General features: G+C 32.2%; 6 protein-coding genes and 1 long non-coding RNA gene across 10 annotated transcripts; 2 read left to right on the top strand and 5 right to left on the bottom strand.

The window, feature by feature from the left end:
* Positions 1-4,567: 4,567 nt before the first annotated feature.
* On the bottom strand, positions 4,568-7,967 carry LOC143051288 (uncharacterized). Its single transcript, XM_076224240.1, has 6 exons — positions 7,897-7,967; positions 7,415-7,433; positions 6,651-6,746; positions 6,112-6,204; positions 5,389-5,481; positions 4,568-4,673 (listed from the first exon to the last, which is right to left on the bottom strand). Exons 1-6 carry the CDS (start codon positions 7,942-7,944, stop codon positions 4,654-4,656), a joined length of 369 nt encoding a protein of 122 aa, XP_076080355.1. The 5' UTR covers positions 7,945-7,967; the 3' UTR covers positions 4,568-4,653.
* Positions 7,968-13,686: 5,719 nt separating this feature from the next.
* Positions 13,687-20,537, bottom strand: LOC143052532 (S-adenosylmethionine-dependent methyltransferase Rv2258c-like). Its single transcript, XM_076225581.1, has 5 exons — positions 20,424-20,537; positions 17,460-17,643; positions 16,685-16,878; positions 15,621-15,734; positions 13,687-14,348 (listed from the first exon to the last, which is right to left on the bottom strand). The coding sequence occupies exons 1-5, from the start codon at positions 20,455-20,457 to the stop codon at positions 13,795-13,797; spliced, it is 1,080 nt and encodes a 359-aa protein (XP_076081696.1). The 5' UTR covers positions 20,458-20,537; the 3' UTR covers positions 13,687-13,794.
* Positions 20,538-28,769: 8,232 nt separating this feature from the next.
* LOC143051287 (uncharacterized) lies at positions 28,770-34,030 on the top strand. Its single transcript, XM_076224239.1, has 3 exons — positions 28,770-29,385; positions 32,430-32,501; positions 33,604-34,030. The coding sequence occupies exons 1-3, from the start codon at positions 28,797-28,799 to the stop codon at positions 34,005-34,007; spliced, it is 1,065 nt and encodes a 354-aa protein (XP_076080354.1). The 5' UTR covers positions 28,770-28,796; the 3' UTR covers positions 34,008-34,030.
* Positions 34,031-58,560: 24,530 nt separating this feature from the next.
* LOC143052531 (uncharacterized) lies at positions 58,561-65,293 on the bottom strand. Its single transcript, XR_012971145.1, has 3 exons — positions 65,161-65,293; positions 60,775-61,112; positions 58,561-60,145 (listed from the first exon to the last, which is right to left on the bottom strand). It is a non-coding gene; the product is annotated as an uncharacterized LOC143052531 (long non-coding RNA).
* Positions 65,294-70,175: 4,882 nt separating this feature from the next.
* LOC143051286 (migration and invasion enhancer 1-like) lies at positions 70,176-75,087 on the bottom strand. Its single transcript, XM_076224238.1, has 4 exons — positions 74,983-75,087; positions 73,141-73,238; positions 71,389-71,465; positions 70,176-70,555 (listed from the first exon to the last, which is right to left on the bottom strand). The coding sequence occupies exons 2-4, from the start codon at positions 73,160-73,162 to the stop codon at positions 70,472-70,474; spliced, it is 183 nt and encodes a 60-aa protein (XP_076080353.1). The 5' UTR covers positions 73,163-73,238; positions 74,983-75,087; the 3' UTR covers positions 70,176-70,471.
* A 6,200-nt stretch (positions 75,088-81,287) lies between these two features.
* LOC143052529 (cys-loop ligand-gated ion channel-like) lies at positions 81,288-92,503 on the bottom strand. Of its 4 annotated transcripts, XM_076225577.1 has the most exons (9): positions 92,406-92,503; positions 89,529-89,561; positions 88,261-88,383; positions 86,764-86,961; positions 85,360-85,620; positions 84,156-84,311; positions 82,549-82,725; positions 81,779-81,826; positions 81,288-81,398 (listed from the first exon to the last, which is right to left on the bottom strand). In XM_076225577.1, exons 1-9 carry the CDS (start codon positions 92,475-92,477, stop codon positions 81,297-81,299), a joined length of 1,170 nt encoding a protein of 389 aa, XP_076081692.1. In that variant the 5' UTR covers positions 92,478-92,503; the 3' UTR covers positions 81,288-81,296. The 4 variants fall into 4 exon arrangements, with proteins under 4 accessions (XP_076081692.1, XP_076081693.1, XP_076081694.1 ...); XM_076225578.1 differs by lacking the exon at positions 89,529-89,561; XM_076225579.1 differs by lacking the exons at positions 89,529-89,561; positions 92,406-92,503 and adding an exon at positions 90,907-91,048.
* A 25-nt stretch (positions 92,504-92,528) lies between these two features.
* LOC143050849 (gamma-aminobutyric acid receptor subunit beta-4-like) lies at positions 92,529-101,848 on the top strand. Its single transcript, XM_076223955.1, has 8 exons — positions 92,529-92,549; positions 92,905-93,030; positions 94,548-94,739; positions 95,216-95,476; positions 96,257-96,412; positions 100,160-100,336; positions 101,216-101,263; positions 101,795-101,848. Exons 1-8 carry the CDS (start codon positions 92,547-92,549, stop codon positions 101,846-101,848), a joined length of 1,017 nt encoding a protein of 338 aa, XP_076080070.1. The 5' UTR covers positions 92,529-92,546.
* The last annotated feature ends 12,579 nt before the right edge of the window (positions 101,849-114,427 follow it).

Genomic DNA, 114,427 nt, shown 5'->3' with positions numbered 1-114,427 from the left:
AAGAAAAACATTTTTGTATGCAGGAAAATAAATGTAAAAAATAAGAAATATATGTCAATTCTTATTTTAATCATTGCAATTAATGTTTTTTAATTACCTTTAGTTTTGTATTGAGAGGGAACTAGATTTTCCTCTATCCATTTTCCGTTACAGCTCATTCTGTCCTGATTCATAAACTCGAATACTTCACCAAGTTTTGAAAAGTCATACCCTATTAATAAAACATACAAGATTACAAAAAAAAAAAAATATAAAGAAACTAAATGAATCTATTTTGTAAAATTATATCATGTTTTTATACAAATATTGAAATATTCATAATTGATGCTTGGTGCGACATGTGGTACAAGTAAATATGACATGCACACTCATGACGTATAGACAATAACAAACTAGCAATAAAAACAATGTTTTAGTATTTAAGATATTTCAACCGGGATAAAGGACAGGAAGGATGATATGCTGTTTAATAGGGGGAGGTCAATTGGACCTTGGTACAGGCTTAGTACAAAGTCATGAACCTACCATAAGAAAGTGGGAGATATTTCTAAGGAAATGATTGTGCAAATCGTGATATGGGAATGAAATTTAGTATGACTAAATGATAACAAAAAATCCGGCGCCGAGTTCATATCAGTTCCATACTTGCTCTGCAATACTGCACTTAATGTGAGTGTTGTGTTACGAAATATTGAACGGAACGGATATGATATCTGCGCCAGAAATTGATTCCTGTGGCCAGGTGAGCTAAAAGATGATATACAAAATTTACCAGCCACTGATTGGTCTTTTGACCTGAAACATTTCTCCACGTCTTTGGTGAGAGGAGCAGCGGCAGGTATCATTGTCGCAAACAAACTTTTAGATGTTTTCTTCTTACAATCAGCTGGTATGTAGTATATGTTGTGTCTGTTATAAAAACGATTTTGGCGGCAACCATTGAAAACAACCACTCTCTAACATATCTATAAAAAAAATATTACTGAAACAGTAAAGATACCTCCTTTATGTTTCGTATGTTTAAATGAATATGATATGCTATTTTGTATCGTTCTTATGCGAATAAGATCGTTTATGATAATGTTTTTGAGGGATAAATATGAGATTGTCAACCAAAATGTTCTCCTATATCATTATACATGTATTAAAGGCATTTATTTATTGTTCATGTATACTGTATATATCATAACAAAGAAAGAAAGTATTTCATTTGTGGAGTAATAAATAGCAAACTTAACTCGTTGTTTACTAGTGTCAAGGTATCCATCAATTCTCATCCTGCAATTGGAAAACTACTACAGCGCCTTTTTTTTAAACTGATGGTTTTTGATGTTTATATATAAAATTAAAAGGTTTCCGTATCCCATTAACAAATTTCGTAATCATGTCTGTGCAATATAAATTAAATAATTGTTCATGGTCGAAATTAGTCGAATGTGGATTTAATAAAAAAAAATGATATAGTATATTTTACATATTTACATAAGCGAGACAGCACCAAGCAATTCAAGACTTCAAAGTGGTCTCATCTCTGTCTAGAGCAGCAGGTATTTTGTTTACAACAGCATGATGAATATACTTATAAATAGAATGACAGGAGCCTGCGTAAACCGCAAATTCAAATTTATCATGCACATTCAGTGCAAGAACATGGTAATGTGTCATTGCACAATGCATTGCTGTGTACTTTGGGCTATCATAAGAGTTACGACTATCCAAGTAACTAGATACGTTTAGTATTGGAGCGTTAAATTTAAGAGACCACCCAATTCTTGGTGTGTGATAAAACACAGACAACGAGGGAGGGCGGGAGGGGAAAAATAGTAGCGGAGAGTTCTTACTCTAACGAACAAGAAGTTCACCAAACCAACAAACAAATGCTATGTCAGAGAGAGGAAGATTCAATCTCCATCCTTAGACCGACTGCATCTCGAAATATGATTTAAATCGAAAGGTATCGTGACATTTCGTGAGATTTCGCTAGGATAAGATCAATATCATTGCCTGAGTCTGTATATCAACGTGCAAGCTAACTATAATGCAATGACATTTTCAGTTTGATGTTTCTCAGTTAATTCTTTTGTTGCGCTGTTACAATATTGCCCCAGATTATTGGAGGAGATTGGGCGTCCGCAAACATGGTAAACCTACACACACATTATGTATTTACCTATTCGATTCTACAATTCAGTAATTATCTTTTATTATTGTATACTAGCATACACTATTTGATGTTATCGTTTATTGTTTTGTACATAATTCAGGAGGTTTTTTTTGTTTGATTTTGTTTTCTACATTTGTCATTTCTGGGAGTTTTATAACTTGCTAATTTTTTTATATTTTTTGAATAATTACGGAACATAATATATGTTCCAATCAAATATATATATACACAGGTATCTTATGAGAATTGAATGCTACTTTTAGTAACTTTAAAGGGTTTTGAAACTGTATGTACGTAGATCAGCGCTTCTATCATGTCTATATCAAAATAAATTTACAAAATGAAGCATTCAATTCTGAAATCAATATATTAATAAATTTGAGAAAAAACTGTACTTTTTATCTTAAGTACATCTTGTAGAATCATTTGCTATTTTCACATCAATATGTTTTCTAATTTTCGAATTATTTCCCTGTTGGAATTGTCCAAATAGTTTTTGGAAATTGGTTTTCGGAAATACATGAAAAAAAGGTCAGTTTGAAAAACTTATCGAAAAGGGAAGGCAGTGTACAACATTTGTTGTACAAAATGTACGAGTTGTAATTATTAAATATTGAAATAAATATGTACCCGTTTAAATAAGCTCCATATAATTATAAGTTCTCTACTAGTTAGACAAAGCTACCAAAGGTAAATGTATGTATATATGAGACAATATCTGAAAAAGTCTTATTTCCATGTCCCATCTTTCACCAGCAATTATTTTTTTATTCAGGCACCTTATTTGAAAATTTTAAGTTTTAGTATTAACTAGAGTATATAATGCACCAACTGCACCCAATGAAACATTCTTTTTAATATTTCTTCCAATAAAATATTATGATTTTAATGGTCACCCCCCCCCCCCAAAAAAAATAAAATCATGTTGTCCCCTGTATTTTTTCTGAAAATTAAATCATTCAAAGAATATCTAAATTAAGTAAACAGCCTTCCGAGGTTCACAAATCGAGTAGATTATATATCACACTTCTCCATAACTGGTCTGATTTTGTTATAACTAAAGCATGTAAGAAAATTTTGCATTTTTAAAAGTCTTTTAAATTGTCCCAAGGGGTACTTTCCATCCTGTTACCGCTGTTTTTTTTTCCACCTGTGGACACGTTTGAAAGACCAAAAATTTATTTCTTGTAATGCAACGTAAAGAGCATCATTTCCTGAATGTATGACTCCATATATTTAGTTGTGCATAGCAGCCAGTTTGAAAAATCTGAACTCTCCAAAGATCAGAATTTGGAGAAAAAAGAATTGTGTTGTTCTCTCTTGTTACTGCCTTTTTGTGTACCTTCTGAGAATATTTCGTCAGCACTATAGCAGTACATGTATTTTTATAGTATCTTATCGAATTGATATGTAGACGGAAGTATCTCGGCAAATAATATGAATATTGAGGGCTTTCCGTTTTAAATAATTCTGTCTTGTTTTTTTTTGAAATTCATAAAAATTGCTGGGTTTTTGTTTATAACCTAAACATGTCTTCTTAATTCTGAACATGTCTTCTTCTTAAATGTCGGCTACTAACCACTGTTGTCTGAATGTATTGACTGACTGAGAAGTAGATTTCTGGGGGACACTTTCAAGTCCCATTATCACCCATCCTCTTCCAAATGTGAAATTTTATTTGACTTCAATAGAAGTTATAAGATTGGGCATATAAGACAACTCTCGATCCAAGTCACAATGTACAGAAAGAAAATAATTACAGGTCAATGTTGGTATTTTTAACTGTCAATAATCTGCTGTGTTTGTGAAATATTTTGATTTGTTTTGTTACAACTCAGTTTTGCACATTCAATTATAATCACTAAGAAGTTAATTTCTATTACACTAATAACTTGATATCTCTTGACTTACATATAGAAATTGTCAATGAGGGTGGGTTGAAGACAAAACTTTACGAAAAAAGAGATGATTTCTGCTTCCCAATTGTGAAATTTCCATTTCTATATAGCAACATTCCAGCAGCGATTGTATACGGAGTATATATCTCCTAATTGATACAATATTCCCGAACTTGTATTTTCTATCATGATTTCCTCCATGGAGGATTGCTGCTCACAAGAAAGCTAATAAACCAAGAGTTTCAAATTGTGAAGTTGAGATCATCCCTTCGTAAATTTTACGGACGCCATCACGGGTTGGTTGACTATGTTTTCTATACTATACTTTGACTGTTTGGCTTTTTATTCTTAGCCATGGCGCTGTCAGTTTATTTTCAATCTATGATTTTGACTATCACTCTGGTATCTTTCGCCTTTTTTTATTGTGCCAGGATCAAAGACTAGTAATTCATGTTACCCAATGACTTGATTCAGTTAGCAAAAATAAATAAATATAAATAAGAAATAAACTTTAATAGTTTTATTGAATACAATCCGCTCAAAGTCTTTGTTATTAGTTTTTGTATACATGAACTTTATACATCATCTTTTTTATGCGTACCCAGCTCCAGCTGAAATACAGTGACAAAACTATGTATACGTGGCATACTAAAACATATATAAATGTAACACTTTATACAGTTTGTGGGTTGAAAGCAATTTTCTGTATTAACATACATATGGAACGATCGAAACAAAAGTCAAGATGTATTATCACTTGAAAAATGATAAACATCGTCTCTATGATGTTTAGATAGAGCTCGAACCTACACATCTAAAATGTCTTGAAATCTTTCAACAGCAAATTGGAGAAATATCCTAATGTGAACTGCTGAATGATATGGTTATGATACCGTTGGGGATTTTTAACCTGACTACAGTCTAAACATTACATAGTGTAAGAAAATAAAACACAATGTTTTGGAAAACTTATTACATTATCCGAATGATCTTTTTGCAGGAACCTATCAAGAAGCTATCATAAACCATGGAACCAAGAATTTAAAAACCAAAATTGTACTTTTATTGAAGTCATGTTTTTTTTCCGTTATCAATTACAAAATGTATCAATAACATTTATTTACATTCTAATTTAGTCTTTATAATATGTGTTTACCACCTCTAGAAATACAATACAAATATCTTTATAATCATTAACTAACTGTTGAAAAATCACGACAAACAAAACGTACAATGAAGATCGCCATAGCTTTAAAACAAGTTGCTTTAAACGGTAAGCGAGTCCGGTTCAAATCTTTAGAAATAAAGCTAAATGTAAAGGCTTACGTGGTTTGTTGCATTTACAAATCTCACATCCATCAACGCCGACTTTGAAGCCATGGTCACAGAACATTTGACACCTTACAGGCTGACAGTGAGCTGAAGTATCAAATAAGAACATCTTAGTGTTGTTATTTAGGTTATAGCTTATTGTTTGTACGTTCTTTGCTAATCAAAGTACATGAAATTAGATTTTATCAGAATACTTATATTCAATAGAGGACTAATCAACCGACCATGTAGATATGGTATTTCTCTGCATCTCGTAAAAGTTGAGGGTTGAATCGAAAAGTCTTTCGCTATTGTGGGAAATCAATTTTGGTAAAACTTGTGGCATCATCATAAACAGAACTTCAATAACTAAATATACAGGGTTTTTGAGTGTTTACCATAATCACGTGTAACAAATACTAGGTATGACATATTGTGTAGGTTCAACATTAACTTTTTTTTCCTTTGAAATTTCCACTCCATCATTAATTGCATTTTTTTTTTAACTCGTATCATTGAGCGTTTAATCAAAGCATGAAAGTGATAAAAGAACAAAATGATCATCTTTCACCTAATCCCTTAAGGGCATCATAAAATGTTAAAAATCGAAAGATGTTAGAAAATATCTCAAGATTAAGTAACCAGAAATTACATATTAAACAGCACTGATTTCAATGGAGTAAAACCTTTATTGTGGAAATATTTGGAATATAAGATTCAGATATTATATAGACTTACGTGGCTGGTTACATTTACAAATTTCACATCCATCAGCTCCAACTTGAAAGCCATGTTCACAGTACATAGCACACATAACGTTCGAGCAGTGAGCTGAAAATAGAAAAGAAGCAAACTTCATGGGCTTGTCAATGAACAAATGTCTTTGAAACAAGTAAAATGAAAGCAATTTCAGCTGATATATTTGAGACAGCAGTCCATTGGAACACAAGAAATAAGCTATATAGTATTGGATCAGTATTTTTATTGCTGTTATAATATATTGACATTTTGTTGCTATGGTTAGTTAATTCACATCAATAAATATACTCCTTTCTTCTTTCTGTTCACTATTAAATGAACCAATGAAATATCTTTTAAGTATTTTAAGGTGTGCATTTTAATTTACAACAAAACCAGAAGACCACGAAAGCTTTATAAAACAGAAAGTAGAATGAAGTGTTGTCAGATCCTTGTAAGCCAAGCGTGAACTGAAGATCTGTATTTTTATTAGATTGGATCAACAATAATTTACTATTGTGTGTTTAGTGTGTACTTACGAGGTTGTTTACATTTACAAATGTCACATCCATCTTGGTCGACATGGTTACCGTATTTACAATATATATTACATACAGGTTTATTACTGCATTCGTCTGAAAAATAAAACAATAACACTTGATCAATTTAGTTCAAAGACAAGGGAAAGATAACAAAGCGAGATTCAAAAACATCAGTCAAATAAAAAACTGACAATAACATGGCATTAAAATCCTCATAATCGACGATTTGACAAACAATAATATACAAAACATAGGATAACGCGGAAGTTTTGTTTTTAAGATCACACTTTAACTTGCCGCCAGTTTTTGTACTTAAAATCTTACTGTAACACAGGGGCACTCGATTCAGTTTACAAGCTATTGAAGTACCATGTTTCGTGCTATATCTCTCTGACTCAGATGACCGTCTGTATTGGTCGTTCTTTTTCGGTTTTATCTTTATAAAGCATAATCTTTTATATTTTCTTGTCATATCGACGAACTCATAATACAATTTAAATTATTTAAAAAAAAAACCTGAAGAATCTTAACTCTTACATTCATTTGAGACATGATTTTATTATAAAATTATTGTGTCATGTCAGAAAGAAAGAAATATCGGGAAAAATACAGACTATTACCTTCATCTATGATGAGATTCAAGATTAGAAATAAATTGTATGTGTATATTTCAAGCTGAATAGTAGAAAGGCATTACCTTGTATAAAAATATGTGCCATGATCTTAAATAATTGCCTCTTTAAAAGCATAGATTTACTTACAAATTAGTGGTGATCGAGCCTAAAAAAGAAAACACAAATAAGTAAATAAGGTTCCCCCGTGAGTATATTATCTTTCTGAGATATAATTTAATTGTATAGCAAATTTTCTTTTCAAAAAAGGTGTATATATTAGTCCAAATTAATACTATAATGAATATGATTTGCATAAGAGCAGAGGAGACATTGCACAAAATTTCAATTGAGAATCTTTAAATTGTCCAAGAAGTGACGAAACCAAAAAAAAAAAAAAAAAAAAATAATAACAATAATAATAATAATAATAATAATAATAATAATAAGAATAATAATAATAAAAGTAATAAAAATAATAATATTATCAATAAAAAAAATAATAATAATAATCAAAATAATAATAATAATAATAATAATAATAACAATAATAATAATAAAAATAATAATAATAATAATAATAATAATAATAATAATAATAATAGAATAATAATAATATGACAATTTCTTACCTGAATAGCAATAACGGTGACAGCGAGGAGTAGAATATATTGTAACATGGTTCCAGTTCAATGTATTGAGGATTCTCTTACCAGAGTTTATATACTTTTGGAGAAAATGATGCAGATGTTACTTAATTAAAAATATTATAAATTCACGCTATAAGCACGGTTATGATTTCATTAGTTGAAAACCTCATTGTTATTTTAAAATATATTTTGAAGCCGAAGGGATAGAACTCTACATATGTGCAAAAGTTAACAGTACATTGTGACCAATGGACCGATGCTACCATATACAAAATGTAATACTGAAAACAATTACTGTAACCAGTGTTACCAGGGGTCGAATTTAAGCTTTTCTGAGTACTGGCCAGCCGGACCAGTGGACTGAAAAATCTACTGGGCGTTAACATAAATTGAAATTGTATTATTTTAAAGTCACATATGAAACTTCAAATTAACAAAAGAAAGTTGAATATGTTGTTTATGTACTAAATAAATACGTTTTACTTTTAAACAAGTGTACTTGAAGTTTTATGTGAAGACACATCCTTTATACAGTGACACCTGGTTAAACCGAATCTTGCATAAACCGTTAACCCGTATACACCAAACATGTTCTTAAGCACCGTTCTACCTACGGTATGCGTTGTGAACCTGATAAAACGAACATCGACCCAAATCGAACAAAATCTTAAGTCCTGAAGAAGTTTAAACAGGTTTCACTGTACTATTAAACTCAAAAGTATACTGCTATTCATTTATTGCCTTCCTGTGCTTGTACATGAATTTGTTTATTTTAAAGTAAATTCACAAAAAAATTCCGAGGAAATTCAAAATAGAAAGTCCCTAATCAAATGGCAAAAGCAAAAGCTCAAACGCATCAAACGAATGGATAACAACTGTCAAATTACTCACTTGGTACATACATTTTCTTATGTAGAAAATTGTAGATTAACCAGGTTTTATAGTTAAGGTTTAATATGGTTTTTCCTCTATTACATCACTTATTACGAAAAGTGTATAAAATTATTCCAGAGTTCATTGTATAATGTTTTGTTGAAGACATATTGTATAATACCAGTACTTCGGTTTTCTAACTAGTATATTAAATACATATACAGCTTAGATTTTATCAATTTTTAATTGAATGAGAGATGTATATATATGTAGAGTACAGTAGGAAATATACTACCCAATTCACTATGAATAAATATGTATAAACTAGCAAATACATTATATAGCATGCATATTCGGGAATATTCGGGTAAGTGTGAAAAAATAATATCGTCATATCCTTTATACTAATCCCAACCACTGAGTCTATTATAAAATAGAGGTGAAATATACTGGCAGCGCCATATTACAAAAAAAAAAATATATGACCAAAACAGTTTACAAAACACAATTTAGAAACTAAATATTAAGTAACACGAACCCCAATTAAAATTCGTGCTGATCTCTGAGGTTTGAGAAAGGTTCGCAGATCATGTTGCTCATCATGTAGGTACATATTAAAGCATATAAACTGACACAGATCAAAGCTGTAATGGAAATATCGGATGACCTGAACGCAAACCTTTAAACGCGAGACATTACCAAGCAGTTTAAGACTTCAAAGTGGTGTCTTCTCTGTAAAGAGCAGCATGTATTTTGTTTTCAACAGCATGATTAATGTACTTATTAATAGAAAGACAGGTGCCTGTGTAAAGCGCAACTGCAAATTTATCATGCACATTCACGGCGAGTTCATAGCAATGTGTAATTGCACAATACATTGATATGTACTAGACCGATATTCTGTCCAGAGTCTGTATATCAACATTTTTCGATAATAGGGAAGTCGAGTTGCCGTTTGCGAACATGGTAAACCTACACACACATTATGTATGTACCACTTGGATTCTGCAATTCAGTAATTATCGTTTATTTCTGTATACAAGTATACATTATTTGATGTTATCGTTTAAAATGGTTTATTGTTTTGTACATAAATCAGGAGGTTTTTTTTCTTGTGCGATTTTGTTTTTCTACTTTTCGTTAAGTTTTTCAGACTGACTTTCGAAAAGGGAAGATATTGTACAACATTTGTCGTATGAATTGTATTTATCAAATATTGAAATAAATATGTATCTCTTTACATAACCTCTACTAGTTAAAGAAAGTTATTATATGTAAATGTTTTATGGTATATGTACACTAATTCCTGTCATATAAATACGCAAAAAAAAAAAATCCGTCGTCTAATTTGAATAAAAACTTATTTAAATCGTAAACATAATTATGTATAATAAAGGGCAAAACTAGATGACTTTATGTTTCTCATTGTTGTATATAGTTGTTCGTGATTTATTATATTTTTAACCTATCTTGTATCTGTGGCAGTTAACTGTGTATTTCTACGGATTATGTAAAACATGTGCTCTTTACATCTGTTACATGTTATCAGTAGGGAATACTTGTATTTGTAATCATCTTTTAATTACATTTGATATTAAAAACTTCAGAAGCCTCAAGCTAATTTGTATATATAGAACAAAACAACAGCTTCTGTGCTCGCGTGGTCAACAACATATTTGATTCTATAAGAATTAAATGCTGCACACGCTACAATGTGTTTCATTTGCTAATATTTACCATTGGAGTCATAAAATACATTTTCAATTGTTGTTTTATTGTTTGATTGTTATTTATTTGATTTAATTATTGGAAAAACACCCCGTTTAAAATACCTCGTATCTGGCGGAGAAATACACAACTAACTCAATGAAATGTACGGAAGCGTATTAGCGCCACACATTTTTTTTCTTCCAACGCAAACGTTTGTTTTATCTTATTTCTTATTTAAGATTCAAAGGAAACAGTAATAATTAATGGAAGAGGCTGTATATATTAAAATTTATCACCCTTGTAGACATTGCAAAGTAAAATGCTTGATTAATTAAATCATATCATTGACTAATAATGATCAGAATAACATAAGAAGATGTGGTATGGGTGCCAATAAGAAAACTCTCCATTTAAGTCACTTTTCGTAAGAGTAAACTATCATAGGCCAAAGTACGGTCTTCAACACAGAGCATTGGCTCACACTAAACAAAAAAACTATAAATGCCCCCGAAAACAATATCCAGGTTACTACTAGCATATATATTACAAAGAAAATTGAGATAATTTAGGTTATACCGAAGAAGAAAAATCAACCCTGTGTATATAGCTATTACCGAATATAAATATATTTCCAAAGTAAACTCTCGTTTTAGAACTTTGTAAAGTAGCTTAGATTCAAACAAGCTACCCTTTTGGCAATAAATGAAGATGTTTTATTAATACAACAATGTTCTCTCCATTCTAATTGCTACTTAAGCATCATTAAAATCCTTCATTATATTGAAATGAAAATTCAATTACTTTCTATCAAAGAATCTTGATCATATTCTGAGAATTAATGTTTCCTTATTAATAATTCATTTTTAAGCAGAAAGATCATGTTTTCTATTTGACTTGGAGGTTTCCCAATTGTACGACATTATTTGATCATTCAATTTAAACATGACTATATACATACTATATCTATTTTCTTCTTATATCATATACTTTTCTGATTCACAAATCAGGCTTAATTAATGTATAATTGCACTTCAAGTATTCCCTTATTCCTATGCATATTTATTATAATGATTTGGCCTTGTATGTATGGTTCTTTTTTATCTACTAGTAAATCACATCCGAAATGAATGACAGACGGACATAACATACAAAACTTAATGAATAATTGAAATCAAGATATTAGCGTTATTTCGAAAAGGTTTGCGTTATAAGGCAAACATAGGAAGAAAAATAAAAAAATAAAAAATGTGTGGCGCTTATACGCTTCCGTAGAAATGTACATTTATCATCGGTACATGGACATAATTCGTAAATATAGCTCAACATGCTGACTTCTTATAGGTTCAGGTATTTCACATCCAAAATTTTATGGTAATATTCTTTATAAAGCACAAAAATGTCAGTATTAACCTCAGAAGCTAACAAAACCTTTAAATAGACTTATTAAGAAGGGATATAGTCACGATATTGTTGTCAGGTCAGTAAAGACTGCATATTTTATTTTATTATAGGGTCTTTGTATCGGAACTAAACACATTTATCTAAAAACCAGTTGTTGGCATGACACGGGTTATGTTCTTCTCATATATGTTTTGATGGTATTGTACTAAACCCATCATGGAAAGGATTGTGCCTGATATTCATTTGATGAAGACATAATCTTTCAATCAGTTTAACTGAAGTGCCAGTTAACTGCTAGTAGTCTGATGTTATTTGTGTATTATTGTCATTTTGTTTATTTTCTTTGATTACATCTTCTGGCATCAGACTCTGACTCCTCTTGAAATAAATGTTAATGTGTGTATTGTTATGCGTTTACTTTTCTGTATTGGCTAGAGGTATAGGGGGAGGGTTGAGATCTCATAAACATGTTTAACCCCGACGCATTTTTGCCCCTGTCTCAAGTCAGGGGCCTCTTGCCTTTGTTAGTCTTGTATTATTTTAACTTTTAGTTACTTGTGTACAATTTGGAGTTTAGTATGGCGTTCATTATCTATGAACTTGTATATATATTTGTTAAGGGGTCAGCTGAATGACGCCTCCCGAGTGCGGGAATTTCTCGCTGCACTGAAGACCTGTTGGTGACCTTCTGTTGTTGTCTGCTCTATGGTCGGGTTGTTGTCTCTTTGGCACATTCCCCATTTCCAGTCTCAATTTTATTACCTGATGAAACCCGCAATCGATGGTAAACGAATTCGTTTGAGTATGGACTAACATTGCAACAATAACCATGAAACAAATGGTTTTTAGGTTTTAAACATAAAACATTAACAAGTGAAATTTGTTTTTCCAACAATTATAAAAGAAATAAGTTTGGATATTACAAATAAACAGAAGACGTCGCAACAAAAAAAAAATATATTTAAAAAAAAAAAAAAAAAAAAAAAAGACAAAATCAACAACAGATAGGATTTCAAGTCATCAAGATAGATTAAAGATTATATTAACTCATATTCCATCGTTGACATATCATTTGAGTTACACTTTAGACACTGGTCTCAATTCCATATCGTATTGCTTATTAGTAATACCTGTCCTATATATTTTAAATGAAATCAAGTAAGTTTCCTCGCTTCAATAATCGCCTGCAAACAAAATGGTAAATGCAGACAGAAGTAAAGTAGTAAAGTAAAATAAAAAAGGACACGAATGCGTCCGCTCAAGCTTTGTAATTTTTTAATTAAAAAAGGGGCGTAACTCTAGAACTGTTAATGGTTACCAGAACAAATCAGAACTCTGTTTACTTGTTGTAGTTCTCAGCATTGTGTATGAGTTTCGTAACATATGTATGAGGCAACTTCAGTAAGAGTGCGAATCTAAATTATGTTACATTTAGGTATAACACGATCTAAAATGCTAATATAAAAAAATTAGCGGGTTATTTATAACGGATGTTTTTAGAACCCACATAAGTTCCTCAGAACCCACATAAGTTCCTCAATCTAAATCTGAGTTTCGTTTATTGTTTTAAGCATACATCTGGCCATTGGTTTTCCCTTTTGAATTGTTTCATACTTTTGCCCATGCCGGGCCTTTAATTGCTGCCTATACGATATTTAATTTTGGTCATTGTTGAAGTCCATAAAGTGATATGTTTTTAGTTTTTCCATTAACAATCGTACCACCATTATATATTCTTATATATGAATTTGATATGAGGTAAAAGTATTTCTTACTAATATATCAATGTTTCATGGATACACGTTTGATTTTATCAATTTAAGAAGAAAAAACAATAGTCAGTTTGCTGACCCCAAAAAACAAATTTTACCAAAATAATTTAAAAAAATGTCCCAGCTATTTTCCGGCTTTTGAACAATGGATGACAGCAACAGAATCGTCTCCGTGTACAGTCAGTCCATTTTGTTTCAAGTAATTTGCCCTGTTTTCGAATCCCCAACCAATTCCATTTCCCACTGCAGGCGGTTCTGACAAACTACTAGGGAGGCAAACATAACAGCTCATTGTTAGTGACGATGCAAACAGTTTACTTCCAACGTTTAGTTTCGGATCCGAATGACATAGTGGGTCTAGAATAGTCATTACGCCATCGTCTTTCATGACACGTAAAGCTTGTTGAAGACATGGATCTGGATTTGGGAGATCATGCAGAACGGTAAGCATCGTTACCCAATCAAATATTCCTGTCCACTCTTGTTTTAAATCTTCCGCACCCATAAGATAGAATTCAACGTTTGTTAGCTTTTCCTCCTCCTTCATTTTAAGCGCAGTTTCTATTGCATACTGATCTACATCAATTCCGATAAGTTTAGAATCAGGAAAATACTTCGCCATGTTTACAGTTATTCTACCAACCCCACATCCGATGTCCAGTATTGTTCTGATTTTGTCTGAAATAAACGGGAAATTTATCGTTTTTGACTGTAAAAACCAATTCATTAACAATATGTCATTATGAATAAAATCATATATGTTGTGTATGGTAAAATTTAAAGCTTAGTAACCAACTAAAACGACAATATAAAAAAGAAGATGTGGTATGATTGCCAATGAGACAACTATCCACAAAAGATCAAAATGACACAGACAATAACAACTATAGGTCACCGTACGGCCTTCAACAATGAGCAAAGCCCATACCGCATAGTCAGCTATAATAGGCCCGATAAGATAATGTAAAACAATTCAAACGAGAAAACTAACAGCCTCATTTATGTAAACAAATGAACGAAAAACAAATATGTAACACATAAACAAACGACAACCACTGAATTACAGGCTCCTGACATGGGACAGGCACATACATAAATAATGTGGCGGGGTTAAACATGTTAGCGGGTTCCCAACCCTCCCCCTAACCTGGGACAGTGGTATAACAGTAGTGAGTACAACATAAGAACGAACTATAACAATCATTTGAAAAAGGCCTAACTCATCAGATGGATGAACACATTAAAACAAATAATAAAAAGGCATCATGCGAAACTAAAAATGCATTTAGTTCAATATCAAACGTACGAAACTCATCATAGATACCAGGATTGAAACTTTGTACGCCATCGCGCATAATGTCTATGAAAGACTCATCAGTGACGCTCGAATCAAAGACGTTAAAATGGCTAGATAAAGTACGAAGTTGAAGAGCATTGATTCCCGAGAAATTTTGCCAAGTACAGCTATGGTTACCTACCCAGTACATAGCATTATTCACCCTTGAACATAACGCCTTTCATACTTTGCTACATGTACACTTTGTTTAACTTTTAATTTTAGTGAGTAAATACGCACGTTGTTTTAATCAGCAAAAACTAAGATCAATACATGAGCTGCGTCGGATAGAAATCGACCTTATTCAAATTAATATCAATACATCTGTTAAGCTAGCTATTTCGGGGTTAAAAAAATTATATGCAAATTCTGTTTGAAAAATTGAGTTGATATAAAAACCCTATCAAAAAGAGCACAATTCTTATATTTCGTAATTGAATGTTCCAAAATCTATCAACAGTCTTATACATGTACATGTATCCGAAAAGTTTCATAAGGTCGATTTCTATTTGACGCAAAAATTATACATTTGTATACAGGAAAATAAACGTGAAGAACGAGAAATATCTGTCAATGTACATTTTAATCATTGCAATAATTGGATTTTTAATTACCTTTAGTTTTGCATTGAGAGGGAACTAAATTTTCTTCTATCCATTTTCCGTCACAACTCGCCCTGTCCTGATTCATAAACTCGAATACTTCACCCAGTTTTGAAAAGTCATACCCTATTGGTAAAAAAGACAAGGCAATTAGTTAAATAGATCATATTCAGTATAATAATACGTTTGAAAGACAGCAATTATAATAGATATTATATCTTTAAAAAGTCGGTTGATTGACTGCTGCTTGCCTTACGTCCAGTGACAGGTATTTTAAGAATAGTGCATTATAGAGAAGGAAGAACTAGAGGCTACGAGGAGAGGGGATGGCTAACTTAGAATTTTAGAATACCTTTAACAATACATGTATGTAATAGTTATTATAGATTGTTTAAATTCATAATGCTAAGATAATTATAGATTATCATTGGTTATCTCAACGAGATTGCTTTTCTCGCTTGAGCCAGTCACGGCGAAAGCGAGAAAGGCAATCGAGTTGAGATGACTGATGATAATCTGTTTATCGCTGTTTTACCTATGACGACGTTGTCAATTTCATGTCAAATTCGTTAGCAACTCCACGTGGCTCCTTAGTTTCTAGCGATAATTTCCCATCTCAAGCGAGTAGAATGATATGAAAAATATCACAAAAAAAGATCAAAGGAAAAATGCACAAAATAGCGATAATAATTTTTATAATGAATTGACAGACGATTGCAGGCATGTTGATATTAAAGAAGATAGTGAACGTCTGTTCCTTTAGCCAGATGAGCTAAAAAAATATAATAACAAGAATGTGTCCATAGTACACGGACGCCCCACTCGCAATATCCTTTTCTTTGTATTGGACCGTGAAATTAGGGTCAAAACTCTAAATTGGCATTTAAATTAGAAAGATCAAATCATAGGGACATGTATACTAAGTTACAAGTTGATTGGACTCCAACTTCATCAAAAACTACATGTACCTCGACCAAAAACTTTAACCTGAAGCGGTATAGACGAACGGGCGGACGAACAAACGGGCGCACAGACCAGAAAACATAATTCCCATAAAATGGGGCATACAAATTTACCAGCTGCTGATGGATCTGTTGACCTGAAACATTTCTCCACGTCCTTGGTGAGAGGAGCAGCGGCTGGTATCAATGTCGCCATCAAACTTTTAGATGTTTTCGTCTTACAATCAGCTGGTATGTAGTATTTGTTGTCGTCTGTTATAAACACGATTTTGGCGGCAACCATTGAAAACAACCACTCTCTAACATATCTATAAAAAAAATATTACTGAAACAGTAAAGATACCTCCTTTATGTTTCGTATGTTTAAATGAATATGATATACTATTTTGTATCGTTCTTATGCGAATAAGATCGTTTATGATAATGCTTTTGAGGGATAAATATGAGATTGTCAACGAAAATGTTCTCCTATATCATTATACATATATTAAAGGCATTTATTTATTTTTCATGTGCACTGTATATATAATAACAAAGAAGGAAAAGTATTTCATTTTTGAAGTAATATTTAGTAAACTTTACTCGTTGTTTACTAGTGTCCAGGTATCCATCAATTCTCATCCTGCAATTGGAAAACTACTCGAGCGACTTTTGTTCAAACTCATGTTTTTCGTTATAAAATTAAAAGGTTTCCATATCCCATTAACAAATCTCATGATCATGTCGATGCACTACAAATCAAATACATTCCCATGGTTGAAATTAGTCGAATGTGGATTTAATAAAAAAAAAAAACTTGATATATATTGTACATATTTAGGTACATTACATAAGTTGTAAGAGGGTTGTAACTATCATCTTTAACATATGTCTAAATATCATTTTGTACCTCTCCTGTAATCCTGCATTGTCTGCTATTGATTGTGAGGTCTCTGGTTCGGACAATTTAAGAAGCGTTTTAAAAAGACCAACTTTGTGTCCAAGTCCTATACCAAGAGCGACAACTCCATTATAAACTATGGTATTGAATCTTTCCTCGTAAACTTCTGGATTTTTATCATCATCTGATGAAACTAAAAGAAAACAAAAAAAAAACGTTTCCCTTACTTTATGCTTATTTCATAAAACAAAATTAAAAACAAAAATGGTATGATTGCCAATGAGACAAATATTCAACAAAGACCAATTGACGTACTGAAGAAACTATAGGTCTTCGAAAGATCTCCAATACAGAGCACAGCACATACCCAGAAACATATATGTCTCTGACATACCGTAAAGAAAAGATAATAGACATCGACACAATAAAATGTAAAAAATAAGCTCATGGCAACACAATAGTCCTGTACTAGTGAGTATGCTAGTTTAAACATATTTTATTGTTCAAAATGACAAAAGGATCAGACACAAGTACTATGCTGAAACACTATACAATTTTTTTTTTAAGACAGTTGACTAAGGTAGGCCTGCATTATGTATTCAACAACTTATGTAACATGATGTAATAAATACCTGAGAAACCAACTACAACCATTAAACTACATGTACTTACTCGAGCTACTAACGATGTCCTGTACTTTGAATCTAGAACGTACATGTAACTACCGAATACTACGGTAAGAGTCAAGATTTGCAAGCTTCAAGTTTTAATACATAAATACATTATATTATTATTTTTACTAGCTGTAGATGTTTAGCTTGAATGATATTTCTTTCCTCGTAAATTGTAAAACGATATTGATGTCGTCTCAGTATTCGACCTCAATATCTGACAGAAGTCACCCATGCCAAGACATTGCCTACGTTGAAATTCTGCAAACACCCCGTAGAGCAAATTACATGGCTGATTAATATTGACCATTTGGTATATGGCTGTGTTCCTAGCGACACACGTACAAAAAATGTACATGAAGGTCATAAATTAATTTGTTGAATGAAATCAAATCTTTAACTACTAATTATAATGGGTGCCGTAGGAGGTCGACCGCAATTTTTAGCGAGGATTTCTTGGCATGTAACAGATAGAAAACTCAGGGTTAGAATTCATAGAACAAAAAGGGGCAGTGGCAAATATTTCATGTATATTTTGAACACAGAGTGAATTACCCCGGCGCCCTTTGCCAAAAAATCTTCTTTTTCTTATTTGTGCCTTCGGACTTTATGTTTTGAATTGTAGTTTCACTTTCCATATTCGGTATTTATTCTAATGTAAGCTCAACATGGTAAAAATCACGTGATGCAGGAATATAGTACCTTGGAGTTTATTTCTTTCTTTTCGGGCGTATACTCCAAGCAAACAACATGCATGTGTATAACGGCACTGTAGATTTTCGTATTAAATAAAGAAAGTTGCCGGTCCGGTAGATGAACAGATTGGGTAGAAAGCAAGGTTTTAATTTTAACTAGATTGGAAAGCTTAATTCGAGGGCTGAAAATAGAGAGCACAAAAGAAAAAAAGGGGGGGGGGTGTTCCACAGGGAATATTTTTATCTTATGAACTCTACATTTGAAAGGTTAATTATTATTTTTATTTAATTAAAAGAGAAAAACGAATGTAAAACAAATTGTGAATGGTCTTTCTTATCTACCTTTCTCCGAGTAACAGATAGAAAACTCAGGGTTAGAATTCATAGAACAAAAAAATGGCAGTGGCAAATATTTCATGTAAATTTTGAACACAGAGAGAATAATACCCCGGCGCCCTTTGACAAAAAAACCTTCTTTTTCTTATTTGTGCCTTCGGACTTTATGTTTTGAATTGTAGTTTCACTTTCCATATTCGGTATTTATTCTAATGTAAGCTCAACGTGGTAAAAATCACGTGATGCAGGAATATAGTATCTTGGAGTTAGGCTATTTCTTTCTTTTCGGGCGTATACTCCAAGCAAACAATATGCATGTGTATAACGGCACTGTAGATTTTCGTATTAAATAAAGAAAGTTGCCGGTCCGGTACATGAACAGATTCATTGGTTAGAAAGCAAGGTTTTAATTTTAATTAGATTGGAAAGCTTAATTCGAGGGTTGAAAATAGAGAGCACAAAAGGGGGGGGGGAGGTGTTCCACAGGGAATATTTTTATCTTATGAACTCTACATTTGAAAGGTTTATTATTATTTTTATTTAATTAAAAGAGAAAAACGAATGTAAAACAAATTGTGACTGGTCTTTCTTATCTACCTTTCTCCCGACGAATCAATTAATTTCCGCATAAAATAAATACTCAATTATAACGGAGACTCATCGGACAAAAATAACATCAGTGATAATACTAGAATATGAACTTGAGGGCATTATTTTCTATTTCTGTTTATTTCTGTTTTTTTCTGTTTTTTTCTGTAAATTTCTGTTTATTTCTTATATTTTCTCAGTTAGATTGCTATATTTTTTTTATTCATCTTTTTTTTACCATCAATGTATGAGAAAAAAAAAATGAAAATATCAGCATGAAAACATTTAAATAATGAAAATATATAATGCGAAGGCAATTATTATTATATAGGACTATCAAATGTCATATAGTGTTATTTTGTGATATTTTTCCTACCACAGCTTTAAAAGGAGCCCTTCACTAAATAATCTACATAGTCGCAGGTGTGAGGTTTTTTAATGGTTTATTAGATATTTTATATATGAAAAGCCTGCAAATACGCTGAACATTACATTTTGATTTGCTAAAAAAAAACCTTAGCATGCCTCTGAAATATATACAGATATTAGATAATTTATTCGATTCACTGCATAGATTCTCTTGCATATTTCGTAAAAACTCTAAAAAATACTTTTGTTTTAGGTAAAGCCATTACATGTTAATAAATTATAGAGCATTAAAGACAATTTAATGTTTCGCTTACCATCAAGCTTCTGTGGCTCAAGACATCTACGCATATTTAACGGAGAACTTTAATATCTACAAGGTCAACAATTGTGTCGTTGATGATTACTTTAAGAGGCAACCAAAGGATGACTGAGAATATATGTATAGACGGGAATAACGTGTTGTTTAAGGGTCGTTTTCAATATCCTTCAATGCTCTAGATAGATACTTGGAAAATATTTTTTATCAATTAAATTAGCATGAATAATCTAAAGATCTCTGAATTACGTATATGAACAAAATCTAAAATATGCAGTATTAATGAAATTGGGAAGATCATTCTGACAGCAATGTTATGCGACATAAGACATAAGACATAAGACATTTTATTTCACTAAAGCCCCCACATGGGGTATGTTAGTACAACATTTTTTAACAAACAATAAAAGTGTGAACATATATACATTAGAACAACATGATTTAATAACAAAGGTGCAATAATAGTATATATATAATTAATACAGATATTTGACAGGAAGTACAAATTATAGTAACATGATTAAGCACATGCATTAAAAGGTTTTAATAACACTTTTGCAAAATTTAGCAAAATTGAAAATTTTGCTATTCCAGTAAGTGTAAATAAATCTGATTCATCAATTCTTTAAATTTTAAAACATTTGGGTTTTTACATATATTTAAAGGTAAAAATTTAGCTCTTACATTGTTGAAAAAGGTACATTTGAATAAGTAATGCAACTCATCACCAAGTTCATTAGCATTACAAAGATTACAATGTCTTTCAGATCTATCAATATTAAAAAATCTGCCCGTTTCAATGGGCAATTTATCACTAAGGCAACGGAATTTACATAAATACATTCTTAGATCAGATGGTAACACCGATAAATATTTCTCAAAACAAAAATCAGACTTGTATATTCTGTAATTAAGACATTTTGCAGAATTCATAACATTATTACTCCAGTTCAACATAAATTTATCACTTAAACATTTCTTGACATTCTTACTAATATTATCAGATTTAGCAATTATTTGATCATCCCAAATCAAATTAAATCCACATTCATATAAAGTATTTCTAATTTCTAACAACCATTTAGAGTGGTAGATACCCCTTTTACTAAGCTGATACAATATAGAATACAGTGTATATGAAATTTTTTCTCTTTTACCACACATGATACGTTGCCAGAAACCAACCACTCTAGCTTTAATAAAAATATGTAATGGTATTCTACCCAATTCTCCATAAATCATACAATGAGCAGTACTTTTTTTAACCTTCAAAATTATTTTACAAAATTGCATATGCAAGTTTTCTATAATATTACAATTTTCAAAACCCCATACTTCTGCACCATATAACAAAATAGGTACAACCATTGTATCAAATAGCTCTAATTGCATATCAATTGGTAAATTCAACTTCCTAGCCTTTCTTAAGACTATAAACATGGCTTTTCTTGCTTGCTGTACAAGATGTGCTTTGGCGTCATTAAATTAACCCTTACATGAAAATATAATACCAAGGTATTGAAAATTTGTAACAATATTAAGGCTTTCACCACTATATTTAAAGTTCATATTATCTGTGTTAAGTCTAGATCTTGAAAATATTACAGCTTTTGTCTTAGATATGTTTACTTGCATTTTCCAAGTTTGGCAATATAAATACATGGCATTTAATGAGGCTTGTAACTCTGCTGCCGATTCGGCTAAAATTACAGTATCATCTGCATACAATAACAAATATAAACGAAAATATACAGCGACTTCATCAGTATCAAGAAGACGTGCTGCAATACTCATATCAACTAAACCATTATATGATGCGGGAAAGAGGGGAAAGCGCAGACTAAGGCAGTTGCCTCCCCTCTCCCGCTAAAGGGTTTTAGTGTTGTTGTCGCTCTGCTGTTTACATATCTTTTCACTATTCTTAACTACAATAATTTTGGGGACTGTCGTTCGCATTCTTTCGAGGCCTCCTGGTGAATAAAACAAAGATGTCTATATATGCTTATTTCGAGTCCAATCACACGAGTAAATTAATGTTTGATTCCTTAGGGTTTCCTATTTTAAAACCCAAGAACATGTGCTAGTTGGACTTGTTTTATTCACCAATCAAAATGACTTTTAGAATACTTATTTTTATAAGGACAGTTTCAATTGGTTAGATCTCTTTTACCTTATTCACATTTTTGCATAATTTTCAATTACTTAATACTTTGTTTTTACGACCACTAGGGAAATCCGATTATTTGGTTCGATAGAATTCTAAGTGAACAATAGAAGAATTAGATATATTTGCTAAAGGAAATACTTCGAAGAGTTTAAGCTGTCAAACCTTATGTATGTCGCTAAGTGTCAAATAAAATGAATTTCACATCTAATACTTATATATATTAAAAGTTACATAACATTATAGACTTTCTAATTATATCTTTTTATACAAAAAGCTTTATACAAGAATTAGTTATTTTCTACAAGTACATAGAAGATTCACTTAGTTTTATATGAAATATTAAAATTTATTTCTCTAAATATTTTACCTCAATTTACCTTCATTATATATCCCTGTTTTTAGAAGAAATTGCTGCGCAATTTTACATTCGAATTTATTTCTTTTAAAACTTGTTTAAATTTTAAAAACTGAATTTGACTATTTGACTTTGTGGCTTATAATCAGTTTATATTAGATGTTTTGGTTATACAAGTTGTTATGACCAAGATGACTTATTGCGTTTTAGATATTCTTATTCTAATTTTTCTTATTAATAAAACAATTTCATTATTTAATATTTTCAGTTTTCGATCTCTTCATTTTTATTGTAAGAGCGTTGGTGTTTTTTTCTTTTTATTATCATTATTATTATTATCGTTTCTCTATTTCTTATATGTGGTAAGCCTGCTTTTCTTGGTAGTCTGCTCGAACTCCAAATATACCCGAGTCATTTCCTCTCTCTGGGGTATGTGCTCATTTTTCTAGGTAAATGTACTTTGCTCCGACTCCAGAACTACCGCAAGTCATACCCTCATTTTCTATTATCTTTCTTTAGTCGGATTTGTTGTTTGTTTTACAATGGATAGTTTTCTAAAACATTTGATTACAGTTAAGATTTTACATTATGAATAATAATTTGCTTATCATTTTATGCTAGAATACATTATGTTTGCTATAATCAGGGTTTTACATGATGACTAGCTAGGTCAACACATTTAGCACTAAATTAGGTCGGTACCATTCTAATTCTTACAATTAAACTTACATTAAATTCTTACATATATACGGGAACCTTAAAACACATGTTTCACTCAACACTTTATCGGTATCGCTATAGAACCTTTACAAACTTGAACAATCAACCAACATTTGTTTATTTTTACACGTGCGTTTCTCTTTGAATTACTATTTATTTATTCATCTATATTTATTCATTATAGTACACTGTGCCATGCCTCGACATTTTCTGCTTTTTTTTTTTTTTTTTAATTTTAAGTCTTTAAACAACCAACCTCTTCTTAAGATTTTATTTTTTTATGTACTTTTATCTTTTGAAGGTTAAAGTTTCAGGCATTATTTTACGGCTCTCATATAAACAAGGGTAATTCTTTCTACTCTTTAACGTTAAATGAATTTGAATCGCCTGAACGTTAACTTCTTAGATATTACATTTCAAAATAGGTAATCTAAGTTACTTTTTGTATTTTCTATTCAGTTTAACTATAAATATTTTACTTCTCATCTCATATTTCTTTATTTTCTTTTACATCAGTCATCATCATTTTAGTATCTTATTTGTCATTTACAGTCTTCCAAATTAAATATTTTTCTTTATCAACACTTTTTTATAAAGATATTTAGGTACTTAAATATAATAATTCATATTGCATTTATTTGAATTTAGACTTTTCTTTTCAAATAAAGTGAGAGGGTTAGCGCTATAGAACCAGGTTTAATCCACCATTTTCTACATTTGAAAATGCCTGTACCAAGTCAGGAATATGACAGTTCTTGTCCATTCGTTTTTATGCAGTTAAGCTGCATTATGCGAGCACCCTAGATTTGTGTTCTACCCAATAAATGCTGAAATACTTGCCATTGTTATTATCTAGCTTGCTTCTAGGTTATATATAACTAATTGAACACTTTTTTAATACTTTTTATTCTGGATTACAAAAAATATGACCAGAAAAACCTTAAATGATCGTCGATTTATCCAAAAGTTTTGAAGTTACACATAGGAAGTAGTTCTTATTAAGAATCCTTGTGTAGTTCGTTCTGACTTGTGCTTTTGGCCAAGATGTCAAAGAACAATGGTATGAAATATTTAATCGCCGAAAATCTCTTAAGACAAGTAGTTTAGATTTCCCAAATGGCAAAAGTCGTAGGAATATTGTTTGTCATCAATACGTAGTACAACTACGTCAGTAGTCTATTATATAATAAGTTCAACTGTTCATGCTGTTGGCGGCAATTTCAAATTAGAAAAAGAATTTTTCGTATCTTTTCAATTTGGAGGCAGGTGTGCAAATTAGCGGTGGTCCGAGGTCCGCGACCTTCCACTTTTGCAAGCGAAATTTCAATTAAAGTAGTTAGTTTCTAGCTACGCTCGACGTAGTCACCTTCCACTGAAAGAAAATAAGAATTAACTTTGCAAAGCTTTTCACCATGTTCACGAAAGTCTCAAATTGAACGAGATAAAAACTTATTTTTATCAATATTATTCATGACAGCGATGTTCATTTTGTCCAACCGCCAGCTTTATACAGAAAATCGCCGAAAAATATTGTATAAATTCGAGTAAAATCGTATCTGATCGACAAAAACAACATTGTAAACACATAACAATGGCGGCCGTGAAGACAAATTGTACAATATCGGATCCGATTCCGGAAGCGGATAAGGGTAATTCCGGGTTTGGCGATCGATTACAAAATAAATCTAAGCAGGTGAAAAAATACATCTGTGCATGGTAAATGAATATGAACACTAGAATTGTAAACCAAAAGATATATGTAAAAGAAAGAAAAAGCAGAAAAATATTTTATACAGAAACTCAAAATTCTTTTTGACAAATTTTAATTTAAAAATCCAATACAACGTGATAGCTGGGAATAGTATAATCTAACAATAAACATGTTCATGGTCACAGTATAAATTTTCTTTATCAGTGATAAATGATGAAAATGCATGTGAGATGCTTTTAAAGTGTAAACATATTACTGCAATTTCGAAGGGTTGTTTTTTTTTTTTTTATCTCAATCCTTTGGGCCACTCTACCCCCTCCTGTTTAATAACTTGGAAAAGGTCGAGCTCCCCACCCCTAAACCATATGAGGGGCAGATCCAGGATTTTAGGTTAGGAGGGGCACAAACTTAAAGGGCGAGGCTAAAAAAAATTTGAGGTAAAATTATCGGAATATTCTTTATTAAGCTGAGAACAACCCATGCTTTGCAAATTTAAGGGGGTGCACGCCCCCCCCCCCTTTTCCGACTGAATCCGCCCCTGCATATATTCAAGTATAGGACAATATAATGAATAAAATTAAATATAGGGGGAGTCCCTGGAGTTACCCTACCCCTCCTGTTTGAGAACTTGGAAACGGTCGAGATCCGCACCCCTTAACCATATATATTCATGTTTATGACAATACTACAGTAAAAAATCAACGAAATATAGGAAGAGTCGCTGGGGTCACCCCAACCCCCTCCTGTTAGAGAATTTGAAACCCGTTGAGATCCCCACCCTTTAACCATATATATTCATGTACGGGACAATATAACAATTCAAACGAAAGATAGGGGAGTCCCTTGGGTCACTGTACGCCCTCCTGTTTGAGAACTTGGAAATGGTCAAGATCCTCACCCCTAAACCATATATACTCATGTATGGGACAATATAACAAATCAAATGAAATATAGGGGAAGTCCCTGTAGTCACCCCAACCCTCCTGTTTGAGAACTTGGAAACGGTCGAGATCCCCACACCAAAACAATATATATTCATATATGGGCCAATATAACTAATTAAATGAAATATAGGGGGAGTGAGTCCCTGGGGTCACCCTACCCCTCCTGTTTGAGAACTTGGAAACCAATGAGATCACCACCCCTAAACCATATATATTTATGTATGGGACAATATAACAAATAAAATGAAATGTAGTGGAAGTCCCTAGGGTCACCCTACCCCCAGTGGGGGCCCACTGACTGACCTAAGAGGGGACCCGCTCCAGATACGCTTCAGTGATTCCCTATATAAGCAACCAATTTTTTTTCCCAAAAAGGGGGGGGGCGCCTCCCCTAAATCCTCTGCCTACCCCTACCTGTTTGAGAACTCGAAAACCGTTGAGATCCCCACCCCTAAATTATATATATTCATATGTATGGGACAAAATAACAAATCCTTTACAGTCAGACCTCACCTTTGATCCCTGTTGTAGTGAACATTTGTCTGATTCGTGTCTCATAACTTTTGTACTATAGAACACAAATTCAGTTTTCTTTCCAGGGAAACCAGTCCATTCATACTATTACATGTTCATACTAAGTCAACTTGAACTTCTAGCATTCAAATAAAACCAAGGTTAACTACCAAGTAGAACAACTGCAATCATTGGGAACTTGTACCACTGCAGACTCACCATAAAAAATATACATTGCTATATGCATTGCTTTTGAAACCTTGATTAGATATATATTATTTTCCTTAATAAATAAATCATTAGATAAACATAAATGTACTATATATGAATGTTTAATGTTGAGGCAACTTTGCCACAGTTTTCATAATTACGGTTGCCTTGGTTTTTGGTTAACTGCCTTCAGCGCTTACAGCGCTTTGATTTATGCGTTTTGTTATGTGATTATGGACTTTCCCAATTGATCTTCCTCTAAGTTCAGTATTTTTGTGATTTTACTTTTTAGCCTTATCATTGACTCCATCTTTAATTTAACCGTATTTTACATATATTCTTTTTATTTTAACTTACTTTGTATCTTATCTTTTTATTTTATTTACTCGCTATTTTATCTATTTTAAATTCAACTTAAACTTTATACAAACTGCATGTTGTTAGAAGCTTTGAACTAGCTGTCATTTACTGCAAGTACTCTCAGATCAGTACTTATAGACATATTTGAAGCTACATCCAAACTCGTTTACGTTAAATGAATTTGAACCGCCTGAAAGTTAACTTCTAAGACATATTACATTTTAAAATAGTTACTCAGTTTATTTTAACTTACTTTGTATCTTATCTTTTTATTTTATTTACTCGCTATTTTATCTATTTTAAATTCAACTTAAACTTTATACAAACTGCATGTTGTTAGAAGCTTTCTTCTTCTTTTTTTATATGCATATAAAACAACCATAAATACTCCGGGCTGTGCGTCCCGTAATTCAAACGTTGAATCAATGGACTCAATTAAACTCTGCAATAGAAGTTAAATATCTACAGTATAACTCTTTTCATTTCATAGATTTTACAGCTGAACAATTTCATCCGAATTTACATTTCTCCATTATAAATACAGACATCAACTTTCGAAATGCAGATGTCACTTACTGTCCCAAGTTAGGTTTAGGGTTAACATGTTTAACCCTGACACAATATGTATGTATGTGCCCTTCACAATTCAGGAGCCTGTAATTCAGTGGTTGTCGTTTGTTGATGTGTTACATATTTTATGTTTGCGTTCATTATTTGTACATAGATTAGGCCGTTAGTTTTCTCGTTTGAATTGTTTTACATGTCATTTCGGGGTCTTTTAAAGCTCACAATGCGGTATGGGCTTTGATCATTGTTGAAGGCCGTACGGTGACATATTGCTGTTAATTTCTGTGTCATTTGGTCTCTTAGCCAAGGGAGAGTCGTCTCATTGGAAATCAAACCACATCTTTTTTTTTATATGCATATAAAACAACTATAAATACTCCGGGCTGTGCTTCCCTTAATTCAAACGTTGAATCAATGGACTCAATTAAAATCTGCAATAGTAGTTAAATATCTACAGTATAACTCTTTTCATTTCATGGATTTTACAGCTGAACAATTTCATCCGAATTTACATTTCTCCATTATAAATACAGACATCAACTTTCGAAATGCAGATGTCAATATGATTACATGTCTTCTTTCTATTCAACTTTTGGGGTATTTAGACACAGAGTGCATGTATCTGGATAGTAAATCTGTTATGCATTTTAATGTAAACAGTTTTATCTAAATCGTGTTAAGTGTGACATGTTTATAAAGCAGTTTAATAATATAACGGCCAGCTGAGGAATTTTGGCATATATCAAGGAGATTAAAAAATGTAATCTATACAAGTCCTCCTAACGCAGTATTATCTTTTATACTTCGCTATAACATTTGTCAAAATGACTGGAAAGTACATATGTGTTGTTCTCGTTTTGTGTTTTCTATGTAAAACAGAGGGATTTTTACTCGATGGTCAAACTGACTCTTCCGGTGGTTTGACAGAAAATCATTTTATCACTTTAATGAAGCTTCTTGTGGAAGAAAAAGAACAAAGACATACACTAGAACTTGCTGTTACCCAACTACACTCTGATTTTCAGAGTTTACATAAGAATTATTCGGATTTGGAAAACAATTGTTCAACTATTTTTGAGGAGTATTCACGTCTAAAAAACGAGACTGAGCTTCAACAGATTAAATTAGATGAAATTAATCTAAATATAGCAATTGAAAAAATATTCCAAGCTCAAATAATGCGTTACGTTTCGGATTTAACTTCAAATATGTCAAAATTCCAAAAAGAGGTTGACGATTTGGCGCAGTTGAAAAATGTCAACCAGTTAAAAGATGTGACAAGTTTACAATCGGTAATGAAAACACTCCAACAAGGCTTACTGCAAGTGAACATCACTCAACAAGCTAGAGGACAAGACTTCCTAGCCCTTTATAATATGACGTTATATCTAAGATCATTGTCTGAAGCACAAGGTATGTTGAGGGTAGATGCATGTAAAATTTGCATCTTTAAAATCTAATGGACTACATTTGTACATGTTTAACGTCGTCGTACGAACTTTTGGACGTCTTTTGGCGTCCTACATACAAATGCATATCCTAATATATATTATATATAAATTATAATTTGGAATTTTTCATATCAGACCCATTATCAGCCCTAGGTCATGAAATCAGCCAGAAGGCCAACAGGTTCGAGGGATGGTTTTGCCCGGCGGAAGACATTTGAGCGATAGGACATTTTAGCGAGAAAAAAAAAGTGGACATTTGAGCGCCATAGTAGAACCAATTTGAGCGCCAGACTGTTAACCGATTTTAGCAAAATTAAAATTGTCAAAGCCCATTTTAGCGAAATATTTTTAACACTTTTTAATAAATAAATAAATAATATATAATAAATTTAAAAAATGTTAAATAGACTCAAGACAGCACAATATAAAACAATATAAAACATGTCCATTAAAATACAGCACTAATAGACTCAAGACAGCACAACATAAAACAGTATAAAACTTTTCAACTAAAATACAGCACTAAAAGTCTAAAAAATTAAATCAAATGTTAAAAGCCTGTTCTAGCCTGGAATTTATAACCTAGAGAACGTACGAAATGGGCTCTAAGTACAATACTTGGTATTTCAATACTTTATCTTTATTTTTGTTTATCCTATATCGGAATCCATCACAAATTAAACTTTTTATTCCTTGGTTCGTTTCAACAACTTGTATTTCCATGATGAAAATATAAACAACTTAAAAAATTAAACCAATATAAACTAGATATCATTGAGATGGAAGCCATCTCTGTGGGCCCCGCTGTGAATAATGTGCATTAAAAAATTGTATCTTTACCATAGGACATGGGTTTGACAACTGAAATCAAAGTTTTTGACCTTGACCTTTGACCTAGGAAGTTGTAAATAAATTATGACACACCCTTTGGTGTTGGTTTATATACATGTCAAGTATAAACTTTGAAATGATAACGGTTCTCAAGATATAGAGCGGACACGATCTTTACCATAGGACATGGGGTTTTCTACTGAAACCAAAGTTTTTGACCTTGACCTTTGACCTTGGAAGTTGTACATAAATTATGAGATACCCTCTGATATTGGGTTATATACATTTCAGGTATAACCTTTAAAATGATAACGGTTCTCAAGATATAGAGCGGACACAATCTTTACCATAGGACATGGGGTTGTAAACTGAAACCAAAGTTTTTGACCTTGAACTTTGCCCTAGGCAGTCGTTCATAAATTATGACACACCCTCTGGTGTTGGTTCATATACATGTCAAGTATAAACTTTGAAATCATAACGGTTCTCAAGATATAGAGCGGACACGATCTTCACCACAGGACACAGGGTTGTCAACTGAAACCAAAGTTGTTTTACCTTGACCTTTGACCTAGGAAGTTGTACATACATCATGACACGCCCTCTGATGGTGGTTAATAAACATGTAAAGTATAAAGTATGAAATCATAATGGTTCTCTAGATATGGAGCGGACACAAAGTGTTACGGACGGACGGACAGACGAACGGACGGACGGACAGACTGATCACTATAGGGCGACCCGGCTTTGACGGGGCCCTAATTACTGTTTATGGTATATAAAGTAAGGTGAGCATTATTCAACCAGGTAAATTTGGTGAAAAAAATAGGCTATCGAAAATATAGGTGAGCGGATTAATCCGGCGCTTAAATGGGCTCTAATGTTGGCGCTCAAATGTCCCTTATTAGTTTTAATTTTTTCGCTCAATTGTCCTGCGCCCATTTTGCCACTGCTGGTGGAGTTTTAATTCCCCGAGAGTATCACCAGCCCAGTAGTCAGCACTTCTTTGTTGACTTGAGTTATCATTGATACATTTACTTTCATAATTATAGATTAAGACAATAACAATCAAAATCAAGGAGTAAACAAAGACTAAAAAAAAAAAGGACATTTACATCAACAGTTATAAATAATAAATAAGAAACAACACGAACTCCACTAAAACCGGGAGTGAAATCAGGTGCTCCATAAGGGTAAACAATTCCTGCACCGTATACGGCACCCGTCGTGTTATTTCTTTGTTCAGTTCGGTAATGATGGAAGGTTATTATGACTGAGGAAGAATATCAGATATGATTTCTAACACGTTTGTGTCATAATGGCCAATTAGCTCATGATGGCGACCGTAAAATTTCTTGAGTGATGACCTTAATTTGATTGATTCATAGCCCTATCTTAGCAACTGTTGAGAAAGCAGTATTCCTCGTTCAACAAAATCGACGTACTTTGATCTAACTTAGAGTAACGTATCAATTAAGACACATATGCTGGTGCCGCTGGGATGTTGCTACACAGAAATGGAAAGTTGACTATAGGAACATTAAAATCATCGCGTTTGTCATAAATTTATGTATTCAACCTCCCATCAGTAGTCATTTCGAGAAAAAGGTCTAAATATAAAGCAGATTTATCTGTGTCGGTAGTATTTGTAATTTCAAGTTCACTTGGATATATTAAATGTAAGTGATCACTGAATCTGTTAACAAAACTAAAAACAAAAATAAAAAAAGGCTGCAAAGATGTCATAACTTTTTGAACTACACTATCCTATGAACTTTAAAAATATATGCCAAAACACGGTTTTCAGACCGCTCGACATTAAAATACGATAGCGTAAGAGGAGCAAAGAGTCATTTTGACATATTTTCATATTCTAAATATTTTTGGCACTAGTAAGAAAAAGTCATATAACCAAAATGCCGAACTCTAAAGAAAAATCATAAGAGATAGAACCTTTTCAAATCGCCAAATGAAAAGCTTAACACATCATACGAATGGAAAACAAATGTCATAATGCTGACTTGGTACAGGCATTTCATTTTGTAGAAAATGTTGAATTAACTATGGTGTTATACCTTTAGTTTAACCTCTCATTTGACAGTCGAAAACAATTTTATTTGTGAACAAAGATCTAACCTTTCAAAGTATTTTGATAGTTTTCTTTCTAAATTGTAGCACATCGTATAACTGGTTTGTCGTTACAGTTGGATAAGCATCAACAACAGATTGCAAATGTCAGTAATGCAGGTAAGTGTTGTATGTTTTATATAGATTACATGGTGTTGTAAAAAGGGTGCTGAACATATGGACTTAGTGATGTCTTAATTTCATACATACGCAGGAAGACAACATCTTTAAAACAGTGCTTTGTACAAATGTACTTAACTATAAATATAGAAATAAGAAGATGTGTTATGATACCTATGAGACAATTATCCTCAAAATTTCATATGAAGTAGATGTAAGCCATTAAAGGCAACATACGGCCTTCAACAATGACAAAAACCAATGCCGCACAGTCGACTTTTAAAAGATTGGACATTAAAAATGTGATACAACTTAATTGGGAAAATAAACGTAAAATTGTTTTTTAACCAGTTTAAAAAAAATCTGCTATAAGCCGAGATTGCACATGCATGCGAAATATCTGAATCTGGTCTGACTACGAAATCCAGGCAATAATACAGATATCTATTTACTTTGTCTTGACTAGTGTATTGTGAACATACATTTTCAGTATCTTATTTTCCCTTATAACATTCAATTTAATGAAATGTTTTAGATCGAATTTTGGAACTTGTTTTTATGTCCCATCTTGGGGCATTTTTTTTCCTGCTACAAAATATATGTGCGTCCGTCCGTTCGTCCGTCTGTCCCGCTTCAGGTTAAAGATTTTGGTCGAGATAGTTTTTGATAAAGTTGAAGTCCAATTAACTGGAAACTTAGTACACATGTTCCTTTTGATATGATCATTCTAATTCCAATGCCAAATTAGAGATTTTATCACATTTTCACGGTTCGCTAAACATAGAAAACGATAATGCGGACTGGACATCAGTATTCTTGGAACACATTCTTTTTTCACATATTTGGTCTTTGTTTTACCTCAAAACAAGCCTAAATATTTTGCAAAATCTAATAAGGAAAGAGAAAAATTGTAAGTTGCAAAGATCTACAAAAAAACCCTAAAAAACCCAATGTAATGCGAAAATGTCAAGGATTGTGTCAGTTACTTTGTTCAGTGCGTTGTTATGAAGTTTCAAAAATGTGTGATTTTTTTGCATTGAGTTACAAATGATTTCATAAGCTTATGCGTTCTTATTTAGATAACCTTAGTTTCTGCTTTCAGTGAGCATGACCGGCTGTGTTGATGCAGATAAGATACATTCTGCGGAATCAGTAATTTTGTTTTCGGATATTAAAACGATCATTGGTACATTCGATGTAGCATCATTTAAAACCAATGGTACATTTAGATGTCCATCTGCAGGATTGTATCTTATTACTGTTACAGTGACGTCTGGGACCTTTAATGCACATTATTACGTATACATAAACTCTAAGAAAGAATTCAATGGTTTTGTGTCGAAACACTCTCCAACGGATTACACCGACATTGGAAATTTTGAACATCCTGGAACCATCATCTTTACAGCAAGACTTGAAGTAAATGACATAATGTACGTGCAGGCTGGAAAGATTATGAGTATAAGCAGTTGGAACTCGTGTCTGTCAATAACTAAAATCAAATAATTATTAAAACAAAGTACATATTGTTGAGATGTATAAGTACCCGGCCACGTCCACTTTGTGTTTTTTGTATTTTACCTTTGTTTTTATCCATCTAATGATTAAATGAATTTGGCTATGTTTGACATATACATGTAGCTCTTCAACGGTTTCGGTACTTATACATCCTTGGACTTCAATTGTTTGGCTTTGAGCGTTCCTGATGAAGGTTAATCCAGAAAAGCGCTTTGGATGCTTGAAACTATTGTTGTCAATTTTTCACATCACTGGGTCGATACCTCTGCTGCTGGACTATCAGTCCCTGGGCGTATCATCAGCTCAGTAGTCAGTACTTCGGTCCTAGCATGATTTAACAAACCCTTCTTAAATTGTCCATTTATAAATTTTGAAATTATTAAGAAACTAAGGTTTCAACTCCCTCAGGCAAAGTTGATCTTAGATAAATTTGGTTATTCATTTTGGTTATAAACGTTTTGGTTTGAATGTTTCACATCACTGGGTCGATACCTCTAGATCTGCTGGTGGACTATCAGTCCTCAAGGGTATCATCAGCTCAGTAGTCAGTACTTCGATACCGACATGTTTTAACAAACCTTTCTTAAATTGTACGATAATAATCATTATATTAATAATCAAATGTGTTGTTTTCAATTATGTAAGCCTTTTTGAACTGATTTTTATAGTCCGTACTGTTACATCATTGTTCAAGATTAGGAGATGTTTGGGATCTCGCCAACATGTTTAACCCCGTCACTTTCTGTATAGATGCAAGTGTCCTAAGTCAGGAGCCTGATATTTATGTTTAATGTTAAATATTTGTTTTTTTGTTTTTATTTTTGTGCATAAATTATACCGTTAGTTTTCTCGTTTGAATTGTTATTTCGACGACATTTATGGCTGACTATGCGGCGTGGGATTTTCTCATTGTTGCAGGCCGTTCATGACCTGTTATTGGTAATTTCTGTGTCAATTGGTCTCATGTAAAGAGTTTTCTCATTGGCAATCATACCACATCTTCTTTTTTTATATGTGTGTCCTTACTTTCATTTACAATGAAACTTGTTTTGATGTTTTCTTCATCATGGGTACGAACAAAGTGTTATGATAGTGACACCGTGTAATTACCAGATCATCTTATTGGAAGATTTTTTTTGCTCTTAGCCGTGTTATTATTGGCTTGGCAATTAGGGCATAAATGATAAAAAAAAACTATAAATACACTTTTAATTTCTTAAAATGTTAAAATGCTGAAACCTGATTTGCATATTGAAGCAGTTTGGTTCTCAATGGAATTTATTACAAATAATATCATCTCCTTTTAATTAAGGGACTCTTTTGAATCAAGTTTGTTTATGTCGGCATCACACATTGACGTATAGACCGGCGTGCACCAGACTTACAGAAAAAATAGACAAAGTCGGTATACGTCAGTTGGACGCAACAGGAACACTTTAGGCAATCGTTAAACAAGTGCGTTAAAAACGCTACAGATTAGTTTGAGACACGTTTCAAGATCGTTCGACTTTCACTAAAACGTATGCGGGTTTATTTGTAACAAACACCATATATTAAAACATCCCAGACACGATGAAAGCACGGATTATCGTCCCAGATATGACCGGGACGCGTCTCAAATACGTTCAAGAGTTTTTTTCTTCACAGAGTGCATTCCATCGATAAGTTAGACAAACGCCAACATATGATACAGATATAATTGACAGGTTGAATGCGTCGAAAATTACTAGCGTATTGGCAGAATACATGTTTTGTTTACCACGCCCGGCGTACATCGGTGCTATACGCTGATGTTTGACCCCGGTATTAGGTTTAAAGTCAAGTATGTGCCAAAACAGACTGCTGAATGAAACTTGATTTGGTTTGTTAACCTTTCACTATAAATTATTTTCCTCTGAGAATATTCTTGTGGGAAAAAGAGCGATTATTATAAACCAATATGTATGATTTTTTTATACGCCGATTTAAAACTACAATTTGCAAACACTGTAGATGTGATATATAAAAATAAGACAGCAATCAAATGACAACATCCACCAAAGCAACAGAGAGCAACAACAGTGATCACAAATGGACAGGTGTCTAAACAACATGTTACATAAGCCTATTTGGGACAACATATTTTTGAAAATTTTAGTCATCAATGCTCTTCAACTGTGTGCTTGTTTGGCTTTGAAACTACTAGTATTTTGATCTGCGCGTCACTAATGAGTCTTATGAAGACATAACGCTCGTTTTGCGTATCAAATTATAAGCCTGGTACATTTAATAACTATTTACACCACTTGATCGATGCCATTGCTGGTTGACGTTTCGACCCCAAGTGTATTACCAGCCCAGTTGTCAGCACTTTGAGGTTGACATGAATATCATTTTTATGGTCATTTTTTTTATATCAATTAACTGTTTACAAAAGAATGAATTATTCGAAATACTCAGGATTTTCTTATCCCAGGCATAGATTAACTAAGCCGTATTTGACCAACTTTATTTGAATGTTAAGTCCTCAATGCTCATCAATTTTGTATTTGCTTTACTTCGAAACTATTTTGAATAGAGCGTCAGTGATGAATCTTAGGAAGACGAAAGCCGCGTCTGGCGTATCAAATCTTGTACGACTTTGCCCCCCGCAGAGCTATAGAAAAACAGTACATTAACGGGTGTTACACGGACTCTTTTTAGATGATACACGGACCCTTTTTAGTTGTTACACGGACACTTTTTATGAATAGAATCACTCGTGCATGATCAGTGAGTTCATGGGCAACTTTCAATTAGATTTGAACTTTTTGGTTCACCAACTTATTTCCTGTCTTTTCGTATTGAACAAAATATTTACGTTAGCATCAATATCTTTTTTCAAACATTTCTAGTAAAATACTATTCATATCAGTACACTAAGAGATTAGACATATAACTTCAAAAAGGGGGGGGGGGGAGGTGTTCTCCTAAAAAAGATATGTTGATCACAAATTTTATGAGAAAAAAATTATTATGGTCAAGCAGATGACAAATCAATGTTTTGCATGATTCCTGATTTTCCGAATACCGTAAATAGTGCTAATTTAAACAAAAACATTTGGGTGATGGCGTTGAAAAGTATATAGCTAATATACTCAAAAAAGAACATACCGCATCCTTTATGAAGCAAAATATGCGGTCAATAAATGTTTTGTTCAATATATGGACATGAATAGTATTTTGAACAATGCTGAAAGTAAAGAAATGATGATACTGACGTGTATATTTCAATAAAAATAAGACAGGAAATAAGTAAATTAAAATCAAATCTTATCAAAAGATAAAATCCCTATCAACTCACCAATGCACGATTGATCATATAAAAAAAAAGTGTTCATGTAATAAAATTGAGAATGGAAATGGGGAATGTGTCAAAGAGACAACAACCCGACCATAGAAAAAAAACAACAGCAGAAGGTCACCAACAGGTCTTCAATGTAGCGAGAAATTCCCGCACCTGGAGGCGTCCTTCAACTGGCCCATAAACAAATATATACTAGTTCAGTGATAATGAACGCCATACTAATTTCCAAATTGTACACAAGAAACTAAAATTAAAATGATACAAGACTAACAAAGGCCAGAGGCTCCTGACTTGGGACAGGCGCAAAAATGCATCTAAATAACCAGCACATCTAGAAGAAAATCATTCAACTTATGTCATCAATTTTGGGCGGCAAGCTGCGATTGGATCATAATGTAACACGTGTTTATTCCCGATCAACACTTGCAGATCTGGAGACGAGCATGAATTTAAAAAAAATTAAAGTACATGTATATGCCTCGGACCTTGACCTGACTACTCGTACAGAAAAACTATCCGGCAACGGTTGTTACCGGCCTGTTTCTTTGTTACCTTTGTATTTTATCTAATACATAAACCTGTGATCTATAAAGATCTTCACCGTTTATGGCAGTTCAAAAGCTCATTCAAAGCGTAATTGTTATAGATAGCTATGGTATAAGTATTTTTATCTTACATCCCATAGATTTACAGAGATATGATTGGTTAACGGACTACACGTGGTGACAATGTATAATGTGTATAGGGTGCCCTAACAAATACATTGTTAGTTACCTTATAGGGTTAGCAATCATATGGGGTTAGTAAGAAGTTACTTCCCTTTCAAAACAATGAAGATGCCACAACCCTTTATAACATAAAAAACACGTGTTGAGGAAAAATCTGATTCAACAGACGAAAACATTGATGATGTAAGGTTGAAATGAGTTAATAAAGTATATTTAAAGCTAACAAGTTGTTATTGTTTGCCTAACATAGTTACTTCCATTTCATAATGGTATGATGACTCTTGAGGTGGGGGAAGTGTGACGGGATTGCTTCCCTTAGAACATTTGGTAGATACTTAGTCAGCCGTAAGCGGTTGAACTAAGGAAGTACTTCTTTAGCTCAGTCGGTTAGCGCGCTGCCTTGTAACACAGAGGTCCCGGGTTCGAGTCCCGGTGGAGACAAGCAATTTTGTAATGAAATTCGTGCTCTCCGGTTACACAAAAAAAGAAATCTGAAAGGATTTAACAGACGTAGAAATCAATATATGCAATGAACGATTGAAATAAATCCATAAAACAAATTTAAAGCTAAAAAGGTGTTTTTGTTGGCATTTGTTTTCTGTATAGACAAATGGAAATATGATCTTAATAATACTAAGTATTGAAGACTTGGTCACTTTGATAGGCCGCTAGTCAAAATACCAAATGTGAAGATAGTCGGTAAGATAAATTCGTTACTCGGTGTGCTGGTGACATAATACGAGACATATGGGGTCAGTAAATTCCATATGGGGATTTAAGCTTCGCTTTCACCCCAAATGGAATTTACTGACCCATATATCTCATATTAGGTCACTAACACACCATGTAACAAATAATACTCTGTTTTCATTTCTATGTATATTGTTATTTATTTGAACGATCTTGTGATTAAATCTTACAGAAACAAAAATCAAAATCTGCGATTGACATCCAATTCTTCGATTGCTGTAACAATTCAGAAAAAGGCATAAATAAAAAAATGAAAGTTATCCATCTTCAAAAACTTAAATCATACATACATATGTTCAACCTACATTATCTTACTAGGAACATTTTCTAAGAGCCTTGCATATGGCTTTAAGGCCTTCTTTAATAGTTATCCCATAAGGACGCGGTGTGTCAGAGTAAGATCATTCCGATGGCCGGAGGCCAGAGGGTGATCTTACACTGACACACCCAGTCCGAATGGGATAACTATTTTACATCCCAGCTGTTTCAGATTGAACGAAAAACCATTTACAATTCATAAAATCTAGCTTAGAACGCCACACAACCATTATTATATACTTTATATATTACTATATGATGTATACCCTTTATGACCCCCTAACACGATGAGTAGATATCAAACAATGTCAACTCGTCCCACTGGCCAATCGGCCCACACTATATCGCCACTTTATGAAAAAATCGCCCCACTCTTGTAACCGACTCGCCCAACTTTAAAAAGTGTAAAATCAAATTGAACAATCAGTCTGACAACTCATTTATTTAACGAAAAGGGTTTAAACCCCACTGATTAAAGGTCTGCCAACTCGCCCCAGTTATAAAATTATCTTGCTTCTTTTAAGTATGTTAAATTTCTGATCGTTCGTAGCCAGTCGTCCTGGTGAAGTGGTATGTGTCATGGCTTGATATGCTAAAGGTCTTGGGTTCGAATCCCAGCATATACACTGGATTTTTTCTACGTGAATTTTGAAAGTCTTCTCCGTATAATTAATTATAAGTTTTATACTGGATTTGACATTCCCGCCAAAATGTTACAGAACAAAGGAAAGCATGCATAACAAAGAAACTTAAATTGGGGTGATCTGGTAAGGGTGATCCGGCTAAGATCACCCCTGTTAGAACAAAGGAGCTGGGATGTAATGACTATTCAGACAATATTAATCTAACATTGACAAAACATGCTTATATAATAAAGACAATTTCTATTGTTGCAGGTAAATGTAGCCAGTGTCCCCGGGAGAACTGTCGACAGGAAAGCTGTCAATCATTAAGCTTGCCGAACAAGACCCGTGTCGAACACACCTTACCACGTGCCGAGGTTTGCACGTGTTTACAGCCTCATAATGGACAGTTTAGTGATAACTGATCGTTTTGAGTCGTCTCGAATAGATATTCGAATGTAGTGAGTAAACTATGCATAAATGAAAATATGTGACAATCGCATACCGTCTCTCTTTATCTGATTTAAAAATCCCCACTGCAGTAAATAAAAAAAATCCAAAAATAAACTCATCATAGATATCAGGATTGAAAGTGTGTATTCGGCCCAGAAGCGCATGTCGTCTACAAAAGCCTCACCAGTTTCATACAAGTATGCAGGCACATATGGTTAAAAAGATTACTCTAAATCAAATGTCTGAAAGAGAGCGACACGCTCTATACACACAAGAAAAAAACTACTTACAAGAAGTGTATCAATATCCGTAGGTGACCTGTTGAACTGACAAATGTCTAACTCTGCAGTGGCAATTTAAATTTCATCTTTATTTCAGAACATATTTATCATATTTGTTTTTGATTTACTTGTTCTCGTCTCAGACAAGCATGATATATTCGCCACTGGACGTTTTAAGTAACAAAAAGCAATTAAAACTCTTTACAAAATGAATATAATTCATAATTTTAAAGAAGCATTGCATTTTGGTAGTAATCAAATGTGTTAAAACGTTAACCAGTAATTACCTTGTGAAAAATTCCGAACAAAAAAAAATCAAGTGGGGTATGAAATACATGAAATACTCAGACATCTTTCGATTCAGAAACAGTTTACCGTGGGAAAGGACATTTTGTTTCCTTGTTAAAATTAATCTAGTAGATGATTGAAAGAGATATCTTTTTCTTCCCAATGTCTATCTCATCGTGAATGACTGGTTGTAATTAACAGAGAATATAAAATTTTCAGGAACAGAAATGGCGGAATACGAGGATTGTGAAGTCAAATACGATCATAATTATGAAAATGTGTATACAAAGAGTAATATAACCAAAGAGACTTTCTCCTCACGTAAACAATGGATCAAAATTGTTATTCTAGTAATGACAGTATCATTGGTGTGTTCCGTGTTAGGAGTGACAATCACATACCTTTTGATGCGAGGTAAGTCACCTTATTAGAATCTTTAATTTGGTGGTCTTAGGGACAACTATTGAACCTCAAGGGACGGGGTTATGTTTTTATCATCTTAGTCAGAATTGTTTTATTTTGAATGTTTCGAAGCTATTAATCAAATAATATTTTCAAAACTTAACACTATAAGATATGGAGAAAATCCAAATTCAGAATACTTTTTTTCCATCTGCTTGACCACAATATTTCCCCCTCAAATTAGGGATCAGAATATTTGTTTATAGGAAAAACACATATTCCCCCTTTGAAGTTAAATTGTCGTGCCTTTAGGTTTTTATTTTCTATCAAGGTACCATAAAGTGTTGTGATGTTTTTAAAAGAGGGACAAAAGATACCAAAGGGACAGTCAAACTCATAAATCTAAAATAAACTGACAAGGCCATGGCTAAAAATGAAAAAGACAAACAGACAAACAATAGTACACATGAAACAACATAGAAAAACTCAAGAATAAACAACATAGAAAACTTAAGAATAAACAACATAGAAAACTTAAGAATAAACAACACGAACCCCACCAAAAACTAGGGGTGATATTTTGTAAATGTTATAAAACTCTGACTAACCGTAGGCTTGCATTGAGCACAGAAATGTAATTTCAACCGTTTGAAGGAACTGAATTAGATTGAAAATTATATCTTCTAGTTGTCTGCCAATAGACCGCTATTTGTATTCCTGCGCTTCAAGCCATATAGCCATTCAGCACGACAAGGCCGTGTTTCACAGTTAACTTTTTTACCTTGCTTATGTGAATTTATTTGATGTTCTATAATTTTAATGTTTTGAATCCAGTAGTACTTATAAATTACTGACTTTATTTTGTCGACAAGATTATGTATCATAATTTGCAATTAATAGTTATCAAAGGTACCAGGACTAATTTAATACGCCAGCCGCGCGTTTCGTCTACATAAGACCATGAGTGACGCTCAGATCAAAATAGTTATAAAGCCAAACAAGTACAAAGTGGAAGAGCATTGATAACCCAAAATTCCACAACGTTGTGCCTTGAATATGAAAATCCTTAGTTTCGAAAAATTCATAGTTTTGTAAACAGGAAATTTAAAAAAAATGACCATATAATTGATATTCATGTCAACACCGAAGTTCTGACTACTGGGCTGGTGATACCATCAGGGACGAAACGTCCACCAGCAGAGGCATCGACCCAGTGGTGTAAATAGTTAACAAAGGTACCAGGACTAATTAAATACGCCAGACCTCGTTCTCTATGTGCCTCACCCAAGTAAGAAGCCAGTAGTTCAGTGATTGTCATTAGTTCACGTCTGTCATATTTGTTTTTCGATAATTGTTTTGTGACAAATAAGGCAAGTTTTTTTTAAATTGAATTGTATCATATTTTTAATGCTGTGGCCTAAGTATAAAAAAGAAGATGTGGTATGATTGCCAATGAGACAACTGTCCACAAGAGACTAAAATAACACAGAAATTAACAATTATAGGTCTTCGTACGGCCTTCAACAATGAGCAAAGTCCATTCCGCATAGTCAGCTATAAAAGGCCCCGAAATGAAATGTAAAACAATTCAAACGGAAAAAACTTACGGCCTTAGTATACTATGAGGCGCATTTATCCTGAGTTTTTAAAGAAAACTTATAGACAAGTAAATTTTAAAACCAAAAGTTTTATTTCTGCAAATTAGTTGGTTAAGTAAACAATGACACCAACAGCACTATTTTGTGTCAGAGTAGGGCTATTTTTACGTTCTAAATTGATGGAAGTATTGGTGGTCTGACACCTTAACAAATGCAGCCACGTTTAGTATTCATATGCAAGTTATAATGTAATGGAATTGGAAGTCCGCGAGTATATCAGAATATATTCAAAGTAAAGGCTTTCCTCTTATTTAATTCGGCTTTTCAACTGACTTAATATGAGAGCCACTGGCAAGTTTAAAAAATAACTTATAGTCAGCACACTTAATTGAAAGTAAATGAAGCCTTTGTTTGATTTTAAGAGTTAGATAAGTTTGGTGACCTTCAGCCCACACTATGATTGTCTGTAGATAAAACGATGTGTTAATCATAAGTATAATTATGTATAATTGTTCGACATAGGGAAATATATTCACCGCGGAATAATATTTTGTCGATATCTATCAGTTGAGGAATTCCGCATGTGGATGATAACTTAAAATTTTAGGGAGCTTGAGAAACACTTATATTTGCTTGTTTATTTAAGGAGAATTATGCTGCAAAAAAACCCCATCAAACAGTTCTGCAACAGTGGACCAACAGATATCAATCATGTCAAAGAAACTTGATATGATCCAAATAAAGTCAGAGAAATTAACACAACAGGGAAAACTAGGTAAGGACATGGTATATGTTTAAATAAAATTCATGTTTTCCCGTGTTTCACTTAGTTTTTAATTTCTTTAAGACATTTTCAAATCATTTTTGATTTTTTTAGCAAAATTTTCCACTTTTTTGGTATATACTGACATATTTAATGTTGCGCAGACATGTGCAACTATATATAAAAAAGAAGATGTGGTAGGATTTCCAATAATTATGGTAACCATCTACCAGATTTCAAATGATGTCGTTGTGTTAAGATTATCGGGTTTTTCACATTGATATATAACGATGTATATATGTAGAAAACGCGATAATCTGTTGAAATGAATTTCTTTTTGCCTTCCTTGGACATTTTTTTTATCATGTCAAAAGCAAGCTTGATAACGTCTCAATACACGTTGTGACGTCGCTGAAAATGCCCCGTTCCCATCTATAAGTCGTAATATGAGAGGTAAAAAGCGACTTAGCACTTCAGCGTTTCTGTTAACGTTGTTTCGTTGTTTTCCTGTTATAGTTGTAGTGTTTCCCTTGGTTTCAGTTTGTAACCCGGATCTATGTTTGTCTCAATCAATTTATGACATTCGAACAGCGGTCTACTACCATTGCTTTTCATCGTCCTATATGCATTCATGTTATTTGCTAAAATATATTCTGTTGAATACAACAAGATATTCAAATACGGAACTTACACAATCGAAGGTTATAATGGATCCTCAATGCTCTTCAACTTTATACTAGCGTCTTCTATACACTTATCCGGGATAATTTACTCTTCCGAAATACTCTTATCCTGGACATTTTTTTTTGTCTGAGGATTTGTTTACGCGTATGATTTATTTCTCTATCTATTTGATTTCCTAGATATATGCTTTAGCCTAATTAAATTCATATAATTCCTATGTTCTGTTAACTTGGTTTTTAGTCGTGGTAGTCATGAGGGTTAACATTTAATTAGATACATAACAAGAACAAACAAATAAAAATCTTTCGCGCTCCTCAATATACATCGAAGATATCCTGAAAGTTAAAAGCTGAAGGACTCTCTTTTGACATAGAACTCGGAGTTTTCTTAAACTTAGTTTTACTATGCGTATTGTTGTGTGTTTGTTTTTCTACATTGACTAGAGGTATAGGGGGAGGGTTGAGATCTAAAAAAAAACATGTTTAACCCCGCTGCATGCTTGCGCCTGTCCCAAGTCTGGAGCCTCTGACCTTTGTTAGTCTTGTATGCTTTTTAATTTTGGTTTCTTGTGTATATTTCGGAGTTTTGTATGACGTTCATTATCACTGAACTAGTAATATATTTGTTAAGGGGCCAGCTGAAGGACTCCTCCGGGTGCGGGAGGTTCGTGTTGCATTGGAGACCCATTGGTGGCCTTCGGCTGTTGTCTGTTCTAGTTAATGCCATTGCCATTCGTCTTTTATTAATGAAAAATTTAGATGCATATCAAATTTTGTATCAACGCTCTCGTATATTTTTTATATATTGATAGATGGAAAATATTTTTCGATCTGTGTGCATGATTATGTCTTTCCGTATGTGAATGATTCGGGTAGCTTTACGCTTTTGACTCATTGTGTAAAGAAAGTTCATTGCGCGTGAGAAAGAAAATAAAATCACAAAAATACTGAAATCCGAGGAAAATTCAAAACGGAAAGTCCCTAATCAAATGGCAAAATCAAAAGCTAAAACACATCAAACGAATGAATATATAACAACTGTCATATTACTGACTTGGTACAGACATTTTTTTATGTAGAAATGGTGGATTGAACCTGGTTTTAAAGCTATCTAAACCTCTCTTTTGTATGACAGTCGCATACAATTCCATTATATTGACAACGATGTGTGAACAAAACAAATAGACATGATAGGAAGAAATGTCACGTATACAGCAGTCAACATTGTGTTATAATCTTAATCACTAAAACAAATTAACAAGGAAGCAAAAAATGAAATATGAACCAAGCATATTAACAAAAATTAAGGACAAGAATAAGACGAGAAATAAAAGAAAAAAGATACTCTATTTAAGGAGAATTATGCTGTAAATCAACCCAATCAGACAGCTCTACAACCGTGAATCAACAGATATTAATCATATCAAATAAAGTTGATACTATTCAACGGAAGACAGAGACGTTAACAATGAAGACAAAACTAGGTAATGACATTACATGGGATACAACTAATGTCTGTCTTCATGTTGTACTTTTTTAAATGTCTTTCAGATATTTTGCTATTTATAGGGGAACTGTTTTAAATCATTGTTTCACAATACAGAAAGGATCTCAAAAACGTTTTTGTATTTCAATTCTTAAGGTGGAACCAAACCCCTTGACTAAAATTAAATTGGCTCGTTTTAATTTTCATTTCATTTTGACAAAGTATTTACTGTGCCCTTTAACAAAAATATAAAAAAAAATATCAGTGAGAAGCCCTCTGATTATATGTAAAGCAAGTTAATTCAAAAGCCCTCTTAACGCTACTGCTTATATGTCATTCTGGTATATTCAAAGGCCCTCTAAACTCTACTAATAATATGTAATGCAGTTTAATCAAACAACACTCTAAACGTTAGCGATTATATGTCATGTTTGTTAATCCAAAAGCCCTATAAACGCTACTTATCATATGAAAAGCAGGTAAATATAAAAAAACCTCTTAACGCTACTGATTGTATGTCATACTGGTACATCAAAAAGCCCTATAAATGTTACTCATTATATGTAATGCAGGTAAATCCAAAAGACTTCTAAACGCTTTTGATTATATATCACGTTGTTAAATTCAAAAGCCGTCTAGATATTACTTATTATATGTGAAGAAGGTAAATCAAGAAGCCTTATAAAAGCTACTTATTACATGTTACATGTATAATAGCAAAACCAAAAGCCTTCTGATTTTATGAAATGCAGTTAAATTCAAACGCCTCCTTTTAAACGGTATTGATTATATGGAGTGCAAGTGAATGCTTAAGCCCCTAAACGCTACTGATAACATACAATCAAGATAAATCCCAAAGCCCTATAAAGCTGCTGATTATGCTTAATAGTATTTTATTATCAATAATAATTTTATTATAGATTAGAAAATGATTTTTAATAAGTGTTCTAAGTGAAATGATAAATACAAATATTCATATCATGATTGTTTTTTTTTTCCGTTTAAGTGGCATTTACAGCTTGCTTAAGTGCAGATGCAACTGTGCAAAGGGGACATAACATCCAATTTGGAGACATCAAAACATCATATAGAGTTGGAAGTTTGACAGAATTAAAGTCCTCAGGAAGATTTACAACCAGGGATTATGGGCTTTATCAAGTCATAGCTATCGTAAAATCGCATACCGATGCAGCGGCCTTTACAGTCAACAGAAATAAAGCAAATATCATGGCTGGTTATGTTGCCCAGCATACCGATAGAGGTGTGGGTACAAACTTCGATCACATCGGTATAGCTGTTGTTATGGTATTCTTGTATAAAGGTGATACGATTTCGATTACACCTGATATCGAGGTATATCTGCACAAAGAAACCTGTTTGTCAATGGTCAAGATATAAACTATTTATCTTTGGATCGGTCGCCGTACATGTGTAGGATATAATATAAGACAATGTATTCAATATAAGACATATGTGACAACGAAGATGAAAAACAAAATGTAAATGCTGTTATAAGATTTATCTGTTTGTTAGTCTTATTTTGAATATGAGAAAATGATATCAACCGCTCTTTTTCTATCAAAGTTGCTGAAATAAATTTTCATGACAGTCATGCAACTGCTTACTCCATGTTTTTTATTTAACTCATTGACACCTACCAATTTGCCTCCCAAATATAACATATTATCTTTGACATGAAATAAAAGCAGACCAGTGTGTTAAATAAAACGTTTTGTAGATATAGTGTAGGTGTAGGTGTGAAGTTAATTAGATGTCATTTTTAAGACTTAATCTTTATCGAAAACTTTTTAAATGCATGATGGATTTCTGGAACACACCAACTGCCCGTTTGATTTATGGACATACTATAACATTACCTACTGCAAATTCAGAGATTTTTATATATACAAGCATTGTGAAGCACACACAAAACTATAAGTTGAAATTTACAACTAGAAGCTCTAAAGAGCCGTTGTCGCTCACCTTGGTCTATGTGAAGAAAGAAAATCAAACAAAGGACACTCTCCAAAATTGAAGTCGAGAATAGACTTCATGACAAAAATCTCTATTTTGTTGAACTTGTACTACTGATATTTTAATCTGTTTAGTTTCTCTCTATCTTCTTTAGTTTTTGCTCAAACACAAAAGAGGGTAAAAAAAATCCTCGATTAAGGGCAATCACTCCTATAGAGAGTAACAGTCTACTAACAATATCGGCGAAATTTGACTTTTTAATAGATCTGGCCTTGCTGGTCATTTTTGTGATTTAAAATGTTTATCTATCTAATATAATTATATCATATAAGGCATAACAGAAAAAAAATGTTTTTCTCTAAATATCATAGTTTTCATAATAATAGGCAAAAATGAAAAACAATGGTGAAATTTTTCATTTATGGGCAATAACTCCTAAACGAATATGCCCTACAGTTTTGACGTATAAGGAAAATTGGTAGAGCTCATTATGCTGAACATTCTTTCTGCGTTCAGATTATCTCTATTTATAACGTTTCAAACAATAATAAACAAAACTTGCATTTCACCCCCTATGTCTTATTTTTAGCCATGTCCGCCATGTTGGTAGGTAGGTGGGCTCATTAGACACATTTTTAAAACTAAAAAGCCTAATGATGATTGTGGCCAAGTATGGTCAAATTTGTCTCAGTAGTTTCAGAGGAGATTTTTTTGTAAACCATTACAAAAATGTTAAAAATTGTCTATCAAGGGCAACAACTCCTTAAGGGGTCAATTGATTATTTTGGTCATGTTGAATTATTTGTAGATATTACTTTGCTGAACACTCTTGCTGCTTACAGTTTATCTCTATCTATAATAATATTCAAGATAATAACCCAAAACTGCAAAATTTCCTTAAAATTACCAATTCAGGGACAGCAACCCAACTACGGGTTGTCTAATTTGTCTGAAAATTTCCGTGCAGATAGATCTTACCCTGATGAACATGTTATCCCTTTGTCAGATTTGCTCTAAATGCTATTGTTTCAGAGATATAAGCCAAGATATGCATTTTACCTAGGTGTTCTATTTTAACCATGTCCGCCATGTTGGTTGGCGGGCCGGATCATCGGACACAGTTTTTGAACTACATACCCTAATTAAGATTGTGGCCAAGTTTGGTTAAATTTGTCTCAATAGTTTCAGGGGAGAATATTTTTGTAAACGATCACAAAAATTGACACAAAATTGTTAAAAATGGATTATAAAGGGCAATAACTTCTTAAGGGGTCAATTGACCATGTTGGTCATGTTGAATTATTTGTAGATATTACTTTGCTCTACATTATTAATGTTTAAATTACATTAATTTTATCTCTATCTTCAATGATATTGAAGATAATAACCAAAAACTGCAAAATATTCTTAAAACTATTATTCAGGGGCAGCAATCAAACAACGGATTGTCTGATTTGTCTGAACATTTCTTGGCAGATATATATTAACTTGGTGACCAGCTTTATCACCTGTCAAATTTGTTTTAAATGCTTTGGTTTCAGAGATATAAGCCAAAATATGCATTTTATCCTCATGTTCTATTTTTAGCCATGGCGTCCATCTTTGTTTGCGGGCTAGGTCATCGGACACATTTATTTAACTAGATACGCCAATAATAATTGTGGCTAAGTTTGGTTAAATTTGGCCCAGTAGTTTCAGGAATTTTTTTGTGTTAAAGTAAACGGACGACGACAACGACGACGGACGACAGACGCGAAGTGATAAAAAAAGTTCACTTGGCCCATTTGGCCAGATGAGCTAATCAGTTGTATTAATAATTTTTGTGCTGTTTTAAGGTTGTATTCAATTTCCACGGACCATTAATGAAATGCGAAGTACAGTTTTTTTTTGTTTTTTTTTATTTCGTTTGTTTAATTCAACATAGAGCTTTGAACTTAGATAGAATATCAAGGGTACGAATAGATTGATCAAGCTTGTTCCTGTCTCCTGATGAAGGTATACACGAAGAATTTGTTAGTATAAGGAGAGTCTACAAAAGGGGACGATTAAATTATTGCCATTACGCTATGGATAAACAGTTGTACGTTGTATAGGTAGAGGAATTTAATCACATAATATTATTCAAATAACATGTCCGGGTTAGATGACATCTCTCTTCCTGCGGACTGTCACCTTGTGAACTAGCACGTTAAAAATACAGCTGAGCGTGTCGGTCTTGAACAAAACATGGTTAATATTCATAGTACATAAACATGTTCTCGTCCTGAATATATATACATACTAATTCACAATTACCGCTGGACGTTAAGCCGCAATCCATCATCAGCATCATATGCATACTCAAAGATAGGACGAATATAGACCACAGATATAATAAACCAAAGTTTATGACCTGATTTTTTCGGGTGTTATTTGAAGCCTTTTCTGACTGATTATATCTGGCTCAGGTCTTTTTTTTAAAAGTAATTAGTATATTTACTATATAACTCTCCGTATTTTCTTAACATCATATACTATATTTCCTTTTAGGGAACTCAGAACTCACAAAGCATCTGTAAACTTCAGTTTAGTTTCATTCGAAATTTACAAAGCCATTTAAGGTCTTCGTTGATATCTTTAACGGTTCCTCGGAATAGGCGATAATAAGCCAAATTCAAAATTTAGAACATGAACTTGACTTTTGACCTCATTCTTTTTTTCGGAGGACGGACACAGGACTTCAAATATAAAATTCCTATGTCTCTATCACATATGGTTTGTCAGTTAAAAACTATGTTTTTCACTTATATCAAATACAGAAGGGGAAATAACTGTAATACTTGTTTTTCGTTAATGTTTTTGTAATAAATCAGGCCGTTATAGTTTGTTCTTTTAAGCTGTTTCACTTTTTGTCAAGTTGTAGCCTTTTTTATATCTGACTATCCAGTTGTTCATATTTTTACGGTGCTTTTTGATGCTTACACCCACATCATTTTTGTCTCGGTGGTAGATACTTGGTGGATAGTTGTCTCATTGGCAATCATGCCAAGTCTAATTATTTTTATATACATTCACTTTAAAAGTCAGACTGCGGCCGTATTATCTTACATATATTATATCAACCCTTTTATATTAATCACCAGCTCTATGTATAATCTGCGTAATAGCAAAACTAATAAAGTTCCTATACTTCGACGTAATATGTATCAATAATCCTTTCTTTATAATACCTCTTAGACTCTAGATCTGAAACAACTTGTCCATATCTATATCAAATTTATGATCCAGTCATACCCTTAAAAAATCTTGACAACAGAGGAAGACAGGGTCACAACATACATTTTATTTACGTTTTCTTTTTTGTTTGATTTTGTTTTTAGTTGAAAATGTTAACTAGGATGTAAATAACACTTAATATTGATTGAAAGAGAAAAAAAGTTCAATTTTTTAACTTATTTTTTTCATATTTCGGAAGATATTGTCAAAATAGATCTAAAATTGCCCTACATTTCACAAATGTTCTAATTATTTTATGATAAAATTCTTAGTATAGTATCTATTTCTGTTAATTCTCAAATGTTGTGAGCTTCCAAAAACAATCATTTTTGCTATGTTAAAAATCGCATAATTTTCAGGTTTCCTATTTTCATTGAATTTTTGATAAAATCTTAGTTTTTGTCTCAAATTATTGATTTCTAGTCGGGAAAATTTTGTCAGCTTCTTTATACAATCCTGTTTGCGATGTTATAAAAATAGGGTCATATTGTAATAACGGATGCTGTTTCATAATAACACAAATTCAAAAATTTCCCAGTTTTCATTTACTTATTTTTTCATTAAATTAGTTGAAATCAACCCAAACTCATATATTTATTCATTACTATTAAGTTGTGAATGCGCTTGTAGTATCCATCAAAAAACGTAAAGATTGAGAGGTAAACTGGTAAAAATACCCTTCTTGTCAGATTTTATCCACCGACATAAGGGCGTCTTTTTTTCTGATTCCACTACAGTAACAGTCTTCCGCTCTACAAACTGGGCTATCACGGGATCTGTTTGTTAAGGGTTCTTCTTCTTCTTCTTCTTCTTCTTTAGGTCAACAAGGCCTCAATACTGAAGAATACATGTTGTTGTTGGTTACAATTCATGATTTATACGTATATCCGTGTATATATATAAAAAGATTTGAAATATATAAATAGAATAAGAGACTTTTAAGGACAAGTAAGGGGAATTATTCATTTAGAAAATGCAATATATCAGCAAAAAAACAGATAAGAAACAAAAGTAGAATGACGGATGGGTTACGATTAAAACATATTGCTTAACATGAAAGCAAAAATATTACGACATTACGGATGCGTTTAATACTGGATCAAGACAGTGTTTAACATAAAGTAAATTAAACAAAATTGCCTTTACTATAAGCAACTAGCCACCAATTTACTAAACAAATAACATATTCAAACAATATACTGAAATTAGTAAAATTTGTAAATAAATAATCATGGTTATCTGTACTTAACATATAAATGTACTTAGTTTTTATACCAGTCAACATTACATTCATTATGTGGTAAAAGTTTTAAATTGAATAACTCACTTAACCTTACCTTAACCTTAACTTTCTCCGCGCCAGAAGTTGCATATAAGGCCTCCAAGCTGCTATTCCACCTTTTTCTATATTTTTTGCTGTTCTGGCTACGTTGCATCCATAATATATTCTATGCAAACTAAATCCTGGCCCTTGTTTTACTTTTTATATTGAAAACTAGTAGAAATATTGTCCATCGTGTAGTATATCAGTAGTTTTCATGTCCGGGACTTACATAGTCGACTACACGGTACGGCATTTTCTCACATTGTCTAAGGCCACACGGTTGCCTATAATTGCTAACATACACTTCATATGAACTTTGTTGGTTAGTTATTTCATTGCCATCATACTACATCTCTTTTTGTATTTTGATTGGTAAACTTCTACAACATTTATATCTGTGCATAAAACGACAGGTTAATTATAAAATGAATGTTTTATTTACAAATTGTTCGAGATTTAGAAAGATCTCACTTTCACGATAAATAGCTGGTGCTTGGTAATCAATATCAATGTCTATGCCATGCGTCTTTTTTAAATGTTCATGTAAATGCATATACAGTTTTGCACAAAATATCGTGAATATTTTTTATATATTTACAGCGGGAAAATATGTAACCGATATAAATTGTTCCGTATATCGATGATAACGCTATGGATATAGCATTAAAGTAATTTTAGGGAACGTGACAAACACATTTTTTTGTTCTTTTTAAGGAGAACTGTGCTGTAAACCAACCCAATCAAACAGCTCTACAACAGCGGATCAACAAATTATCCATTGGGATCTCATAAACATGTTTAACCACGCCGCATGTTTGCGCCTGTCCCAAGTCAGGAACATCTGGCCTTTGGTAGTCTTGTATTATTTTTAGTTTTGTTTCTTGTGTACAATTCGGAGTTTAGTATGGCGTTCATCATCACTGAACTAGTATATATATTTGTTTAGGGACCAGCTAAAGGAGGCCTCCGGGTGCGGAAATTTCTCGCTGCATTGAGGACCTATTGGAGACCTTCTGCTGTTGTCTATTCTATGGTCAGGTTGTTGTCTCTTTGACACATTCCCCATTTCCATTCTCAATTTTATTATATATTGTTTTTTTTTTATAAAATTTAAATGAAGGCAGAGGAATAAACACCGTAGGCCGAACCAGGTAGTATCATTACATGGTTTAAATTAAATGTATGCCTTCATGTTGTTGCTTTTTTGAAATTGGTATTAGAAATGATGCTTTTTATAAGGATATGTTGAAATTTTGAGCATAATTTACCACATTTTTTTCAAATACCATACAGTTTGACATATTGCATATTGCACAGCCATGGCAATCTATATAAATCATAAGATTTCAGATGACATCAACTTTGACTTCATTGTCTCACAATACGGCGGGGATGTCAGAAACTCGTTATTTATCTTGATACATGTATCATCTCTTCCGTTTATTAAACTTTATATCTGACACAGGACGTTAAGAAAACAACAATACATCAATCAATTAAACTGTATATAACCACAACAGAATTTAACTCTATGCGTTCAGTACTTCAATTTTTTTTTTAATTTGATGAATGATAAAGAATAATGAGAAGTTAATCTGTATTGAAAAAGCTCTTTCAGCTGCTTAACAATTAAGTTTTTTAAAAATTCTTGTTAATTATATTAAAAATATATATCAATTTTCATACTGATTAAGTTGATTGGATAACTTGACATGCTGCTTATGTGTGTAGAAAAAAAATATCCTACCTAAATCATTTATTAATGTTTTAAATCTGCTTAACGGTTCCACACCCTTAACACACTATCTCATCAATCGTATTTAAATATAATAGATCCTCCATTGCTGATAAAAGTCAGCATGTATTTAATATACAAAAGTCGGACATTTCATTTTTTTTTTAATGTATTCCGTGATTAACTTAAATATATAATGTAGTTAAATGCAGGTAAATGCAGATACATCAAAGAGCCCTCTAAATGCTACTGGTTACATTTAATGATGGTTAATCTAAAAGCCACCCTAACACTACAGTAACTAATTACTTGAATAGCAGGTAAATTTAAAAGCCTTCTTTAACGTTACTGATTACAGGTAATGCAGGTAAATGGAAATGCCTTTAATCGCTATTGATAACATGTAATTCATAAGTCCTGTAAATGATACTGATTATGCTTAATAATATTCAATTAACAAATAATGATCTTAATCTTAAGTAATGGAGACTATTTATATGGTGTTTTTGCTTAATATGATAGATATAAATATACATGTATGTTGTTTTCTATTCTTTCGTTTAAGTGGCATTTACAGCTTGCTTAAGTGCAGATGCAACTGTGCAAAGGGGACATACCAACAAATTTGGAGACATCAACACATCATTGGGAGTTGAAAGTCGACCGAATTAAATTCCTCAGGAGGTTTACAACCAGGGATGCTGGACTTTACCAAGTCATAGCAACAGTAAATTCGGATACCAATTCATCAGCCTTCACCATTAAACCAAATAACGCTGCCATCATGTCTGGTTTTGTTGTTGAGCATTCCATAGAGGCTAGAGTCTTGACTTCGATCACTCTAGTATGACTACTGTTATGATATACTTGGGAATAGACGATAGACTTTCTGTAACACCAGAAATGAATGTATATCTTCACACGCAAACTTGTTTGTCGATGGTCAATATATAAAGTATTCATCGAGCTTTATGGTCGAAATCGATTGCCATTAATTTCAGTATAATTTCGAACATGCATACGCCCATTTTAAGAGAAACCATTGATTTTTTTTATATCATTTTGTCTTACAAACTTCATTATTGAGTTTGAGAAACCATGCATTGTCACCAGCAAAAAATATAGCCAGTGAAAATCAATTTTCGCCAAAATCATTCAGTATCATCAAGAATAAAACGGGTCTATGACCAACACATGTTGATACCTCTGAATACAAAATGGACAAAATACTAACATTTTGCGCCTGTCCCAAGTCTGGAGCTTCTAGCCTTTGTTAGTCTTGCATGTTTTTTTATTTGAATTCATTTATATGTTTTGGAGTTTAGTGTGACGCTCATTTTCACTGAACTAGGACACAGTTTTATTTAAGGGCCAGCTAAGGCCCAACTCCCGGAACACGATTTTCTCGCTGCTTTGAAGGTCCATTGGTGGCCGTCGTTGGTTGTCTACTTATTGTTTGGGTTGTTGTTTTTTTGACATATTCACAATTTCCATTCTCAATTTTGATAATGAAGATGCATATCTGATGACTACTTTTCATTTCTTTGAAGAATAAAATGTTTAATTCTTTTAATAAATTTCACCCTATAGAATATTTGGTCTATTTTATGTAAAATAGATTTAAGAAGATGTTGAATAAGTGCCAATGACTCTCCATCCAAGTCAGATTTTATAAAATAAACCATTATAAGTCAAAGTACGGTCTTCAACACGTGCACTAAAAATAAGTATATGATAGTAATATTGTTTGTTTCCTTATTCAGTCGTGTTTGTGATGATTTAAATAGAATTATTAAATTGTACATTTTGTTTTTTTAATTATTTGTATTACGATGCCTTCAACTCAAACTCTGCTACATGTGTATATTCGCCACTATCAAGTTGTTATGACATCTTGGGTACAAAAACACTGAAGCAGATCCTGTTGCTGTATTGATTATGTATAAGTCTTTTGTTCATTTTTTTTAAACTGAAAAAACCCAAACATATACATGTAGTCCTTATTGGAGACGGGCATCAACCCTGGCATGCGAGCGCTCTACCATGTTAACTAGTCACTTTGTTGCTTCTTGAGCAATAGCATAACGCTTTTATGCGTACAAGCGATATTAAATAACTATCAATTCCAACTACAGTGCAATACTTTCCTAAGAAACGGAGTGATAACGGGAAACAAGGTGTTTAAAACAAAAAGTAAAATCACAAAATCTAAACTCAGAGGAAAATCTAATAGGAAAGTCCATATATATCCCATGGCAAAATCAAATGACAAAACACATCAAAAACGAAAGGACACTGTCATATTCCTGACTTGGTACAGGCATTTTCAAATGTAGAAAATGGTGGATTAAACCTGGTTTTAAAGCGCTAAACCTCTTACTTGTATGACATAAATCATCTTTGTATTTAGGGTACAATATCGTTACGTGATATAGGCTTATTAATGGTAAGTAGGGGGAATAATTAATTGACAAAAGCAAAAAGGGAAAACAAATCACCAGAGGGCAAGAAAAGTTGCCTTAACAAATTGCCATATTTAACATTGAAAGCAATAACTAAAAGAACATTGCGGATACGATCAAGATAGGGTTGTACTTTCTAAATACCAGGATAAAAGATGTTCGCTTGTAATGTTTTTGATTTTTTGTCAGATTTTTGGAATCCTCTGGCTTTATCCATTTGAATGCGTTCAACAAATTTTCCCCTAGAGGTCATTTTTCTTTTTATGGCCCCGCAACGAAGTTGTCGGTGCCATATAGTTTTACCCTTGTTCGAAATTCCAAAATTCCGTCTTTCCGTAATTCCGTCATTCCACAACAAACCATTATACGGAGTTTTTTCTAAACGCCTTCAGATATTGGGCTGATTTTTGGTATGTAAGTTAACCATGATGAATTACAAATCAAGTTTAAGTTTCGTTCCGCTTCACTATTTTTTGTCGAAATTACGGGCTTTGGACTTTGAAAAATTGTTGAAAATCACAGTTATACGAACTTTTTTTCTAAACGCCTTCAGATATTGAGCTGAATTTTGGTATGTGAGTTAACTATGATGAGTTACAGATCAAGTTTAAGTTTCGTTCCGCTCCACTAGTTTTTGTCGAAATTACGGGACTTTGAGAAATTGTTGAAAATCACAGTTATACGGATTTTTTTTCTTAACGCATTCAGATCTTGGGCTGATTTTTGGTATGTGAGTTAACCATGATGAGTTATAGGACAAGCTTAAGTTTCTTCCGCTCTGCTTATTCTCGCTGAAATTGAGGGCTTTGGACTATGATAAATTATTGAAAATCGAAGTTATACGGATTTTTTCTCTATTCCCCTCCAGATTTTGAGCTGATTTTTGATATGTGAGACTACCATCATGTTTGTGTCCACATGTGTTTCTATTGAAATTGCAGATTTTTCAACTCTTTTTGGACGGGGCCATTCGTGTCGCTTTGACACATTTAGTTATAAATATTTTACATTTGTAATTGGAAGCCATCGTTAAAATTCTATAAAATCTGCGTTATTCTTAAATACTTTTTGAGAACTTAAACTTGTCAACGATAAAGCTATGACAAACCAGATGAACATGTTACGTCCCTTTGGAAAAACAAAACAGTACTGAGAACAAATCTTAAAGGTTTCAACAGACGGAGAAAGTGATGATAATGTGAAATAAATTCATAAAACACATTCAAATCTAACAAGTTGTCAGTGTTGGCACCTGTTTTTGTAGGATCAAAGGAAGTAATTTCTTAATCATGTTAATGCTAAATGTATTGCAGACTTGCTCATTTTGATAGGTCACTAGTCTAAATTTTACACGTTAAGATAGTCGGTAAGATAAATTCGTTGCATAGTGTTGCTAGTGACGTAAAACGGTATATATGGGACTAGTAAATTCCATTTGGGGATTCGAGCTTCGCTGTTATCTAGTTTGCTATTTGAAAACCGTCGTGTACACACACATTTTTAGATATAGATATATTTATTTCAATAACATTTCTTATGTTTGTTACATTTACAAGAAAATGGAATAAGTTGAGATATAAAAAACCCATATGATGATGCTGCTTAGGCAAAGTCACTATCTAAAGACGGACAATTAACAATAGGAAATGCAAAATAATCTCTTCATTACTGTCAATCCGGATTGAAACTTTCTGTAGAGATACGCATCACATTCGTCATTCAAACAGATATGTTTTAAATCTCCAAAAGTTTTGATTTCCTTATTTTTGCTGTACTACGTAATATGCCTACGCATTTCAGAGCCTCTTCATAACACTGATATGCTCTGTTTTTATCACCAGCTATCTCATAACATATACCAAGTATTGTAATCGAGTCTGATAATTTACCTAACTGCATATTATGTGGATCTTTTAATGTTAAATATAAATCTCGTAATGCACGTTTTTTACTGGAAATATCACCTAGATGATAAAAGCATAGAAATCTAAGGCAGTGAGACATTACAATGACCGGTATATCAATATCCCTGTCTTGAACCTCCAGTACTAGTTCTTCAGGTATTAATCCTGAGTGTTGCACGTAATTAATAGCCATTTTCATTCTTTCAACTAATGTGAATGTGGGATGAGCATTTTTTCTGTAGTAATACACATCACAATCATCATAGTCATGACAGCCAATTGGGATCATTTCTGGTGTACATCGTGGAAGAATATAATCTATTATTTCAAGTGTAGCTTTGTACTGACCTGTCACATAATAATATGACGCGTATAACAACCAACCTGACACGGCATCTGTCTCGGTACCGTATTGTAAATGTCTATGATAACGTTTGTGCATGTAGGAGTCTTTATTTAAGGTGGTTTGTAGTGGCGGTATTTGTGCTGCAAATTGACTGATTTTAGCCTTACAATAATTACACACACCAACAATAAATGCAGATTGTTCATACATGAGTAAAGATTCAATAAATGACAATACTTCATAAAAACGTGAATATATTGGAGCCATATACGATCCACACATCCTGTAAAATAAAAAGTCTAACATGATGAACGAAGTTTCATCCTTTGTTCTCAATAAACTATTATTTCCATTGTCAGACGAAACTAAATCTGTCATCAACCCACAAATCCCACCATATTTAATACTTTCAAGTACACTGAGCAGTCTTCTATTATTACTTTGATCAATCTTTCCTAGAAACATGTTATGTTCAGGTATAAAGAAATTCGGACAATAACAGTTGTTTACCCATAACATTAATTTATCAAGGCAGAGAGAAAAACAAATAAACAGTTTGGGCAATTGAAACATTTCTAAGTTGACCTCTTCTGAGACCCAGAATAAAGCCGTCTTCAAAAAGTAAGAACACAGTAAATCGTTGACATCTTCATTCTTGTTAACAATACTCTTTAATGTTACTTTGAGAAGACTATAACATAAGAGTTGAGTGAAGTTGAACGAATGAACAAGTAGTTTTTCTGCAACGGAGAACGATATTCGCCATAATAAATTGCAACCTGACCCGATCTTAGGTCCTATGGGTACTAACAAACATCCACCCTTTTTAATCTTGTCAATTACGAGATTAGGGGGCCATTGCTGTCGATGACGTATTGTCCATGGAATTACAGAAGTAGGTAAATATTTACTTCGTAAGCAGAATGCTAGATCAAAATTCTGACTGGGGTCTGAAAGACAAGGGCCATGTAGAGAAAGTGGTAACTTCCCAAATGTTGGCTTCATTGTATTAAAAAAATCGTTGATTGAAAAATATGAGCCTTTTCCAGTACTTGTATGAGAATCCAATTCCGTTTGTCCTTTTGCAATGAATTTAAGTCTAGTAAATCCAGGATGATCAATAGATTTCTCCATAACTAGTTCACTACGTTGTGCTTGGTCTTTGATATCCCGTATATTCTCAATATCACTATGTACTTCATAAGTGACATACATCACATCAAAGTCACTACCTGGTAAATCCAGCCCTTCTGCTAAACTTCCACTTGATATTTTTTTTAAATTTGGGGTATGGACTTTATGGATCATATCAAGTATTATAAATAGTCGTTGTCTGTTACGTATGTCTATTTCAGTAACATTTTTTTTATATAAGTTGTTTTACCAAGTCTTTTACTTTTGAGTAATTGTCAGCCCAAGCTAAGTACCCTACAAATATGTACAAATATACATATATCTATATACTTACACATTTTAAAACTGTTAAAATGAAATTTGTACATGCCAAAGTATATTTCAGAGATTTGTTGCATGCATTAAAAAATATCGTACAGCGTCGTAAAATGTAAGCCAAGTATTTATTGTCATAAAATGATGAACGTTTCAGAAAGAGAAGGCTTTCAAAACCAAGTATAGATTGTGTTTTTTTTAATTACTACTATTGTCAATAAAATGGAATTTTATGCGACTGTCATATAAGTGACATGTTTAGCTTGCTATAAAACCAGGTTTAATCCTTCAGTTTTCTATAAAAGCAAATGACAAGAACTTAAGTATAGGCTCATGACTCTATTTTTGATTTCAATCTTGGTTTCCACCCCTTTTTTCGATGATTTACTAATTTGTGCAACATCAAAATCTATAATATATCTACAATAACTATTTGATAAGGGTGATGTGTTTGAAACTTTAATTTTGCCATTTAATAAGGAACTTAATGTTTTGAATTTTTGAATGCCATGTTAGAGTATGGTATTGTTTATAGTTTACTTTTTACATCGAAACCTAGTAGACACATGTCATCATCTAAAATTATACATATATATCAAAGAAAATACCTTCATCGCAGTCTGTACATTTGTCTAAGTATTCCAGATATTCATTTGAAGACTTGTCAGGATATCTAAGGTTCAGTATCCACTGTTCTTTTGTTTTCCGTCTATCTAAGCATTTTTTGAACATTCGCTCAAACTGCCTGATTGTCAAGCCGAAAACATCATTTGAGATTGTTATCCCTCCGTCTGAATATTGGTAAACTAATGGTGTGTATTTACGCCTTCCACGATAAGGAAATCGTTTAACCCCGTATTTTTCCAACAAAGTATTTTTTCTCATTCCATAAACATTTTCATCTTCGTCATTTTTTTGGTTATTGTGAACTCTGTCCATGACGAGTCTAAAAACAGAAACAAGTGAATATGTCTAATACTGCTGATTAATGATAACCCACCGCGCTAAAAGTATAATGTCAGGAAGTTGTTGAATGATGAATTTGGAACGCATCACACTGTATAGCCAACTCATATAAACCATGAAACCAAATTTCAGAAATCATTGTAATGTAGTTCCTGAGAAAGATGCGACAAAAGATATTTATTGGACGGACGGACAGACAGACGGACTAACGGATGGACTTATGAATGATTGAATGGATGGACAGACAAACAGAGGTAAAACAGTATACCCCACTCTTTTAAAGCAGGTTTATAATTATTATATAACTGATCATTACATAAAACTAAAAAGATATAAAGTTATTAAGCATTATATTTGAAGTTTGACATCACGATATTTAATGTCGTGTGTTGTTGTTTACTTTTCAGTCAATTTAAAAACCTGACATAGCTATAATTACATATTTTTGTACAGTCTGGTAAACATATTAGACTGTATGTAAAATTGCAAATATTGTTGAGCGACGCGGAATTTCATGTACTACAAACCAGTCAACGTCTGAAATAGCCAATATTTGTACTCGACTGTACTGATTCTCACTCGACAATTTTAAATAAATCTGAATTTATTGGAAATTACTTCCAATCAATCTTTACTCAATTTGACTTTTCCGATTTTTACTCGGTCATAAAAGTTATGAGCTATCTGAGAGGCGCGTGACCTTCAGACATGCCAAACTGTAAGTAAACAGTATCAACAGAACGTTGGATGATTAATTTTCTCAACTGTACAAATAAAAGTATTTATCATGTTTATGTTTAAATGTTAGTTTCTCAACAACAAAATAAATGTTAATACCAATAAAGACAATAGTTTAAGATTTTAATTACTGAGTTTAATTGATAAGCTTTAAAGATAAGATTTTGAAGGGAACAATAAGTTTCCATGGATCGTACCTAAGTTATCGTGATTCATAAAACAGTGTTGTAAAATGTGAATTTGATATTCGGTTGTTTGTATAAGAACTGAACAGGTATAGTCAAACTTTATAACCAAATAGTTGTATCTATGAAGGAATTTTTAAAGGTTTTATTTAATCTGTGATAACAAAAAAAACCTAAATTATCAGTTATACATAAATTGCGTTTATTTAAATCAAAAATGCTACAACGGACATGATCGCAAAAGCAAGTTGTAAATACAGTACTGGTACAGGATAATGAACGTCTACAAAAGAATTTGACAATTAACTTGTAACCTTTACTTTCTACTTAAAGACAGTAACATCATGTCATTGATTTTTTTTTTATTTTTCACTTTATACATACATATCAGTTTAATTGATTAAGCATTCGTTTAAAGCTAATGAAACAAAGACAGAGAAAAAAACCTCTGGTTAATTATTTTTAAAGTACTTTTCCTCATCTAAATTTATAGTAGTCACATCAAAACCAACGTCATCAAAAGTGTTAAACACTTATATTGAATCACGTTGAAGGAAATTGAAACTTATATCAGTGTTATTTATACTTTTTATACATACATATGTAGTGCAAAACATTTGTTTTATATCAAGTTAAAAAGTACATTAATTAAAATAATTTTTTATGAGCCAATCTTGACCATATATCATTAATAAATAATTGTAATGTTTAACACAAAAGAAATGATTTTAAGGCACAAATTCAGAAAAAAATAAAAAAAATGTTTTTTTACATTTGCCATTTGTTTTTTTTTCCTTATTTCCAAAACAAATCCGATCAATGTACATATTCACTACATTGTGTTCACTGAGAGAAAGAAACATTTCAGAGATATTTGTCGTTTTGAATCATGTACCACTGGCTTGTGTGAAGGTGTGGATAAGGGTTTGTAGAATAGAGAATAACGGCATATAAAAAAGAAAAAAAAAAGACCACATAAAAAAGAGAATAGAGCAAATGAACCAAAAAAGAGGATAGTGACAAAAGAGGGGCTCAAACATAACAAGCAGATAGTATAACGAACAAACAGTTAAAAGAAGGGAGAAAATTAGCCTAAAAAATTAACAAATAGAGAAATGAAGGACCTTCTTCTATCTTATGTAGACGAAACGTGCGTCTGGCGTTCTAAATAATAACCTTGATACCTTTGATGAGTTTTGACAGTTCTATTTCACATTGTTATTGGTTTAGTTTAGTTCACTATTCAAGAATTATTCGAAATAGTAATAAATGGAAACTGAAACAAAGACAGAACAACTTCCGTATACGAGGGGTGTTAAGTACGTATTTTACCAAGAATATATAATTTTGTTAGTATTAAAACTAGCAGTTTGAAGTAACGTATCATTAATGTTAAACACCTGTACTTAAAGGAAATCGTAATACAACGTTTGTGATGTTAGTTAAAAATCTAACATTTGATACATACCTTTCCTTTAAAATTGGCAGTGCCATGGCAAACAAGGAAAAACTAAAGACTGACCACTTCAAATTCCATCAAACATCAATGTGAGGTACATCAAGGAACGTTTTTTTTTTTTTTTTTTTTTTATCTAAAATGTTATCTGCTCAAAAAACTTAATGTCAGACTTGTTTTATAAAAGTGGTTATGTCAATGATGCAATCGAATCCTTCAAGCAGATGAGACATGTTACCGATGAGGACACTTTGCAAACTAACATATAACGACTTGAACAACGTTAAGGCAGTTGTCGATGAGAAAATGTCTTACACCAACAATAGTGAACGATAAAAATAATTATACCAGAACATAAGACAACCACAAGATGGCAGGTTCAATTGGTTTAGACGACTAAAAAAGAAAGTCACAGTGTTTTACAGTTACAAAATTAAAATTTGAAAAGTGTTTTTACCCTATCTATTTGATTGGTTTTGTCTCCAATGTTTATAACATGTTCCACTGATGTTGGAGTATCAGTATAGAAAGTATTCCTACCATTTGCCCATCAACACCATATGTAGTATATTAAACAGAGATTTATTATAGAATACATTTTGATTATGCTCTTTATCTCCTATATAAACCATTTGCTTTTAAATGTATAGATTTTGGTCGTTCATGATGATAGAAAGCTTATAAAAAGATTTGGCAAAAGACATTTCTTTCGATTGTTTTAAGACAAATAAAATAAATTCCAAATATAGAAATGTATTGTAGTTGTGATTATAACAATCGCACCTCGGATACATTGAGCCGTTGTGATTGGTTAAATGCCGTCACGTTCCCTACTGTGTCCGTTTAGATTTTATATGGCATGCATGATTTCGTGTCATCTATTGAATCTAATGGTAGAGGTAGTAGCGGTAGTATTTTAAGAAGAAAAAAACAGTCTATTGTTTGAAAATTACAAAACTACTAAAAACAACATGTACGTTGCAAAGTAAAAAACATGTGGTGTATGATTTCGCAGACAATCTGTGAAAAAAACTGATAAAAACGTATAAACTAGAAGTTCCGAAATTGTACAGTTATCTCATATGCATATATTTACAGTTTTAGTTTTTTATTCGCTTACATTTTTGAAGCTCTAAAAAGGCTGAAGTTCAAAACAGAAACAATTTAAATGAAAAGTAAGAATTATCAATATTTTACATAACTTCAATTAGCTATCGACGTTCTTCCGGCTTCTCTGGAAAGAGTCAAACAGTAAATAGCAAATAGCAAAATGAGAGTTCAATAAAAAAAAACCTACTACATGTACCATGTACAACTGGCTAATGTCGAAACAGTTGAAACACTAGATAGACTCTGGTATACTTATCGTCATAGAAAATGATTGTTTACAGTAGTTAAAAAAATGTCAAAGATAAAACCCACTTGCCACATATCTCCTTTATACAAGACAAAAAATGTTATAAAATCATTATCGAACTACAATGTAAATTCTAAAAATTGGAAGTCAGTAAAACAAACAAAAAATTGTCTATATCAACCAACTTATCGACTCAAAACCAAATGTTATATTCCTGACTTTGCAAAGAAAGTTGTATTTGCGAAATATATTTGATATCTAGTAATTTATACTGCTATGATATAAACTTTACCTTTTCTTCAGGAAGATTCACTAAAAGTTGTACTCTCTGGTCAGCACACCACTTCTTAAAACTTCATTTTAGAAAAAAATTGATGATATTTCAGTCCAGGGAAAAATACCATAGATCATGATCATATTTTAACAAAGTGATGAACACTTATCTTAAGTATTTAAATAAACTTATCATAGATACCAGGAATAAATAACATTTATAAAAGTCTACATTAAGGAAATGAAAACTAAACATCCGTGATAGTTATCATCGAACTAATTTTGAAATTATCTTGTTTGATGCAATCGTTTTTTTTTTTTAAATCCAAATGATTAAAGGTTGCATTTCTGTAAATATTGACAATGTAATTTCCCATAGGAACTCCTTTTACGGCTAAAACTGTACCACTTTTACTTTTTATTAGAAGTTTTGAAAAAAATCTTATCCTATAATTGAAAGATCATATGCACTACCTTTTTTTTTCAAAGGTCAAAATGTAGGGCTGTGCGGCATATTTTCAACGTTTATATGCCCTGAACTAACACTAATTTTCTTAACTACCCCTACCTCGCATGAAGGGCTACCACAAATTTCAATGTAAACAATATGCACAAGTATAGTTACTGGTAACATTTCTAAGTTATGTCTCTATGAGATTGAACACAGAGAGCATTACTAGGAACCAGTATGTAAACAAAATTGATTTTCTATGACTATTCTAAAAGAGGCGTGGTTTGAGAAACAGCTGTATTTACAAAGTGCAACCTATATATTACCATGTTTCGTTTTTTCAAATTTTCCCTCACAAATAATTTTACCGGAAAACAATATAGCTGAAATATTGTATAGCAGATATATATCTTAAAAAAATATAAAAAAACGTCATTAAAAGAATAAAATATTCGAGGAAAAAACAAAGAAAGAAATAATGCGATTTATAGCCGGATCCATTTACATTTTGTACCCTTCCGGAGCATCTGAATGGTTGTTGTTAGTTTAGAGATGCGCGTTCTTTTAGTTACTGTGTAGTGTTAAAATAAACTGTTAATTTATAACAGTAGTTTTTCGTTTTTTCCCATGACATCATGACTTCGTTTTCTTTAACAGCGGTGTACTACAGTTGCCTTTATTTTACAATATTTTTAGTATATTCCGCCTCCACGTTGTATTGTCGTGATGAGCTCTCTATATTTCGTTTTTGGTCAAAAATTCATAATTAAACAGTCCACTTCCGATTTTAAAATATTGGGTCGTAATGACATTGGTTAAAATAGGATAAGATCTATCAGCCCTGTAATTTCAGATAACTCATAGTTGTGTTGCTATCCGTGAATTAGTTATTTTAAGGAAATTTTGCATTATTCGGTTATTACCTTTGATATTATTATAGATAGAGATAAACAGTAAATAGCAATAATATTCAGCATAGTAGGATCTACTAATTAGTCATCATGACCAAAGTGGTCAATTGACCCCTTGAGGAGTAAGTGACTTTTATATTCAATTTTAACATTTTTTGGTAATTTTGTTTAATCTTTTACGAAAAGCTTCTCCTCTGAAACAATAAAATCACAAAAATATGGAACTCAAAGGAAAATTTAAAAAGGACAGTCCTTTATAAAATGGCAAAATCAAAAGCTCAAACACGTCAGACGAATGGATCACAACAGACATATTCTTGACTTGGTACAGGCATTTGCTCTGAAACTACAGAGACAAAATAAACCAAACTTGCCAACGATCATTATTGGGGTATCTAGTTTTAACAAAAAAAAGTGTCTGATGACCCCGCCTATCAATCTAAAATAAAATCACAAAAAATAATAAAATTCAAATAAAATTCCAAAAGAAAAGTCCCTTATAAAATTGAATTATCGAAAGCTCAATCACATCAAACAAATGGATCACAATAGACATATTCCTGACTTAGTACAGTCATTTGCTCTGAAACTATAGAGACAAATTTAACCAAACTTGGCCACGATCATTACGATCTAATGACCTCGACTAGCAATCTAAAAGTAAAATCGCATAAATACTGAACTTCGAGGAAAATTCGAAACGGCAAGTCCTTATCAAATGGCACAATCAAATGATTAAACACATCAATCGAATGGAAAACAACTGTCATATTCCTGACTTTGTACAGGCATTTTCAATTGTAGAAAATGGTGGATTGAACATGACAGACTTGGTTAAATAGAGCACATAGGGGTAAAATGCAAGTTTTGGCCATTATTGTTTTAAACGTTATAAATAGAGAAAGGAGCAACACTACTTTGAATGATACATTATGCATATTGCGTATGTTATTCTCTGTGCAAGGATATTTCATTACCGATTTTACCTTAAATTATGTTTAATTTGTCCCATATATACAGATATCATTGCTGTGTCGTTGCCCTCAATTTCTTTTTCATTAAATACTCATGTTTATGTTCTCAACAGCACCGAATACAAATCTGTATTAGATGTCTCTTGCCATACAGAAATGTGAAGCAGGGACACTTTTATTTTATTTTTCTTTGCACTAAATTGACATTATGATTTACTTTTATAAATTGGGACTTGGGTGGACAGTTATATCAAAGGCGCTCATACCACATCCTCTTATATCTTATTACAGTCCAACTTGGTTGCGTTTTTTCTTAATTCTGACTTTTAACATTTTTTTAAAAGCAAATTAAAGCAAGGAGATAATTGTAAGATTCTTAATCTTTATCACAAAAATGTCAATTGAAAATGAATCCCTCTTATATATTTCCATCTCTACATTATGATGTAAGCATACATGAGTTAGGCAGTCACACAACGATGAAAAAAAATAACCAGAATCATGTACAGGCCAACATTAAGTCGTCAAATGTGTCAATATGATATAATATCATCTTATTTATCGAGAGATTATAAATGCATGAAAAAATACAATCAATGATTTGCCGTATAAACCAAATAAACAATATATGACCTGAAACCACTCATGGGATTTTTAGCACGAAACTGCTATGTCATTGCTTCTGGAGCACCTATATTCATCCCTAGTTTTTGTTATGGTCTGTGCTGCTGGCTGTTATTTTAGTTGTCGATGTTGTATTTTGTGAAATAAAATGTCTGTTGGTTTTTTCTTTTATTAGCAATGGCGTTGTCAGTTTATTTTCGACTTATAAGTTTGAATGGCACGCTGTTATCGTTCACCCCTCTCTTTGGTAAGGGGAGCGGTAGAAATTCTTTACATTTTATAACAAATATCGGTTCTGATTAGTTGCTTATGATGTGGCTAAAGTGCAATATACTAGAATGAGATATATAATTGGGTAATGTACCAAATTGAAGAAAGGATGAAATACGGAAGTCAAGGAATCAATTTAACGAAATTGGTATTTAAGAACAAACCAACACTTATTGTTTCATATTGGCGTAATTAAGCACTTCGTATATTTTTAGAAAAGTTAAACTTGTGGTTCTGTATATATACCTGTTTTATATATATTGGCCACTTATGTGAATTCAATAAAGGTACACCATATAGACTGTGCTGTACAATGCCCTTCTATCATACGGTGGTTTTGTATGAGTGCGAATGAAACAAAGTACTATTCATATTCGAATAAGCCGGATTTAAGCAAGAACAGGTCAATATACGGTCTTCGACAATTAGCAAAAGAATTTTGTTATACTTGTTTTCTTGCTATGCTACAATAAAGAAAATTTAAATGTACATTTCTGAATAAAATCTAGGTCTTTCTATGTATACTTTATGTCCTTAACGTAACACAACTTTTTACCAATAGGACAACTGAAACACAAACGTATGATTGACTAGTTTGCTGTTTGTATATTTTCTTACCTGCCAATGTCATTCAATGAATATACACAAACATGTCATACATGTATCAAGAGACATTTGAACTGCGGCAATCATAAAATTTTCTAATATCTTTTACGTTTATCATGTTTATATAATTGTTTCGTTGACGACCAGGATAACATTTTTAGAAATATGTGTCCTTTTGTCAATGTCTGACAGAAATGAGTCTGAATAAAAGCAAATCCGATAACATTTGCAATTCTAAACAACCTGATCTTCAGATCAAAATGTATAACTTAAATGCCAATTTTAACACACTTCTAACAACACATTGTAACATACATAAGAATGATGTTCAGTCAAAACAGGGCTAGAATTGACCATTTATTCACCTACCACTAAACACAATAATTGTATCAATACATCAATTGATTTATTAAACGTGCTTGTTGATGCCACTTATTTAACTCTTGTCTTTATCATGGCAATCATTTATTGTTAGAGGTAGCCGGAGAAATCTTCTACAGGAAATTTGCAGTTCTATTCAATTATCAGATTGAAGTCTAACGCACATTATAAGCTTGGTAAGAACTCTCAACCTGTGCAGATATGCTACTGGACGGTGAAGACGCGCTGCCAAGATCACTCGGTTACCAAGGCCCCAATCTATCAGAAAATATGCTGTTTTATTTTTCAAAATCACCTTAAAGTTCACCAATAACGAATTTAAATCATACAATTTCTGCATTTAATATGGTACCTAACACTACAGAGAGATACATGCAACTCTGTAAAATCAGTTAAACGTTTTAATGACGTTGTCTTGTTAAGGAAATATTAAGCTTCTCGATGATCAAAATTAGTGTTTGTCAAACTGCAAAATATCCAATGAAAAAGTGTTAGGTTAAAGTTATTTTGAAATTTTCATTTTTTTGTCAAAGGGTCAATTGAAAGTAAATATTTTGTCAAAATTTAATGAAAATTAAACGAGCCAAATTGATTTTAGTCTGACAAGGTGTTAGGTACCACTTTAAATAAATGTCTGGCCAATAAATTACAATCCTACCTAAAGAATTGCATATTGTATAAAAAAAAATCTAAACGAATTTTGTTCTGTCATTATGCATCCAAGATGACGGAAGACCCCCACACCAATTAAAATGGCTTCTTGTTTGTCTTTGGTAACTAGTTATTTGAAAATGGTATCTATAAATGGAAAAAGATAGAACTTTGAAATAATTTTATTATAAACGAGCTATATTTAGAAGACAGATCATTCTTATAATTCATCAATCTAAACTCATCTTATGATTCAGATTTTTATGTTTAGATGTCATTTTTTAAGAACATACATGTCTTCTGATTGTAAACAATTACAGAGTTGATGTCCTTGAACGTTATCGATACATCAGAGAGCTTCTTAAATTTTACTATTGTTTGTGCACTTCTGAGATTTAAATTGAACTATATGCTGAATTAATGATTAATCTGATCTCCTTATCGCAACAGTTCTTTTCCTCTCTATTTTAGAAAGGTAGGCTTTTTAGCTCGCTTTACAACTTCCGGCGTACCACCAGTGTGAACTATCCGTACACATTGCATTATCTGTAATGAATCAACCTTGAAATATGTTGTTATATTTCAAAATACATAATCAGTTACCACTAAAAATATAATACAATAAAAACAATGTGAAGTTTTTTTTTTTATCAAGAATGGAGTACTTTCGATAAACTATTAATTTAATATTATCATGTACGCTATAATTAAGTACACGAAAAGAATAAGAGACATTCTGGCTTTTCATGGCAAAACAATGGAATTTCAGGAAATGTTTAAATTATCGTCAAATAAAAAAAAAAGATTAAAAAAATTGTTTAAACGTTCCTCGACCTATCATTGGTTTATCGTACTACCCCGGTTTTTGCTTGGGTTCGTGTTGCTAGGTCTTAGATTTTCTATAATATGATTTGTATACTGTTGTTTTATTCGTGTTATGCCATGCATGGCTGAAAATAATATTGTGTCAGAATATAGCATACCAAACTCTAAAACAGTTGAAACGTCGTCCTTGCGCTACATTGTATACTTGTTCTACCTAACTGACGTTTCCCAGGAAACTTTCTTATAAACAAGGGTCCGCAATGCTCTTCAACTTTGTACTTGTTTTGCTTTATAAATATTTGATATGAGCGTCACTGATGAGTCTTATGTAGACGAAACGCGCGTCTGGCGTACTAAATTATAATCCTGGTACTTTTGATAACTATCATAATATCTGTTCCTGCTGGAACAAATATTCTATACCATCTATTTCGATAGAAAAATACATGTACTGTAGTATTTATTCCAGTGGATATGCAAGAATACGTTTTCCATTCGGAACTTATATTATGAGGTAACTTACACTTCGTGACAATATCATACAAGGTACTTACGTCATCATTATATGGATAACCCCCGAGTTTGAGTTTTGAGAAAACGAAATGACCGTCTACTGTAATTTCATATGAAGCTACAATAAAAAAGCCCATCTTACATGTGTATGATAAACAATTTTCAGGACAATTAGTAATAATATATTAAAGAAACAAGCAAGCTTGTCCTTCGATCTAAGACCATTTATAGTAACTTGTATTCGTTTTTTGTGAAAATTATATAATGCGTAGTTTATGAAAGTTAAATAACCATTTTACAATTCGTCCAGATTAGGTACAATGTCAAGCTTGCGAGGCGATATAGACCTTTCACAATAACTGATCTATTGATCGCCAATTTTGAATAAGAGGTTTTTCTATGTCTGTGTATCGTAAATGTACATTGAGATCTACATGTATTTAAACATGTAACTGGGTCATTACAAACAAAGTAGATGTGCGTCAACGAGCAAATCTCAACGCGAGACATGACATGACACATCAGTTAACAAGTAAAGGTCACCATACGGCCTTCAAACAATGCGTAAAACTCAAACCGCATAGACTATTAGTCAGCTAGAAAAGGCCTCTAAATGACGAGTGTAAAACAATTCAAACACGAAAAATAACGGTATAATTTCAGAACAAAATAATGACCGAAAAACAAATAACATATACAGCAACAAATAGCAACCGCTGGAATAAAGGTACATACAGAATTTGGCGGGGCTAAACTAGTTAGAAGGGGGGCGCGGTAACTCTTCGCCAACCAGGAACAGAAGGGTAACAGTTCAACATAAGAACTAACTAAAAAATTCACTGAAAAGAGTTTATCTCATTATATTGATACAAAACAGAAATACATATTACAAAAACACAGAGTGGATGTGACAGGGTATTTATGTATCCCGACAACAAATCATAGCTAAGTACTGTAACATATTTGAGAGTTCACAGAGTTACTGACAGCTTGTTCAAAGCCAGTAACAAATTAAAAAAACAAAATCATGCATCCAATACTTAAACCAGGTGTCAGATAAATCAAAGTCAGAAAACTAAAAAAAAAAAAAAAAAAAAAAAAACCAACTCATAAACTTATTGGTAAATTGATTATGGATTGATTAACGCCCATTCAGGAACAGAAGAGTATACTACTGTGTATATAAAAGCAAGCAGATGTGGTAATATTGCCAAATTAAATGAGACAATCTCTAGGATAAACCAAATGACATGCACAAAAGTAACCATTAATTATCACCGTACGGCCTTCATCAATGAGCAAAACCCATTCCGCATTGAAAGCTATAAAAGGTCAAGAAATGACAAGTGTTAAACAATTCAAATTAGAAGTTAGAAAACGTCATAGCACTGATATTGTAGTATAAAGTAAAAAAAAAAATCGAATATATTACTGTGTTCATCATTATTTCTTCGATCACTTAAACATTAAAGACTGTGAACACCATATCAAGGAACAAAAAATAGGATTTTGTTTTTTTCTTTTGATTAAGCAGCGCCGTTTTAATGTGTTTCTTTATTTAAGATCCAACAATTGACACGGTATGCTTCTCTCTTCATCGAGGAGCAAATATGACACTTTTAGGAATATGGCAATAACGTTTAGTTTATTCAGGTTCTTGGGGTTGTTAAAGCAATTAGGAAATTTTATTAATCTTCATTTCCGTGACAAATTTTTAAATTAGATTGTTCAACCAATAAAAAGGATTTTTTTTATTTACGGATGCATGCCATAATATATAATAATTGTTTTACATTCTGGTCCCATGGTGCTCATAACGACTGCGTCCGGGTACACGACAAGAATCTCCTCCTTCAACCTCTCAAATCGTCCACCTGAACATCACCCATACCTATATAAAATAAGAGGAATCACAAATAACAAATATAAATCAGCGTTGTTCTTGACTGTCCTGATACAAATAAAGCAAAACAGTACATTTGTTATTTTGTAATTTACCTCTTGTTTCACATGTCAATGTGGCGAAGTGTTTTTGAAATAAAGCATATTGTATTGTATTGTATTGTATTGTTATCTTTGAATTCTTATGATAAGTTAAGACGAGGCAGAGGTTATAAATATTAATCTGTTATGGGAAATTTGAAAAAAAAGCAATAATCTCAAATAATATAAACCAAAGACAATTTCAGGTCATTTGTCGACTGAAAATGTTCATTCTCACGCTGCAATGTAAAGAAAAAATCATTTAAAGGATAGTTTTATTCTTCACTTCTCACTGTTTTTTGTTTTATGAAACTCAGTTCCAAGTTTCATTTAAAGACATGGTGTCGCATGTATATGTGCGTCCTTGGTTACTCAGAATACTTGGCTAACATGGCTAAGTACTTACCATAATTTTGGTCTTTCAAATACAAACTGCAATTTATTAGGATTAGGTTATTTATATAAATGTGACTGTTTAGATCCAAATTAAAGCAGAAAGAGGTAAAATTAATAAATACATTTCGCCTTTATTCCAGACTAGCCTTGGGAACATGATTTAACCAATAGATCTGCAAACTTAAATAGGAAACTGAAAGAAGGTTTATTGTGTATGAATAATAACCGATTTATGTACCACAATGTATATAAAAGGATGAGTTCAGGCTTAGGAGTTTACTAGGTTAAAATCAATGCTGAATGCTGGTTAAATATACTTCACATTCGTGTTCTAAAGTTTCTTGTTTCTTTATGTAACAACCTAATAGTTACTGAGATAAAATTTGTGTTTAGCAGAATTGAAACAAGAACTATCTTTAAAAAAGATATCCGACGTAATTAATTTTGAGTATATGTTTAAAACTATCATTTCGATAACCTTCAGAAACACAAAGATACCATTTAAATAACGTTTTCTCTGTTTGTGTTCAGTATTTTCGGTCCTCGTATCTTTCTGTTTACATTCACCAAAACCCGCGGAAATCTCACATGCGTAGGTGCGTTCCAAAAGTCATGTTCGTTCTTACAACAAAGTTTACATTAAAAATTATATAATTGTCCCGAATAAACAGCTGTCACGGATGCAAAGAGCTATTGGAGAAACAATTATTTTAATAAAAATATAAATCTTTGTAAGATCTAGTTCAAATATTTATAGTTTTTCACTTGCTTTCCATCACGATATAATTAACGAGACGTTTTTGCAAACACAACCAAATCACCCACCATGACAGCATTTTTGTCCAATCACAGAAAGGATTTTCGAGCATGCGTATTCTGTTGCAATAGTTAAGCGTCCTTAAGTTCAAAGGGCACAAACCGAAACTATACCGACTACGTCGGAAAAAGCAAAATCTCACATGTACCAATCCAAGCCGATAAATGGAATAGTATGGCATGTTTTGAAGTTGGTGTCACATTATAAATCTTTCCATCTTCACTAGCTATCCTCGGGAAGTGGATCGTAACCCTTGGCTGGCGAAGATGAAATCTTTCAAGACAATTCAATATGCATATTACATGTTAGCCTTTAGATTTATCTCCCTTGTTTCAGTGATGAATTCAGTCATGAATTGACCAAACATATACACATACAAAAATTGATCTAGTAAGTCTAATGTTTGCTTTTAAAAATAAAGCTAAAATAATAAACTCACTGGTATTCTATAGTCACTGTGATGGCCATAATATATTGTCTCCGGATAGCTCCTGTTTTTGTTTAAAGAGACTCCACATGTGGTATTGTTTACGTGTAGCTATGTAACTATTGATCAACAGAACACACATGTATTAGTATCTTCATTTAAATTTGACACTACACACATTACAAACGATTTAAATAACATATCAAGGAAACAACTTACCTTGACAGACATTTGAACTATATTCTTTTGATTTGAATGGTTTGTTAAATATTACGAATTTTAAATTACAGCTTAAAATAAAATGTAGTTATTACAATTGGATCATTTATGTATTATGATGAGGAAAATATGCACACGTTTGTAGAATGTGAGCTACCAAAAAAATTGAATTGCAATTATGGTAAATAGTGAAAAACAAAAATATAAGACATACTATTCTAAAACTCTAAAAGTTTTGAATACAATTCAAAAGATTATTACAGTTTAATATGAACCCAAATTCCTTCAATGGCAAATGTGTAAGATCATGAAGATAGATCGTAAAGTAAAACAAAGCCCGTAACTATTGTTTTAACCCTGTCTAATGTATATACAACAAAAACACAAATACAGTAAACCTAAACAGAATAATGCAATATCAAATAAAACTCGCAGTAACTGATTACTTAAAACGACCTTATCCGAGTCTAATATCAACGACTGTACTTAAGAGTAGAATACACATTATCTTAACAGGTGCTGGGGCACTTCTAGATATGAACAAACATACATGTTATTTATAGATAGGCCTTTGTGTAATATATATTTAGATGTTCAAGCAATTTCAATATATCTGTCATTTTCCAAGCCCATTACGTGCATGCATCTAAGATGATATGACAAGATAGGTTTTCTAAAGTAAGTAAAAATTACACATATAGCAGATATCAGTTTAATGTATACTATCAGTGAAAAAATAGACGCTTTTATTTTATAGTTTGATCATTGACTGCAAACAACAACCTTATTTTCCCTAGAAATTCCCTTGGCAATATTCCAGTCTACAATAAAAACACACTTCACCATTACTGGTATAAAAGATGACTACGGCTGCATCAGTCATGCAGTGCAAACACTTACTCATTATTATAGCGTATGGAAATTATTTAATATATACATTGTGTCTTTAGTGGATGCTGAAGTCGGGTTACTGATCAATAGAGACAATTCTTTTGTATTTAGCTTGAAAGAATTTGAAACCAGCCCATTACATTTTTGGAGTTCTCAATTATGTTAATATTGATGCTGAGGTTTCAACAACAAGTCATCTGCTTTTTTGTTGTTTATATATCAGAACTGCATTTTGAACAAAAGTGTCAGTTTTAAGTACGTTCAAATTTCTATTGTATGTCTTTTCTTGAAAGTATTTTGTAAGTCAAAACTTTTCCTTTGATTGGACAGGCTAACTGAAACCTAATCTACAATGAACATGTATGGTGCTATTTCCAATTTGTCTGAAATACTAGTGATCTGTTATGCCTGGATTTCGTCTCTTTGATGTGTATTATACATGACAGTGTATTATGAAACAGGTCTATTATACCTTGTAATCAGTAGATAGCCATTTCTGTTTAAACTACGCTAAAATACCTCAAATCACTTGGCACGAAAAAGACAACGAAGTAGTGTTACCTAAGTTGAAACCAAGCCAAACCTTTTTCATCATTTACTTGGAATAGTTCACTTCCTTGTTCATTTAATAGTCAATAGCTCAATTTATCAGATTCTTATTTCATTAACAGTGTAACTTTTAATATACGGATTACTTAAGGTTTTTCACAAAAAAAGAAATTATTGTAAACTAATATATGTATTGACATTTGATTGAGGACTTTATGTCATAAATATGGCCGTCGCCTATAATCGACAGGAGGTAAAAATAACTGATACAACTGTAAAAGTTACTGTTTCAGAAAAGGATACAGCAATGTTAATGTATTATTTAAATTGTATGTGTAAAGCTTTGCAGTTAGAAGTTAGTGACTACAACATACAAAGACTTATAGATTACAAAAAATATTACCTTTTGACCAGTGAAGAAGAGAAGGAATTAATTCGTCAATGTCATCTTGTTTCGCCAGATAAGTTAGAAGGTAAATGCATTTTTCATTCGGAAGAGATATGTAACGCTGGGAACTTCGGTAACAGATTTTTTAGAGTGGATTCTACAGAGACTGGATTTGTTGCCTCTCAAAGTGTCTTCGTTGGTTCTGTTCAGGTTTCCGTTAAAAAGTTTATGGTCTATAAAAATAGCTGGATGAACGAACATTATAGAGCTCCTATGTACAGACTCACAAGGGTTGTTAATAATACTACAAAGAACAATGATGAATGGATTTATTCTTCAACATCCGAGTCCTTGGATTGTTGTGCTATTCAATAGACTTATAAATGATATAGACTTAAAAATGTCTATGTACGTTTTATAACTATCAAGTGTTATCATGTATCTAAATCAAAATATTTCTTTCTCTCAGACTGTTGCGCCTTCTCTTGTTTGATAGATGTGTGGCAATGTTATCCGCTTGAAATGAAAAGACGTTTATTGTGATATAATTCATACATTCGGGGAGTAACTTAGCAAGCTCAAATAACCTAACTTGTCGATGTATTATATCGTGCCTAGAGGCAAAAGGTACCAAACGGAAAATATTGAAAACTAATAAGTCGAATGGTACATACCGAGTTAAACTTACCACCGGGTTTGTACTTACATGATAAATACGATGGGCGCTACACATGAAGCATGAATTGCATACCTTTCCGGGGCACCTGCGATCACCTAATTGCTCAGTCCTTAGCTTTCTATATTGGCATGTGTACTGTATTTTTTATCTATGGCGTGGTCAGGTAATGTTTAGGTTACCAGTAGGAATGTCGCTTTGGTATCATTCCTCCCTACGAAAATGAACTGACAATGCCAAGACAAATAAATACGAATAAAATGAATGGTTTGGTGCAATTATACATCTCTTATTTTCAGAGAGAGAAACTTATTTTTTTAACGCAATAATTAGAAATTCGTTTTAAATAAAATCATAATAGTATGAACATGTGTATGTTATCATAAAAACATGTCCAACATGTAGTGTTAAATGTAGCACCCGTCGATTAAAAACTACAGGCATTTCGTTTGACAACCACTATTTTTACCTGATTTCAATTTTTACCTAAATTTAAAAGACAAATATTGTATAGATAAGTATGGTAAATAAATAATTTATAGGTGTTTATTTAATTCGATTGTATAGGGTTCCGGGAAATACAACAGTATTTCAAATAAATCGTTTAAATATATCGACAAGGAAGCTATTTTTATTCAATCAGTTCTTTAAAAAATTATCTTTCGCTAACCTACATTTTAAACTCGCTGACAAATATTTTGTATGACGGTTAAGATTGTTATTTCAGTTTCACGTATAAAAATTGCGGTTTTTATCCAACGCAATCATAGGTTTGAACGTAGTTTTCAATTAAGACTCGTTTATTTTTTCGTTTTGGGCTTGTATCATATTTTCCCTCCGGTTTATATGATCCGTTCATCCTAAATTGACCCTTAAAATTCAAGAGTCTATCTGAAATTGAGGGTAAATTATAGGGCCTTCCAAATACCGTTTCGATCCCTAACATCACTGAAGAGACATATATTGTCGAAATCTAGATCTGGTGTACAAAAAAAATATTGACACCTTGTGTTTGTGGCAAAACATCTTGGCCACAAGTTTATCGTTTTCTGTTAAGTATTAAATTTATATTAAGATCCATTTTGTTACATCTCGTGATCAATTTTATTTGGCAATCGCCAATGGCAGTCAGTAGGGTTTAAGAACATCAGTTGTTCGACCTGTTAGTCAAATGCGTTTTGTTTAAATATACTTTTTCACTTTTTGGTCTTTTGGAAATATTGTTTGTGCTGTATTTACATGATTTAGACCCTTCTACAACGAAATTTGTTTTACATGCACACGTATAAAAATTGCGGTTTTTATCTAACGCAATCATAGGTTTGAACGTAGTTTTCAATTAAGACTCGTTTATTTTTTCGTTTTGGGCTTGTATCATATTTTCCCTCCGGTTTATATGATCCGTTCATCCTACATTGACTCTTAAAATTCAAGAGTCTATCTGAAATTGAGGGTAAATTATAGGGCCTTCCAAATACCGTTTCGATCCCTAACATCACTGAAGAGACATATAATTATATTGTCGAAATCTAGATCTGGTGTACAAAAAAAATATTGACACCTTGTGTTTGTGGCAAAACATCTTGGCCACAAGTTTATCGTTTTCTGTTAAGTATTAAATTTATATTAAGATCCATTTTGTTACATCTCGTGATCAATTTTATTTGGCAATCGCCAATAGCAGTCAGTAGGGTTTAAGAACATCAGTTGTTCGACCTGTTAGTCAAATGCGTTTTGTTTAAATATACTTTTTCACTTTTTGGTCTTTTGGAAATATTGTTTGTGCTGTATTTACATGATTTAGACCCTTCTACAACGAAATTTGTTTTACATGCACACGTATAAAAATTGCGGTTTTTATCTAACGCAATCATAGGTTTGAACGTAGTTTTCAATTAAGACTCGTTTATTTTTTCGTTTTGGGCTTGTATCATATTTTCCCTCCGGTTTATATGATCCGTTCATCCTACATTGGCTCTTAAAATTCAAGAGTCTATCTGAAATTGAGGGTAAATTATATGGCCTTCCAAATACCGTTTCGATCCCTAACATCACTGAAGAGACATATATTGTCGAAATCTAGATCTGGTGTACAAAAAAAATATTGACACCTTGTGTTTGTGGCATAACATCTTGGCCACAAGATTATCGCTTTCTGTTAAGTATTAAATTTATATTAAGATCCATTTTGTTACATCTCGTGATCAATTTTATTTGGCAATCGCCAATGGCAGTCAGCAGAGTTTAAGAACATCAGTTGTTCGACCTGTTAGCCAAATGCGTTTTGTTTAAATATACTTTTTCACTTTTTTGGTCTTATGGAAAATGTTGTTTGTGCTGTATTTAGACCCTTCTACAACGAAATTTGTTTTACATGCACACGTATAAAAAAAGGTTTTTATCCAACGCAATCATATTTTCAATTAAGACTCGTATATCATATATATATTTATATACATCAATAATTACATTAGATGTATGTTTTATTATAATACGTTATTCTGATTGGCTAACTGCACATCACGTGTCATTTCTTAAGCAGTTGCATACACAATAAAAGTTTTCATTCATGATGACACGAGGTCCCATAATAAAGTGCACAGGTAAATTAAATAAAAACTTGATGTAAATCGTGTTTTCATGATTCTAGCTAAAAAAATATAATTATAAGTATTGCATGCTTCTTTTTGTAACTTCAGAGGGTTGTAAAAGCGTTGACCGTGTGCACATTTTTAGAATGAAGCTCTACTAAATGTACTTCGGTCAACGATTTTACCCCCCAATAAAGTTACAAAAAGAAGCATTCAATTCTTAAATGCAGTGAAAATGGACGTCACAATAAACTCCAAAACATGTTAATGGAGCAAGATTAAATCAAAACATACAAAAAATAAAGACACATGTACATGTATTGCCCAGCCGATAATATCAATATAAACAGGCCGGGACTGCTATCTATATAAAAAAACCGAAATTCAAGGAAGATTCGAAACAGAAAGTTTTAAATCAAAAGACAAAATCACAAACTCAAACAAATCAAGCAAATTTTACAAAGCGCATTTTTGTTGAATAAAAAAAAATCGCATAGTGTTGCAATAAGGACAAGAAATGTCAATTACAATGTGATGTATATATTGAATCTAAAAATCTGATAACACACAAACTCCAATGATTTGTTCTTTCTGTATCAAAGGTCTGGGTCTTTTTTTTCTCTTTTAATTGGAGTATCCGATTAGATGCATTTAAAAACATTTGTAAGTACAAGTTGTGCGTAAAAAATGTCTTTTTTAATTTTGAAAATATTTTGATTTATATGTCATTTTATATTCCAAATAACATGCAAATTTGCTGTCTCTTAAACTTGAAATCTTTAATACAGTTGAAGATTTTTCTAAATGTTTGAACTTGTGCAATACACCTTATTGCTAATCCCGGCTGACCCGGCCGCTCGAACTTTTGACGTCAACAACAATCACTTTTCCATTGTGGTGTCAGATATTTTGTTTCATGACGTCAAAATTTTACGGGAACCTGTGTGATTTCCAGCAATGGCGGACAAATAGCGATAAGGTGTATTGTTTCATGTGTTTTACAGGTATTGTTTTATCCAAAGAAAAGTGATGCTCGACCATCTCTAACTTTCGATCTACTTGTAATTTTTCTATTGCTTTTCCATGATTCTCCTATCAGCTTAACTGCTTTCTCCTAAAAACAAAAAAACAGGGCAGTTTCAATAAATAATTAAAATAAACTTGTGCGACATTCGGTATCTGGTGGAAAGTTGTCTCATTTGGTATCATACCAAACTATCATATGTTTATATAGAAAATGTGCCTTCAAAACAATAGACAGCCAGTCAAATTAGTTAAAGATAGTCGGAGTTCGTGTAAAGCTGTTTATGTTACGATTGGCATTAATTTCAGTTTATCAGAATCAAATCAGGTTTACTTGGTCTTGAAAAAGTTTAATTAACGGCTTTGTTTCGAAAAAATATTGTTATAGTAATTTAGTTTTCTCTATATTCGATTTACTGTTGGTGTTGCCAAATATGTTTGATGTATAATGCCTCTCATAATTACATGTACCTGGTATTCTTTTTCCTGTTGTTGTACTTTTCTTCTTCTCCAGATATACTGAGGAAAAATGTAGAAAGTAGTTTACAAGAAGATATGACATTACATGTACTACTTCAGTCATAGAAGGCAGACACAATCAAAAAAAAAAAACAACAAAAAAACATAATGTGTAATTTTAATTTTTTAATATTGATGCTTTTCTTAGAACCACTAGTAGTTAGATTTCAGAATGCACAGCAATATGAAGAAGATAAGTTCCACGATTGAATATATTCTTTGCAAAAGATTATTCTATTTTGATCCATTCTAAATATTCTACACGAATATATTCATTTGTTTTTTGTTTTGTCTTTTATATCTTACTACTGTCGCTGAACAACCATTTTTGTAGCGTCATCTTCATGACTGTATAATATGGTTAACCGGGAATTGAAAGCACTCCAAGACTTCATGAAGTCTACCTAGAAATGATTCTGGCAGTTCTACTTAGAACAGTTCTAAGGTAGAACTGTTCTAGCTAGAACTGTTCTAGGACAGGTTAGAACAGTTCTATGACAGATTATTCTGACAGTTCTAATGAGAGGTTAGAAGTGATCTCCACTGTATGTTGCTGTTTGTTTTTGTTGCAGTTCAATGTTTCTGTTGTTCTGTTGTGTTCCTCTTATAGTTGATGTTTTTCCCTTGGTTTTTGTTAGTAATCGTATTTGTTTTTGCTTAATCTAATTATGACTATTGTACAGTTGTATACCAGTATTACAATTGCCTTTATGTATACTTACACTCCCGACGACTATCATAAAATATATCAATTGGAAGACGCTGTATATAATTATAAAGATAATAAATGCCCAGAAGTCCATTGAATCTTGGTCCGAGTTGTCTTTAAACCGGGTTATAACTGCGTGCCATATACTGATGCAAAAGTTGAATATCATACAAAATAATATGTACACATCCTAAAAAAAACAATTAAACACAGAATAATATGTACACATATTACGACTAACAATAAAATTTATGCAAATACTAAAATTATACGTTCTTAACTCATATATCTTGAAATGATTTTCCGGACTTTGAACTTTCTTTTCATTTAAAGACTAGAATAGTTTCCTAATCTCTATTGTGCAGCAACAGTTGAAAAATATTAAGCGATCTGATACATGAATTATACTTACTATTAAAACATTTTCAAACCATTGTTTATACCTGAATAAAAAGCTCAGACAATTCCTCATTTGCCTTCGACGGTTTTTCGTTCAATGTTTGTACAAGATTACACATATACATGTATGTGTATGCGTATGTGTAAGTTGTTCGTCGTTGGACACCACAAGTACTTGTAACTCGTACCTTTTGTAAGTTTAGATCTTTGATTCTTTTTAACTTCGTACTTTATTTGGCTGTTTAACTTTTTTTTATCTTATCTGAGCATCACTGGCGAGTCTTGTGTAGATGTTCCGGACCATATGAGTATTTAGACCATACGCGTATGGTCATGATCGTAAGGGTATATACTCACATGGTCGGGATAATTAATAAGTTTACAGTTAATACTTAACTCCTCATAAGGTATGAACCTTCTAGTTGTCAAGTCAGTAAGAAGACGACACCAATTAAGGTCATTGTTTTATATCATAATGAGAAAAAGATTAACTAGAGAAAAAGAAAAACAGTTTCACGCATCTGATTTTACACATTTTATACCTTATTATTGATTTTGTTATTATGCTTGAATGGCAACATGTCGATCTTGCATAAAAAAAAACATTTCCCAAAATTTCTCAAAATCCGTTATGGAATTATCAAGACCTCGTCATCACTACAGGAAGCTGCTGAGAAGGTTGACTTTTCACTAGAAAGCAAAAAGTGAAACTACCAAGGATCGTGCACTACCAAGACGAGCTAATGCGAAAAAGTTATGTACGGCGACTACGACCGTGTGGAAATAAATTTCACCCTACGCATAAATATAAGAATACAAATAGCGATGAAAACTAACTATGGCATCAATATTAATTGTTTATGTAGCCTTTGAATTATAAAATTTATTGTATCATTGAAACGGTTCTAATGCATATTTGAAAACAAAATACCTATATGGTCCAAATACTCATATGGTCCGGCCCGATAATAACCAAACCAGTATATACTCATATGGTCCGACCATACGCGTATGGTCGGACCATATGAGTATACGCATAATATCAAAGCGAGCGTCTGGCGAACACAATTTTTGGCTTATATCTATGATGAGTTCAGATAAATTACATATTTGATATCTTCTCTCGTATGTTTTAGCATTTAACATTAATTGTTCATGTACAGTTGTTCTTAAACCATACAATTGTCTAAAAACCTTTACATGTATAAAAGGAATACTTACCAATTTAGTAAGATAGGATATCTTAGGTAAACTCTGATTGGTGACAAATCTGAAGGTAACGCCTGTCAATGTTAATGTAAACCCTAGCTGTAATCTGTTCTGTGGTTTAGTGTTGTCAACAGCAAATGTTGTAAAGGATAACAAACTGATGATGGTCTGTAAAAAAATAAAAAAATCCAGAGATATTTTGATTTAGAGTTTATGTAATTTCAGTTAAGAATACATCTTATAGTAATGAAGAATACGTATGACATATACTAATACCATTTGTATATACTAGGTAGTACTCGATTGTAAAACTACAACTGAGTAAATGTATACATATATAACAAATGTCATAAAAATTGTTTAAATAATATATTGCTGTTGGAAAGATTGTAGAACAATCATATTAACGAATACAGGACTTGAGGGAAAAGGGTGGTGGCGGGGTGAATAGCCTTAACGATAAATGTATCACAAGGATTGTGACCATGTTTATTGTCTTGAATATAATTTTATGCTTGCTACTCTCCCATCGACCCCTTCTGAACCCGCAACTGACTATGTGCCTTCTTTTTATTTTGTATTTTTCACAGAAATTTGTAAAGGACAATTCCAGGATAAATTTAGACATTTCTAAAATCTTTTGATATTTATCTCTCTATTGAACTCATACAAGAAATGTCTAGACGTTTGATCAGAACATAATGTTTTTTTGTAATCTCATTGAATGATATTGATGAACAAAAAGTCGCCATTACCTCTCTGTCTTTCACAAAAGTTGTAATATCTTCAGCAAGCGAATAAAACATCATGATAAAAAAAGAATGTAACAACTTTTTGGTAGACATAGTACAATGAGACCAAGGAAATTAAGAGAAAGGAACCGGGAAGAAAAGATAGAAGAATGAAATTGAAAGGGGCGAGGACTATTTGGTTCATATACAAGAAGAAAGTATTTTTTTTAACTATTTTACCCAGATATCTGTATTCCTTAATTTACTTAGTACCATTATAATTAGTATAAATAAGAAGTCATAGAACGATTACCAATGAGACAAATATATAACGGAGGCAAAAGGACGAAGATGTTAACAGTTGCTAGTCACTAAACGGCCTATAACAATGAGTGAGAGGGGAGATGAATAATTGATTCATATACAAGCAGAAAGATTTTTTTCAATTATTGTCCCAAGATATCTTGGTCTCTTAGTTTACTTACCATTATGATAAGTATATTCCACACGAAGAATCCAAATTGTCTGACAGCTAAAGTTTTCACTGTCAATAACGGAAATGATATATTTTTAGTTTCGGAGAATTCTTTTGTCATCTGTTTAGCTTCTGTTACTACATAGTCTTTAAGTTCCCATTCTTGAACATCCACAAAACAAGATACATTCATCGAGCTAAGTTCTTGTTCGTCTTCTAGAATTTCAAGCTCTTGGATAGGGTGCTCTGATGTTAGTACTACACTGATGTCCTGAAATATTTACCAAGAACATGGTTATGTTTTGAAATAGTGGTCGCTAAACGGCCTTTAACAACAAGGAAAGTCCTTAGAGTATACACTGTAGTCACAAAATAGAAATAATTCAAAAGAGAAAACAATATTTTTATATCTGTGCGTGTTAACTGTCATTGTTAAGCCAAATAATTCGATGGATGTGTGTGCGATTGTGTGTGTGGCAAGTGTATTTTTTTTTATGGGGAAAGGGGGAGGCTGGGGCTGGAATTAAGCCTGTAAATTATTTTCGTATTCTTTAGTTGAAGTTATTCATATGAATGCTAAACGTTATAGTCCGTTAGGAGCGAACAACATTTAATTAAAATTCTATCTATAATTGTGTCTGTTTTATATGCAGCAAACTAACATCAGCGGTCTATCTTAAATTTAAAGGTTAAAAGGTCTCTTAATTCAAAAGTAATTTGATCTCGAGACAAACAACATAAGATTACCCCGTTATTAATTTACGTCTCATCTACATGTATATCAAATACACATTCTATTTTGTTACAGAGGTATATCAGAACTACATTAAGACGAAATCAATATATCCGATATTGAGATAAAACAATGATATATGTATGTGATAGTGATCTATTGAACAAAAGATTTGACAAGACAAAAGAAGATCATAGCAAGACGGTGTTAATAAGTCCGCAAATAATAGCATACAATGCGAATATTATTTGTTTTATCTGTGTTCATCAAGGCATCTAACTATTGCAATGTATACATTTAAATCAATCGTGTTATCAGCCTACGACTATACTTGTACACACGTGGTTTAGAATTTAGTTACAGATTTTAACCTGTCTCAAATTCTTATGAGTGTGGAATTTGAAATAGCATTATTTAAGCCATATGCATGTTTGGCTTTCGTGTCTTCTTACGGTCCAACAATACGAAAAATTAGGTAGCAACTATTCAACTTCAAAGGAGGAGGAGGTTATGTTTTTTTGCCCGAGTCAGATTTTTTATTTAGTTTTTCAACGCTATCAATCAAATTGTTTTATTTGAAATAAAAAAAAAAAGGTAAAAAGAAAAAAAAAGAAAAAATATCCCCCCCCCAACCCCTTTTGAAGTTAAATAGTTGTTCCCTTACATGTGCTCTGTACATACTTGAAAATCAAACGGAAACATTCTTAGTTCCAACATTTCTGCGAAAGTTCCTTTGATTCTTCTCTTCTCCACAATAAACGCCTCTCCTCCTTTACCAAAGTTAAGTTCCTTCCATGAGGACTGCTTAGGACTACCGAGAACATTCTGTACTACTAACTTGGGGTTCCATAAATTGTCTAACTTTAAATTATCTGAACCCTACAAAACAGAATATGTCCTAAGTCAGGAATCTGATGTACAGTAGTTGTCGTTTGTTTTTAAAATTTATACGCGTTTCTCGTTTCTCGTTTTTTTTTATATAGATTAGACCGTTGGTTTTCCCGTTTGCATGGTTTTACACTAGTAATTTTGGGGCCCTTTATTGCTTGTTGTTCGGTGTGAGCCAAGGCTCCGTGTTGAAGGCTGTACATTGACCTATAATGGATTACTTTTATAAATGTTATTTGGATGGAGAGTTGTCTCATTGGCACTCGTACCACATCTTCCTATATCTAGTTATTGCATTTTTCTTTTTACTATGAAATTATAAAAAAAGTAAGATTGATTTGTCGATTGTTATTTGTCTAATGTCCAGTGCCAAGTTCTACATATGCTGAACGAGAACAAAATTACAAACTAATAAATAACATCAGGTAAAGTTTATTCATCATTTTTTGTTTTTTTTTTTCCCCGCTTTTTTGTTGAGTGAAATCTTTTCAATGTAAGTGAATATAAAAAAAAAAACATCGACTAGCGTTTAAGTTTATGTGATGACCCTAAGATGTCATGTTATTCATTTCGTCGGGTTGCTGTCTGACTGACATAAGCCAACATCTCACTTGTTTGTTGGCATTAAATTATTGCCGGAACGGATCTTGTAAAACTTATATTCGTATTGTATGCCTTGGACGTCTTTTGCAGAATGGACAAGATAATATTTTTTTCATATCATATATGCAAAACAGAGGGGTGTTTTTGAATTGGTCATGCTTGTATCTCTCATATTAAGAGTTTACATTTTCTATCGATAGTATCCGTATGTTGGGTAAGGGTGTTGTGCACAGTACGCCATATGCTTGATGCTACACTATTTCGGAAAAAGAAAAAAAAAAAAAAAAAAAAAAAAAACACGAACAGAACTAACACAAGGAACAACGTTATCTTATAAATAAGAGTTGTGTAATAGGCGAGCTATCCTTGATTTTATATATCTTTCTTTAGGCCTACAACACCAATGTATTTGCATCAAACAACTTCTAGCACTGATACTTTATTGGGTATGTACAACATTAGTGGGATTGGTATGTGCTTTGGTCCCAAGGACAATGGCACATATTACATAAAAATAAATGGTAATACGTAATAAACGTTCACTTGACAGTAGCCCAACACAACAAATAATCAACAGGTGCTCTAATATACTGGATCATATAACTTATATAAGGCAAATCTCACTAACAAAGAGGACATACATTGAATGTAAAAAATACGTTGTTTTTAATTAATGCTGTCGTATACCTTGCTATGGTCTAAGCTTGGTTCCCGCCATCTTGCTTTGATAAAGACGTCTGCTGAGAACTGCTCTTTGACTGTTTCAATGTTACTAATTTTGAGAAAAGTTACCTTTATGAAAACGCTTTTCTGGAAAAACAATAAAGCTTCATAAATATCTAACTAATTTGACAATTTCAGGGGGCAGCATACATGATGAATAATTGTTCAATGTGAAGTTTTAATGAAGATAAGCAAAATAAATAATACTGATAATTGCCACATGGAATGATAAATGCATTGAATATCTGTACATGCTAGTAATAGGATGCATCCATTTTGTAGAAACACTTATCATATTTTTATAAAAAGTTTTTAGTAGAGTTTATACACAATGTTTATTTAAACGTAGAGATGAAGGAACATTATAAGCCCCAGTCACACTGTCACGTTTTATTCAGTTTTAAGATGCTCCGTTTCAACTACTTTTTAAATAAAAATGTCCCGTTATTTTGAAAGCTACATTGCAGGTTTTACTATGATTGTGCTACGTTCTTATCACGTTCTTGTCACGTTTTGCTAGGTATAAGTACGTGTAGACCCACGTAGTAAACACGTTTTGTTACGTTCCGCTAAGCTTTGATACGAATTTACTAGGTTTCTTCTTCGTTTCAATTTTCGCTACGTTTGTTGTTGAATTTTCAAAACGTACGGGCCAGGTCCCGTTTTGAACAAAGGATCAGTTCGTTTCGATACGATCCGTTACGTATATTTCCGTTTCGCTACGCTTTCAAAACGGAGTAAAACGTAGCTTTTGAAACGTGACAATGTGACTGGGGCTCAAAGCTTTAAACTAAGCTATAACGAGAGAGAAAATGCGGAATAATGTAGGTTTTCAAATATTAGATTACAAAAGAGATTGCAATACTCAGCTTTCATACAGAGTTTATAGACAATATATCTATATATCTAACAGTAAACCATTTATGTGCACCTGCACGATTATTAAAAAAAAAGTATTACGTATAAACTAAAAAATATTCTATATAATTATTCCTAAAAAATAAAACAATTATTTATTAATTTACACTATATTTGTTAACATCATGTTAGAAGATTTACAATTTTGCACAGGACACATTTACATATACATGTACATACGTCGAGGGATGGACATATTTTTTATTATTATTTTGTTACAAGTTGAGGATTGGGTAACTGTATACATAGGTACTTGAACGCTATTACTATGTTTATAAGGAATTAGAAGGATGGACACTTAGCAGTATACTCACCTTCGAGCCTGACATATTTGTGGTACATCGAAGCTAGATAAGAAGAGAAATTTGCTAATATCGATAGGCTTATTTGTTGCTACACGATTTCATTTATTGCACTATATACATGTAATAGATATAGCTGATAAAGATGGATAGATGACAATTTAACGTCCAGTGGAAAACTAAATGTTAACTCAGAGCAAGAACGTATTAATGTAATATGATAATAAACCTTGCTTTGTACTATCCCGACATGCTTAGCTGGATTTTGCATATGATTTTTCACGGGACCACAGAAAGGCATGTCACCCTATCGAAAAACATTATTCTAACTCAGAGCTGACTAGTCCTTGCTCATAAGGAGAACCTTCAAATACCCAATTGCCAGTCTTTGATTTGACCTCGACTGTAGATCGAACCCAAGAACTCCCTGACTCACATCACTCGAGGCTTTCACGTTCCCACGAGACCAACGAAACGGTATCAGTTGAAAGAGGTTAAATTTGCTTGAGAAGCATCGCGTTTTTCATTATACATGTTACATGACTTGTACTTTTGTTGTACCAATGTTTTACTCTGGGCACTCTTGAGATATTTAACAATTCAGGCAACTGAATTGCTGAAGGGTTTTACTTCTGAGAAAAAATAGTATAAAATACATAGTTTAAATATGCCTACCTTTTTTTCCATTATAAAGTTTAATTATATCAATATCACACATGTGTAGCATAACAACTATACATACAAAACATTAACGGTTGTTTTTTCTTTGTCTTGTATATAGTTTATATTTATAAGGAATGTTATATGATAGACTCTGTAGTCATGCTTGTATTCAGAACGAAGATCAAGGAGCAATAATTTAAATAAATTCGTGTCAATAATACGAATGATACTATTATAACTGTATTTACAATGATTGTCGAGGGTTCCATAGGATATATTTTATAAAAAGAAAAAGTGCATATTAACATATATGACATATGCCAGTCTAATGTTCCATAAATGACTTCGCAATTAGTCTATGCGGTATGGGGTTTGCTCATTGTTGAAGACCGTACGAAGACCTATAGCTGTTAATTTCTGTGTGATTTGGTCTCTGGTGGAAAGTTGTTTCATTGCAAACATAATACATCTTCTTTTTATATATACAGCCCAATGTGTGACTAGTTTACATGTACGTTTCAACTAAATCGCTCTCAAATGTTTGTAAGCAGTCGGGCTTACGAAATACACACACAAAATCATTCCAGTTTACATAATATCAGATCAGTTGATGTTTTTATAAGTTATTATAAATAACTGTGTTAAAAAACAAGTTTCTACATTTTGATTTGCTTAGTAAGAAAGTTTAAACTCTTAACAATAAAACTGTTCTATCACAGTAACTTACCTTGGGTTTTGGTTTTGTAGATTTACTTTCCCCGTTTACTATTTCGGCCATGTTCAATTCATTCTAAATGTCAACTATTACATACATTTGTATTTAACTATGCCAAGATGGGATATCTTTCAATTACACTTGGTAATTTTAGTTGAGAAAATATATATTATGTATAACCAAATACTTTTAAACTTGCATTGTATATTTAAATCATTGGTAAAAAGAAATATAATAGTTCTATCAATATTATTTGACAAAATTTTATACTGGTGGGATCCGGATATCAAGTTTTTGTTTTTTGTCACAGTAAATTAAAAACTACTCAAATGATTTATTTATTCATGACTACATTTGTCCAAATTTAATAGAAAGAAAGGGAAATTGCTCTGAATTCCTCACTGATTTTGATTTCAAAGTTTATATAAGTCAGTTTAATTAACCTCCCCCTCCCCCTCCCCTTCAAACATCCCCGTGGTAAAGTGTGAAGAAGATATCCCTGGTACAGAAAATCAACTGATTCTGCCTATTTGATAATCCAGTATAATAGCTTTTCGCGCAAACACATAATCTGTATGAATTATTGTAATAGTTGGTAAACTACAAAAATAGGAAGATGCAGTATGATTGGCAATTAGACCTAAAATAAACAGCTAAAGGTCACCGTACGGCGTAGCCCATATCGCATAGTCAGCTATAAAAGGCCTAGAAATGACAAATGTAAATCAATTCAAATGAGAAAACTAACCCATTTGGAACCTCACAGAAATTTAAACCTTCATAATTGATTTTTAAATGTCTTCTATATAGAGTGGACAATGAAAACAATATAGACATATATCACAATTCTGATCAATACACAAACCCACAATAATGGTTTAAAAATAACTTAATTAAATGCACTATGTAATAAAATGGACGAAAAAGCGGTAAGTTCTTTATACTAGTCTGGTACATTTTTACATGTACATGTAGTATTCGTTCCTAAAATTTATAAGTAGCTCATCGTATGTTATATAATTTTTTGATTTTTTTATTCTCATAAAGCGCATAGATGTAAATTATTCTATTTTTCAAACTGAATATAATTGTTTATATATCCCCTTTGATTACCTTACTACTACTAGTGACAAACGAATAAAAAAGGGGGGTATAGTAAATGTAATGTCATATTATATTTAACTAACAAATGTTTACTTACAAAAATAATACATATATCAAAATTCTGATCAATATACAAAATAATGGATTAAAAAAAATACACTTACAGAGTAAATTGGACGAAAGGGCGATAAGTTGTTTTTACTGGTCTGGTTTGTTGTACACGAGTTTTCCGGTCTTATGATGTATTGTCATTCAATATAGGAGAGAGCATGCATATTGTATCGAAATTAAATCATTATGTAATGATAACCTTTATAACCTTATCGAACCAAAATGTCAAACATATTACAATTGGTTTATGACCACTTCAAACTTGATGTATCTCTAACTTCCGAATATTTACTTACATTTGAGGCTCGTAAGATTGTCCGATCTCGAATACTATTTTTAACAAGGACTACTGCATTAGAATTGGACATTGTTTATAATATTATACAATACTAAAACTGAAATTGTATTTAATTGGGAAGGATTAACCATACAAAATTATGGTGGGTTTATTTCATTAATAACCTAGTTAGTTTAAACTGTAAGGGTTTACTTTTAAATACATGAATACATGTATATTCACTGCAGGTCCAATATTTAAAGGAAAATGAAGTATACATCGTATACATTACACGTTCATTTGTCTCTGCTTTTCGAATACAAAGTCTTACTTCATGTTTTTTTTTACATCTATAAAAGCCACTCTTTACATTCTTTATAACCACTGTGGTTCTTGCAATGCTTAAAACCAAGACCGACTATCATTGCCATTAAGTTTTTTTTTATTCTTATAATGATATATCTTGTTTACGACCAACATGACGTTTTGCATATTATTCATATAATATTTTGTTACAGAAAAAGGTATATCTAAAGATCGTTTTCTTAAAGATAACTGATATAGAGACTGTAGCAGAAAACTATGCAGCTAATGTTTTCATCCAGGCAAGATGGAGAGAGAAGAAACTAGATGGAAATACAAAGGTAAAGTATAATACTAAAAGTTTCCTCTATTATCAGATTATTGGTGAGATCGCAACACCCATACTACATCGGCATCAAGTCTGAAAGGATGAGTTTTCACTACATGACCAAATGCAACATATTTGTGTATGAAAGCTACTTAACTTATAATAATACTAAACAATAATTAGACATGCATTCAAACCTATATTTAATTATCATCTAACAGCTTCGAGTATTTTCAAATTTATAGCTTTGATATATTTTAGCTGTTATTAAAAAAATAGATTTATTTTGTTGCAAACTTATAAAAAAGCTCTCGACTACGCCTCAGACCACAATTTTGTATAAGATATGACCAAATATTGTGTGATCTTTATTTGCATGTAAACCTCTATGTGAACTCAGCATTCGATTTCAAAAATATCTTTTAGACTAATTATGAGCCTACCTTTGGTTTCCTTTCCTCTCACCATTACTTCTTGTAGATGTATATGCTTCAATCCTTACGGTAGCTGCCATTTTGTTTTAGTATTTCTTGAAACAAGTTAACAAGTGAACTTAATTGAACGAATAGGGAGAGTATTTTTAGTCAATGTTTTCCATTGTTTGTACCAAATATTGTTTTTACAATAATCGATGCAAAAGTATTGAAAACCTTTTGTACTATAAATATTGTCTATGGAATTATTAAAACCATTAAAATCCAATACGTCTGACTAACATCTGGTTTGTTAAATAAATGGAAAAAGGAAATCACTAGATTTCATCATACAAAGCTTTTAAGGTCACTAAAATTTAGGCTTTTGATATAGACTTCTCGTTTTTTATATAGATTAGACCGTTGGTTTTCCGGTTTGAATAGATTTACACTTAGTCTAGACTAAGTCATTGTTTGGGGCCTTTATTTCTTGCTGTTCGGTGTGAGTCAAGGCTCCGTGTTGAAGACCTAACTTTGACTTATAATGGTTTACTTTTACAAATGGTGACTTAGACGGAGAGTTTTTCACATGTGATTTATATAAATCTAGTCAGAAAAAGTCAATTTATGCAGAAACGAAGCTTTATTTCAGATGTGATGCTTGACAACAAAGGTGAATAAATAATGCTACAAGACGTTCGTAGGCAAATATCTCATACATATCTGGACCGGAACATGGTAATGTGAAGTCAATATGAGTCCGGATTTGTATTAGACAGGAAACCTTGATGTCCAGATGTAATTGACGAGAATTGTCAGTTTTCCTGTCGAAAATCGGTGGTTATAATTATTTCCCCAATGTACTTCGGCTTCCTCCGCAAAAAAAAAGAAGAAAAAAAAGTAACCACATCATAGAGTACTGGGAGTGGCTTTATAATCACAAGACCTCCATCAATTTATCAGACCGACATGCTATCACTTACTTCACAACCTGTCGAAATAATAAGGAATAAAAAAAAAAGCAATTATTTTACCATGATTTTTTATTCATATACGTGCAGATATTTTGTTTCAAGAATTAATACACCAGTTTTTCTTTTACATTATACCTTTGCAGGATAAAGTCAACTTTAGTGAGTACTGGAGTCCGAAGTTAGTTGTACAAAACTTAGAGAATAGTGTTTTAAACAATGTGTGGAAGGAAGTTACGGTTGATAAAAATAACGAGGCTTACATTGTAGAAAAACGTCGGATAAAAGGAACATTTAAAGAAAGACAAGAATTGCATGATTTCCCTTTTGACTTCCAAGTAAGTCTTATAGTGTGATTAAAATTGCAGCTCAGTCAAAGACACATTTCAGTACAGATGAACGAATTGCACTTAACAAATGTGCACATCTACATTTTGGTCACACGTGAACCTGTGGAGAACATTATTTTTGAAAGGCTTGTAGTAATTTTTTCCACGAAAACAAATAAGAAAATAATGACTGCGCAATATCAAGAAAACAGCCTTCTGTATAGTTATGCATTTTAGGTTTAAACAGCAGGCAAATAATTGCCTAGGCCTATTTTAATATTCATTTGTGTCATCTCTTAAATGTTCATTTAAGTACTTTTACGGACAGAATTAGTCCAAATAAGTCCCAGAAAAAAATTTGAAAAGCTTTGCAAGACGTCATAATTATTTGGACTAGGACAGGGTCATAACTTCTGAAACCAATATGTTAAATGTACTGTTATATGTATATATTTATTATTGTCTGTTCATTCATTTATTTGAAGGAAATAAGTGTATCCGTGACCTCTGAACATCCCTTAGATGAAGTAGTTTTATTGGAAGATGAAAACGAGATTAGTTCTCTCACAGTCACGTGTTTTACTGGAGACCATGAATGGGAACTTAGGGATGTTGTTGAAGCTGAAATTAAAGAAATTTCTAAAGACATTTCAGACTTCGTTTCCGCAACGTTTCCATTGTTAAAACTGAAGACTTTGGCTAGAAGGAAGTTTGGTTATTTTATATTGAACATACTCTTAGTAATGGTGAGTTACTAGAAAGGTTTATTTAAAGATTTGTAAATACTTTTTTTTAGATAAGTTAGAACACAGAAGCAGAATAATACTTAATTACAACACACAATGTACTGTATATACACATTGTAAATTCACATCTGACTTACACAATTTGCGTCCAGTGGAAAATAGTTCACGCATATTCAGGACGATATGCCTATTCGTAACTGTCAGTGATTCAGTTGAAATTAAATGTTTTTATCAAGTTAAGGCACACGAAGCAGAAGATGTGTATATATACAGACAAAGCACCAGACAAGTATGATTAATTTTAGAGTTCATGCGATTCTGATCGATTTTCTCCCATGCTGATATTTCAAAGTATGTATGCGCATGACTGTAGTTTGAACATCCAAAAGATCAATAAAGAATTTAAAAAACAACATATTTTATTCGGGACACCTCGGCAGATAAATTACCCGAGTCTGCCTAGATTTTCCGATGGGATGAATGATATTTAAACCATTGAATATATAATCCTTTATAATTTACATTTTGAAAGTTTTCTGTCTTTATATTAAGAACAGGTGGAGTTGTGATATGATTGCCAAACACTATGGATCATTGACAAAAACAAAGGTGTGAATAGTTCTGTATACTTCACAGTGCAGTCTTCAACAATGAGCAAAATTCAAAGCGCATAAAAATTTTGTTTACATGAAATAGCACATGCACATGGATTTGTGTTTTATCGAAGTAAATTCATATTCAGACACAAAGGTAATATAGAAATCCCGCTTTATATTTTAGACCTTTATTAGTTGTCTCCCTTTGACAATATTTGCGGTAAGTCGTGATCTGATAGAGAACAGGATATTCCTGGGATTTTTACTGATTCTCATTGGTGTAACGTTTAGATTCATCACCAATAAAGTTCTTCCGAAGATTTCATATTTAACAACACTTGTAAGTATGAATTTATGATATTGCTATGTGTGTCAATATAAAAGACGTGGTATGATTGCCAATGAGACAAATGTCCAAAAGAGACTAAATGACACAGACATTAACAGCTATAGGTCACCGTGCGACCTTTAACAATGAGCAAAGTACATATCGCACAGTCAGCGATAAAAGGCCCCGAATTCACAAATGTAAAACAATTCAAAGAGAAAACAAAAGGCCTAATTAATGTACAGAAAAGGAAAACAAACATGAAGCACAGCAAAAAACGACAACCACTGAAATACAGGCTCCTGATTTGTGACAGGCAGACAAACAGAATGTTGCGGGGCTAAACATATTAGCGGGATCCAAACCCTCCCATAACCTGGGACAGTAGTGTAACATTACAATGTTCAACATAAAAACGCACTTTGAAAATCAGTTGAAAAAAGCTTAATAAAACGGACACAATTACAAATACGTATAACAAAAAAAAAAAAAAACACGGTTTTGTTGTCTCTGACATATTTATCCTTTCCGTTCTGAACTTTATTATTTATGTTTAACAGTGCTTTAAAAAAAAGTTATTCCAACAACAAAAAAATACAACCAGTAATATGTTCGCGTCCATTGAGCCGAAATGCTTTGGTGTGATATCTACAGAACCAACCATTATGGGAAAATATTCTTCGATAACATACACAGAAAACCTAAATTGACATTATAAAGAAATGTATGACATCTTTACAGTCATGAATTAAATAGGTTATACACATTAAGCTGTTTATGTCTTTCTGTACAAAGATTTATTGATCTCAAAGTCATTGCGAATGACTCTTTTTCACCTCCATATTTAATTTACATGGAAAAGGCCGTAATAAGAATATATAAGCTGATCTGATACATGTACACTTTAAAACACCGCAAATAGGCACAGAAATAAGCCTTTTTTGGTGTAAAAATTTAAAATATGAAAGTACAGATGAAAATAACACCAGAGCTATGTAGTTAAAATCAGATCATATATATGTATATGTTACAGTAAATAGGTGAAATTAGGAATTACACGTAATTACTAAACATTTCAGTAAATACCTGTAATCACTAGCCAATTTAGTAATTACATGTATTTACTAGTTGATTCAGTGATTACTAGTATTTACTGATTATTTTTGTCATTTTTACAGCTATTTACTGACTTGATTTTTTTTGCTTTAAAATGAAAGACATAATTCAAGATACAAAACAAGAAAGTAAAGGGATAGGGATTTTTAGGGCTTATACTTAAGGATTAAGGAATATAAGGCACATCAAAAGTGCATACTCTTTAGAGCTAATTGTGAATCGAAACTGGAAAATTGTGGTTTAATACGTTTTGAAACTCCCTAAAAATCAGCATGCAAGACATTGATATCAATCCAAAATTTAAACAGACATTTGTGGGAAGTTTGAAGTGATATTGATTTGAAAATTGGTAAAAAGTTTTATCCAGACAAGTTATAGATGAAGTTGGAATTTTATTTCAGGCTGATGATTTTGTGCAGAGTTGTGGTCCTTGAACTTTGAAAATTAACTTCAAACTTACCCCTTTTGCTTTTAAAAAAATGATTTCAGAATTGGTATTAAGTTGACAAATTACAGATCAAGTTCAAATTTTGTTTATATCTGATGATTTTCTACATAACTTATAATATATTCATTTTGTGGCATATATGACCCAAAAAAAGCAATTTAAAGCAAACACTGATATACATTATAACTCAAAAATATAAATCATGATTGATGAATAAATTGAGTTAATTAAATGAGGTGAGCGATTGAGGATCTTGAGAGCCTATTGTTTATATTATATTTTATAATTTTGCTTTTCAAGTTGCCCAATGACAAAAGTTAAATTCCTTTTTCTAAATAGTTCATCAGTTTTCCTAGTTTCTCGTTTTTATATAGGGGGGGGGGGGGGCTGTTCTTTTTCCCATTTGAATGGTTTTACACTAGTATTTTTGGAAGGCTTTTATAGCTTGTTGTTCGGTGTGAGTCAAGGCTAAGTATTGAAGGCCATACCTTGACATACAATGGTTTACTTTAAAAAAAAAAAAAAAAAAAATGTTACTTGAATTAAGAGTTTTCTCATTTGCATTCATACCACATCTTCCTATATCTATTAACTATAAACTTGAGAAAGGAAATGAGGAATGTGTCAAAGCGACAACAATGACTTCTTCTGTCGGACATTTGTGATGATTCTAATCTTTTTGTGGATTGAATAAGTCACCATAAAATTTCACCGCTTTTGTTGACATCATTTCCATTTTTGTCGAGCATGCATGGGACTTTTGTCGCAAAAACGCGAGACGTAGCGAACCGACCTATGTTCCGTCATCAGCGACTAAATTTTGTTTCTCAGCATATTTAACAAAATAGAACAAGTGAGATTGCCTGCTAAAAGTGAATTATAATTTCATTATAATTAATGACTAAGTCTTAACAACACAAAAATCATATTTAATTTGCTATATATTTCGTAGCTTATGCACCAATAACAAAAAAGATTATTTTAGGTTGATCACTTTCGAAGAGTATTCACTGATCTTCTAGTAGGTATTACCATAACTTTTGATCAGCTGACCATAGTACAACATTGTTTTAATAGTTAGTAAATAGGTGTAAAAAATCATTTAAAAAATAGTAATTACTGGTAATAACTGGGCAGTTTTAGGAATTACTTGTATTTACTAAGTGCATCGGGAATTACATGTAATTCCTAAATTTTAGTAATTACATGTTATTCCTAATTTCACCTATTTACTGTAACATATATATATAACACCCATTTTGTTGTGAGAAAGCAATCCAAATGCATAAGCACACTGTGTAACTAATAATGTTTGGCATATCCCCTTTAACAAATGTCTTGATATTATGTTTTATGCTTGATAAACTAGGAAGTACAGTAGAAATTTAATTTCAAACGATAAGTGTACTAAAACAGTACATAAAAGAGTCGTGTCGTTTTGGTTATTCAGTTATTTTTTTTGGCTTTCTGATGCTTTTGTTTTTAGCATTTTAATGTACTAGTATACGAAAAGTTGAAGGACTTTTATGTAACATAAAAAAAAGGGAAAATAAAATGAAATAAGCCAGCAACAATGTCATTTTTTTCTTTGTAGGATAAATACATATTGGCTTGTATGATATTCATGTTCTTATGTACTATCTTTGTAGGATAAATACATATCGGCTTGTATGATATTCATGTTCCTATGTACTATCTTTGCAGGATAAATACATATTGGTGTGTATGATATTCATGTTCCTATATACTATTGTAGGATAAATACATATTGGCTTGTGTGATATTCATGTTCTTATGTATTATCTTTGTAGGATAAATACATATCGGCTTGTATGATATTCATGTTCCTATATACTATTGTAGGATAAATACATATTGGTGTGTATGATATTCATGTTCCTAATCTATTGTAGGATAAATACATATTGGTGTGTATGATATTCATGTTCCTATATACTATTGTAGGATAAATACATATTGGCTTGTGTGATATTCATGTTCTTATGTATTATCTTTGTAGGATAAATACATATCGGCTTGTATGATATTCATGTTCCTACATGTATATACTATTGTAGGATAAATACATATTGGTGCGTATGATATTCATGTTCCTATGTACTATCTTTGTAGATAAATACATATTGGCTTGTATGATATTAATGTTCCTACATATGTATGTACTCTCTTTGTAGGATAAATACATATTGGTGTGTATGATATTCATGTTCCTTTGTACTATTTGGCATAGTATATTGTCCAGAATAGATGACCTTGACATACAATACACAGCTGACCTCTGGGCGTTTGTCTCTCTTGTCATATTATATGCACTTTATCATCTGATTTTCATTTCCGTTGTTTTAATAAAGGTATGTTGGTTAACCATCTAGTAAGTGACTGAATTTACATATACTATTTGACGAGGTTTAAATTGTCCGCTAAAAAGTTGTGAAGTTCTAAATATAGAATAACCATACATTGTCTCGAAATATCAATGTTATTTGTACAAGGCTTAGAAACAGGTAGAAAGCGAGGCTGTGCCGAGCATTTCTATCTGTTTCGAGCCGAGTACAAATAACATTGATATTTCGAGACAATGTATGGTTATTCTTTATATACTGCAACTCTTATAACTGTTCTAAATGAAGTATTTAGGGTAAAAACCCTCATTTCTAAATTTTGAGTGGAAGACGTAAAATCTCCGCGAACCTGTATGTTTTATTGACGTCATAAATAAGACTCTACGGAAACACATTGTCAACGTCACAAACAAGGTGATATACGGTCAGTGACTGTATATCACATATGAATATACGGTCAATGCAATTTGACTGCTCAAATAGCACAGCTGCAGTATATTATATTATATCGATCTGCGAGTATACCATGTATACACATACATGACTAGTTAATAATATTATGGGGATATTTGGAGAAAAAAGAAACAAAAAAAAAAAACCCAAAAAACCCAAAACAAAACAGTCTAAAAAAACCTAACAACAACACACATAATATTAAAAGCCTTATCAAATATCAAGAATAATAGTGTTATTTTTAGTCCTCTCGATATGTTAATATACCCTCCGTCATACAAGGTATTTATTACTGTCGCTGTATATTTCAAACGTAATGGGGTTTTAGTATTTTCAAGCCAAAAAGGACGAGGAAAGCTTTATAAATGAAATTTGCAATTTTATAATTAAGAATCATTTTATTTCTTATTTTGTATTTTTCTGTTTCTGTTTTAGTACTTAATGCGAAGAAGTTCTATCATGTCGAAAGAACAATCATATCAGGTATGCATTAAAACATGTCTAATACTATATGTAAAGTCGGTATCTTCAAATGGCTATTTGAAATATATTTCATAGGAATAAGAGCTAATATTCCCTGTGGAGCCAAAAACATAGTTTTAATATACTAGAATGTCCTGTGCTACCTTCCACAGGGGACATGGTGTAATATCACCGTTTACTGTATCAAATCAAATTTCAGAAATTATCCAGGATATTTCACACCAAGGTCAGAAGTGAATATCAGATTTTTATTCTTCATAAGTCAATTAAATCACAAACATCTGAAAGGAGAGCTTTGGATATAAGTGAATTAAGACAACTGTTACAACCCAACGGCAAAAATAGAACAAAATACTGCAATATCTTTTTGGTGACTACACAAGACAGTCTTCACAAGCCTATGCAATTTGTCATGCTTTAAATCTTCAGGATGTTAAAAAAAAACGAATTTAATGAACTTGACAGAAACAGTCAGTCGTACGTAATTACATATGTCTGCACACTTACTATTTGTTTTCTTTTTAATTTCAGGAAAAGGCAGTTAAGTTAATGGGGGATGCGTGGTTGATATCTCACAAACACTGAACAGAAGTAATGCACTATATTCAGAAGTCTCAAGACTATAACTCTGCAGATATTCTTCTATCAACATTTCCAACAGAAACTTTCATAAATAAAGAGTTCATTAAGGTAGCACAATACAAAGATTTTATAACTCCAACTCCCAAGTTTTAAAATGCTGTAACTTTCTTAATAATGCTTGAAAATTTATAATAGTGGTAGTTTTTGATAGCTAACAAATTACTCTTTCAAATTAATGCAATGTTAGTATTATGCAACAATTATGTAACCAATTATAATGTTAACTGTGTCTAAAATATTTTTCATCAAATTTCCACTTTCAAATGAAATTAGCTTCTGCATAGGTATCCATAGAGGGTTGAATTTATTATATGTTGTTCCTATGGCCATTATCTACAAAAGGGTGTCTCAGATTTCAGATAGAGTGTATAGAACAAATTTTACACCTAATTAAACATTATCTTCTTTTATGTGGTCAGGATGTTTACACTAATTAGAGATTTATGAGAGAATAGAATACCATAGAGACAATCTGAGACACCCTTTTGAAGTCCATGATGTGTTGATTAAGATTTCTGTATAGTTAAAGAGATGATAGAGCTAAATTCATTCAAGTGAACTTACCCAGATTTTGCCACTAATTAAATAGTAATTGATTACATAATGATTGCATAATAAAAATATTGCATTCATTTAAAAGATTAATCTTTTATCTATCTATATATACCTATTTTATTATTTTCTATGCATTCATAAGAAAGTTACAGCATTTCAAAGGTTAGTGTTTGGAAGTAAAAAATTCTTTGTATTGTGCTACCTTAATATCAACTTATATCATATTTGGAGTGAACAAGGACAGCTTTAAAATAATGGAAAGAAAAAAAAGCAATACAAATACATGTTTAAGTTGGATTTTTTTCAAACACATTTAGATCAAATGTGCGACTCTATTTTGAACCACGTATTATTCTAATGGTTCATGCATGTGTACAAAAAGGAAACACATTTTCATGTCAACTGTTTATACCTTGTGAGGACATATATCTGGCTGGGACTGTTGGTCTAGTAAAAAGCAATATTCATTACATGTTTTCGTAAATGTGGTATCAAATGTGCTTGCGATATTAACAGCTGACTTTAAGCTTATATACACTCCGCCTTCTTCTGTCAATTACTATGTTTTCAAATTTCATTCTATTGAGAAACACGAAGTAGCTGTAGGAAAGATGTAAACAATTGCTTGCACGCTATACTAGTATCTTAATATAATCAAACTCCGGACTAAACATACATCTCGTGGCTTCCATATAGAAGCAAAGATAAGTTGTCAAAAAATCGTACATACCATTTTCCCGGGTAAGGGGGAGAGTTGGCGTCATGAAACGAGTTTAATCCCGGCTTGTTCTGAATTTGTTTGTCTAATGTCGGGATCCTGTAATTCAGTGGTTGTCATTTGTTGCTGTTTAACAGATTCGTTTTTATCATTTAATTTGTACAGGAATTAGGTCGTTAACTTCGTTTGAGTTGCATTATGGCCTCCTTTTATAGATGACTATGCGATATTAGCTTTGCTAATATTTGAAGCCCGTACGGTAATTTCTGTGTCATTTGATGTTTTGTCAAGAGTTATAACATTGGCAATCATACCATATCTTATTTATGTATACATTGTGTGTTGTAAAATTTCAAACTATCGGTAAACCAAACTAGTTACACATCAGTTCTAAAAATTTCTTACTACAACCTAACACTTTTAAGCTGCATTCTAAGTATACAATCAATTTCGGCCACAGAAATTTTTTCTAACCAATGTCATTTTGGCGTAAACACGGAATTACAGACGAAATCAAGTGATTACTAGAACTGATTTCGATATTGGTGACTCAGGTATAATGCAACCATGGCATCAAATTTTAAAACAGATGTAGTTTTTGCGATCCTGAGGTGAAGTGATTTGATCCATTTTTATATATATTATACTAGTAGTTGAGTGAAGATGTTAAAAAAGACGCTTGGCAATTGGGTTAAAATAAACTAAGAACCTCATGGAATTTTAATGTCTTAAAATATCTATCGATTTTCCAACTTAAAAGCACAAATACCTGTCGTTAATGTCAAACGTGGTGCCAATGGCGTTGAAAATTCTCTATCGAAGACCCCACTTCTGATTCGATAGATTATTCTCATACTAGTAACTAAACCCTTTTCAAACAGTATGTATGAACTAAATTGGTAAATAAGATAACTCTTGCACTTCATACATTATGAGAAAATGGTTGTGGAGGGATAAATAAATAATTAACGTTGGTCATTTTGGGATCCGCACATTTTCTAGAAAAAAAATCATGCCTCCTCTCCCCCCCCCCCTTTTTTTGGAAGATAAATGACGTACTCTAGGTGGAAGAACCTATGCTGAATTCAAAATATGATTCAAATATGTGATGACTGGTCTATGTCGAATGCCGGCCACTTTTTAATACGCTGTAATACGCAAGTGTGTCACTTCGATGTTTCAGAATTTCTAACGAAGCGTTGCCGGTAGTAATTTACGAGTTACGTTCCTTTGTTGACACTTTTCATGAACAAACTTTTTTCTGCTTTTATAAAATTATTTACAAGTGCATATTATTTAAATAATTAAATATCTTTTTGCTTAATTTATTTTGATGCTACAGATACATGTAAAACACATTTTATCATTTTCAAAACAGTTTCAGAACTAAAATATGGCTTTGATATATAATTTTTTACTCTGTGCCATATTATACTATTCCTAGATCTAGAGTTACTTTAATATTTTGGTGAATAGTTTTCTTGCTGTAACTAAATATTATAAACACAGAAATTAATTTGTAATACATAAAGACCAGGGGTAGCTAAAATATGCATAAATACTGGATCTGGAGAGGGTTCAAATGAATTCCCTTTCAATACTGTTCCTACCTTTTTATATACATTTAACAAAAATAATAATCAAAGTGTCCTCGATGTAAATTTTTCATAATATTAAATAAAGGGAAATTTGGTTTGTACGGAGCCCCGCTAGGGACATGCAAAGAAAAAAAATTATATTGTGCGCACAACTTAAATAAATTGTGCACACAAAATAATATAGTGTGCGCACAAAATAATATATTGTGCGCACAACTTAAATATATTGTGCGCACAACTTAAATATATTGTGCGCACAACTTAAATATATTGTGCGCACAACTTAAACATATTGTGCGCACAATTAAATATATTGTGTGCACAACATAATATAGTGTGCGTTAAATTCTTTGACCTTACACATGGTACGGGGCTTCAATGCCTCCTTTTTAAAGTGACAGAATGGAGAAATTCATAAGGTTTTCTTTTGAAATGGGGCTAGATTACATTGAAATACTCTAGCAAAAAATCATCAGTGCATTTGTATCGACTCCTGACATGAATACTGAATAAATTACGTTTATTTCGTCTGAAACTTGGTTTACCAACAGATGCGTCGGAAGCCTCCACTTTATATTAGAGTTTATTGGAACGGTTTGAAACAGACTTGTCAATAGAGCGAGGACACTATCGAACCTATGTAGATTATACAAATATACAACTACTATTTGCACTTATGCATTATACTTCATTTCTGAAAATCTCAAGATTTTGTTTTGATTGACACAAGACTGACATGTTTCTCAATTCACGACTTTGATTTTGTAATGCTCCGTCGACGATAGAGATGGCCATTGTATTTTAATTTAAGTCTTTACGTCCGTTCATCCGTCCGTCTCTGTTTATGGTAAATGATTTGTTTATACTTTATGATGAAGTTTTAGTGACATCAACTTAAATGAATAATGTGGTTTCTCTAAACATATCATTGTAAAAGTGTAGAGTAAGGCCGTGTTCACACCAAACGCCATGTACACTAAACTTGTTTACAATTAGTTTAATGTACTGGACATTGGTTTCACATTAAATTTGTTCACAAATATACACCTTGTTTAATTACCTGTACATAAGATTTGTTCACACTTGTAAACTTTATGTCATTTAAATGTTCATTACGTAGAACCGAGTGCAAAGTTTTCGGACAACTTTTCTAGCAGTAAGGGAACGACCATTTGACTTCAAACGGGGGTGTGGGTCTCGATGGAAATATTTCGAACCCCAATTGGATAAAAAAAAAGGTCCTACAGATGATACAAAAATATTCTAAATCAAAAGTTTCCCCATACATTATAGTGTTAAATGTTGAAAAAAAAATTGATTACCAGTTTCGAAAAAAAACCGGAATAAAACGTTTGCTCGGAAAAAATTCTGGCTCAGATAAATTAACAAAATACCCATCCCCCCTTTTTAAGTTAAGTGGTTGCTTCTTTGTGAAAGCCATTTTGACGATTTGCAGTAGTTTAACAATAATAAAGATGTCGCGATTAAGCATTAGAAAACGTAGGCTGCAGCAGCGTGCTTACAGGCGAAGAATAAATATTTGTATTCTCATAAAGCCAATGCATTACATCGGTACAGAGATTGCAGGAGAAGAAGGAATGATATATTAGGGATCACTTTATTCCTATCTTTTCTGTTTGTTTCAAATGGTATTTCTTCTCCAAGGAGTATTTGGCAAAGGGAGGGGGTAATGTTTTTTTTTCTAGTTTTAAGGGTAATTTAGTGGATCCGAGATACATATACTAGACAAACAATACATTTACCTCACACTTTTTAAGTAATGCATTTATGAGTGAATCGTTTTTTTGAGTAAAGACCAGTGGCAAACATTTCTGTGCAAGTCAAGTCGATTCGGAAATACCTTATTTTTCAAATGAATTATGTGTTCGGCAATGATGCTGCTCTGAGTCTTGATAAGGGCTTAATAAAGCTACGTTAAGTTTAAAAAAAATAAAAATATATCAAGTTTAGACAAATATTTCTGTAACGAACTTTATTAATAATTGTTATAAATATCAATTTAATTCAAAAATTGTTTCTTCCTTGAATATGCATGGTGAAACTAATGTTTTAAATGCCTAGTTTTGTGTACACTTAATCTACACAAGGCCTACATCGAGTATCGACTGCATGTAGATAAAACATGTTTTACACTACACGTAAACATTGAATTTTATCAATGGGAACGTAATTATGTTTAGTTTACGTGTGAGTTACACTTACACAACACCGAGTTTAGGTCAATGTGAACACGGCCTTAGTCAAATCCACTGAAAACTAAATACACGTACACAAGTTTTTTTTATCATTAAAGATGACTATGTTTGTTCATGATTAAGTACGGTTTTGACCCAAAATGTACTGTTCGTTATTGAAATGTGACGGTGTGTTCAGTGTAAGAAATTCACCACAAAGTTGTGATCAAATAGAGATAAAACTGAGTACATATATAAATCAAAAGATGCAATATGAGTGCCAATGAGACAGCTCTCCATCCAAATCATAATTTATTAAAAGTTAACAATTATTGGTTATAGTACGGTCTTCATTACGGAGCGTTGGCTCACACCTAAGAGCAAACTATAAAAGGCCCAAAATGACTGTAACAAAACGATAAACATATATGAACCACACCAATAAACGACTACCACTAAATACCAGACTCAAGCTAGCGACCAATTCTAGCGACCAATCAAGCTAGCGACCAATTCTAGCGACCAACTTGTCAAAGAATCATAATGTGGTATATGAGAAAACCACAAAACGACACAATGAAACAACGTTCTGTTAAAAATAAAATATGGCTACCAATACGGTTTATTTTATTTTTCAACCTTTAAATAACTAGAGATATCCATCATATCAAGTCAGAAGGGAAACTACAACATCAATGTCGTCTGTAGCCTAATGTAGTGACTAGTTTGCTTGCTAAATGTCTGCATCAATAACAATCAGGAAGGGGAGAAAGTCTCAGAAAATCGTAAAAAGTCAAAATATCGTAACACAATAGAACAACAAAGGAGATAAGGTATCTTTAATCACCAAATGCACAGCGAAAAATACACAAAAAGCAAAGGAACAATCTTTTTTTAGCGAACGATTTTTATTCCCCTACATAAACACATACTTTATGTTATTATATATGTATTTGTAGAATGGAAAGTGCGATCCTCTTCGTATTTTACTCTACAGAGAAGGGCATATACTATATTTTGAGGTCTTCTTTACGTTTTCTCGGTTTTCCAAACTCTTAACTGAGATGGTAAACAAAAATCAAGGATTGCAAATAAACAATTAAAAACGGATCGTATATCCCCCAATCACATAATAGTTATATATACGAGTAATTTACGGATATGAAATGAGAATAAAATGTAAACGAATTGAATTAGAAAAAAAACAACAGCGTTTGTCTATGATGATTTGCTCGCACAATTATTTTCCATATTCAGAGAACCGTAAATAATTTTAAAATAACATATTTTAATAAACATGTGTACCTAGTTTCAACTTGACCTGACTACAATTTCGTCTTAGATTCAATCTAATACAGTATAAATGGATGGATACACGGAAAAACGAACGAACGAACAAACCTACAGATCAGATAACATTACGGACTTTACTGTTGTAGGCGTAGCATAGAATACCTATATAATGCGAGTTGACTTAAACTCGTTCTTGTGTACAATGTATAAGCTTTCAAATAAACGAAATAAGAAATATCTTATCTTCGAAAGAATTACTATATACTGGCATTCTATACATTCGGCATCCTCAAATGGTCCGAGTACACAGTTATCGTCCTTTGATTTTTCGTTGTCCACGAATATAGTCCTTAGTGTGGACAGTGTGTTACTTGCCATTTTTTTTATACCTATTCCTAATGTATTTTTTCATGTTTCATGCCTCAAATAGCAAGTAAGGGGGATTAAAGCACAGTGTAAAAACAAATTGGGTCATGAATTTTAAAGTAAAGTAGTGCTTTGGTCCGGTTAATTAGGAAAGGTTAAAAAATAGCACAAGCTTTCAAAAGATTTTAGGACCCCCTTAACATAAAATTGTCCATATTTGGAGTTAGAACCAAGGAATATTTCTTTAATATTTAGATATTATTGAGAAAGTGTAGGTGGGATTAAGTTCCTGGAAGGTTTTAACCCCCAAAAAATCATTTCAGTAAGCCCTGCTCTGATCAATTACCTTACATTTGAGACATGTCAAGTGGCGAACTTTTCCTTATGGAGCTTGCGAGGCTTGCCGAAAGAATGTAAGTTGGACACGAAAAAAACAACATCGACACTTGTGCGAAAAAACTTTGCCGTAGGGAACTGTACAGAAAGACTGAAAAATGAGCCCATACCCATAACTGTATAGGTACCTCAGACTTTGGATGGCCAGTGAAGTATTCAGGATTGATACGAGTTGAAGATACGGATATAAGCTTTCAATCTAACCACCTGCGGTCAAGAACTTTGCCGTAGGGGGATGGGAGTAAAGCGACTGCTGCCACCACCCATAATGGACCAAAATGAGAAATTGAGTGTGTTTTTGTCAGCTTCCGGTGCACTTTCCCACCTGGGCATTTTCATGAATAAAAGGGTCTAGGACAAGCTTTCAATCCCACTAGGTGTGGGACAAAACTTTGCCGTAGGGAACTGTACAGAAAGACTGAAAAATGAGCCCATACCCATAACTGTATAGGTACCTCAGACTTTGGACGACCAGTGAAGTCTGCAGGTGCACTTTCCCACCCAGGGATTGATACGAGTTGAAGATATGGATAATAGCTTTCAATCTAACTACCTGCGGTCAAGAACTTTGCCGTAGGGGGGATGGGAGTAAAGCGACTGCTGCCACCACCCATAATGGACCAAAATGAGAAATTGAGTATGTTGTTGTCAGCTTCTGGTGCACTTTCCCACCTGGGCATTTTCATGAATAAAAGGGTCTTGGACAAGCTTTCAATCCCACTAGGTGTGGGACAAAACTTTGCCGTAGGGAACTGTACAGAAAGACTGAAAAATGAGCCCATACCCATAACTGTATAGGTACCTCAGACTTTGGATGGCCAGTGAAGTCTGCAGGTGCACTTTCCCACCCAGGGATTGATACGAGTTGACGATATACGAAAATACGGAAAGTCAAACAGAAAATAGCCCATTAAACATGTAAAAATAACATTGATGTTTTTATAAACCATCTTTGAAGGCTAAATTAGTAGTCAACTGTCTGAAAATGAATTTTATTGCACAAAAACTTTCATATATAAAAAATCCACAGGGGCCAAAATGCGAAACCAAACTCCTAACTGTGTATTGCTATCTTCTGGTTCTCCAGAAATTCCAAAATAAAAAACAGGTAAAAAGCCAATTATACAACGGGGGAAATATGCCTTGTTTTTTTATTATTTTTTTTTCTGATTATTATTCAACACGGGTCTTTAGTGATCCTAAGTGAATACGCTTTCATTTGATTCCAAAATGAACTAAATATTATACTTATTGACAAAGATTTATAAATATGCATAGTAACTATTTTGTTTGATATATGTACTACTTTGTATATTCTCTTGATCGGGCCGATATAGTAATTTATCATAAATGTAATAGGACTGGATTGTTTCCCTTTTCAGTTATTTTCGACTGTTTATTTTATTTGCTTATCATATTATATTTTCATTTTATTCATTCTAATTGATGTTTAATAATTGAAAAAGACTGACATTCCAACTCCTTTTTTTTGACGTTTGTTATAATTTTGCAATGTTATTTACTTTTGGTTACCATTTGTTTAACACTTATTTAGATGAAATAATACTAATATTTCAATTAATCTTTTAAATACTGAATGGTAAACAAATAGATTGCCGACGTATCTTTTAAAGATAAATTAAAATAACAGATGCATCTTTATGTGTAATATACGATAATATAATTACAAGTGTATATATGTTGAATTATTGAATAAAGGTAAAATAAAAACAAATTGATACACAAAATCAACGAGATATATTTGAAACTTTCTCTGATTACATTTGAGAAGATAAGAAAGAATATTCACACAACATTAGTTTTTGTCACTAAATCAGAATTTTTTCTTGACATTGCATTGTGTAATTGATAAATTAAAATACGAATAATTTATCTAAAAAGAATGTATTGTATAAGGAATAATATATAAAATGTTATCTGTTAGACAACTTATTACTCTTTTGTCTTTATCGGGCACTTTATTAATAACATGCTACATAATGTCTGAATAAAGGTTGAAACGAGAAAAAAAAAGTTGTATCTTCACAGAAGGAATCTACTTAAGAGGTTAAACAGTAAAGTTGACCTTATACAGTATAAAACATTGCATAACTATTCTGTATGAATACTTGTGTGATGCAAGATGTATGAGAAATATTTTTGAGAAACACTTTTTAAAGAACAACATTGTTGTACTAGAAACCGAAGGATTCATAACATTTATTTTCTAATTTTCGTGTTGATTATCTATGTCATTATACTTAAAACATTCTTGTGATATTTTTGATTAATATGTAATATATATCACCAGACTCAAGCTAGCGACCAATTCTAGCGACCAATTATATCGACCACTTAAGTTAACACTGAGCATAAACACATATCAGAACCATTCCGAGATATGTCTAAAACTCACAAAATGACATTACATTACAACGTTCTATTATTATTTAATACGTGATGTATCGCTTTTGATAGAAAAAATAAATACTTAATATACTTTGGAAAGGAAACATTGCAAAGGAAACACCTATTAATTTTGTTTTAATCTTATTATGGATTCCAACAAATAAACATAAGTACTTGCTTGTTGGAGGCTAAGGGACCGTTCAATATTTATCAGATGGATGGGCCGGTGCATTCTTAATATTGTTTCATTAAAAAAGTTATTGCCCATCCTTTTAAATTCCGAAAAAAAGTCCTTGTCCATCTAAAAAAATCTATAAAAAAAGTCCTTGCCCCTCTAAAACTCTATAAAGACAATCAAAAATTATTTAGGTTCTTTTTCTATTTTTAAGTTTTTAAATTTTTATGTCTTGAAATCAAAGAATAGACTTTATACAAAATTTAAAATGTGCTAGTTAATTCTATATGTATATATCTATGTGTGTATCAGAACCATACATTTTATTGATTTTCAAAACCAGTATGAATATACATGTACAGATTTGATTTTATATGTACAGCCTAAAATACAATATTGATTTAAAATAAAGGAAATAATTTAAATTAAGGGACAATAACTCTTGGACTAGTAAACATATTATCATATACTGAATTACTAATTATTGTCCTAATAACAGAACATGTTTATAGTTCAAATAGCAATGTCCCTTTATCTATTCTACTTTTCAAAAAAGAAATTTAATATGGTCTTTTTAAGCAAATATAGGCAGATATGTTTTTGACTTTAATGATGCAGCCTTTTTCGCCTATTAATTAATTCCCTAAATTTGACAGCTTAATAACACAAAACTATAAAACAACCGGGCATTCTTTAAGATCAATATATAAATGAGATAGCTGTACAGTTATATGAAAATTTAAGTTGATTTGAAAAAATTATAAAAAAAAAATGAAAGATGACCATCTGAACTTAGTCTAAACTTAAAATTGTAGCTTTTTTTCAACCTATTAACAAATTCATAAAATGACAGCAAAAAACCAAAGTACTAAACAGCCTGGCATTCAGTAAGATCAATATAAAAATGATATAGCAGTAGAGTTTTATGAAAATGCAAATTGATTTGAAAAAGTTATGAAAAAAATTAAAGATGACTATCTTGAAATAACCAAAAACTGAAAATTTAAGCTTTTTCTTAAACCTTTTTATTGAATCCATAAGAATGACAGCAACACACCAAACTACCAAACAACTAGGCATTCTATAAGATCAATATATAAATGAAATAGCTGTAAAGTTTTATGAAAATCCATGTTGATTTGAAAAAGTTATAAATTTTTTTAAAGATGACTATCTGGATTTAGCCTAAACTGAAAATTTGAGCTTTTTTTTTAACCTTTTTATTAAATCCATAAGAATGACAGTAATACACCAAACTACCAATCACCTGGCATTCTGTAAGATCAATATATAAATGAAATAGCTGTAGAGTTTTATGAAAGTCCATGTTGATTTAAAAAAGTTATAAAAAAAATCAAAGATGACTATCTAGATTCAGCCTAAACTTAAAATTTGAGCTTTTTTTTCTTACCTATTAATTAAATCTATAAATTTAACAGCAATACACCTAACTACCAAGCAACCTGCCTTTTTATAAGATCAATATATAAATGAGATAGCTGTAGAGTTTTAGGAAAATCCAAGTTGATTTGAAAAAGTTAGAAAAAAATTTAAAGTTTACTATCTGAATTTAGCCTTATCTAAAAATTTGAGCTTTTTTTTCTTACCTATTACTTAAATCCATAAATTTTACCGCAATACACCAAACTATTAAACAATTTGGTATTCTATAAGGTCAAAATAATTTAAAAGATAGTCTGAACAGAAAATTTTAGCTTTTTATTCCTTAATTAAATCCTTAAAATTGACAAAAATGAGCCAAGCTACCAGTTTGTTGCGACATGTTTCGAGTGCCCGCAAAAGAAATATCCTACAAACCAATAAAATTGATAGCAAAATTTTTCCTATAAAATATGTTCTGGCCCATCCACTAAATATTTAAAAAAAAGTTCTTGCCCATCCAAATATTTCCACAAAAAAAGTGCTTGCCCCTCCCCATTTTGCACCGGCCCATCCATCTGATAAATATTGAACGGTCCCTAATATTCTAAATCAGTTTTTGAAGACTTTAAATAACATGGTATTATACATTTATTTCAAATCGAGATTTTTGTTTAACTAGATATACTGTTTCCAGATTAGATATTTAAAAAAAAAAACCTTTATGGTCCAAATATCTGATATGATCCGGGCCGTTGATAATAAAACGAGTATAATACTAATATGGTCCAATCATACGCGTACGGTCAGACCATATGAGTATACGCATATGGTCATGACCGCACGCATATGGTCCAAATATTGATATGGTTCGGAACATATTCGTAAGTATTGTAAAACAGAATAAAAAAAAAATCTAAGTTCAGCCGTTCAAATGTCAACTTACGGTGAGATTAATAAAACTTTAAGTGAACAAGGAACTAGAAAAATATTGAGTATTTCCTCAAAACTATTTAGGTTTGAGGGGAGTGGTTCTCGAAACAGTACAATGGGTATAGTCCAAGACACTTCAGATAATACTGAAAGCAGTAAAGCAAATAAAAATATAATAAGAAAGAAAAAACAAAATTTATTCAATGCAACATTCATTAAGTCATAACATTGAAACTACACGGCCGACACTCGGCTAACCGAGAGATTGGTCGGTTGATCTATATTGAGTATGCGGCTATATGGGAGATTGGTCTGTTAATCGGGTTGGTTATACGTCTGTTAAGAGTAAAACCCACAATTTAATGTTAAACTCTATTAAATATAAAGATTTTTGGCATATTATAAGAACCAAATCAAAAAAAGAAAACTGTCTGACCAAATGATATCTATCATAAAACATTTTCCACTTGTAAAAACATTTCATAGTCTATGCAGTTTTCAGTA

The sequence above is a fragment of the Mytilus galloprovincialis genome, chromosome 11 (genome assembly GCF_965363235.1).
Source record: "Mytilus galloprovincialis chromosome 11, xbMytGall1.hap1.1, whole genome shotgun sequence".
Taxonomy (NCBI): Eukaryota; Metazoa; Mollusca; class Bivalvia; order Mytilida; family Mytilidae; genus Mytilus; species Mytilus galloprovincialis.
Note: the sequence above shows the minus strand (reverse complement) of the source record. Positions and strands in the feature narration are given on the sequence as shown.

Coding starts and splice junctions, on each gene's coding strand:
- LOC143052532 (XM_076225581.1), bottom strand. CDS start 20,457: ATGCGTAGATGTCTTGAGCCACAGAAGCTTGATG. Junction 17,644..20,423: donor TGAGCCACAGAAGCTTGATG/GTAAGCGAAACA, acceptor GTTTTCTTTTAG/TTTCATCAGATGATGATAAA. Junction 16,879..17,459: donor AATGCAGGATTACAGGAGAG/GTACAAAATGAT, acceptor TTTTTTTTATAG/ATATGTTAGAGAGTGGTTGT.
- LOC143052529 (XM_076225577.1), bottom strand. CDS start 92,477: ATGTCCAATTCTAATGCAGTAGTCCTTGTTAAAAATAGTATTCGAGAT. Junction 89,562..92,405: donor CAATCTTACGAGCCTCAAAT/GTAAGTAAATAT, acceptor CTTCTTATCTAG/CTTCGATGTACCACAAATAT. Junction 85,621..86,763: donor TGTTTCCGTTTGATTTTCAA/GTATGTACAGAG, acceptor TAAATATTTCAG/GACATCAGTGTAGTACTAAC.
- LOC143051286 (XM_076224238.1), bottom strand. CDS start 73,162: ATGAGCACCATGGGACCAGAAT. Junction 71,466..73,140: donor GAGCACCATGGGACCAGAAT/GTAAAACAATTA, acceptor TTTTTATTGTAG/CTTCATATGAAATTACAGTA. Junction 70,556..71,388: donor GTTATCCATATAATGATGAC/GTAAGTACCTTG, acceptor GATTCATTACAG/ATAATGCAATGTGTACGGAT.
- LOC143051287 (XM_076224239.1), top strand. CDS start 28,797: ATGACTGGAAAGTACATATGTGTTGTTCTCGTTTTGTGTTTTCTATGT. Junction 29,386..32,429: donor ATCATTGTCTGAAGCACAAG/GTATGTTGAGGG, acceptor TCTAAATTGTAG/CACATCGTATAACTGGTTTG. Junction 32,502..33,603: donor TGCAAATGTCAGTAATGCAG/GTAAGTGTTGTA, acceptor TTCTGCTTTCAG/TGAGCATGACCGGCTGTGTT.
- LOC143050849 (XM_076223955.1), top strand. Junction 94,740..95,215: donor ATTTCCCTTTTGACTTCCAA/GTAAGTCTTATA, acceptor ATTTATTTGAAG/GAAATAAGTGTATCCGTGAC. Junction 95,477..96,256: donor TGAACATACTCTTAGTAATG/GTGAGTTACTAG, acceptor TTTATATTTTAG/ACCTTTATTAGTTGTCTCCC.
- LOC143051288 (XM_076224240.1), bottom strand. CDS start 7,944: ATGTTACAATATATTCTACTCCTCGCTGTCACCGTTATTGCTATTCAG. Junction 5,482..6,111: donor TTGTAAATGTAACCAGCCAC/GTAAGTCTATAT, acceptor TTGATACTTCAG/CTCACTGTCAGCCTGTAAGG. Junction 4,674..5,388: donor TTGTAAATGCAACAAACCAC/GTAAGCCTTTAC, acceptor ACTGTATTTCAG/CTGGAGCTGGGTACGCATAA.